The sequence below is a fragment of the Dipteris shenzhenensis genome, chromosome 16, assembly GCF_047967505.1.
Source record: "Dipteris shenzhenensis isolate YYH24624 ecotype China chromosome 16, Dip_SZ_1.0, whole genome shotgun sequence".
NCBI classification, from domain to species: domain Eukaryota; kingdom Viridiplantae; phylum Streptophyta; class Polypodiopsida; order Gleicheniales; family Dipteridaceae; genus Dipteris; species Dipteris shenzhenensis.
This window is the reverse complement of record NC_141611.1, coordinates 1,588,945-1,733,123: the sequence shown is the minus strand read 5'-3', so window position 1 is coordinate 1,733,123 and position 144,179 is coordinate 1,588,945. Positions and strand designations below refer to the sequence as shown.

Below are 144,179 nucleotides of genomic sequence, written 5' to 3'. Positions count from 1 at the left end.
GATATCTGAGCAATGCGTCTTCCTTGAGGATATCTTCGATTTTCTCAAAAGCTCGTTGGCACTTATCTGTCCAGATGAATTTAGAATGTTTTAGCAGCAGTCGACGAAGGGTGCTGAGAGGATAGCAAGCTCTGGTATGAACCGAGAGTTGAATCCCGTCATGCCAATGAACCTTTGCAACATCTTCACATTATAAGGAGCCGGGAAATTCTTTATTGCTTCGACCTTCATGGGATCTGGATGAATACCTTCGTTAGAGATGATAAACCCCAAATATTACAAACTAGATTGTGCTCAGCGACATTTTTTTGGGTTTAGCCTTAGATTGAACTGTGGAAACTGCGTTAGTACTTGCACAATTATTTCTTTATGTTCTTCCCAGGTCTTGGAGTGAATTAAAACATCGTTCAGACAGAAAAGTACTTTACCCTGAACAATCAAATCATGAAGAATGAAGTTCATTAAGCGTTGAACAGTTCTTGGGGCATTATTGAGGCCAAAAGGAACGTATTCATCTCATAAAGTGACCTTATTTAGAGGTCTGAAATCGACACAAAATCTGGAGCTTCCATCTTCTTTTTTCACCAAATGTGGTACGCAGGTCCATGGGCTCTTTGAATATTCGATGATATTATCATGAAGCATTGCATTTACATGGTCTGAAATAGACAAAATCTGTAGCTTCCATCTTCTTTTTTCACCAAATGTGGTACGCAGGTCCATGGGCTCTTTGAATATTCGATGATATTATCATGAAGCATTGCATTTACATGTTCTCTTAGGATTGAATCTCCCGAATTGATCGGCAGCGGCATGCTGTAGTTATAGGACGTAAAGTCCCTATGGGAATTTCATGAAAGATCTGTGCTGTTGTAATGGAAGGGCAAATGCATTTGAAAATTGTGAGAGTATTCGCTGAACTTCGGATGGATGCAGAATGTTTTGTTGAATCATAGTTGAAGACATATATTCGAGGCAGTCATGCTTGAATATAACCATGGAACTTTGATCTGATCCGGCAAAAGAAGACATTCCTGTTTGAAATCAATTACAGCATTGTTTTTAAGAAGCCACACCCTAAGGACATTTGATCAGGAAGGATAGTCGTCTGTACTAGAACGTCTCTATTGGAGAAACAGACTTGGAGAGTTGCCCCAGAGAAAGAATCGACAAAAGTTCTGTTGTCACCAAAAGTGACTCTGTTTCTAGGGAAGGAATAGATCGGAAAGGTTCGATGGGAAGTCGTCAAAGAGCTACCTGAGTCTATTGAGGCTTATCATCTATGAAGCCGTGTCCATTGCCATGACTCCAGATCCTCTTTCTCCGACACTACAGAAGTAGAAGGATTTGTGGATTATGCATTTTCTTTAGGATTCATCATTTGGCAGTTAGGAAATAAGGGAGCTCATTTTGGGGCCTTTTAGGGTTTAGAAAAATAGGCTCTCGACCAACCAGAACAGGGCCAACTTAACGTTGGAAAAATACCAAAAACCATGTAAAAATATAAAATAAGTCATGTTCAAAATCTTTTCTTTAATTATGTTTGACATATGTGATCTTCAAAATATCATTTTTTGTGCAGAATTGGATGATTTTGACATCGCCATTGCGTTCGGAGCGGGACAAAACCTCCAAATCGGCCCCGGAGACACCAAAAACTGACGCCTAGAGGCTCGAAAAAGGAAAAAAATGCACGTGACATCGCCATTGCGTTCGGAGCGGGATGAAACCCCCAAATCGAGCCTAGAGACACCAAAAACCGATGCCTGGAGGTCCGAAAAAGTCAATTTTCAGTGTCTTCGGGGCCGATATGGAGGGTTGGGCCCGCTCCAAATGCACTGGCGATGTCAAAATTATCAAATTCTACACAAAAAATCAAGGATCTTATATATGCATTTAATGTGAAGCCCTCATACTAGACTAACATTTTTGCAGCAAGTATCTGTATTTTATGGCATTTTCAATAATTTGAGTGCAACAAAAATAGGTAAATAGGGAATTTCTTCGAGGGCCCAAATCTTTTGTAATGTTTTTGACCTGGCCATACGGGATTTGCACTAAAACACGATTTGTCTGGGCATTTTTTTCTTTTTTGAGCCTCTCGATGTTGGTTTTCGGTGTCTCCAAGGCCGATATAGGGGTTTCGACCCTCTCTAAACGCACTGGCGATGTCACAATCATCAAATTTTTCACAAAAAATTCAAGGATCTTATATATGCATTTAATGTGAAGCCTGAGTACTGTTACAAAAATTATATTTCTTATATATCTTGCTTTGGACATTATTGTTTTAGTCAAGTGTGACTATGGCAAAGTACTCCATGGGAGCGCATCGGACGAGGCGGGCGTCCTAGTGGATACTTTGTGTGGTTAGTTGGGGATGCCTGACTAGCTTGTGTTTTGCCATGCTAGATGGTCGGTATTGTGCACCGGTGATTCCATGTTAATACTGATGTTGCTAGTGTTATTGATGTTGTGCTTGATTATTGTGATTTGAGCGCAATTATGTTGGGATCAGTTGATTTGGTGATTCGTTCAATTGATTGTTAATAACTAATGTAATTGGTGGCTTGAGTACAAGTGATGGAACTCATAGCAAGGATTGGAGTTAGTGCAAGGACCGATTGAGGTGTTGCACAGTGCATTATATATGGCCATTGGCCTTTTTTGTATTTGCTTTATTATTGCAAGTTTGTCAAGCAAAATATTTTGTAGTGGATTTTGGGCCCTAAGATGGTTATGTAAAGCAAATCCCTCATTTTGGAAGAGACGGATAATTTTGGCTTCGTGGTGCTTTTCTAGATGAGGAAACTTGAGCCACTCATCTAGGGGGGGAAGATTATACCTAGTCTGTTGTCGCTTTCGTGATGTGATTGTGTTCTTCTTCTCCAATTGATTAAGTGGTGAATTTGTGTGGAATATAATTGGAAAGAAAAAGAAGTCTTGTGGAGTGTGGAGGGTTCAAGATTCAAAAGGACTACGTGACACATGCTGAATCAAAGCTCAAGTGTAAGGGAAAGTGTGCATCGAGGGATGCTCAAGGCTCACTTTAGTCTTCAGTGAATCGGCTTCGAAGTTTGCACCCAGCAACGCACAACTGCAGTATATTTAATTTCCCCTCGGTTGCATACCGTCGCCTGCGTGCTCCAGAGTCCATAGAAATCCACAGTGTCCATACAGCCTGTAGCAATTGTCTAACTAGTCGCACCACGTGCATAGTCCACTACCTCTAGTAGCTCATCTATCGTGTGCAGAGCCATAGACTCCTTTATCACCAGGGCTATAGAGTAGACACACAGTTAGCCTTTCGATAAGTTCTGAACAGCATCCCCCTTCATCGAATCATGTGAAGTGGTGTCACCTGAGAGAATTCGTCCCAATCTTAGACTCTGCGCCAGCCTACATCATCATCCATGAAATTGTCTTAGCCCATGTGTCTTCTTCCTCTGTCCACGTGCTCAACACAATCTGGGCCTTGCAGCAGTCGTCGTGTGTGTAGACTCCAGACTCAGAGTCTAGAGGACTCTATTACTCTAGCCTAGAGTCCCTAGAGTCTCTAGGCACTTGTCCCATCGAAGCAGCCCGCTACCTGTGCGAATTTGAAAGCCCGCTACCTGTGCGAATTTGAAGCCACCTCCCACTAGCTCCCAATATTCAGAGCTCACAGTTAAGCCATCACCGCCATCATCTATAAAAGTACTACTCATCACTGTTCACGCCAGTCCATTCTTTTTGATTCATCGACTCACACACGGTTCTGCCATCGCACAACGCCTGAGATCATGAAGACTTGTAGAAGAAATTCGTTTGAGTTGTTTTCTGTATCGTATTAAGTCAAAGGTTGCTTTGACTTCCTACAAAGCAAGGGACCCCAAGGTTCAAAGGCCCCCTTTTTTTTGTTAAAAGAGAAAAAAAGGAAGAAGAGGAAATTCAGTAAGCTACGAGGCTCAAGAAGGCGATCGAAGCTCAATAAGGCGAAGACCACAGCTAAATCTAAACGCTTGAATCAAGAAGGTGATTGGAACCACAAAAATCACCATGCAATTAATTGGAGAACAGTCGAGCGCAAAGACGACTACAAGCAACATCAACGGTCACATATCTCCCACCCTATTCTTTCTACCTCCGATCAAAGAGCGAGATAAGTGATTTCTTTTGCTTTATATTTCATACACTTAGTATCGTCTGCCATCCATTTCTTACCATCATACACTTCAATCACACTTTCTTTCATCCGTTTAATTCTCATACACTTATTGTCCCTAATTTTCCTCCACTCCACTTTATTTGTATTTATCGCATTATCATGGTGCATCAGCCACAACCACCTACACTTTAGGAGCAATTAGATGCACTTCAGGCAAAGTTGGCCGATGAGCATGAACATAGGGAGAGATTGGAAAAGAAAATCCATGGAGAGGGAGGTGCAGGGGGAGGGGGTGTGGGGGGGAGGGAATGGAGCGGGAGGGGGTTCTACATGTAGAAAGAGAATGTCTTACAAGTCCTACATGCAGAGAGAGAAGCTCTCCAACTTGTATAAATACCCCATAATGGAATGAAGCCCAGACTCTTTGGGGCATTGTGTTGAGTTCTAATGTGGTATTCCAAGCAATTGTCTCAAGTGTCCATGCTTCCTTGCACTCCACATCCAAAAGCATGTCCTAACCTTGCAACTCCTCCTCCCCTCTCCCCCAACCTTGCAACCTGTCCTCTCCCTCTCCTCCTCCTCCTCCTCCTCCTCCTCCTCCTCCCTTCTCCTCTTCTCCCCCCTCCTCCTCCTCCTCCTCCTCCCTTCTCCTCTTCTCCTCCTCCTCCTCCTTCCTCCTCCTCCTCCTCCTCCTCCCTCCCCCTCTCTCTTCTTTCCCCCCATGCTCTTACACCTTCTTCCTCTCCCACTCCTATGCTCCCCCTAACCCTTAGTTCCTCAACCCTTGACCTCCATGATCTACAAGGGAGATGAGTTGACCACCATGTACTCTACCCTGAACCTTGATCCTCCTTCTAACCCTTGAACCTCTTCTAAACTCTGGAACCTCTCTCTGAACCTTGGAACCTTCCTCTAACCCTTAAACTCCTCCTAAACCCTTCAACCCCAAATGAAGGCAAAAGCCTTCATTACCCCAACCATGATGATGCATATTCCTTTCACACATGCATGCACTATGTTTGCTTACCACACTTAAGCTTGAAGAGTATGCCTCATGATTTTGACTATGGTGTGACTACTTTGAAGAATCTTCCCTAACCAACACTGGAAAGTGCTCTACAAGAAGAAGAGAGAAAGATGAATTCAAGGAAGGTACAAGACCAACTCAACCACTTACAGTGAAGTTCTCATCAAGGGCAAGTACAAAGCATGTAAGCATTGTGGAAAGACCAATCATCTTGACAAAGATTGCTATAGGATCAATCCTTACACTTATTGTGACAAAAACAATCACTTTGAGTAGTTTTGCAACGAGAAGAAAAAAGTCAAGGCAAATATGGTTGAAGAAAGATCTCCATTAGCAAATGAAGAAAGATCTCCATTAGCAAATGAAGAAACAAATTTTGTGGTAGAGGAATATAAAGATTGGACCTTCCAAAGTCCAACATCTTTGAACTTTTGTCATTACTTGGTCATGTAGTCAATTTTTAGGTTCTCTACCTAGAGTAGTACTCCAAAAAGAATTTTATGGTTTTAGTCCTTATAGTCTTTGTAAATCACCTCTAGTCACCATATGATTTAGGCCATGTGATATGTGTTTTTCCTCCATCATACCTGTTGTGGACATGAGAAACTAGGTCCACACAAAGGCCTAAGATTAATCCTTGTACATGCAAGAGAGAGAACCATTTGGGCAGGGTTTATCCCATTTTGTAAACCTTAACACTTGGGCACCCTTGGTAGTATGAGATCCTAGCCCTAGCTGTATCCTTGACCACCATGAGATGGCTTGTGAAACTGAGATCCTAGCCCTAGCTGTATCCTTGACCACCATGAGATGGCTTGTGAAACTATGTGACTAGATGTATTCTTGACATAGCATGAGGTAAACCCTTGAGGGGAGGTATGTTGGGACATTTGTGATCAAGGGCTTGCTTTAAGGTGCATGTGTGCATCTACTAGTAGTCACAGGTGTGTGTGTGTGTGTGTGTGTGTGTGTGTGTGTGTAGTGAAGCACACTTAGTGCTATCTAGGACCATGAAACAAGTGATGATGCAGTAGAAGGCACCCTCTTCAAGAGGTGCTAGTGATTTAGGACGTCCCTATGATGTAGGGCTTATTGCCTTTGATGTAGGAGAGGTGCCTATGATCTAGGCCACCCTCTCTCCCACTCTATAAATGAGAGGCTTCTCTCTCACAATCAATATAACACATATTTTGGTCTTCTCTTGTGTTCTCAACTCTTGTCATGATGCATCTCTTCTCTCCCACCACTCCCCAATAGTCCTCCAATCAAATCTATCTGTGCAAGGAAAAACAAATTATGAGGGTTGATCTTCAAACTTGGAAGGCTCACCCCATGACCAATAATCTATTTGTGAATTGAGTCCCACACCACACGATGGACAGCCTCTATAACCTTGTTCCAAGCCTACAAAAAAGAAGGACATGGGAGAGAACTAGGATGAACACTAGTATGCTCCATTGCTAGAGCCGGAGTTCTCCCAGAATTGAATGCATGTCCTTGTGACCATAGACGTGGTCAAGAAGATAGGAACACAGATGGTGACATATGATTTGAAGGTGCCTAGCACTATAGTCCCACTAAATATGATTAAAGTGTTGAGGGAACTTGAGGATGGATGGTGCACCATGAATTTTGATTGGGGAGCCAGGTTAGATAGGATTATGGCCCCCTTAGGATCTCTAAAGGCAGAGGAAGCCCACCTCTCAATAGCTAAAGCCCCTCTAGTGTTAAGAATCATGGTGTAAAAACACTCCCTAAGGTTAAGGGTGAGTGTATACACATCATTGACACGAAGAGGCACATGAATCAAACATGGATCTCATAAATGGTCACATGGAACATGGCCAATGTATCATGTGGTTAAGGATGTAAACAAGTATGTGGAGAAAGATGTACACAAGTGTGTGGATGTAGATACCAGCAAGTGTATAGCTCTTGACCAAACTTGGTGGAACTCTTGGTCCTGTGTTAAGGGACCCAAGAGAGTCATTTCTTATGGACTGAAATACAAGGTACCTAGACTTTGTATAGCTATAGTCTCATCACGTGTGGTCTTTCTCTCTCCTCATCTCTTCCATACTCAAGTCTTCATAGTTCCCTCTTGTGCAAGTAGCTTCCATAGTTCTCCATATTCTCTCTTTCTCTCTCTCTAGTGAGCTCATAGATCCTGAAATCTTAACATCTAGAAGTTGAACCCCCACAGGGAGATAAGGCCCCAAGGGCCAAAAATAAGAAGACTTCTACTAAGGAGAAGCAACACAAACAAAAAGTCTTTGAGGATGATGAAGAAGAAGAGGTTGGCTTACACTAGATCCCAAAGCACTTCAAAGCCTACACACTCCAAGACCATAAGATCCTTCTCAAGCAAGCCAAGAGGACAACCAAGGAGGGAAATCAATATGGTTATGATGGGTCTAGCTAACATCAACTAGCTAAGGTCAAGGAAGTGGGCATTGCTTCAAAAAATCAAGACCCTAAACCAGTATACATAGCCACTGACCTTACAATCAAGCAAGAAGAAGCCTTGATTGCCCTCCTATTAGAATATGAAGACTGCTTCACTTGGAAGTATATTGACATGAAGGGCATGCCCCCCAAGATTGTGCAACATACCATCCCAATGATGGATGGTGTCAAACTAGTGATGCAAAGTCCCTACCCCATGAATTCCAAATATGCGACGATTGTGAGGGAAGAAATATAAAAACTCATTTACATGAGATTTGTGAGGACACAATGAAAGCTGAGAGGGAGAGAGGAAGCTTGAGAGACACAAGTTTTTGGTGGGTGCAAAACACCCTAATCTTCTATTTCATCCATATATATCTGTATTTGAGTATTGTACATAACCAGGGTTAAGGTACAGTGGCCTTTAACCCCCACAACCTCCCACTTAAAGGCCAATGTGCCTTTAAGGGAGAACAACCAATGAGCATACTATCCAATGCCCATCAATACATGACAATACTCAAACCGTTGACTAGGTAGACTCTTTGTTAGCATATCTGCAGGGTTATCATCTGTATGAACCTTGACAAGCTCTATACGCTTGTCCTCAAGTACCTCCCTAATAAAATGGTACCTGACCTCAATGTGTTTAGTCTTTGCATGAAAGACCGGATTCCGTGCTAGCTGAATAGCATTCATGGAATCACTATGCAATGTCGGTACACCTGTATGAATCCCTAAATCTCTCACTAGTCGATCAAGCCATATAGCCTCCTTGCAACCCTCTGTGGCTGGCAACATACTCGGCCTCTATGGTAGACAAAGCAATGCAATTCTGTGCACGAGACACCCATGACACTGCACCACCTACAAAGATGAACACATAACCAGAAGTGGATCTCCTGCTATCCACATGCCCTACATAGTCGGAATCTGTGTACCCAAATACACGCATCTCTCCTTTGCCAAAGTAGATACACACCTCCTTGGTATCCTTCATGTACCTCATGATGCACTTAACTGCCTCCCAATATCTCTTTCTTGGATTAGCCATATATCGGCTAACAACTCCCACTGCAAATGCAATGTCCGGTCTAATAGCTATCATAGCATACATAAGACTCCCAACCGTTGATGCATACAAAACCTTGGCCATCATGGCCCTCTCCTCATCTGATTTGGGACTATCTGCCCGACTCAATTTCACATATGGAGGCAATGGAGTACTTACTGCTTCCCCCCCTCCATATTGAAACGCTGAAACTCTTTTGTAACCTGTGAAAGCCAAAGGAGTTTCCTACTTCGGTCACGCGTGATGCGCATACCAAGAATATGACCTGCAGGTCCCAAATCCTTCATGTCAAAGGCCTCATGCAACTTGGCCTTAAATGCATCAAGCTCATAAGTGTTCTTGCTAGCCAATAACATATCATCCACATAAAGTGCCAGGAGTATCAGGCTATTATCCTAAGCCCTTTTAGTGTAGAGGTAGTGATCAATCTCACTTCTTCAGAAACCCTGAGACCGAATGAAAGCATCAAACTTGTGATACAGTTCTCTAGGCACTTGCTTAAGGCCATAGAGACTCTTTTTCAGCTTGCAAACCAAATGCTCTTTGCCCTTTTCTTCAAAGCCTTCCGGTTGTATGATATAAATTTCCTCATGCAAATCCTCATGCAAGAAAGGTGTCTTGACATCCATCTGCATAAGTTCCATATCCTCTATTGCCACAAGTCCAAGTACACATCTAAGTGTGTTCATCTTCACAACCAGAGAGAATATCTCATCAAAATCCACACCCTTCTCTTGCTTGAACCTTTCAGCAACCAAACGGACCTTGTACTTAGGCACATCATCACCTGTGACCTTCATCTTGTAGACCCATTTACATGGCAATGCTTTCTTTCCATGTGGCAAAGAAACCAAGGCCCAAGTCTTATTCTTTATGAGTGCATCTCTGATTACATAGCATACTCTCACTTGCACTGATCCTTGTGCATCATAGCCTCTCTGTAGCAAGAAGGCTCCCCGCAATTAGTAAGCATCACATAGTCTACCCCTGGAACAAATCTCTCAGGCAGTCTAGACACTCTAGATGTTCTTCTCAAGGGCATTTCAGCTTGCTATCCCACCTGCATATCAGCTACATTTGGCTCATAATTATCACCAATAGACGATCCATCATTTGCCCTTGATTGTATACCTGTGGGAGTACATGGTGGCACCATTTCCTGCACATTCGGTGCATGGACAGCTTGCTATCTATCAACATATGCGGGTGGATTCACATCCTAGAAAGTGATTCTCCTCATTTCCACATCCCTCATGGGTGTCTTATGCATCTTCTTCTCATTAAAGACTACATCATGGCTTCGTATGATTTTCTTTGCTTCTAGATTCCAGAGACAATAGCCCATCTCTCCACTTTCACCATAACCCAAAAAGATGCATTTCCTAGACTTAGGATCTAGCTTCTTTCGAAGCTCTTTTGGCACATGTGCATATGCCTCACACCCAAATATACGCAAATGAGAGTAAGAAGGCTTCTTGCCACTCCATGCCTCTTCAAGAATACCACCATCCAAACTCCTATAGGTAATCTATAGATCACATGCACTGCAGTGTTCATTGCCTCAGCCTAAAAACCACCAGAAAAACTTGCATTGGAAAGCATACATTGCAAACTTTCCTGAATGGTGCGGTTCATCTATTCTCTACAACTGGATTGTGCTCTGGAGTACGAGGGGATGTGAGCTCCCTCTTAATCCCATGTGTATCACATAAATGCTGAAAGTCATGAGAGATATACTCTCCACCATTATCAGTCCATAGGCATTTAAGTGTTCTACCTGACTGATTTTCAGCCAAAGCCAACCATTTTTGAAATACTTGGAACACATCGCTCTTCCGAGCAATGCATAAGCCCACACTTTCCTAGTTGCTCATCAATGAATGTCACATAGTATTTAGCCCCGCCTAATGATCGTTTAGGCATGGGACCACATACGTCTGAATGCACCTAATCAAGCCTTTCAAGCTCTTTCTTTCCCCTTCTTCTATGGGTTGATTCAGTCTATTTCCCACAGAGACATTGCTCACAAAATTCAAAATTAGAAAAACTCAAATGTGGTACATAACCCAAATGGCATAAGAGTTTCATTCCATTCTAGCTCATGTGCCCCAACCTGCAATGCCACAAAGAAGTACATGGCTGCTCAATAACACGATCAGACACCCTTGATACATGTAAGGGATACAAAGTCCCACACTTGGCACCCTTAGCCAAAACCATAGAGCCCTTCTAAATTTTCCAACTCTGAAAGCCAAAAGTGGTTTGAAAACCAGCATCATCTAGCTGACCCGCTGAAATAAGACTCTTGGTCAACTTAGGCACATGTCTCACATTTTTCAAAACAAATGCAAACCCATTTGCAAAAGAAAACTTTATGTCCCACTATGTCACATGCATAGTTACTTCCAAGATGCACACAACCTGTCTTTCCATTGTCATAAGTGGAGAACCATCCCCTATGGGGAGTAACATGGAATGAAGCATCTGAATCCAAAATCCAATTCTAGGAATATGCATCATCTAAAGTGGTGAGCAAGTCTACAAGTAGACTAGACATGAAGAGAATGTCATTGTCACTATCATCAGTGACTGCATTAATCTACTCGATCTTCATTTTTTCTTTGTCTTCCCTTGGACTCTCTTCCTTCTTATTTGCTCCCCAATTTGCATTCCTTTTCTTATCCTTTGCTCTCTTTTCAACTTGTAGCAATCCTTTTTCATATGGCCCTTCTTGCCACAGTGGTAGCACTCAATGTTCCGTGCCCTAGATTTGCTATGAGACTTCCCTCTTTCTTGGGACTTCCCCCTCAACTATGATCTGCCCCTTTGCACATTTAAGGCTGCATCCTGCTTGTTGCCATCCATAAACTTCCGTCTAATCTTCTCAGCCAACAAGCTACCCACAACATCATCAAACTTCAATACTCCACCAGGTGCAGAGTTACTGATAGCTGTACGGAAGGTATCCCATGAGGATGGCAATGAACATAAGAGAAATATTGCCTTAGTCTCTGCATCAAAATTCATCTTCTGAGCCTGAAGCTGGCTGAAAATAATATTGAATTCATTCAAGTGAGAAGCAATGGAGAACCCTTCCTTCATTTGTAGCTCAAACAACCTCTTCATAAGGTAAACTTTATTAGAGGCAGTTTCCTTCTCATAAGTGGCACACAATTTTTTCCACAAATCTTCTGTAGTCTACTCATTTACTATTGTGAAATAAACTGACTCTACAAGATGAAGTCTAATAGTAGACTTTGCTAATGCATCCAACTCATTCCAATCATCCTCAAACATATCTAGAGGCTTAGCTTCAATCCTTGCCAAGGGTTTAATCTGCTTCTTTTGAATAAAGCACATCCCTTATCTGTTCTTTCCACAAAGAAAATTTTGTCTCATCAAACTTTTTAATGCTGAAAAACTCCTTTTCAGTCATGGAAGAGGACGCCATGATGCAAATGAAACAAAATCCCAAATGCTGGTACCTGCAAAAGAGAAATCACACCAAATACCAAGTGCACCCACCAATAGGTCTACTTTAATGAAGAATAGTGTCACCAAAACTCAAGGCTCAAAGCATCAAAATGCATTTGAGTCATGTGCATATACTATGCATCCATATGAGCAAATCTGGCCCAAAAGAAAATGCCGACCCACAATGATAAAACAATGGCAAATATAATGCCAATAAGAGCCAAATGCCTCGCATAAACATCGTCCATGGTCATAATTATCAATAATGTCTCATCCAAAAGATCATAGCACAACCTGTGCATCCACGGCAATATGTCAAAGTTGTCCCTTAGCATAAAATAGCATCTGTGTGCTAAGCATCCCTCAAGGCAATTTGGGCCTATCAATGCATCCAACAAGCCTGATCGCAATGCATCCAAAAGGCCTGTAAAGCATCCATTGCAACCCAATGCAAACCACAAATGACAGCGCATGGCTCAGACTGCAACCAGAGTGATCTACATAAGGTATATCCAAGAAATCATGGCCTTATGGCAATGACCGCTAGTGAAAGTAGAACCTGGGATGTCTCAAAACATGGGCGTCACTGCATAATCGAACTCAGCAAGACAATCCACAAATATCTCTCTTCTACCACAACTCCAAAATCTCATCCAAGGATGGAGTAAGAGCTAGTCAACCCTTGCATTTACTTGCAAAAATGAACCTTAGGAAACTTAACCTTAGCCAAAATGCCACATGGCAATCCATGAGAAGGTCTTGGAATCAATAAGATTTGCTCTTTGGCTCGGGACACAATGGCACTTCAAAAAGGTGCAAACATTAAACCACCCACCGTCGGTAGATTAGGCTCAACAAAGAGAAGGGATTAGTAGTTGCACATAGGAGAACCTCCATAAAAGAGTTCAACACTTGCCTTTGTATATCCAGGACTACTCGTTGAAACCAAAGAAAGTGCCAAATTTGAATGCCTCTTCCCTTCCATAGACAACTTATCTCCCTACCCACGGGAGTCTAGAAGCAGTTGGAGGAGAAGGGATGGAGGGCACTTAAGTGATTCTCCTTATATTTGTTCATCCAAAGCACTCAACTCAGTAGCCTAGTTTAGGTGCCTAAAACTCAATGTGTGCATTTGTAGGTCACAAACCACATTTGGATTAGTGCTTAGCATATGAGACTTTTACGCCAGGACAAGACACCTTAGAGGATTGATGGGAGCATTGCTAGTTGCCTCGCTAAAGCATTGCTATAGTCACCTCGCTAGGCCGACCATAATCGTCACTTTCCTCATTGTGGGCTTTTGTGTGCTACTCTCAACATTTTGCTACATGGAGTTCATTGCAAAGGTTTGAGCTCTGTAGGGGGTGCTTTCAGACATCTTTGCATTTCCTTGTGTAAGATGGTGCTCCATTTCCCCTTTAGTGCCTTTGTTGCAGCTTTCTCCTTGGGAAATTTGTTTCATGGCTTTTTGCCACCACTGTAGAACCTCAATGCAGCAAAGCTTATCTTCTATGCTTCGTCGTTGCAAACGGACAACATGATTTGTGTTGATTCTACAACATGTCCTCTTGTGTGCAAGGAACAAAGAGTAGCTGGTATACCAAACTTGGATAATTTCTTGGACTCTTGACGGCAGGTGAACCTTTGCTTGAAAAGGGAAGCCTAGATGACCAACTTATCTGTCAATGGTGGGGTCGGCATAAGATGGATCTCAACCATCCAATCCCCCACTTTTGTAACGATAATGTAGATGCCCCACGAAAATTGCCTAAATTATTCAACCCATTGGTGAATGCACGTGACAACCATAGCCCTTAGATCAAAATTGCGTAGGACAACACATGCGATTCACCTCTTCTTAATTGTTGATCTACGCTCCATCCAATAGTGTACCCATGCCAAGTGGTTTTGCCACTTTTCAAAAGTTGTGCGTCAACATACGTGTCACTTGTGGCAGCTCGCCGAAAGTCTCATGTCTTGCACATGTGTCCCAATGGTAACCAGCCACCACATGTTAAGCACTAGCTATTTATCTCACCATGTGTGATGCACCGCCTCCCTATCGCCATTGATGGTCAAGAACAATCGACTCTCGGAGCTGATTTCCTAGTTCATTGCATTGTCTGGCCTACTCAACTTCATCGAAGGCCTTTGGTTGTGTCACAGCGACAAATGAGTTTTTGTACTGAAATTAAAAAATTAAAAATTTTAAAAATTTTAAAAAATCAAGATCTTGTGAACCACGCATCAGTTCAACGCACGGTTTTTTGCACACAAACTGTAATTTTGTCTCCTAATCGTTACACTACTTAAAGTATGTACTCAGTGACGGAACAAGAAGATATCTGCAAAAATGATACCAAAAATGCCTCCTATGTTGCAAACACAGTAGCAACAACTCGTATCCTTTGTACTCTTCTCTCCGCTCATCCCCCTTAATGTTTTATGCTACATTGTATTTTAATCATTTCAACCAAATCAGTTACGGGTGGCGCAACCGCAAATGCAGGGCGGGCAAAGGCGATCTCTAACAACAGCGAAACCCACGACGAAGTGCCAGTAAAGGGGAGGGCAGAGAATGTAGGTCGAATGAAAGGAGGAGGCGCAGGATTTGGCACCGAGAGCGATACCGAGGGGAGCAGAACCATGAGAGGGAGGCTAGCCCTACACAGAGCCAAGGCGAGGTGCCAGTGACACAGAGGGTGAGGAAAAGGCCACAAAGCGAGAGAGAGAGAGTTGCAGAGAGAGAGAGAGAGAAAGAGTTGCAGAGAGAGAGAGAGAGTTGGACAGAGAGAGCTGTGGGAAGAGCGAGACAGAGACGTCACGACAATAGCGCGAGAGCAGCGTGAGGATATAAATAGGGTAGAACTTTCTAGAGAGAGGGGCCATGTGTCATATCCTCCCCTCACCCCATATACCCTTTCCCTCCTCCCCTTTCCCCCCGAAAAGCTTGATCCTCTTGTCAATGTTGAGCACATATATATCAATGAAAAAGTGGTTGCTTTAGAAGTACCCTGGATCTGAAACAGTACATGCGTATGATCTATGGTGATTTAGCGTTAAAGAAAGGGGAAGGAACATACCTCTAGCGTAGAGAAAGAAATACTTGTTTGAGTTTATTGGAAGGCGGAAGGGGAACGATGTGAAAGTGACATTGTATCATCTGGTCATTCCGGTGCTCACACTAATGTGCTAACTCTTCTATTTGGCAAGTGCAGCCTACTTGATGGGAGCCAACCTGACGTTGGAGTATGTGATCTCCAACGCTATAGTAGCTCATTTACCACTGTGATGTAGGGCTAATTAGCTGCCTGACGTCCTTGAGTGCTACAACATGCTCAATTCTCAGTAGTCTTTACCTTTCCTAACAGCTAGCATCTGCTAGAGATAAGACTTCCACCATCTCTATGTCCCGTTTCTCCATGATTTGCAGACATCTCTTGACCCAATAATTCGATGTCCACAACACCAAGCACAGCTCAAGATTGCACATGCTCCAACTTGCATTGATTCTCTTCATCATCGCCGCAGCTAGGTTCTTAATGGAGACCTAAACAATTTGCTCAAGCTGGCAAATATTCTCCTGGAGGATATGCTCCATTTGGGGTGCGTGGGATATTCGATGGAGTTGTAGTTGTGTCTCAACTATAACAGCAGAGATGCCAATTAGGATTTACAAAAAGTCTTAGCTACGCTTTCCCAAGCTATGGCAAAGCATCATGAGCCTTTTCCCCTATACGCTCTTCTACTTTCACCACCTTCCCTTATCTCCACACTCCCCCTTCTGCTCCCTCCCTCCTCTCACTCCCACTTGCACTGTCCACTCACCGACCACCTCTCTCTTCCCCATCGAGTTGCTACAAGAAGGAGGGGGCATGTTGCTTCCCCACCAAGATGATACAAGAAGGAGGGGGCATGTTGGGTGCTATTGATATCCCATCCTTCAATTTGGTCAACACTACTTCCTCTTGGCCATTCACCACTTTCACGACCTCTTCGTACCTCCTAGAAAAGGCTTCTATTGTCTCCACGCCAACCTCGTCGTCAATAAATATTGATCCAACAACATGCTTCACATTCTAACCCCAAAACACACAATTGGTTTGCTACTGGTGAATAGCCAACCATTTACATATCATCTAGACACAACCGATTTGGGCAAAAATGTTGGAGCAAGCATTGGATTTGCTCAAGAGTGACAAAGAGCACCACTGTGAAAGGGGCTTGCCTCATCTTTGGTCGGCACGAACCCCTTGTACAGAGCCATCGGCCCATCCATCTCCACCATCTTCATGTCATAAGGGGGTGCTTGCCCAATCTCTGTATTCTTGTTCATCGCCCTTGTCTTGATCATGTCTATTGGATTGGCTACCATTGCTACAACCATGCTTGCCATGCAGTTTGTTGTCAAGTGTGTGGGTATCCCAACCTTCATCGCCTTCGTCTCTATCCTTTCCAATTAAAGGGAGGTCGCATGTCCACTTGCATCCACACCATAGCCATGTCTACGAGATTTCCCACAGCTCTCGGCACCAAGGTCGTAAAGTGAAGGGGATAGCCTCCTTCTATCAATGGTTTGCTCATCTAGTTCAAGACCTCATATAGGCCTAGTCGCGTGATGTAGTATAGGGCCTACCTAAGAATGGTTGTGGAGATGCTTTGAAAGAGAGCTTGTAGACCTTTGGTGTGGGTGATTGGGCCGGCGGAGGGTGTGACGAGAACAGGGAAGAGGAGAGAGCGAGAGCCAAAGTGGGCTGAAGGGCAAATGTTCATGATATCAAGGGGAAACCAGCCTTCAGGTAGAAAGCAGGAGATCCCATAACCTTTTGTTTTGCGAAGAAAATGTTGCAAGTTGGGCTAGCATTGAAGCCGTACACTTAGCGTCCCCTACAAGCACGCATAGCAGAGGATTTCTTTGCAAGCCTCTTGTCCAAACTCCTCTCCAGCTCCTACCACAAGCTTCCCTCGTCCAGCACATGGCCACTCCAGCTCCTGACACATGGCAACATGGCAATCTCAAGCTTTCCTCCTCCAACACGTGGCCACTCTAGCTCTTGAACATGACCACCCTCTCTCCTTAATACATAGTGAGATGAGAAGTGAATGAGATTCTCAATAAAATATTATTTCAAGAATGCCATGTCTTTTGCCCATGAGACCACTATTTCACACAAATACAATGTAGCAAAGCAAAATCATTGGAAGATAGAACTTTCGATCCATGAAATAGGACACTTTAATCACGGGTGAACATTGAGCGATAACATATATTTCAATTATTAAGTTTGCCAATCTTGCAATGTCAATATTGAATAATGATTTCCAAAAAAGTAGTTAGCAAGTTAGATATCAAAAGTATGGGTGGAAAGTACTATAAGACAATGTGAGAGCTTTTTGCAAATCATAATAAACTATAATCACATAATGATACTGCAACACGGCTACTACTAGCCCCGTTGCACATGATGTGGATCAAGCAATCAACATCCTACATGACTTTGCCCATAAGGAATGTTGCCAAGACAATGTTTTCTATAGCCACTACACCACCTTGCACAAATCACTGTGGTCAGACTTACGTCGCTAATTTCTTATAGCAAATAATCTTGAGTATGTTTTGGTTGTTTTCATTGACTCTTAAGTCTGTTATACTCTTGCTCCTGGTTTCTTTACATTTGAATGAGCTGCACAACTTAAAAGAACCAAGCAATCACAATAGTAGAATCATTTGACATCTCTTATCTCTTACATTTCTTATAGCAGCTAATCCCGTACGTGAGAGGAGGGAAGCTCATGGGAGGTCTTGCTAGAAAAGGAGGCTCGTGGGAGGTTCAATGTGAAGACAGGAGGTTCGTAGATGAGGAGAGATCTACCTCAAAAGAGCTTAGCGGGAGGTTCGACAAGAGGCGGACGACGTTCAAAAGAAGAATTTGTAGAGAGAGAGAGAGAGGTCGCCATGTGGAGGATTCAAGTGAATGAGCCCACGAAAGGTTGGCATGTGGCTGGGGTGCAGTGACAGCTCCTAACAGGGGTGCAATCACAGCACCATGTGCCGCACTCCAGACTAAATGTGAGATGGGGGCGATGTAGATGAAGGGACTTGCAGGACTGACACATGGCCGGCAAGGGATAGAGTAGCAGCCCGCGCAAACTGAGATAGACCAAGTGGCCATTGAGGAACATGGAGGTGCTGCCACATCACCACCACGTAGATGTATGCCCATGAAGACTCCAAACGGGGGTGGGCAATTGTAAATGCATGCATCTAAAGGGGCAAAAAACAAAGGGGCCAAAAGGGCCATGCCGCACAACGCCAAGCCAGTTGGTGACATGGAAGCAAGACACAATGGCATGTGGCAGTGGTAGACTGACATACTGCAGACAACTGAAGGTAGACTGACACGCAGGTGGCTGAGGATTGACACGTGGGTGGTAGACGACTTACATGCAGGCAGACCACCAGCAACAAAGACTATGTAGAAAGGCGGCTTGATACACACGTGGCATTGTAGCCGGACGCACAAAGGGCCAAACTCCAGAGGCAGCACTCTGTGTGTGTGTGTGTGTGTGTGTGTGTGTGAGAGAGAGAGAGAGAGAGAGAGAGAGAGGGAGGGTGAGATAGGGAGACGAGAGAGAGAGAGAGAGAGAGAGAGAGAGAGAGAGAGAGAGAGAGAGAGAGAGAGAGAGAGAGAGAGAGGGAGGGTGAGATAAGGAGACGAGAGAGAGAGAGAGAGAGAGAGAGAGAGAGAGAGAGAGAGAGAGAGAGCATAGAGGAGAGAGAGCTCGGAGAGGGGGGGAGACGAGGGAGACCAAGAGAGGGAGAGAGAGAGAGAGAGATAAGAGCAAGAGAGGGAGTAGAGAGAGAGAGAGAGAGAGAGAGAGAGAGAGAGAGAGAGAGAGAGAGGGGGGGGGAGCGGGAGGAGGGAGAGAGCGAGAGAGAGAGAGAGAGAGAGAGAGAGAGAGAGAGAGAGAGAGAGAGAGAGAGAGAGAGGTTCGGCAAGAGGCGGACGAGGTTCGGAGGAGGCATTCGTAGAGAGAGAGAGGTCACCACGTGGAGGGTTCAAGTGAATGTGCCCATGAAAGGTTGCCATGTGGCCTGGGTGAAGTGACAGCAGCTCCTGGGAGGGGTGCATTTACAGTGCCATGTGGCACACTCCAGACTAAATGAGAGAGGGGGGCAGTGTGGATGAAGCGACTTGGAGGACTAACACGTGGGCAACAAGGGGTAGAGGAGCAGCCCGCGCAGACTAAGGTAGGCCAAGTTGCCATTGAGGAAGGTGGAGGTGTTGCCACATCACTGCCACGTAGATGTCTACCCGTGCAAACTGGAAAGGGGGGCGGGTAATAGTAAATGGATGCATCTAAAGGGGCAAAAAATAGAGGGGCTAGAAGGGCCACATCACACAATGCCAAGCCAGTTGATGACATGGAAGCTCGACACAATGACATGTGGTGGTGGTAGACTGACAGACAACAAAGGTAGAGTGACACGCGGGTGGCCGAGGACTGACACGTGGGCGACAGACGACTAACACGCAGGTAGACTACGCAGGTAGACTGCTGACAGCAGAGACTGTGTCGACAGAAAGGCAGCTTGATACAAACATGGCGCCGCAGTCGGATGCGTAGAGGGCCAAACTCTAGAGGCAGCATAGTGAGAGGGGGGGGGGAGGGAGGGCGAGCGAGTGAGATAGGAACGAGAATCACAGGGGGTGAGAGAGAGAGAGAGGGAGGGAGGGAGGGAGGAGAGAGAGAGCGAGCGAGCGAGAGAGAGAGAGAGAGAGAGAGAGAGAGAGAGAGAGAGAGAGAGAGAGAGAGAGAGAGAGAGAGAGAGAGAGAGAGAGGAGGGAGGGAGGAGAGCCACAGAGAGATACGAGTGAGGGAGGGGTAGAGAGATACGAGAGAGAGAGAGCAGAGAGAGCAGAGAGACCAAAGAGAGAGAGAGAGAGAGAGAGAGAGAGAGAGAGAGAGAGAGAGAGACCAGAGAGACCAAAGAGAGAGAGAGACTAGAGAGACCAGAGAGACTAGAGAGAGAGCGAGGGGTGAGCGAGTGAGATAGGAGAAAGAGAGAGAGAGAATGAGAGAGAGAGAGCCTGAGTCGGAGATAAAAGAGAGAGAGAGAGCGGGGGGGCGAGTGAGCGAGACAAGAGTGAGAGAGAGAGAGATGAGAGAGAGAGAGAGCCAGAGAGAGAGAGAGAGAGCGGGGGCGAGAGAGAGAGAGAGAGAGAGAGAGAGAGAGAGAGAGGGGGGGAGAGGAGGGAGAGCGAGAGAAGGAGAGAGAGATGAAGAGAGAGAGAGAGAGAGAGAGAGAGAGAGAGAGAGAGAGAGGGGAGGGGAGGGGAGAGGGGAGGAGAGGAGGGAGAGCGAGAGAGGGAGAGAGAGAGAGAGAAGAGAGAGCGAGAGAGAGAGAGAGAATGAGAGGAGAGAAAGAGAGAGAGAGAGAGAGAATGAGAGGAGAGAGAGAGAGGGAGAGGGGGAGAGGAGTGAGCGAGTGAGTGAGACAGAGAGAGATGTAGGCAGCCATGTAGAGGCTGCCACGCGTCAAAAGGAGCACTGAGTACAGGGGGTTCCACTCCCCAGCCTCCTAGCCACGCATGCCTCCCCATTCCCAAAAAGAGCCAGTAGGGATATGGGGAGGGTCTCCTAATGTCCTTTGTATATTCCAAGATCTCCATGATAATTCCATGCTTATGGGATTTCTATAAGCTCTAATTCTCCACGTGTCACATGCACATCCAAGGGCCTTTCTACCCCCTTCATTAATCCATTAGTCCAAGGTACCATGAGGGGGTTAGGACCATACCAAGGCCCATATTGCCAACACCCCCCTGGGCCTAACCCACAAATAGAGCTTGACTAGTCAACAAATACTACACACTCGCTAAGGGCCCAAACAGCCTAATAATGGCGATTACCACACGAAGGGCCGAATCAACCAATCAATCACTAGCCAACTCACGAAACACTGACGCAGGCCATCAATTCGTGCGCCAGCCTTCAAATGACAAGACAGTACACACACAGGTCATCACTTCCCGTATGCATCACGTGTGGCTTTCTGAATAGTCGCTACCATTTTTCCATCGCCACGTATCAATTCGCACAGTTCATAGGGCCATCCCTGCTCTGATACCACTGTAAGCAGCTATGCAGAGGTTGCCATGTGTTGAAAGGAGTACTGAGTACGAGGGGTCCCACTCCCCCGCCTCCTAGTCACACATGCCTCCGCATTCCCAAAAAGAGCCGGCTGGGAGATGGGGAGGGTCTCCTAATGTCCATATATTCTAGGATCTTCATGATAATCCCATGCTTATGGGATTTCTATAAGCTTTGATTCTCCATGTGTCACCTGTGCGTCCAAGGGCCTTTCTACCCCCTTCATTAATCCATTAGTCCAAAGTACCATGAGGGGGTTAGGACCACACCAAGGCCCATATTGCCAACAAGAGAGAGAGAGAGTCGATGAGATAAGAGAAAGAGAGAGAGAGAGAGAGAGAGAGAGAGAGAGCAGAGAGGAGAGAGAGAGAGGGGGGGAGAGCGAGAGAGGGAGAGAGAGATAAGAGCGAGAGAGGGAGTAGAGAGAGAGAGTGAGAGAGAGAGAGTGAGAGAGAGAGAGAGCCGGAGATAAAAGAGAGAGAGAGAGCGTGAGAGAGAGCAGGGGGGTTGAGCGACCGAGACAGGAGCGAGAGAGAGAGAGGGAGGGGGGGAGGGGGGGGAGAGAGGGAGTAGTGAGAGAGAGGAGGGGGAGAGAGTGAGAGATAAGAGAGAGAGTTAGAGAGAGAGAGAGAGAGAGAGAGAGAGAGAGAGAGAGAGACGGGTATATATATATACATATAATAACAATTGGAATACATTCAAGAGGCTTGCCTTGGCAAATTAAAAGTTGAGAGAGAGAGAGAGAGAGAGAGAGAGAGAGAGAGAGAAGAAGTAGAAGCTTTTTAGAGCGAGAGAGAAGAAGAAGGAAGAAGAAGAAGAAGAGAGAGAGAGAGAGAGAGAGAGAGAGAGAGAGAGAGAAAGGGGGAGAAAATGATGGCCAAATTTTTGAGATTACTAAAATTGGATTTTCGCTTCTTAGAGAAAAGAGAAATGACCATCGCTTAAGGCCTAGCTCAAGGGCAGGTCAATAATTTCACCCCTTAACGAGGGGGTCTTGAAACTTTAAATATTTCTTCTTTAAATTAAAGAATTTCTAAGATCCCACCTTGAGACCCAACGGAGTGGGTCTCTAGCCCATCGTAGACAGGTTAGGTTACTTGTACAAACAAGGACTGAGGGCATATGGCCACCAACTTTTCTACCTCTTTTGAGTACCACATATTTACTAATCCAAGAAACTTCCACTAGAACTTCTTCCACTAGTTAACATCATAATGAGTGAAACTATTCGTTAGAATGAAACCGATAGCCTTCTAAATCATATGTTGTATGAATATAAACCAATAGCAAGATATGTAACTTCGCACAAAAACTAAAGACACAATTCATTTGGTGCAGGCAAGAGTAGCAATCATTGAAGAGCAAATCTACTGAATACACGAATAGGTTCTAGTAGAATACATGCTTTATTGCTTCTAGTTGCGTTTCTTGTTGTTCTTGTCGCATTAACATGTTGCTGCAATAAAGGAAATGCAAGTGCCCTAAGGAAACTAACCTATAACTGCATGGGGAAATTGTTAGAGCATTATACTTAACTGCATGGTTAGATTATTAGAGCATGAAGTATAAGTGCAACAATATGCATGAATAGATGAATCCTCAATGTCTGCACATTATATCTCCAAACATCTAAATTACCAAAAGCCTTTCTAAAGAACACACTACCTTCAACGTATGCTGCCGCCTAGAATGCCTTACGAATGACTTTCTTTGCAGTTTTGCTTATTGGAGAATGTCTCATTAAACTCTTGTACTTCGGTGCTTTCGCAGATGTTGTGACTAGAAAGGGCAAGGTTGAACATGCAGGAAGCTTTACAAGAAACACAAAACATTAATCCTACAATGAGGTAGTTAGAAATATGGAAGAAACCAAACTCATCAGACGGAACATATATACCCTTGAGCAATGAATTTGCTTCATCGTTTTATAGCTCAACGGTGGCCACCTCTATACCCTTCAGCAATGAATTTGCTTCATCGTTGTATAGCACAATGTTGGCCATGTCTGTTCATATGAAAAATTTGAGAAAAGAAACGAGAAATCAAGAAATATGAAGAGTGAAGGCATCAATAATCCAACGAAGTCACACCTCTCTTGAAGGTATTGCTCTCGGTATTCATGGAATCCTTACAAACCTCACGCGGCACGCCTGGCCATGAATCTTTACATACCTCACACGACACGTCCGGTCATGAATCTTAGTGATAAGATAAGATAATAGGCCACGAACCACACATGTTGGAAACGGTGAACAACTTGTGCATTCCGAGAATGGGAGAAAAAGAAATTGAAATTGAAGTTTGAACCCTTGAAGCGTTTAATTATCCGGACCCACCGCGGACCTTAAGACATATACACGGACTTAATGCTCCCGCGATTTTGCCAACACTCGCGCGATAAGCATTTTGTTTGTTTGCTGCATCCCTCTTCCCTGCAACATCCACGCCAATCTTCACCTAATTTCTCGCGATCGCATGAGGCCTTTCCCGTAATCCTTGGCGGATATTTGCACTAATGCGATTTTCTGTTTTCAAAGAGAAGCCCCGCCTTGGTTTTTGGCCGTTCACACGTGCATTGTACTCCCGATTCTTTGTTTACAATGCTCATCCCGTCGGCGTATCATGGTAGGGTGGAACAGTCTGATGCTCCGAGCCTGCAGAGCTGCGTCTGATTTGGAGAGAACCGTGGGAATATGGAGCTGAGGCAATAAATCCTGGCGATCGGACGTCCATGAAAAATCATGATAGGTCATATCGAAGCCCATGTCGTGGCTTCATTTTGGTTTAGCTGTCAAATGCGAAATCCCACTTCTTGTGAGCCTAAATGCCTTGGGGAGACGCGCGACGTCAAGAGACTACCTCGGTCTACGGCTTTGCAAATTAATAGGGTCAATTTGACGTTCTTTTGCGGGAGATCCTGGAGATCTGTGAGTCCTGTAAATCTTGGTGTCCTTTCCGACGTGAGGCCGGGTTTAGAAAGGGTGTCCTTGCCTGCAAGACACAAGGCTGAAAATTTTCCAGTAAGCACTACGCATTTGAATCGGATGCTTAACACTGCCCTGACATGTTCGATGTCGAAAGGCCAAATGAGCTTTTTCGGAGACGTGCCAGATGTGCAGCAACGGATCCCAGCAGCTGGAGGGGAAAATGCCGCCATGGAAGCGAGCTACGGTCCTACTGCAGCGCAGGCAGGCACTCAAAACTCCATTGATGAGGATGCAGCCAAAGCAACATCACTTCCAGGTCGGGTGTCCAATGTATCTTTGTCCCTACAATTAGGGTACTTACGTTTGTTGAAAAAGTCCCCTCCTGGTCGGTGTCCAATGTTGTACCATATTTTATTTTGAAGCTGTATAGATCAAGCTTCATTTATTTTTTTCTGGGATAAGAGATTCAGGTAGAGAAAAGGCTCAAACAATATGGGTGATCGAGAGCTAGAGTGGACCCGTCCTTGTATGATTATATATAAATTACATCCAAACGTTTTAGCCAGCGCTAGTCAAGGCTTATACAACTATCATGGAATTTGACGTGGGGATTGGTTCCTTCCTTGTTGAAGTAGCCAGATCTATATATTACATTTTTTGCAAGTCCAAAGCCTTGAAAGGGATTGTTTCAACGTTTGTAGTAGGCGATGCAAAAAAATTATGAACTTTTCTAGGGCCAACTCCATGGATGAAATTTATGATGGGTTATGTGTGTTAGGAGTTATTAAAGCTACTCACTGCAGTCCAAGCACATTAGAAAATTGTACACTATAATGTGGGATCACTCAGGAATTATAAGAAGGAGCTTGCTCTACACATACGTATATGTGAGAGCATACCTTTATACATTGGCCTACACCATGGACACATATAGCCATGGATTTTTTAATGGTTGCCTTCTATAGGAACAGATGGAGATCATTTATGTGGTGGTCGATAGGCTTACCAAACAAGCCCACTTCGTTGCCACTAAGATATAAATTCAGCATCTCAGGTCGTCTAGCAGCTTATTGAACACGTGTGTAAGAATCATGGGTTTCCTCAAGAGTTTGTCAGGACAGAGATGCAAGCCTATGGGCCATTTTTGGCAAGAATTATTTATAGTAGTGGGTACCATACTCACTGTAGGTACATCATACCATCCCATGCTATAGCCAGCATGAGAAGGTGAACAAATGGGTGGAAGAGTATCCGAGGAACTTTTTACCATGACACTCAAAGTTCTTGGCTCCAAGCATTTATCGATTGGGATGAGCCCATTTGAGGCAATGTATGGATGCAAATTTGGGATCCTTTCTGCTATTGCAAACATGGCTGTGAAAAATCAGCAAGCAAGAGATACTCTGAAAAAAGATGGATGCTCTTTTGCAAGCATGTATGATGCTCAAGCAAAGCAAAGGAAGTATGCAAATGCATGCAGGAGGTATTTGGAGTTCAAAGAAGGGACTCACATATGACTCCACAAAAATATACATGCCTCCTTGAAGGGCAACATGAACACATACATTTGCCCACAGGTATTATGGCCCCTACAAGATTATTCGCAGAGTTTGGGAAGTAGCTTCTCAGTTGGAGAAACTGCCCAATTCAAAACTGCATGATGCGTTTCATGTTTTATTATTGAAACCACATCTGGGTCAAAATGTGCAAGTCTTGTTTGAGTTCCACCAATTGATGAGAGTGGCTACAACCTACATCCTGGAGTGCACCTTCGGTTTCAGGGAGTTGGGACTGGGTACATCAAATGGAAGGGTCTACCTGAAGATAAGAAATCTTGGTAGCATGAGAGCGTTGTGTAGGAGCACACCTACCTCTTTGCAGATCAATGAGCAGCATTTGCTGCCTTAGCCGTCCCTTATGAAGAGCCACCAAAGGTAATTTTGAGCGCAAAATCTTTGGGAAGGGATGCTTGTAATGAGGGCGGAACTATGCTAAGTTAGTGAGGCTAGCAGTAGGGGGCATCTACCTAGAGTGGGCCAAATAGGAGGATGTGGGATGGACTGTTTGGGCTCTTGCTTCTCCCTTTTAGTCAGAACATACATGTTCTGCATTTGAGCCTTTATAGCATGCTATGGAGAGACTCTGCTCTTTATTTGTCTCAGGTGATGCGAGATCGGAAGGAATTGGCCTTCTTCAAAGGCAGAAGGGGAAGTATTGGTGCTTCTTCAAATATTGGACACAGATTGCTGGAAGGTGATGGACAAAGTGTACTGAAGCCAGAAGAGTACCGGCTTGAGAACTCAGCAAGAGTTCATGGTCCAGGTTATCTGGAAATATTCATTTGTTGCTGACCTTGCGAAAGGAAGGACGGGTTGAAACAGACCCTCAGAGCATGGTACCTGGAAGACTCCAGGTTGTTCAGTCATTATGAGGGGGACAACTGGAAGATCGTGACGGCTGGATTGCTCAAGTTCAAAGGCGGGAACGTGACTGAATATGGTGGTGCCAGGAGGTGCTACCAAAGATGGACGTGTGTACCAGGTTGATGTGCGGAAGCAGAACCGGACCTGGTGGAGCAGGAGCCACTGGATGAAAAGCTAGGAAAATATTTCGACATCGAAGTGTTCCAGAGGACTACTACCAGGGAGTTACTGGAGCATCGTCATCGACGTGTTGGCATTGGGCCTGGATGTGTCGGTGAGAGGGGGTGTTGGAATGGTCACCTCCCCATCTGTAAGCCCCCAATGAGGAGAGCATGGGGGAGGTAGACCAAGGCATGATTAGGCTGCTATATGGGCAGCACAAAGGAGACCTTGTGTAGGAAAGATGGCGGGGGCATGAAGCCCGGGATCTGGCCTGGCAAGATGGAACTAATGAGCAGGCATATGGCTTGCAACAGGGCCCTGTGAAGGGCGTGCTGACATCAGCAGAGTACGGCCCCACTGTACGGGGCTGTACAGAAGCTTATTGGATGGAGAACAGGGCTGCTGGAGGCCTGGCAGAAGGCGGGGTCTGCACTGGCCAAAGGCGCTTGCATGGCAGGGCCTTTGGGCCTTGTATGGAGCCTGCAACAGGTCGGGAATAGGGCCAGCAGTTGGGCAGAATGCTTGGGCCTATGGCGGGCTGCCACGTGGCCAGGCGAATCTGAAGAACAGCTCCCAACCAGGTCGGTTTACAGACTGGGGAGGGCAGACTGGTCGGCCCAAACAGACCCTAGGGGTCGGCACACCAGGTCAGTTTGTTCAAGGGGCCTTGTGCCCTATAAAAGGAGAGGCCCCTTGGCCTCAATCGATATCTTCTGGAGCAGCAAAACACCAGCAGTCAGGAGCAGCAGGAGACCTACTCTTGGAGCCTATTCCCGGAGGACCAGGAGAGAAGGAAGAGCTGCAGACTGAGCTTGGAAGGCTGCCTACCTAGGCTGACATTCAGGGCAGCAAGGTTGAGAAGAACACTCTAGAGAGAGAGTCTACATTTGCTCGAGGTGGAGCACGCGGGCTTAGAGATCTAGAAGTGCTTGACATCTAGTAAGAGAACCTTTTGGTATTGTATCCTGTCCTACTTTGTGGACAGACGGAAATATAAAGTGTTGCTTCTATATTTGTCTCTGAGCATTGTCTTTATTGGCTTGCACATCTATGCACTTTAAGTTAAGAAGTTTGTGATTCCACACCCCACAACACACTGTGTGAGCTCCTGGGCAATACTATCAGTCTTCCGCTGTGCGTACCCTCTGTTGGGTAATTTGTAATAGTTCCAGGCATCAAGAAAAATTTGATTTCCATTTCAGCCATTTCTACCACTAGCTTTAGGGTTGTCTTTGATGGTTATCATTGTGCCATTTATGACATAAGCATGATAATTGCATTGTGCTTACTGGGATACTTTCTAGAGGGCTGTATCATGTAGATGCATATGAAAAACAGCCAGCTATTGAAGCTAATGCACTTGCCTATGCTGCTGAATCTGTAATTTTCGACACACACTTATGGCTTAACAGGTTGGGGCACCCCAGTTATAAAAGTCTGGTCAAAATGCATTCATAGGACATGGTTTTGGATCTTTCAAAGATGGATGAACTTAAACAACACATTTGTAAGGGCTGCTTGTTGGGAGAAATGCATAGGTTCTCATTGCCAACAAATGGAACCCTTGGTGCATCCAGGAAGTTGCACTTAGTGTGCACTTAGTGCACAGTGATAACTGTGGTCCAATGCAGATTGGAGGTTTCTACTCTTTTTTCACTTTTGTGGATGACTACACCAGACACACATGGGTGTATCGTCTCAAGGCCAGTCTGATGTCTTTGTGTACTTCAAGTTTTTAGCCATGGCTGAAAATGAGGGATGTAAAGTCCTGACCCTTTGTACAGGTAGGTGGGGTGAGTATGTGTCTTGAAAGTTTACGGTCTTTTTGGCAGCTTGGTGCATCATTCATCAATGCACTCCTCCTTACACCCTGCACAGAATGGTATTGTAGAGCAGAAGAACCAGTCCTTAATGGAAATGGCAAGGTGTATGCTTAAGAGCAGGTCTTTTCCTAATAAATTTTGGGTAGATGCTCTCATGTGAAACTATGTGCTAAATCGGGCACCTACTTGGGCATTGAAGACAATTACTTATTTGGATCTTTGGCATTTGCTCATATTACCTCTCAGCTGAGGCATAAATTGCAGGATAAAGCTATCAAATGCATCTTCATAGGCTAAAACTCACAAATCAAATGATAAGGTTGTTTCAGCCCAATACATGAAGGTTATTGTCATTAGGGATGTTATTTTTGATGAATATGCAGCCTTACCTTGGCTGGACTGCAAAAGACAGCCTAATGTGGATGCCTTAGATGTGTTTGATACCTTGCGGCCACTTTTTCAGTCTATTGCAGATTTAGATTAGCTTTTGCACTGTAACATGCACTGCTTAATGATAGTGTAGTCGTAGTGAGACCTTCTTTAAACCATTTTGTGAGGCGTATGCGTATGCACCATAGAGAGGAAGAGAGAGAGAGTGTTTGGGTTAGAGAGAGAATGTAGACGACACAAGATTGGGTCCTTGTACCCACTGAGGGCCCCCTTCCCCAAATAGGGAAGAATTTGCTTTGTACTTGGAGAACTGCAAAATGACAAATAACACTCCTTCAGAGAACACGGGATGCAACTCCGAGGATGACCCTTTGACACTGAGAGCTGATCCATGAATGCCTGAGAAACAACCCAATCTCGACCAAGGCCAACACTGCCCACACCGTAATAGACCACTATGCAAGGCTATTGAAGAGGCTTGTGCTGTCCCCGGGCATGCAGCGGAGCGCGCGAGTGAGAGAGATGAAGGGAAGCCGGAAAGCTGAGATATGGAGCTTGAGAAAACTGTGTGAAGCTGAGGGAGAGCTGATTGATGAAGAGCTGAAAAGAGAGCTGTGCAAACTAAACTGCAAAAAGCTAATGAAACAACCACCAAACCTCCCTTCGTTCGCTGGTCCAAATTCCGGCTGAAGTGCTGCGTATACCTCCCAAGGTCAGGCTGAACTCACAGGGGCTGCTCTTACGGCTGGAGATGAGCTGAGGAAGGCTGGAAGCTGAGTGAGGGGAAAGGGGGGCCAAGGGCCCCTTATGTAGGGTTGGGAACCAGCCAATTGAAGGGCAGCAAAACCGACTGGCGAGCTGGTTTTGGCCGATCAAGCTGCTAGCCCCTGCCTATAAAACCAGCCCCCTTTGGGCCATTTCAGGAAGGCTTTGGGGGCTGCCTATGCAAGGCGCCTCCTTGCCCTCCTTCCACCCTATGTGCTGCTTGTGGGGGTCCCTTCTGGGGCTCTTATCATGGGCTGACACCCAATCTAGCTAATCCTAAGGACCTACACTAACCTAGTGTTCTACAGTGGGTACTAGTGAACAAGGACTTGAGTTTCGACTTGACCCAAGGCTGGACATTGACCTATGTAGCTCGTGCTTGACTGTCCCTGGACAAGGGCTCACAATGGGGTCACGGCATATGACAATCTCCTATCATAGGAATCTATTTGCACTTGTCGATGAAGCTAGTTGTCACCTTGCAACCAAGTTTAGGGGTGCATGTGACATGCAGGGTCAAACTCTAGTAGCTGTCAATTGTAACAGGGAGATAGTGTAACTCACTCTCTCTGCAGCTTCGCTACTATCTGAAACTGAAAGAATGATGCATTGAAAATACAAGTGGAACTGTGGAGTGAGTGTGAGAATCAGAGGGAGAGAATATAGTGGGGCTCCGAAGGGGGAAAATAATAACTGAACAATGTCTGCCTGAGAGGGCTGAATACAACTGTAAGAATAAGTACTGTATGGACTTAGAACCCGCACTACAAAAGACAATAGAGACTACTGTATAAGTACTGTGGAGTGAGTGTGAGAATCAAAGGGAGAGAATATAGTGGGGCTTCGAAGGGGGAAAATAATAACTGAACAATGTCTACTCGAGAGGGCTGAATACAACTGTAAGAATAAGTAATGTATGGACTTAGAACCCTTTTTGCAAAAGCGAATAGAGACTACTGTATAGAGGGAATGTTGCCAAATTGTAAATCCTCTGAGTAAAAATACAAAGTTGACCTTTTATTTTACCATAGTCCAGGAGTTCCTCATTTATTGCTATGGTCAAAGAGTTATTTTATTTGGTCAAAGCATTGACTCTAGTGGATGAGGCTTGACTTCAGTCAAGGAGACTTGGTTTTGGCCAAGGAGGGTTGACTCTAGTCAACCAAGACATTCCAACCCCGATCATAGGGATTTTGATTATAATTAAGGAGTTTTGACTATCGGTCAAAGCCCTTAATCATGATCATAGAGGGTTGACCCTGGTCAACGAAAGAATTAATGTATGTGCATTGGTTTGCATGGTGGGGACGCTCACAGAGACTAGGATCAGTCTAGAGTTTTATATTGCATGCAAGCACGAATAATTAATGGGTTCTATGGTTGAGTGCCTTGAATTAATTGTGCAGGTACCAAGAGGGGTTTATTGCCCATGTGACCAAGGGACTTGGAGGGCTCCAGAACATGCCACCCCATGGCATGTACCTAGGAAAGTAGCTAGGATTGTGATGCTTTTCATGTGAGTTTGTTGAAACCTTTCCATGGGTATGTGCCTAAAGAAATGCCTTATGAGAAATAGCCAGAATTGGAAGAGCAAGATGAGCTCTTGATTCCAGAGTAGATTTTGGCACAAACATGAGAGGTAGAGTTTCCCGTCGTCGTCATCTAGTGAAGTTCAAGAATTATTGTGCACTGGATGCCAAGTGGATGGAAGAAGGTGAACTAGTGGATTCACTTGGGTTATTGCAGCTCTACTTGGAAGCATTTCAGCCCGAGCCGATTGCGGTTGAGGTTCGTTCAAGCTCAGCAGAGCAAAGGTCTGGTGCCTAATGCTCAAGAGGGGGGTAGCACCTTCACTCCCTCAAAAACAGAAAGGCGCACTATCTAGAGGTTGCTTGGTGACACTGCATGTCTCACCCGAGGTACTGATTGCTGACAGTATTTCTCAGAGAAGCACATGAGATGGGCAAATTTGCTGTCTACCTTTCATTTTCAGATTGTTCATACTCTGGGAGCTCAGAATAGAGTGGCATATGCCCTATCTCGAAGACCCCAGTTCAATAATGTTACCCATTGCCTATCATAGGTATCTTGAAGAGATGAGAGAACAATATGGCAACGTGTTGACATGGATGCTTGCGTGGTAGCATCACGTGGTTGCCTGCGTGGCAGCTTGTTGATGTGACTGCCTGTGTGGCAATCCACATGTCCCTGTTGACCTGGTTGCTAACTTGGCTGCCGATGTAGTATGTTGACGTGGTAGCCTACGTGGATTGTTGATGTGGTAGTGCGTTGATTAACGTGGTGCCTGCTCTGTTGACTGTGTTGGCTGCTTTGTTGACTATACAAGCTAACGTGGCCGCCTTGGATGACTTGGCTGTTTGCATGGCAGCCTGTTGATGTGGTTGCTGGCGTGGCAGTCCACATGGACTTGCATCTGATGACCTGGTTGCCTACGTGGTAGCCTGCATGGATTGCTGACATGGCAATCCACGTGGCACCCCAACATGCCATGGGTTGAGGATGCTCGTGACATCTACATTCTTAGGTTCCAAATGCTTGGTCTAATTTGCAGCCACATGATGATCATGCAATTGGTCAGGTAGTGGAAGAGTAGAGGGCTGCCATTAGACAACAGAAACGAGTTCCAAGGTGGCTCTTGGATACTCTATGGGACAGCAAGCAAGCTGAGCCCTTGGGTGCCCGCACCAGAGGTGCAAAGTCAGATGCATGGCATTTTGCTTGATGTTGCATTGATTGCCCCTGCCTGTAATGAGGAACCGCTATGTCACCAAGATGCATTTGCAAGCAATGAGAGCCGAACTCGATTCCATTCATGCTAATGGCACTTTGAAGTTGTGTGACTTTCCTGTTGGCAAGTGTGCCATTGGCGCCAAGCGAGTGTACAAATTGAAACACAAAGTTGATGGCAGTGTTGATCATTACAAAGCTTGCCTTGTTGCAAAGGTTATGCCCAGCAACATGGCATTGATTTTGAGGAGACATTGCTTGCACTTTTGACATTACGACCATTTGGTGCGTCAGTGCTCTTGTACCGAGAGGCATTGGGAGGTACACTAGCTGGACATTAAGACTGCTTTCCTTTATGTTGATTTATTGGAAGAGGTCGATGCCACTCAACCTCTAGGATTTGAGGGTGAAGGTTCTGAAAATCAGGTATGCTGGCTGAAAAGGCCCTCTATGGTTTGAAGTAGGCACGGCGGGCATGTGTCATGTGCATGGATTGGTATCTGACGTGTACTGGGTACACAAGACTAGCTCAGGTAGCCTGGGAAGGCTTAGAGCTAGGCAGGCTTGATTCTCGAGTTGAGTGGCAAGGGTATGAACCAGTTAGAGGTATTCGCTAATTTTGGCGCTTGGGGCCCGAGTCTATATAAGGGGCCCAGGGGTTCAGTTCGCAGGGAGCCGATGGGAGCAAGTCTCGTTCCCAAGTGCTAGGTCTGATCTTGGATTGAGTCATGGACGCGTGCCTGCATTAGAGCGTAGCCCAAGGCCCAGTTGCAGATCTCAGGCTTCACAGTGCCACTTGGTGGTATGGACACCAAGGTGGTTAGGATCTGTTTGGGAGTTCGTGCCAGTAGCTCAGCTCGTGGCTCGGAGGGGACATCTCTTGATTCGGGATCGCATCCTGTAGATGTCGTGGTTGGGTGGAGAGCAGCTTGCTCAGTTTCCTCACGTTTGGTGTGTTCTTGTGTTTGCTTGCAGATTAGAGGTTTTAGGAGTGTTGGGGATGTGTCAGTTGGTATCAGAGCCAACTCCTGAGGTAGGAATCTCTGTTACGAGAAACTTGGACACAATCTTCTCCAGGTATGTCTCAATCATGTTCATGCCCTGCAAGTGCTTGATGGGTTCATCGTTAAGGATTGGGATTCTGGATTAGGGAAAGAAGGTAGGAGAAGGCATAGAGTGAGTGAATTCGATGCTGAAGTGAGGAGCTAGGTGAGAGAGAACACGAGGTGTAGCTTGGAGAGGGCGGAGAGGATTGCAGGAGAGAAGCAATTGTAGGAGAGAAGCGATGGGCTGAGGCGGAGCTTTAGTTGAACCCAGGTTCAGTCGGGCTAAGCAGAGACCAGGAGGGCGGCATAGGCTGGAACAGTTCGCTGGAGCAGTTCGCAGCCAAGGGGTGAGTCTCGTGGGGTGCGATATGGGTTGGAGCTGGTCACAATCAAGGCTGAGCTAATTCAGGGGGGGCTGGAAGCTATAAAAAGCACTACCCCTCCAACTTAGGAGGGTGGGCTTTTTAGAAAGCTGAGCTCTCTAAAAGCTTTGCCCACCTATTCCAGAGCATAGCGCAGCAGCAGCTCCTCCCCTTCTCGTGACTTGTGCGCAAGTCTCTACCCCTCCACGCCCCTCTTGCAGATTTCACTCTCTGGTACCGCCTGTTGCAGATATCCGTACGGCACAGCCAGGAGCTGGGTTCAGTGATCGATAGCTTCAGCCAGCCCCTTTTTCCTTTCGTCCAGCCAGCCCTCTTTCTTTCGTCACCTCTATTTCGTTAGCTTTTCTCTCTGTTCTAGTCTCCCAGTTTAAGCAGGTTAACATGAATCAAACAGGGTTGACACAGCAACTCCAAGGGATTCAGACTACACTCACACTTTTGACTAGCACTGTTCAGGCGCTCACGCATGTGGATGCCTTGGCTTCAGTGTTAGGTCCGAATATCACTTCAGATCCTTTCCTCGGAGATTAGAAGTCTCGTACCACGGAGGTTGTTGACACTTGGTTGCACAAGATGACAAGAAAATACAGCTTGCAGCAGGGTATATGACAGGAAAGGCTTTATTGTGGTGGAAGGAACTCCGACCCAAGCCTACAACATGGATAGAATTCGAAGGGGTCTTTAGGAAAGAGTTTCTGAAGGAGGAGGAAGATTATGATATTGTAGGCAAGCTCAAAGCCCTCGATATGTCCAAGTTGAATCTGACTTTAGAGGTTTATTTTCAGAGGTTTCGGGATTTGCAGACTAGAGCTACAAAGATGGATCCAGTGGGTTTCTTTGTGGATGGTTTGCCTGACTCGTAGAAGTTACAGATCAAGAACAATAAGTGTACCACTTTGCAAGAGGCCATGAAGTACGCACGCATCTATGATGATACCATGGCCAGTGCAAAGGGAACCACAGTTGCCGACACAGGAGGGAAGAACAAGAGGAAGTTCTTCCAGTCTACCATTGGTACCAGGGAGTCGAAGTGTATAGACAACGCCTCCACGAAACATCCGACTCAGGCGAAGAATGGTCGTGTCTGTTTCCTTTGTACATTGAAGTTAAAGAAAGAAGAACGTTGCTTCATATGGGAGAAGCGGGGCCACACTAGGAATGATTGTTCTAAGTGCAAGAACCAGATGCAAGTGTTGGGACTGAAGCTCCATGCGGGTCCAGGTACCAAAGCTAGAGCTAATCAAGTTTCGATGACAGGTAGTTCTGTAAATGTCATTACCTGCCCACTTTCTTGTAATTGCACTTTTAATTATTCGTTATTTGGTTCCCGTGATCTTTTCCGAGTTTATGGAGAAGTTAGGGACCAAAGAGTTCACATTCTCTTTGAGCGGGGCAGCTCTCACAATTTTGTTAATTACAAACTTGTGCAGAAGATGGGGTTGTCCACAATACCTAGCGATCACACCTACGAGGCGCAGCTTTCAGTTGGGAAGCAGTTTTGGGATCGCAAGATTGAGGCACTTTCTATCCGGATTCAAGACTACATAGCTGCTCTTATGTGCTATGTCATGCACTTGGAACATGTGGACTTGTTAATCGAAATTGAGTGGTTTAAAACCCACGATATTCGGATTGGATGGAAAGAGCATACCCTTTCTTTTTTTGATAAGGACACCCAATTTTGTATTCAGTGTGATAATATTCTCTCTTCTCGTGGACCTATTGTATCTGCGATGCAGCTTCGGAATATAATAAACACTTCTCATTATGATGTGTATCAGTGTGTTTTGATTCCACTTTCTTCATTTGTTGTTTGTGTAAATGATTTATGCGTGTTTGAACATCGTGAATTGGATGATCTCATGGACGTATTTCCTGCTCAACTGTCGGAAGATTTACCTCTAGAACGGGCAGTAGACCATCGCATAGATATAGTACCCGGGGCTCAACCTATTAGTGTTCCACCTTATAGGATGAGCCAACTTGAGGAGGATGAGTTAGCTTCACAGCTATAAGATTATCTGAATATGGGCTATATTCGCCCAAGTAAATCACCTTGGGGAGCACTTGTCCTCTTAAGAAGAAAGATAATTCGTGGAGAATGTGTATAGATTAATCATAAAGGATTGAATAAAGTGACAATTAAGAATCGATACTCTCTTTCTTGTTCCGATGATTTGATAGATCGTTTGGTTGGAGCAAAGTATTTCACTAAGATTGATTTGCGTACGGGTTATCACCAAATCCGTATATATGCTAAACACATAGATAGAACCGCTTTCCGAACTAGGTATGGCCACTACGAGTTTCTTGTATTACCTTTTGGTTTGACCAATGCTCCTGTCACCTTCCAGCAAATGGTGTCCGATTTGTTTCGAGATTTTTCAGGCAAATTCGTTATCGTATTCTTAGATGACATCTTGGTATATAGCTGCACGCTAGAGAATCACATTGGACACCTTCGGAGTGTCTTAGTTATTCTAAGATAGCATAAGCTCTATGCCAAGATGAGTAAATATGACTTCTTTATGAAGGAGATCATTTACTTAGGACACAAGATTTCTTTTGAAGGTATTAGCATTGATCTGGATCGTATCCAGAAGGTTTTAGAATGGCCTATTCCCCAGACTGTGAAACAACTTCGTTCTTTCCTAGGATTCACGGGTTTTCTATGTAAGTCTGTGCGTGAATCAGTTACACATCACGGCACCCCTAACGTGTACTGGGTACACAAGACTAGTTCAGGTAGCCTAGGGAGGCTTAAAGCTAGGCAGGCTTGATTCTTGGGTTGAGTGGCAAGGGTACGAACCAGTTAGAGGTCTTTGCTATTTTTGGCGCTTGGGGCCTGAGTCTATATAAGGGGCCTAGAGATTCAGTCTCAGAGAGCTGATGGGAGCAAGTCTCGTTCCCAGGTGCTAGGTTTGATCTTGGATTGAGTCGCGGATGCGCGCCTGCATCATAGCGTAGCCCAAGATCCAGCTGTAGATCCCAAGCTTCACAGCGCCACTTGGTGGTATGGGATACTAGGTTGGTTAGGATTTGGTTGGGAGTTCGTGCCAATAGCTCAGCTCGTGGCTTGGAGGGGACATCTTCTGATTCGGGATCGCATCTTGTAGATGTCGTGGTTGGGTAGAGAGCGACCTGCTCAGTTTCCTCACGTTTGGTGTGTTCTTGTGTTTGCTTGCAGATCAGAGGTTTTAAGAGTGCTCTGATACCAACTGACACGTCCCCAACACTCCTGAAACCTCTGATCTGCAAGCAAACACAAGAACACACCAAACGTGAGGAAACTGAGCAGGTTGCTCTCCACCCAACCACGACATCTACGGGATGCGATCCCGAATTAGGAGATGTTCCCTCCGAGCCACGAGCTGAGCTACTGGCACGGACTCCCAACCAGATCGTAACCAGCGTGGTGTCCCATACCACCAGGTGGCACTGTGAAGCCTGGGATTTGCAGCTGGGCCTTGGGCTACGCTATGATGTAGGCGCGCGTCCGCGACTCAATCCAGGATCAGACCTAGCACCTGGAAATGAGACTTGCTCCCATCGGCTCTCTGAGAATTGAACCTATGGGCCCCTTATATAGACTTGGGCCCCAAGCACCAAAAATAGCGAAGATCTCTAACTGGTTCGTATCCTTGTCACTCAAGCCGAGAATCAAGCCTGCCTAGCTCTAAGCTTCCCTAGGCTACCTAAGCTAGTCTTGTGTACCCAGTACACGTCAGATATCAATTTGTGCACATGACATACTTTCCCTCCTAAGAACTCACTCCCGAGTTCGCTAAAAAACCTGGGAATGTGCTCTGGAGGTTTTGTAATGTCTCCCATGTTGCATCCTCCTCAACATGATTCTTCCACTTGATCTTGTACTTTGTGATAGTTATATTACAAATCTGTCTTTCACGAAATTCAAGAATACTCTCAGGTTCGTGTGGAATAAAAGTCAAATATGTAACTTCTATTATTTCTTGAGGAGAAACAGGTTGACCATCCGTACCCAATAATTCTTTTGATATGAAATACTGGATGTACTTTAACATTGGGAGGCAATTCTAGTTTATATGCAACTGGTTAAATTCTTTTAATAATTTTGAACGGACCACAATATCTGGGGGATAACTTAGGAACCAAACAAGTACTTGGGCTCTTGGATTCCTTGGGAATATGCAAATATACCATCGTTCCTTCAGAGAACTCTCGGTGAACGATGTCTATTAGCATAAAATTTGTCCCAATCTTGGGCACTTCTAATAGACTCCTTGGCAAAGTGCTAGGTCTGATTCTGGATTGAGTCGCGGACGTGCGCTTGCATCATAGCGTAGCCCAAGGCCTAGCTGTAGATCCCAGGCTTCACAGCGCCACCTGGTGGCATGGGACACAACGTTGGTTAGGATCTGGTTGGGAGTTCGTGCCAATAGCTCGGCTTGTGGCTCGCAGGGGACACTTCCTGATTCGGGATCGCATCCCGTAGATGTCGTGGTTGGGTGGAGAGCAGCCTGCTCAGTTTTCTCACGTTTGGGATGTTCTTGTGTTTGCTTGCAGATCAGAGGTTTCAGGAGTGCTTGGGACGTGTCAGCATGGTATCCCTTTTGCTATGCCTTGGATTTCCAAATAGCCTAAAGAGGCCACTCTTTATGGCCAAAAGAGTGAATGAGATTTTCTGATTTTAATTCTCTATGGGGATGACATGCTTATCGTTGGGCCGGATAGACATAACACTGCAGACTTCAAAGAAATAATTTGCAATGTCAGATATGGGCAGGTTGCAATACTATTTGGGCATCCAATTTACTAATGTTGAGGCGGACTTAATGATGAGTCAATACAAATATATTGGATAGTTCTTGTAGCGCTTCCAATTCGAGGATAGTAAGCCAGCTTCTACTCTATTGTAACCTAGCTTCCGTTTCTCCTTCGAGGATGGGCAAGGGAGGTTGACAAAATCCTCAATTGGATTCACCATTTTGAGCTATACTTTGCCCATTAAGACAAGACCGATCAAGAGAATCTTGCTCTTGCCACATTGCATCTGCAAAAGGATGCTCTAATGTGGTGGTCTTTGTCACAAACAAAAAAAGAGCCTATTCATGAATGGGCTAAGTTTGTGGAGCAACTGAAAGCCACTTTAATGCAACCGAGGTATGAAGAGAACCTTACCATTTATTGGGAGAGGTTAAGGCAGTTCGATAATGAGAGTAATGCAGATTTTATAGCTAGGTTTTGGAAACTCTCTCTAGAGTAACCCGAAAAGAGTGAGGAAGATAGGAGAAAGAAGTATTAAAAGTAAGACACGAGGTTGAAATGTTTAACCCGACTACGCTTAAGGACCTCACTAAGCTGGCTGAAATAGCCAAGAGGAAATTGAATCCTCGTAAACCCTTCAATAAGGAGGGTGGGTCAACATCTAAGACCAACAACATACCCACTTTTAGGAAACCAAACTGGTTTAAGAATACTAAAGGAAAGGGTAAAGCTCTTGTAAGGAATGTAAACAGCCAATCACGTCCTGGATGGGTGCCATTTCCTTCTATGACGGATGAAGAGAAGAAGAAGTTGATTAAGGAAGGAAAATGTTTAGAGTGTAAGAAACATAAGCCAGGGCACGTATGGCATATGTGTCTTGTTCTCTTGGCTAAAACTGCTAAGACGAATTCGGTAAAAGGGAAAGCCAAGGCATCCAAGCAAGATGGTGAGGCTTCTATCTCGTCATCCTCGAAATCTACCGTGACTATTGAGCCAATAGTGAATGTTGTCCATTCAGCTAATACCTTTGGGTCTCATGATCTTTTTAAGGTGTATGGATTCGTGAATGGACAGAGAATAGTGGTTCCCCTAGATGATGGATGTAATTATGACTTAGTGAGTGATAGATTGGTAAAATTACTCCACCTTAAACCAGAACCTATAAAAAACATGTCACTCTCAGGAGCTTTTAGGGGACGTAATGAAGTGGACACATCCATAGTACGGAATATCCCTTTTCATATACAAAAATATAGAGATCGAAGGGATTTTCTAGTAGCTCCTTTACAAGACGTTGACATGATTCTAGGTAAACCATGGCGGTATGATTTTAATCTTGCTATTCATCCTCATACTCATCATTGTTGCTTTGTACATAAGGATGAAAACATAAGGATCATAGGGGATCGAGACGTGTATTCGATTCCATTGATTACTACCCAAGCGAAAAGATTGGTAAAAAGAGGGGTAGATTGTAATCTTGTATATACACGGGATTCATGAGATCTTCATATCTCAAAAGAAGATCAGGAGAGAAATGAGTTCCTTAGAGCTTATGAGGATTGATTTTCAAGAGATGACTCATTCGAATTGCCTACGGAGAGAAGATAGACTTAGAGCCAAGAGCTTCTACTCCATGTAGAGCCCCATACAAGATGAACATGATAGAAATAGAAATAGAGGAGGTAGAAAAACAACTTGAAGATCTATTGCAAAAAGGCCTGATTCGACCAAGCAGTTCTCCATTTGGAGCACTGCGTTATTGGTCAAGAAGAAGGATGGATCATATCGTATGTGTATAGATTACTGTGCTTTGATTAAACTTACGATCAAGGACCGGTATCCGATTCCAAGAGTGGACGATTTATTGGATATGCTTAAAGGTGCTAAATTTTTTAGCAAATTGGATTTGAAATCTGGTTATCATCAACTTTGGATGAAAGCTGGAGATGAACATAAGATTGCTTTTCGCACTCTCATTGGACATTTTATGAGTTTTTGGTCATGCCTTTTGGCCTAATTGATGCTCCAACCACTTTTAGTAGGCTGATGAGAAGGGTTTTGCGACCCTACTTAGAAAATTTGTCAGTCTTCTTTGACGACATTTTAGTTTTCAGCCAGATTGAGGAAGGGCATAAGGATCACCTTGCTAAGGTGATGGAGCTCCTTGGGCACAAGAGCAGTTGGCTGCAATCTGCAATCTGAGCAGGCCGCTGCAATATGGGGAGTTGGGTGGAGCTGAGCAAGGAGGCATGCGGACAGGCAGAGAGAGAGAGAGAAGAAGAAGAAGAAGAAGAAGAAGAAGATATATTAACGTCCATTGGAGACCTTGCGGGTCTATGGGACAAAAAAACACACACCAAAAACATCAACATCAGTTAGAGACTGAGAGTCTTTGGGGGAGTATATCAGCTCAGCCCTAGTTTATTTAGATGCATAACTAGCTACTAATTTTATTATAGAAAAAAATGGCTTGAGCAACATCGCTTTAAGATTGAGAGTCTTTGGGTTTAGATTTGAAGCCTCGGATCGGGGCTTGCCCATCCCTATATACTGCCCATTTTCCATCTTTGCGTGCATCCTTCACTTTAGTTAGTTCAACATTCCTTTGTTTGAGCTGATTCGAGGTAAGCTCCAAAGAATACCTGTGTGCCTTTCAATTTGTTTGTCTGTCGGAGAATCTTGATTCTACCTGCCCTCTCTGTGAACTTGTACTTGTGTTCCCTTCTAAGAGATCCAACTGATGTCAGTTTCATCCCATTCTATCTGTGGTATCTCCTTCTTGAGACTTGTGATCTTCTCTTCTACTGTGTATCCCTCCATAAAATCATCTGCAGGACAGCCCGTACAATCTTGTGGCAGCCCCCCTATGCACAATCTCTTGTTTTTTGCTATGGCTTCTTGCTCTTTTACCTCCATATATAGATCTGCTTTGTTGATTTTGTTGTTGGCTAGAATAGCCATCTCTTTCTTGGCTGAGCTTACCTGAGTGGTGATCGTCTCTTCAACCGTGGAGACAAGTGTTGGCGCTACTGGAGATGTGTTGTATTTTTCCATAACCTCTGCAATAATTTCTTGATTGCCTTTGCTCTCCATCTCCTTCACCTTTCTTCCAAGAGCTACAACCATAAGCCTGAGCTCTCTCACTTCTTGCTGTAGAAAGTATATTTGCTCTTGTGGATTAGATCCAATCCTTTGCTTGTAGTGCAATGCATAGGGGCTGGGTGTCGATATGGAGGCTGCAACGTCAGAGTAGGAGGGCTTTCTGAGAGGCTGACGGGATTGTATGGAGAGAGAGAGAGAGAGAGAGAGAGAGAGAGAGAGAGAGAGAGGGAGAGAGAGAAAGAGAGAGAGAGAGAGAGAGAGAGAGACGTATGGCTGTGGAGAATAGGAGATAAGATTAGAGGTGACATAAAGAATTGAGTACATGAGTGGTTGGTTTGGACATCCATAGTCCCCTCCACCATCCCCTCAGACTCTCGTTAGAGTACTCCTACATTAGTCCCTCTTGCCCCCTCATTATTGTGGGGGAGTGCGCATTATTCACACCCCATCTGGTGTTCTATCTTTTCTCTAGACCCTACATTGCTTATTTGAATGATTTGTGATCTCCATTTTTACATCTAAATTTCGTCATTAACATAACATGGGACCTAAGCACTACACTATTAACCTATAATATCATTTGCACATAAAGGCTGTCATAAATTCACACGTGTGAAAATCTTGCAAGTTCTTGCATTATTAATAATTATACCAATTCAAGTACACACACAGCTCATATGTGTGCAAATGCAAATTTTGATTGCCTAAAAATCTATTTTGATGAAAAACGAGCACACATGTGAGCAAAAACGGCATCAAATGCTCCAGTTTTGCAGATTCACTTTGCTTGTTTGCCAGAGAAGGAAACTCAATTGTGGGAATCAAAAACCTGTACTTATAAAACTCAATTGTGGGAATAAAAAACTCAATTGTGGTGATAGTCAAGTGGTAGCCATGGGTTTTCATCCATTCGATGTCTCTTTGCAAGAGATCAGATTCGCAAATGCATGCGCCTAGTTCCACACGTGGGGCTTTTTCCTGCATTAAATTCTTGCTGTCACCTCTTGCTGCTCAAAATTTATTATCTTTGCAAATCTTTGTAATTTGTTTGTGGAGGCTGAAATCACTGAAGAGAACTCACTTTTTGCTGATAGAGGCCTAAAAAGATGTAGATTCACTACTAGTTGATGCATGTATTTTCCCTTTGCTTGCTTTTCCACTCTAGGATGAAAAATGGGCTGATACTTGCTAAATTCTTCACAGCTACGGCTCTCTCGCACTCCCCATAAGCTCTGATATGACTTTTAATTAAATGGGGGAAGACAAAGAAATGAGCAAGTTTTTGTTGATTGAACAAGGCCAGAAGATAGATACTACGAGAGCACTTATGTTTATAGTTCAGTTCAGGTTTCAACCAAATTGATAAATGTTTTCAGTAATTTTTGATGTTAGGAAGTTTTTTTAACTTTATTAAGCGATTTTGTTCTTTTCAGGTATAATTTGCCCTCCTGTGACCACGGTCGGAAAATCAACAAACATTGTGTGGCAGGAGAGCATGGTTAAAAAGGAAGAGAGGCAGAAACTTCTTGGACAAAAGGGTTGTGTGATCTGGATTACAGGCCTCAGTGGATCAGGTTTGTGCTTTTGGGGGTTGACTGCACACTATAATAGCATTGGTAGAGTGTGTGGCAGTTCAGTTGTGCTGTTAGGGATTTAGACCTATCTCTGTGTCTCCGGTCCTTTCCCTGGCTATGAGATACATTCAAAGTTCACGTTTCGTTTTTAAAAACTTGGATTAGGGACTCAATATCTTTGAACCTGCTTGCATGTTTAATTTATAACTTAGCAGGCTTATCATGTACATGCCCAGAAGATCAAATGGTTAGATGATTGAATGCTTTTGATTGGACTAGTGATCAACACACTTGGAATGCTTTTGTTAAGGTTTGATTTATGAGGCAACACATACCTGGATTTGGAAGTTTGTTACGAAGGCTTGCCATATTTAAATTTAAGATCATTGTTACAGCACAGAAATCTTGTCACATGGGCTCTGTTTCATATCCCTCAAAATGCAAAAGGGCTTAAAAAATTACAGAGCCTGCCTTTCCTGGATGCACGAAAATAAGCTTGCAATGTTTCATCTGCCCCCCCAAAAGGGCTTGTAGGATTACAAAGCTTTCCTTTCTTGGATGCAGAGAAATAAGCTTGCAATGTTGTATGCCTCATTCTGTGTTAGTGGAAAGGCCACTAGATATGAGCTTACAAGTACACATTTTTGTTCTTAACAAGGTAAAAGCATGCTTGCCTGCACATTGGACCATACTCTTCTCAACAGGGGTAAGCTGAGCTATGTCATTGATGGTGACAATGTCCGACATGGTCTGAATAATAACCTGGGGTTCTCTGCTGAAGACCGTGCTGAGAATATCAGGCGTGTTGGTAAGACACAGGCCATGCTTTCTTCTAAAATGGTATATTCTTTTGGTATCATAATGAATTTGAACCTGTGATTTTTCCCACAGGGGAAGTTGCAAAGCTTTTTGTTGATGCAGGTGTCATTTGTATTGCAAGTTGCATCTCTCCATATAGAAAAGATAGAGATGCATGCCGCAAGCTTTTAAAGCCAGGGGAATTTATCGAGGTATACACCATCACGCCAGCTTGACCAAAAAGTCTCTGTCATTTACCATGGATAACATTATACTCCGTCTGCTTTGTACTTCCTTTGATGCATTGGGAAATGAATGTAATGCTGCTTATTTCAGATTATGCACAGATAATTGGGGTATCTTAAGGAGGACACAGAATTGGAGAAGATGGTTGTTACTTGCTTTAACTTCATATTTGGCTTGTGTTACATGTGCATAGGTCTTTGTGCCCTTTCCTTGCCAGCAACTAACATGGGTGCATATACTGGCATCACATTACTTGTTATTTGTAAAGTGCAGGCTGCAAAGTGTTATCACGCACCTAAAAGAAAAAAGACTTTTTAGGATCCTATCATAGTAGCTCTTGAGGGACAATGAGAAGATATGGTCAAAATGGGGAAATTTTGAATCAGTCAATGACGGCCCCCCTGCCATAACTAAAACTTGCGAATTCTTTTTCTTTTCAAGCCATCAGTATCAAGGCTCATCTCACCACCTTGTTTCGACCATTTAAAGAATATCATATCTGAAAAGTGAGGTTCTAGAATCTCTAATTCTTCCTAAGGAAAGTGTACCAGTAGTGGCATCGTGCAATTCTTAAGAAGGTGCCACTCACATCATGTCAAAAAAACCGCATTATTAACTCTAGACATTGATCTCCTCCTTCACAAATTGATCTCTAAGTTGGTGGCTCAGCAGTGTGAGAAATGGAAGCGAGGTGTACAATGGTGGAGGAGAAACACTTGTATTGAGAACGATTGGCTTTAAGGGGTTAAGACCTTTACAAACAACTAACTTAATCAACTAGCTGAACCACGAATTGTGTTTAAGGGGGAAAACCTCAATGAGATTACAAACCTAATATTGACCACTTGATATTTTCAACACCCCTCTGCAAAGACAATGTCTTGATGTATACAAGGTGTGATCTCAATCATCAAATGGAAACAAGTTTAAAACTTTGCGGAATGCCTCAAACTTTTCTCAAGTTAGTGCCTACGTGAATAAGTTGGTCATATTTTGATATGTCGGGGTAAAAGATCGGGATGGTCTCCTATGCACGTAATTACTCTTTGACATAATGATAATGAATTTTAATGCGAGCATGAAACATAGGATTCCGTGTTGTTGCAATTGCACTCTTGACTCTTAGTGAGAATGGGAGTGGGAGACTCCAACGATGCATGTAGTTCCGCAAGCAATCATCACAACCAAACACATTTAATTGTTGTTGTGAAAGCTGCCCTATACTGAGCTTCACGAGAGGTAGCAACTATTGACTGTTTCTTACTCAACCATGAAATGCATGAATGTCCCAAAATGAAACAGTTTCCACTGGCTGACTACTGAGTGTCATAATCATCAGTCCTATCTTTTTTTTTTTTTCAAGAAAATTACTTCATTAAGTATGAATGAAAACCGCGAGAGCAAGATCAAATGCGGGAGTACATCATGCAATGCATGAGGAAAAAACAGCTCAAAGTGAGCTAATAAAGAACCAAGGCGGAGGCTGAAAATGCCATCTCAACCCTGAAGGAAACTTAGAGAAAAAAGGAGATCCCCTCCAAACTCTGAAAAAAGTAACTCTCTTGGCAGTGGCTGCTCTGAAGGATCCTTGCATGCTCGCCCAAATGGCCATCAGAGTGTGTACTGTGTCAGTCCAAATACTGGCCATAGTCTGGGAAGGGTGAACTTGGATATCCTCCATCGCCTCTGTACACCTGGCTCTCCAAATATGCCAAGCTGCAATGCTAGCCAAAATCTCCCAAGACGTGTCTACTGAGGCATGAACAGCTCTGAAAGGAGTGAGGGGAACATGCTGGAGGGAACAAGACTCCATTGAATGTTGCCGTACAATGAAAGCTGGATCTGGATCATGTCCCTCGAAAAACACTTGTGGGCCAGTAAGAGATAACCAAGCCACTGAACCCCAGGTCATATAGAAAGGTGCTGTATGAAAGATGCTGAAAATCCTAGCAACACCTTTCTAGATCGTCCTCGCCTGTCTGCACTCCCAAAGGCAATGCTGTATTGACTGAGTCACTATAAGCATGCAATTGCAAGTCGTCTCCCGCTTGACAGTTTGCAATGGCATGTCCTTGGGTTGTGCATAAATTTGCTCAATGGCAACACTGAAATTGAATATCTAGGCTAGTTTTGCATAAGTAGATGAGGCATCCAACAGCTTGATTGTAGGTATTGGCATCAAAACAATTTAGTTCTTCAAAAATCATAAATAAATGTGACAAAGTAAGATGATTCCCCAGGGATCAGTCCAATCTGAGGCACTATAAGCATACAATTCCAAGTTGCCTCCCGCTTGACAGTTTGCAATGTCATGTCCTTGGGCTGTGCATAAATGCCCAAATTTCACAACTGTTTGACCTGGAATCTGCTGCGGATGGAGGCGCCTACTGCCAGGCCTATAAATAGGCCCTGGCAGTACTGCTTACATGCTGTTTTGCTGTGCTGCTGCCACACAGACCTGCCATCTGTCATTGCAGCTGTTCGTGCTCCATTTCCAGATGCAGCAGTTTAAACCACTGCAGACAGGTGCACAATACGTAACTCCAGGTAAACCTTACCCTCCCTAGTCTACTCACCCCTCGTACTCCTGATGTGGGGGCTCACAGGTGGGTCAGTGACTTCTAACACTCCGTCTCAATGTCTCAACTATGGGCCAATCTCCATGCATTGAATGAGATGAAATGCTGTCAGAGATCGATGGTACATTAACTCCATGATCTCATCGATCATGAGCTCCCGGATAAAATGGTCATGGACCTCCATGTGCTTTGTTCTTGCATGAAACACATGGTTCTTTACAATGGCCATGCAACTTTGATTGTTGCACAAGATCGCCGTTGCATCCTCGTGAAGAACGTTCATATCCTTCAAAATCCATCTGAGCCACAATGTCTCGCAAGCTGCAATACAAGCAGCCTTGTACTCCGTCTCCGTGAAAGCAGGGCCGACTCTTGGCTGTTTCTTGCTCAGCCATGAAATGGCCCTTGAAACAATAGCATGAGGTCGAGTGCTTGGTGTCCCAATCACCTGCCCAATCGGAATCATAGAAACCTCCCAGCTCCAAACTTGTGTTGTAGGTGATACCATATATGCTAGTTGCCCTCAAGTACCTCAGCATTCAGAATCACAAAAACCTCCCAACTCCAATCTGTGGAAGTCCATCCATTATTATTCACATCTTCGACAAGGTCGTGTGATTGATGTGACCAAATCTCTCATGCTATAGGCTGGAGCTCCCTTTATTACTGTGAACCACAACTTGTGTTGTAGGTGATACCGTATATGCTAGTTGCCCTTAAGTACCTCAGCATTCGGAATCACAGACACCTCCTATTTCCAATCTGTGGAAGTCCATCCATCATTATTCACATCTTCGACAAGGTCCTGTGATTGATGTGACCAAATCTCTCATGCTATAGGCTGGAGCTCCCTTTATTACCGTGAACCACCAATGCATGGATTTGGTACAACCTGTGTTCTGTAACTTCTCGAGCCATATCTCGCTAGTATCTTTTGATCTAACAAGGACTTCTTGGTCATTGAACTCTACTTGCATCTTGTTTATTGTCATTGACTCACAGAAAGTAACTTCTTACAAAGATAAGGTATATAGAGTACATTGGAGTTTACCTTCTCGTTTCTCGAGTCTGTGATGGATGGACTACTCCCTATACACCCTTCCCAGAGGATGTCCTAATGCCCCCTACCATCACCTTCCAGTTTGGATGTGGTGGCTCCATGGCTTTGAACCATTCTTCTTGTTTGATGTGTTGTGATGCCCCACTATCAGCATACCAACTTGTTTGCTTTCAATCACTGCATGTGTAGAGCAAGGCTCAAATGACCTTGAACAGCTCTCCTGTTGTCACATTGACTAATTCGGAATTGGATTCCTTCTTGAGCGTAGCCTCCCTCTTCTTCCTTTGGTGTGCCTTCTTCTTCTTGTAGTCTTTTGTGAAGTGGCCGGGTTTCTCGTGTTGGTTTGCCAAAAATGTTTTTCCATTGCTTTTGTAGAGTCTCTCCCAAGCTTCTTCCTTTAGCAACAAGGGGCCAGGCTCCGTGAAAGTTAGAATCCTAGTGGTCTCTCCTGCTGTCACGGAAGTAACAAAGCTCTTCAAACTCCTCGGAAGCATCCGAAGACCAACAGTGATAGCTGGCCTTGACTACCGCTATTTGATCTTTCACCACCTTCACCTTCATGATTGGTCATGTACTTGAGTCCCTTCCTCCAATGCATGTTGAACAACTGATTTTAGAGGGATAAGATCCTTGACGTGTTATTTGTCTTTTACAAGTCTCTCATAATTGTCCATGCCTTGCTAGATGTATCATCATTCTAAATGTGTGAATTCGCCGATGTCCCTATGATCATTGCAAGGGCTTGGGCATCTTTGTCCTCTCAAGCTTCCTCTGGATTTGCAGCTGTAGTTATGTGTCCTGAAGTGTCCTTGATGTCCATGGGCCTCAGAACCAATCTTGTTGCTAGCTCTAGAGCTGCCTAGCAATCATGTGGCTCTAGATATCCACCTTCTGAAATCAGCCTGAAAATCCTAAAATGAATCTGTAATCAGCCTGAAACCTAAAACGAATTTGTAATCTGCTTGAAGACCCTGACACAACACTTTCTAGTGAATTCACAACCAGAGATCTCAATTTGTAGTAGATGAGAGGAGATCGTAGCTGTTGAACACAAATGAAAGCAGCCTGGTCCAATTCGTAGTAGATACACACCAATGCAGTCTTAAAGTTGTATGCATCTCATAGTGAGTGAGGGCTTCTAGGTGGGTGTGCTCGAACTATTCAGGATAGGTTTGACGGAGTGTTTATGCCTATTTATGAGCTGTTTGGCAGGGCACTATGGCCCAGTTTGTAGGGTGGGAGGGCTAGCCCATTTTGGGTCTTGACCCTGGTTAAGTCAACTGTCTAGCAGGTCAGGTTGACTGACCAGCAGATTGGGTCACCCGACCAGTAGGTTGGGTCAGCCAACCCAAGACTGGGTCAGTTGATTGACCCTGGGGCCGACCATGTGGCAGTCCATCGGTTGGCCATTGCGAGGCCTATAAGTTGCCATGCCTTCCCTCATTGTAGGGCATCTTTTGGTGCTAGTTCTATTCCTTTGTTTAGGGTTTCTCCTGCTGTATATACAGTTACCATTCCCTCACTCTGTGTCGGTTCTCTCTCTTTGTCTCTCTCTCTGTCTCTCTCTCCCCCCCTCTCCCCCCCCTTGTATGCTTCCGCACTCACGAAACTCACATGGTAGCAGATTTCAGGTAGGTCAGCCAGGGACCAAGAGAGGGCAGCAACCAGACGCATGTGTGCTGAAGGCATTGCGACCGTACTTTTGACGACATTGCACTAGGTGGCAGTCTTCCTAGTAGGCGCCAGTTTTCATGGGCTGTTTTGGCAAGGTTTTTCGGACCTGATCAGAGGTAAGTGGAGTTGCTGCTCTCTGCCTGTAGGGTCCAGTCGAAGGCGACCTGCCTTCAAGGTGATTTGGTGGCTGTTTGGAGCAGCAAAGCCCACACAGGGTCCACAAGAGGATTGGCAGCATAGGTCGGCTGTTTGCTTGGCCTTCCAGTGCAGCTTCTGGCGCAGATCTGTGCCCATCTTGAGCTGCTGGTTAGTGCAAGAGGCGGCTGGGTGATCTGCACATGGTGTGGACAACGAATGTGGTAAGCAACGGGGTATTGTTTCGGGCCATATCCCACCCACCCTTATTGCATTGCGCATGTCTTGACCAAGATCATATAGATCTGGTGGGGGTTGTTTCTTTGTTAGGATCAGAAGCAGAGTGTTGACTTGTAGGCTGTCAGGACATTTTGTTCCTATAGAGAGAAGAAAGGGGAGCTCCCCCATTCCCTTAAATATATAGCTCTCCTAGCAGAGGCAACTAGTTGGCTTTGGTCATACCCTTCTTCTCCTACACGACTCATAGGATGCAGTATTTAGATGGAGCCAGCGGCCTGGATACCCTCGAGAGCATGCCATTGGTTAGAGTAGGACGTCCCACGGGAGGTCATCTCTCAATTCTGGCCATGTATGTGGGCCAACTTTAGACCACAAAAGATCTCGTATTTCTTCTGGATGGTGGCACAGGGGGCTTGCCCATCGGCCCTTGACTGGGGCAGATGAGGGTAGATGGTCACTGTTAGTGCTGTGCAGATGATTCCACACTATCTTTGGGGCTGTATAGCGGCGCATAGGATTTGGGTAGTAGCTATCAGGATTGTTGCTAGCACATAGAGGAGGCAGAGTGGTACTTAACATGGGGGATGGTGGTCTGGCTTAGTGAGGGGGGTCATGCTTTCTCCATTGATCCAGTTTTACCCGTGTACAAGATTAGAGGCTAGGCGGGATCGGATTGAGATTGAGGACGGAGTCCCTCCTTCACGAGCTCGCCTGATTGTTTCCGCGGAGGACAGCTTCTGGGAGACTGTGGCCATCATTACTGCATGGTACATTTGGGTCGCTAGATGTAGTGAGGTTGTTATGTCCATGCCTAGACATAACTATGGCTAGTGTAGAGGTGTCAGGATAATCGTGGACATATGCCTAACCTTGGGACAGATAGCGTGCCTAGCTCATATGCTATAAATAGTGAGTCCTACACTTGAGGCACCTAGGACACCCTATGCCTGTATGAGTTAGGGCCATTACTCACTTGGGATTATTCTCAGGAGTGGGGTCTTCTGAGAGACCTAGTTTAGTAGAGAGCCTGTCTTCCTAACGACAGCCGGATTGGTTGGGGCTGCATAATATGGGATGCGTAGTCTTACTTGGGATGGAGTAGGTCGGTGTTTGCCTTACCTCTAGCTCGGGGGTGGTCCGGATGGACCTATGGTTGGGTGGTGATGCACTGGCCCTTTCATTATGTCCCAGGGTTGTATGTTTTGTTTGTAGGATAGCTCGAGGATAGAGGAGATTTGGAGGTGCCCTAGGTGGGGGTTTGTTATGGGAGGCCAGTAGGTGCTTGCAAAGGGCTACACTCGTTGCTATTTGGCAGGATATTATCTTTACCCTGCGAGTTATGTGGGAGTGCGGTACCCTGGGCTCATGCGCGACCATTGAGAGGCAAGAGCGTTTCTGCAAGGCTTGGCATGTAGGCATTTTCTGCACTCTTTCCATAGGAGGTATTCGCTGGATGTATAGGCCACCACCTTGGTTGTTAGCCCCAGTTCCAAAGGGGCCCTAGACAGTGTGCTAGGCCCTACGGAACCCGGCTTGGTTAACAGCTGGTTTTTGCTTTGGTACCGCTCTCGCAGCCCGCACCGGAACAATGCTTTCACCTTCAACGGCTCTATCAGAAGATAACTTGCAGGGTGTTTTTTCAAAGCATTAATAGAAGTTTCTTTTTCTACCTTCCCAAAGAAAGTTAGGAAATGATGATAATCTCATTGGAAATGAAGTCCTAGTTGAACTCATTGGACTTGCCACTTCACCACATGAACTAGAAAGGATTTTAGACAGACAAGAAAAAGGAATGTGACATACAACATGGCAAGAATGTCTGGCTAAGTGGAAAGATAGACCTAAAGAGAGTTCAACATGGAAAAGGGTAAGCATGAGTTGTGTTTTTAGAGGATGAGTTTAGGAATGTTCTTGGATTCATCTAGGTATATGCTTCTGTCGTATTAGCGGACATGCAAATTTCACCTTGTGAAGTTTTCGTCCAAGTTGCGGCTTGCTGGTATTGCGATAATTCTTTCTATCTTAAATGGTGCGTTGCCCTATTAGCTAGATTTAGATTTAGATGCTTGTTTGGGAGAGACTAAAATGAAATCGTTTAGACTTCACAAGCAATTGTAGCTTGAATGAAGAGATTTGGACTACTTTTTGATTAGCCTTCTCCTTTAGTGCTAGCCTTCGTCATGGTTGAGTTTGCCCTTCACCTCCGGAGTGTTGACAGAAACTCAGTATGAAGACTTTGTATAAATGGATGCTCAAGTATGTGTGGGTGTGTGGATTTGTATGTGTGAGAGCATACTTTTATACCATGGTCTACACCCACTGTTGGGCGCTGATGACGTCAGTGGGGATGTCATAGTTCATAGTCACAGGAGCTACAGTTGGTTATGGCGAGGTGGGAAACCAGAGGGTTGGACAATGTCTGCATAAGTGGGGCCTAAAGGGTTTGGGTCTGGGGCCATTCATAGACTCAGGCATTAGTGAGGAGGTGCAAAGAGAAGTCTATGGGGAGGACTTTATTGGAAGGGTCCCTTGGAGGACACATGGCACGAAAAGGTTGACCCACTTTGGCAAACATTGGGCACGGGGTAGAATTCCAGAGAAGCTCCATGAGGAAGGTTGGTCTGAAGGCAAGAGGCGATAGGGGGGGGGACTACGAAAGGAACTGGGCAGAGGGAGCTCTGGGAATTCGTGGCTGGGTGGAATCAAGGCACACATCCCTCTTCATAGGTTTTGGTTACAATAGAGTGGGGCATCTTTAATGCTTTTAGCTCAAGTGGGCTCTTCTATCATTGGACAGCACTTGTGTTGTGCTTTTCCCCTTAAAATGTGGGGGAATTCAGCACTCTCCAAAGTCTTGCACCTTGCACAAACAATATCCAACACTTTAACCCATTAGAGGTTAGCCAAATGCATGCGTTCTAGTTCTTGGACTAATTCTAGTCCCTTGTGGACGTCCCCCCACTTCTCTTTTACCCATGCAAAGCAAAGTAAATAAAACTTATTCTAGCTAACCAAAGTCAACTTTCTTTGACCGAAGTCGATCTAATAAACATTCCTCTTTATTACTTGGGATAAGCACCATTGGTGACGATAGAAGTAGCATTGTGTGATTGCTTCTGAGAACTATCAAGTTGAAACAGTCCATGCCACATATTACTGTACATAACCAATGCATACTCATTTTCTCTACCTTGGACGGTGCAGTTATCATCTTCAAAAATGACCAATGGCTGTGAGCAAGATCTTCCCAATTCCCCTAATAGGATAAGAAGGATTATTGGCTCAAGAAACTTTCTTGCCAACAGGAGTAGAAGGCAATTTGTCAAGGCAATTTGTCAAACATGTCTCTTTGGATGTTATGTGCTTGGTTGCACCATTGCCAAAATACTATGTGCGAGCAGCCTCATTAATATTGAATGAGTAAGACCCCCAAGGGACATCATACCTGCATGCTCTACAAAGTTGGCAGTAAGCATCATCCTTACTGGCATGTGAATGTGAAGAATCTACTCTGCCATGCCAAACTCTTTCTTTTTCTCCCTTGCAATCCTCTTTCGACACTTAGAGATGTGGTGGCCTAGCTTTTTATAGAAATGGCATTTGTTCTTATGCTTGGGCTGATCTGCATCGCTCTTGTCCTTAACAGTTGACTGTTCCGCATCATGATTTGGCTGAAAACCGACAAACTTTGTCTTCCCTTTGCACTTGGCAGCAAATGCCTGCTCTCCATCTTGCATTAATGTTCTTCCTTCTTGTAGCAGAAGTCCATAAGCTCCTGGAGGTTGAGTAGGTTTGGATGATCGATGTGTGAAAAGATAAATATGGTTCCTGTAGGGAGTGCAAAGAAGTGGAGACAAGGTGAGCATCTGGAATAACTTCAATATCTAGGAGTTGCTCCCTAAGATCCTAAATTTTGGTCACATGGTCTGACATTGAGTCTTCTTATCCATCTTTACTAAATCAAGTTCCCGTTTGAGAAACTAGAACCTTGCCTCATTTAGGCATGATAAAGCATTTGGTGCATTTTAATTTACAGCAAGTGAATTTTGCAGCGGTCGTATTGTTGTGCATTTATCTAAGCTCGCCCGAAATCTCGGTGATGTGTTCTGAGTCCTCGCTCAAGAGGATAAGTTGGATGGCACCAACTATTCTCTTTGGAGCTTCGCGGTTTCAAAAGGGCTCTAGGATTTTGTGACAAGTGATGATGTCCATCCTGGAGCTATAGCCTGTGGCACTCCTCAGCAAGAAGGATCTTGTTGAGGTGCTAGCCGTGTCAGGCAGCAAGCCTTGGGCCAAGCATCTACTCAACCAACGCCAGATCTGAGAAGATAGGATGCCCGAGATGCACAAGCCTTGTTTTTAATTACACTTTCGGCAAAGAGGTTCATGATACCTCATATTAGGCCTTGCGGGACTTCTAAAAATGCTTGGGACACTTCTAAAGCAATTGCACAATTTGGCTAAACTTTGATCTGTACCTTATAACAATCCCTTGGGCACGTGTCACATGCACCCCTGCACTTGGGTGCAATGTGACACACTGGCTACATCGACAAAGTGCAAATAGTTCCAATGATAGGATATTTTGTCGTATGCCCTGACCCCATTGTGAGCCCTTGTCCAGGGACAGTGAGGCACGAGCTACGTAGGTTTGTCTCTCAGCCTTAGGTCAAGTCAGTTACTCCTTGTTGACTAGCACCTATTGGAGAACAATAGGTTAGTGTTTTTGTCTTAGGGTTCTAGGTAGGTCTAGGTCTCAGCCTAGGATAGGAGCCCAGAAGGGCCCCCTCAGGGCTGAGCCAATGAGCTCCATCAAAGGAGAATGGGCTGGGGGAAGGTCTGCCTTGTGCCCCTCCCTAGGCTGCCATTTATGGGGCAAAGGGCCCAAACAGCCAGCCCAAACCAGCCGACTAGAAGTCGACCAGTTTGGGGCTGGTTGGCTCAGCCCACAGCCCCCTATAGAAAGGGGGGGCTGCAGCCCTCATTCCTCATTGCTCCTCTAGTGCAGCTCCCCTCCAGCCCTTTGTGCAGCCCTTGTGCACTCTAGAACAGGCCCTGAACAGCAGCAGACTTCAGCAGTCGAGATCAGCCTACCTGGAAGGTGTACACGCAGCACTACAGTCGGGGGATTCAGAGCAGCAAACGGAGTAAGGTTTAGGTACTGTTTCATCAGCTCTTTGAAGTTCTCTTTTGCAGTTTGAACAGCTCACTTCTTCTCTCAGTCATATCTCAGTTCTCTCTCAGCTTCTATTACTCTCAGCTTTCCGGTGGACAGCACAAGCCTCTTCCTTGCCTTATAGAAGTGCCCTACATCATCATTGTGGACAGCATCAAGGTCTCGGTATTGGTTGGAGTTGCCTCTCAGGTCGTTGGGTCTGCAATACGCGTGCACAGTGTATACCTCAGAACCGTGTTTCTGTGCTATCTCGAAGATTGTTATTTGTATCGTTCAGTTCTCCAAGTATTAAAGCAAACCTTGATTGGGGGAGGGGCCCTCAGTGGGTACAAGGGCCCAATTGGTTGTCGTCTCTATTCTCTCTTTACCCTTATCTCCTTTCTCTCTCTATAATGAAGCATAACTATAATTCCTCGCCAAAGGTTCAGAGAAGGTCTTGTTGTGATTACACGATCAGCTAACCGTTGCATGTTACATTGGGATTAGAGCTTCGGTTTGTATCCAGCTTGACTACCGCGAGTGTATGGTTGTGTTGAGATCTGGAAAAGACACAATCAAGCGCCATGGAAGGTTTGGGGAAAGATGTTAGATTTGAAGACTACAAAGAGGAGAAAGACAACAAAAAAGAAATGCTTTCGCCTAGTGCTCAAGAGATGATGATGAAACTTTTGGAGTAGAATTAGATCCTTCTACAGCAAGTTGAAGAACATGCAGAACATTTGAAAAAGAAAGCATAAGACAGTTGGACCATACAAGACAACGTCTTGAAGAAAGAGAGGCAAAAAAACCTCTTGAAGAAAGATGAATCATAGATTTTGAAAAATTGCTCTTGTTGATGCTTGAGGAATGCAAAAATGAGGAGGCATTGCGATGCGTAGAGCTCGCCTAGGCAGAGAGGCAACAAAAAGTAGACCGAGAGGCGATGCTTCTCTAGCACAAACAGATGTTAGCCACTATGCATGCCAGCTTGAGTGTGGCAGCAGTCACCGCCATAGCTTCGTCATTGACAAAAGTAACCCCACTCACCTGGTCCACACCAAATTTTGTTAAGTATGATGGTAAGTGTGGTCACTCAGCTATCCTTCGGTTTATTCATTAGTTCGTCGTTTATCTTTTGTTAGCGCAAATTTAAGATGAGCAAGACAAAGTCCACCTAGCAACCCCTCATCTTACTAGTGAGGCAGTTATCTGGTGGCAACATTGGGTTAGAGAGCATACTAACCCAACAACTCATAAGATGAATTTTGTTTGGGCAGCATTTGTTACTGATCTCAAAGCTCGTTTTCTACTGCCGCAGCATATGCTTAACCTGGACGATGAGTTTTCTCATCTTTCCCAGAATGAGTTGCCTGTGTTGTCTTACAATAACAAGGTCATCACAGTGGCGCAACAATTGGGCATGTCCCAAAGCGATAAACTGAAGCAATTCATTAGGGGATTGGACACAAACATTAGTTTTCTCGTCTGGACTTCGACTTGCCCGATTACGAGCGGGTGTTGACTCTAAAATCAAGAAATGCCGCTGAACAGGGGAAAGACCAAGCAAGTCCAAAAAGGATTCCAAAGCCCCGCATCAGTCAACCAACCCAGCGGGTAAGGATAAGAAGGACAACCAGTACCAAAAGAAAGACGGCCAGTCTTCTGGTCATTAGAGGGAGTCCAAGGTCAAGATGACTCAAATGCAGTCTTGTTGGCTTCGAACGCCGTTCCCTCAGTGGTCTTTCAAGATAGGACGGAGTCTCAGACCAAAAGAAGGCTCTTATTCGAGCGCATGGTAAAGCTAAAGGGCATCTGTTATTGTTCTATTTGATATGGGGAGTTTAGAAGATCCCATCTCTCCTCAGCTTGCCAAGGTAGTGTAGGTGCACTTTGGTGCCTCACGAGCTTGCACCCGCATTAGTCAACCAACCGAGCGGGTAAGGATCAGAAGGACAACCAGTACCAAAAGAAAGACGGCCAGTCTTCTGGTCATTAGAGGGAGTCCAAGGCCAAGATGACTCAAATGTAGTCTTGCCGGCTTCGAACGCCGTTCCCTCAGTGGTCTTTCAAGATAAGACGGAGCCTCAGACCAAAAGAAGGTTCTTATTCGAGCGCATGGTAAAGCTAAAGGGCATTTGTTCATTGTTTTGTTTGATATGGGGAGTTTAGAAGATCCCATCTCTCCTCAGCTTGCCAAGGTAGTGTAGGTGCACTTTGGCACCTCACGAGCTTGCAGTGGATGGGTTCACACCCGGCTTGTGCACACACATTACGCATAAGTCCATACAATTTAATTTTTCAGTTTAGAAGGCCGTTTTACGCGGGACTTTATACTAACACCTTTGATGGGGTGCGACATGATCCTTGGGATTCAGTGGTTTCGTGAGCATGTACTGACTCCTAATTGGCGGCAGGATACCTTCATGATTGTGGAAGGTTTACCTAATCCAGCTGTGATACGCGATGATCGGAGCATACCAGGGATTCCTTTAATATCTCATATCCAAGCCGGTTGTGTTGTTCGCAAGGGTCCAGTGTGTATACTGGTTTATGTCCATTGCCAGATAAATTTAGTTCAAGCCGCTCCTCTGATGGGGCAAGCAATTGTTGATCTACTTCAGGAGTTTCAAGACATTATGCTCCGAGATGATTGCACCGCAGCTACCTCCACCCAGACCAGAGACCATCGCATCGATTTCATTCCGGACTCCACACCTTTGAGTAAGTTGCCTTACTGACTTTTCAAGTCTATGGAGGGGGAGTTAGAGCAACAATTGTCTTAGTTACTACCCGTAGGGTTTAAAGACCGTCATCTTCGCCATTCGCTGTGTCTATTCTTTTTGTCAAGAAGTGCAGGAATTGGTTCAATAATATGTACTCCCTCATGGGGAGATAATCAACTCTAAGGTTGATGGAGGGGATTAAAATAATCGACACGTGGCAAACCTACATGCAGTCTTCTACATGGTTCTTTAGAGGCGACCTTTTGTCACCTTCAGGTGCTCTTCTCCTCGGTCGGCTCGTGATCCTTCCATGAGAGTCGGAGGTACTGGCTCTTGGGGTTTCTCTAGGCGACGAGATGCCGGGTGTTGATTGGTGGGAGCTGTTGGTCATCACCGATCCTTGGAGACAGCTTGGTAGAGTTGCGTCTTTTATCTATTGTGTGTAGATCATTGTAGTGAGTTTTCTTGTGTAGAAGCTCGACTGTGTGTCGTCTTTTCTTCAGTGAGTTCGCGGTCTGTGTGACCCTTACTTGTGTGCATGTGTTAAGCTGCTTGTGTAGCAGCTCTCCATCGTCATAGAGGGAAGGATACGACTATGTGTCGCCTCCCTTCTCAATAACCTTGTAAGCCTATGTGGCTATTAGATAGTTATTGTAAGCCTCCACAACAAGCCCCGTAGGAATGCGTGGAGGTCTCTAGTTTGTTTTAAATTCAAGCAATACATATATTGAGAAGTTTTTTCATACATGCTTTACATTCATTGTACCTCGATATTTCATGTGAGTTCAATTGCTCTGCATGAGAATCTTTTAAATCCTTCAAGAAGAACGAGATTATGTGTTGACTACAGAGCACTCAACCAAGTTACGGTAAGTAACAAGTTCCCTATGTCCCGCATTGAGTATATCTTGGAAAGACTCAATGGTGCAAAGTACTTCTCAAAAATCGATCTCAAGAGTAGCTAATCTCAAGTCCATATTTTTGAAGTTGATATTCCAAAGACAGCTTTCCGGACAGAGCGAGCTCATTATGAGTTCCATTTGGTCTAAAGAACGCACCACCCACTTTCAACAAGATGATGTCTCGGGTATTTGCATTTTATATCGGAAAGTGCCTATTCATTTTTCTAGATGATATCCTTATTTTTTCAGCTACTACGACAGAGCAGCATATTTAGGATTTGCAAAGTGCCCTACAGTTATTGCGCGATAATCAACTCTATCTCAATGCAAAAAAGAGTGAGTTTGGCCTGATGGAAATCCAATATTTGGGCTACATCAATAGTGCTCAAGGTATTCGATTAGATCCAGAAAAGATTTAAGCTATAACCAGTTGGGCTGTCCATGCACACAAAAGATTCAAGTTACTGGCAAAGCTTTGCAAGCCTTCCACGATTTGCAACAATTGGCTACAACAGCACCAATCATGAAGATAGCATCTTGGGATGATCCATTTTTGGTAATCATAGATGCAAGCAATGTAGCCATTGGGGCGGCAGTTTTACAGCAAGAGAATAGGCCCAAGACATACGATAGTAGAAAGCTCAACATGCCAAAATTTTTTTATGATAGAGAGTTACTCTTTGTCATTTAGGCATTAAAGCATTGGAAACCTTTCCTCTACGGACGGACTTTCACGGTCAAAACAGATCAAGCCCTTAAGTGGCTTCAGACAATGCCTAGCTCACAATGGAGTAATCGGCAGCATCGATGGAGCCAAATATCCCAGCAGTTTGGGGGAATGATTGAGTACGTTCCTGGAAAAAATAACACCTTAGTTGATGCTCTCTGTGGGAAAGGTTCAATCCATACCATTGAGAAGGCCACTGTGCTTGAAATACATGGAAAAGATCTTGAAACTATGAAGGCACAGTACACAGATTCAACATAGTTTGGCACATAGTTCGAGTTAGTCACGACTCTTGCTCTAGGCCATTACTCATTAGAGGACGGTTGGCTATTTTATAAGAAAAGGTTGTGTGTGCTCAAAGACAAACGGCAGTTACTTCTTCATGATGCCCACGACGCCCTTATTGGTGGTCATAGAGGTATCAATGGCACTTTGGAGAAGTTAGAGCGCTATTTCTATTGGCCAAAGATGTGGAAGGACATGCATGGCTATGTTCAAAAGTGTCAGATATGCCAAAAGGTTAAGGCTTCCCACAAGAAGGCGGCTGGCTTACTTATGCCATTGCCAATACTAGACGGTCCTTTCCGTGACATAAGCATGGATTTTGTGGGACCACTTCCAGCATCTGCAGGTACACGTAACACTCAATGTCTTACTATTGTTTGTCGCTTTAGTAACTTTTGTACGTTTATTCATTGCAAGTAGATAGCTAGCGTTGAAGACGTAGCTCGTTTGTTCATAAGGTATTGGTATCCCATTAGAGGGTTGCCAAGGACCGTCACATCGGACAGGGATTCCAAATTCACATCTAATTTTTGGCGAGCCCTGTTTGATAATTTTGGTACTAAGCTGCAGATGTCCAACGCGTTCCATCCGCAATCGAATGGAGGGACGAAAAAGCACAATGGTATGGTGTTTGATTTTTAAATAATATTGTCATGATGCTCAAGGAAAGTGGGAGCAGTTTCTTCCTCTTGTGCAGGCCATTTTGAACGATACCTATTCTTCGAGCATTGGTTGCACACCTTATGAAGCGGCATTTGGACAGTGGTTTACATCACTCCTCATCAGGATGGTGTCTCCATACCTTGAAGCCAACACTACCACAGAATCTATGGAAGAGATTACCGAGTCAGTTAAAACCCACATCGCCAAAGCTCAAGCATCGTACATGCGCCAGGCCAACAAGTCCAGATGAGATGTCCAGTGTAAAAGAGGTCAATGGGTGTATTTAAGAATCATCAAGCAAAGATTGAAATAGGTGGGCAAACGATGCCCTAAGCTATCTTTCAAGAGCTTTGGACCGTTCCCCATTATCAAAAAGATCAATGATGTCTCCATGAAGTTACGACTATTGGATAGTTGGACAATGGATAATGTTTTCCATAGCTTGGTCAGCCATATCTTGGACCTCCTCTTATCGAGATTTCCAAGAAGCAGCAATATGAAATCCTTGATGAAGCTGAAGTTTTGTAGTGAGAGCAGATCCTTCTTCACAAATGGAAGCATGAGTCAGGACACATGATCCGGGGGTTTTATATTAAGTTCCGTGATCGTGATACCCATGAAGCAATGTGGTTGGATGAAGATTGTTTCTAGGAGTTCCCACAAATTTTGGCATACTACTTGGAAGCAATGAACCGACCGCCAAGTTAAGAAGGAGGGAATGTCACATGCACCCCTTCACTTGGGTGCAATGTGACAGACTAGCTACATCGACAAAGTGCAGATAGTTCCTATGATAGGATATTTTGTCGTATGCCATGACCCCATTGTGAGCCCTTGTCCTCCAGGGACAATTAGGCACCATCTACATGGGTCAGTCTCTCAGCCTTAAGTCAAGTCAGATAGTTAAGTCCTTGTTCACTAGTACCCACTGGAGAACAATAGGTTAGTGTTTTTGTCTTAGGGTTCTTAGTAGGTTTAGGTCTCAGCCTAGGATAGGAGCCCAGAAGGGCCCCCTCAAGGTTGAGCCAATGAGCTCCCATCAAGGGAGAATGGGCTGGGGGAAGGGCTGCGTTTGTAGGCTGCCCTGTGCCCCTTCCTAGGCTGCCATTTATGGGGCAAGGGGCCCAACGAGCCTGCCCAAACCAGCCGACTAGAAGTCGGCCAGTTTGGGGATGGTTGGCTCACCCCACAGCCCCCTATATAAAGGGGGGGCTGCAGCCCTCATTCTTGAGACAGCTGCCTGAAACCCTAAGAAAAGAGTTCGAAACCCTACAATTTGGTTTGGAACAGATTCAAAATCAAATCACGTGCAGCAGCTCAAAATCAGTGAAAACTCCAGCAAAAATGAGGCGTGCAGATCTACAACAGCTCAAAGTGCTTGAAAACCACCTAAAGCAGGTGCAGCTTGTAAAAAGCAGGTACATCAGGTCTAAATCTGTGAAAACCCCCTACAAAAAGCCTAAAAAATGGGGAGCAGCTCCGAGAGTGCTCCAGAGGTGCCCGGGCTTGTAGAGGTGACGGCTGACTGAAACAAGGTTTCTCACTAGCCGACACCAGACCTTTCACAGCTACCTTGCCTTACCTCTTGTAAATACACTGGTTGAGCCAAAGATCATGAGGGGCTATGCATTCATTACATTGCACATGGACTTAGTGTTCTAGCCCCACCTATTTGACGGAAGTGGTTTGCACCCGTCTGGCTCACATGTGCATCCTTAATACCATCGTCTCAATCATAAGGCAAGGGATCCTATGATAATGCACACACATGCACACAATCCATGGTATTTTATGATGCTTACATAGGTAGAGAAATCATAGGCTACAGAGAGACTCACTAGATCTATGTAAGAGGACTATCCATGGTACACCAATACACACGGGAGTCAACTTTTCAGAATCAACAAAGAAATATGGAGGTATTAAAGACTCCCTGGATGCGTTGTCTTGTTTCTTTCGACATGTTTTCACATCTGCCATGGTCGTGAAAGAACATTTGGTTTAGCATGTCTTGATTATTGTATGTTGCGGTTGAGTACTTTCTATTGGCAACATACGATATGCAAAACACATGCATGTGGAGAGATCCAATCCGTACTTGGACCTCTTTCTTGATATCATATAGTTATCCGAAAGGGGTGAAGTGCTCCTTCTAGGACTTCAACACCCATACAAGAGAGATGCAGGCCTTATGTTTTACTTTTGTTGAGGACCCTATCATGCTTGTGGACTTACAATAAGGAGAAAAGATATTGATTGGTTCTCGGTTGATAGACGTGTGCGTGCCACTTTTGTTTATGGGCTACTTGGATGGTTTGGTTATCTACAAAAGAATGAAAAGATAGTCACTATCAGAGGGTTTTATCTACTGCCCACATGGAGGATCATACATTGTAGAGGATCATCATATCGTACACCTTTACTTCATCCCTCTTGGACTTTCAATGTTCGATACTGCATGCTTTCCACTTGCAATAGATCATGCCTACATACCTAGCCTTCATTGTATTTACTAATTTCTACCTGAATCTCTTTTACGCATATTCATTCCCATCATGATCTAAAGCATCTACAATGCCAAATTCCAATCTACGCATTGTTGTAGCATGCATACATGACCTCAACTCCCTCTCTTGAAGCCAAAGATGCCTCCATGACAAGGCTCTCTACGCTGACACCATTAGGCCCCACGATCAACCTCTCATTGGGAGTCTCTCCCAAAAATGGTTTATGAATAATGCAAATCCTTACATTGCAAGCACCTTCAAGAGAAAGACGAAGGGATTTCTTATGGCAAACAGGGTAGGGTAACCTAGTCCAGTCCATGGCAAAAGGGGGGATTTCATTGCCAAGAATGGTAATTGATTCACCTTCTCTTGAGCAAAGACTTTAATGAAATTTGGCTGAAATTCATAGAGAGATCCCCATCATCCATCATAGACCTAGACACTTGGATTGAGCATGCTTACACATTATAGAAGTTTTCCATCAGCCTAGTCCAAATCTCTCCATTGTTCCTAGGCCTAGCTTAGTCTCTATCTTTGACGTAGGACCCATGCCAAATTTAATTAGGGAGGTCTAGAGACCATGACAACTCCAAATGGGAGTATCTTGTGCATGTTAGAAATGACCCAACAAAGGGTACACACAGCGGAAGACTTATAGTAATGCCCAGGAGCTCACACAGTGTGCGTGTAGGGTGTGGAATCACAAACTTCTTTACTTAATGTGCGACACATAGATTAGATGTGCAGACTCATCAATATACAATGAACCAGCCAGATAGAGAAACCACCAAAATAATATATTTCCGTCCAAAACTATGGACACAATACAAAAGAGATAGATCCAGAGTCCCACCAATGGTGTGGTCCTCTGATCTAACCACAAGGTCCTTCTCCTATCTGCTGGCTATCTCTAGATTCGAGCCCGCATGCTCCACCTCGAGTGTCTGTAGACTTTCCGTCCAGTGTGTTCTTCTCCACCTTACTGCCAGTGAATCAGCCTAGGTGGGCAGCCCCTGCCAAGCTTTGTCTGCAGCACACAGGTCCCTGTTCCACCGCTCCAACCTGCTTGTGAATGGCTGCTCTAGAAGGTATGATGATCTCAGCACCTTGCTGCCCTAGAAGACAGCCAAGGTCCAGCCTCTCCCTGAGCTAAGTCTGCAGCATGTGTTGCACGCTCTCCCCTCCTGTAGATAGGCCCAGAGAGTAGGCTTCCTGCTGCTCCTTTCTGCCCTGGAACTGCTGGCTGCTGGATGTATTGTGAGGCATCAAGCCTCTCCTTTTATAGGCCTAGGGGCCTGTCAAAAAAACCGACCAGCCTGCCCTAATCTGGCCGACCAGACTGTGGCTGGTCCAGCCCTTTAAGGGCTCAAAAACCGGGGCCCTTTGGCCCACACTTCTAGGGCCTTTGGCCCTCCAATCTAGGCAAGAGACCAGCCCTATATAAGGCATGCCACTGCCCACTGGCAGCCCCATTTGCTGCTCCACCAGGCCCCAGCCATGTCAGCGCCTGTTCACCCTGCTGCTGCTGGTTCTGCCCTCTGCCAGGCTCTTCTCCAGCCACGTGTGCAGCGCTGTACTGAACCGTACTGCTGCTGATGTCATCGCGCCTTGCCAGGTCAGATCTAGGGCTTGCTGTCCCCGTCTTCTACTCCTTCCACAGGTTCCGTCCTTTGCAGCCTTCTTCTCTTGTGAGGTGCTGCCCATGTGGCAGCCTCCTCTCTCTCTCTTCTCTGGGCATCTTCTGCCCTAGGTCTCCATCCCCTCATTTGGGGAGGTGACCTTTCCAACACCCCCTCTCACCGACACATCTTGGCCCAATGCCAACACGTCGATGACGATGCTCCAGCAATTCCCTGGTCGTAGTCGTCTGGAACTCTTGGATGTCGAAATCTTTTCCTGGCTTTTCATCCAATGGCTCCTGCTCCACCAGGTCCGGTTCCGCTTCCACACACCATCTTGGTACGCAGGTCCATCTTTGGTAGCACCTCCTGGCACCACCTCCTTCAGTCACGTTCTTCCCTTCGAACTCGAGCAACCCAGCCGTCACGATCTTCCAGTTGTCCCCTTCATAATGAGTGAACAACCTGGAGTCTTCCGCGCACCATGCTCTGCGGGTCTGTTTCAACCCGTCCTTCCTGTGGCAAGGTCTATAACAAAAGTACATCTCAAGATAACCTGGACCGCGAACTTTAAACGCACCTGACTGAACCTGAGTTACCCTCCTTTTCGCAAGGGCACAATCCTCCAGTCGTGGAAGTCGATTCCCAAGAGCTTCTGAATCAGGGTCGTCCTTCAGCAAGGTCCCTACCTTCAGGCTCCCACACCTGTGAGCCTCCTACTTGGGCTTTGATACCATGTTAGAAATGACCCAACAGAGGGTACACACAGTGGAAGACTTAATAGTAATGCCCAGGAGCTCACACAGTTTGCGTGTGGGGTGTGGAATCACTTTACTTAATGTGCATCACATAGATTCGATGTGCAAACTCATCAATAGACAATGAACCAGATAGATAGAGAAACCACCAAAATAATATATTTCCATACAAAACTATGGACACAATACAAAAGAGATAGATCCAGAGTCCCACCAATGGTGTGGTCCTCTGATCTAACCACAAGGTCCTTCTCCTATCTGCTGGCTATCTCTAGACTCGAGCCCGCGTGCTCCACCTCGAGCGTCTGTAGGCTTTCCGTCGAGTGTGTTCTTCTCCACCTTACTGCCTGTGAATCAGCCTAGGTGGGCAGCCCCTGCCAAGCTTTGTCTGCAGCACACAAGTCCGTGTTCCACAGCTCCAACCTGCTTGTGAATGACTGCTCCAGAAGGTATGATGATCTCAGCACCTTGCTGCCCTAGAAGACAGCCAAGGTCCAGCCTCTCCCTAGAGCTAAGTCTGCAGCATGTGTTGCACGCTCTCCCCTCCTGTAGATAGGGCCAGAGAGTAGGCTTCCTGCTGCTCCTTTCTGCCCTGGAACTGCTGGCTGCTGGATGTATTGTGAGGCATCAAGCCTCTCCTTTTATAGGCCTAGGGGCCTGTCAAAAAAACTGACCAGCCTGCCCTAATCTGGCCGACCAGACTGTGGCTGGTCCAGCCCTTTAAGGGCTCAAAAACCGGGGCCCTTTGGCCCACACTTCTAGGGCCTTTGGCCCTCCAATCTAGGCAAGGGCCCAGCCCTATATAAGGCATGCCACTGCCCACTGGCAGCCCCATTTGCTGCTCCACCAGGCCCCAGCCATGTCAGCGCCTGTTCACCCTGCTGCTGCTGGTTCTGCCCTCTGCCAGGCTCTTTCCAGCCACGTGTGCAGCGCTGTACTGAACCTTACTGCTGCTGACGTCATTGCGCCCTGCCAGGTCAGATCTAGGGCTTGCTGTCCCCGCCTTTTGCTCCTTCCACAGGTTCCGTCCTTTGCAGCCTTCTTCTCTTGTGAGGTGCTGCCCATGTGGCAGCCCCCTCTCTCTCTCTTCTCTAGGCATCTTCTGCCCTAGGTCTCCCTCCCCGACGCTCTCCTCATTTGGGGGCTTACAGATGGGGAGGTGACCTTTCCAACAGTGCATCCTAAGGAAACTTGGCTCCAACTTACCCCGGCTTTTCAATTAAGTGATGTGCTCTAGTTTCTACCTAAGACATAAAATTAATCATGTCTATCTTCATGGATTAGAACTACTATGTGATCATGATTGGCTCTATCATGGCCAACATCTATGGCGTAATACTCAAGAATATATCAGTGACATATTAGAGACAACATAATAAAGAGCATTTGGGAAGGCAAGTGTTGCAGCAATTGGAACATTTTTCATGTTATGAGTGATCGTAGAGAGAGGTAGGCCAAAATAATGCATTATGGATTCTATAAGGCATTTGAAATGATACTCGTGCTTGCCTTATCAAATGCCTATGGGAGATGAAACTAGGATTTGCAAGCACAACCTACGAGGATCATCAGAGCATCACAATTACTGCAAAAACTTATGAGAAAGAATATCTCAAAAATTTTCAGAAGCTCCAACTCTAGAAATAAAGAAAGATCCAATTCGGAAGCATGGAGAGGATCTATGTCTTGAGATGAACGCAACAAGATGGAGTTTAACACGCCTTTCTGCATGTATTCCATCCTTATGATATTAAAGCTAGCTGTCATTTTTTGTCTCCCATAAGGGTCCAAATAGTTTCAAATGATGAATGTATCCAATTTCCTCATGTGCAATGCCTCCAAGGTTCTCCAGACATGCAGCTTGAGAAAAGAATTGAAGGCTTTCAGGAGCTTTCTCAAGAGTTGTAGTTTCCTAAAACTGCATCAAATGGCCATTAGATAGTGAGGAATGCGATATGATTGTGAAGATTCTAAAAAAATCGTTGGTTTTCGCAAACTTGTGAGATGCAGTTTTTGTTCTTCAGTTTAGGCACTCAAGCAATATATGAAGATCTCTTTGTGCTTAGCTGGCCCTGTAGTTTTGAACATCAGGACCTTTGGTTTACTAAGGTAAACCACTAGATCTCTCTAATCTCAGAAACTTGTACAACTGTCTAGGCCGTCTATGCTACATATGTCGATAAACGTGGGCAACTTGTCAAGGGAGAGACAAAACAAGGTTGCGTACCAAGGGCATCCTTGCGTAACCCCTATGATACTATTGGTCTTCTTCGTTCATCCTCCTCTTGGCTTAAGAGCTGGTCTCGACTCTTGTGTAACCAATAAAAGAAAAGCTCTTAGATGAAAATTTTGGTTCAGTTTATGTGCACTCATCATATATCGATGTGCTCTAATCATATATCGATTGAATTTTCACATGTTACTTAGGATTGTTAACAGTGTCACACAAATTTAGCTTTCAAATTATGTCTAAATGCGAATTGACCTCACTTGGTAATTGATTGCTTGTTTCTCAGGTATACATGAATTTTCCTCTGAATCTTTGCGAGGAAAGAGATCCAAAAGGTTTGTACAAGCTTGCACGAGCAGGAAAAATCAAAGGTAGATTAGCCATCTCCACCATTTGTATATTTTGAATCCTGTGTCTTCCTACTTTTTAAATTCTTGGTATGCATTTTTTAAAATCTATGTGAGGAGATGGTGGATTAGAAGGGAGAACAACACATCAGTGTATTTATGACACAGGAGAGAAAACTTTACATGATTTAATCCTCTAGTATAAGCACACGAGGAACATCAACATGATTAGACCTTAAAGACTAAAGTTACTATCGAAATTAGACGCTTAAAGTTTAAGTTCCTACACTTGGACTTTTTTAAGGCTCACCCCTTGTAGTTTTGTGTTTTTGAGCTGAGCCCTCATCCTTTGTAAAATTTGCATAGGGATTGCACCAACCGTGTGTATGGATAATATGTTCCATGCAGGACGAGGTGGACAACTTGGGCAGGCTACAACTCCATCATCCAAGGAGGGAGTATGGCCTTTGTTAGGGCTTACCTTGTTGTTTTGTGTTTTTGAGGACCACCAGAGGATGGCCTACAAACCCCCCTCCATTGGATGGGCTGAAGTACTCTGGAAACGTCTCAGAATACGTGGTATATTCTAGTCATGGTGGCACATGTTCATCCAAAAGGATATAGCCACCTATGAATGTACAAGGGATGTCAGATCATGTAACAAAGGGAACCAAGTGTAAAGCCTGTCGAAAGACTTCGAACTTGGGACGAGGAAGTGCCTTTGTAAACATATCTGCTTTGTTGTCCTCTTTGGGAAGATAGGACAACTCTATGTCTCCTACTGATAGCCGCTCTCGAACATAATGATAGTGAACTTCAATATGCTTGGTACGTGCATGAAACACTGGGTTACGCGCAATGGCCAAAGCACTTTGGCTGTCAGTGTAGACAATAGTGGAGGATGTCTGGCGAATACCAAGATCTGTAAGTAACTGTCGAAGCCAAACACACTCTACTGTAGCGGTGAAAGCTGCCCTGTACTTAGCCTCACAGCTAGATGTGGCAACTGTTGGTTGCTTCTTGCTGAGCTAAGAGATACATGAATTGTCAAGCAAAAAACAATTGCCAGTATGTGACACTCTAGTGTCAGAACATCCTGCCCAGTCACTATCCGTGTAAGCATGCATGGTAAGTGAACCCTGATCACCATAGAAGAAGGCTAAATCCTGAGTGCCTCTGAGATATCTGAAGACTCTCTTCACTGCCTGCTAATGCTGTGAACTGGGCATGTGCATGAATCTGCTGAGCTGAGATACTGCATACTGCAAGTTAGGTCTGGTGTGACATAAATAAATAAGGCATCCAACAGCCTGCTGATAAAGAGTGATATCACATGGTGGGCTCCCATCATGAGCTGAGAATTTGAAGCCAGGGTCCACTGGAGTAGAGATTGGCTTGCAATCCTCAAACTGAAAACGATCAAGGAGCTGTCCAATATACTTGGACTGAGACATCATGATACCCCCCTCAACATGAGCAAACTGAATGCCCAAATAATAATGGAGCTGTCCCATGTCTGACATGTCAAAAATCTGCTGCAAATCAGCCTTGAAAGCTGCAATTTGCTGAGTATTTGGGCCCGTGATGAGCATATCATCCACATATAAAATCAGCACTAAAAAATCAGATCCACTCCCGCGGACATAAAGAGTGGGTTCTGAGGGACTATTCTGAAAACCAAGGGATAGTAAGTGTGCATGAATTTTGGCATACCATGCCCTGGGTGCCTGCTTCAAACCATAAAGGGATTTTCTAAGCCGGCATACCTTATTTTCAGAATTAACAATCTCAAAGCCAGGAGGTTGTGTGACATAGACTTCTTCTTGCAGATCCCCATGAAGAAAAGCAGTTTTGATGTCAAGCTGGTGCACTTGCCAATGATGATGGGCTGCAATGGCAATGACACATATAATGGTAGTAATTTTGGATGTGGGAGCAAATGGCTCCTCAAAGTCAATGCCTTGTTGTTGAGCATACCCTTTTGCAACAAGACGGGCTTTGTATTGATCTATGCTGCCATCAGATTTCCTTTTTAATTTGTAGACCCACCGGGTTCCAATGGCATGCTTGCCGGGAGGGAGATCTACTAATTCCCATGTGTCATTTTTAGCAATGGAATGTAACTCAGCTCTCATTGCATCCATCCATTCTTTTCTGTCAAAAGCATCTTTATGGCACAGAGGCTCTTCATTGCAAGCTGTAGCAAGGAGTGCAAACTCAAGAAAGTGACCATGCTGTCTATTCCCTGATCTTGTCCGGGCAGCAAAAGGCTGATCTTGTTTGTTGTCCCTCAATGTATCAAGAAGCCATCTGGGAACTTGCCTTTGCTGTTACGCTCAAGTCGAGGTAACATGACCTCGGAAGGGTCAATCGACATTTTCCTGTAAAGGATCAATATTTGTATTATATTTGGTGGGGCTTCATGTAAATGATCAAAAAAGGAATAAAGGTCAAGGTCGTTGGTGTGGGTGACATGGCATTAGACTAGGTGGATCTAAGGCTAAGGGACTTTAATGTATTAAATGTGCCTAGGGGCAAATGTTTTAAAGATATCCCAAGAGAGGGGTAAATAATGCATTAAGGAAGGATCCTACAATTATGACATGTGGCATACTAGATTCATCTAGGGAGTTTTGGGGCTCGTTGGGAATATGCAAGCATGAGCTTTTACATAATTAGACTATCCGTGAGCTTGCTACCAACGAGGTTGGCTGGGAGGAGAAACCAAGTGCCGGTGCCCGTGATTCAACGAAAAGAAGGCATAAATTAGATTTGAGTCTGATATTTGCTGTCTATTGACAGCTCTTTCTTCAATGACTGCATCATGAGTAGTGGGATCATTTTGTGCTGGAAGAGAAACCTGCAAATCAGCATGAGGTTGTGGCCGATTATTGCTTGGTGGAGGGCCTGCAGGAGGCTCATGTTGCTGGTCAAAATCCTCTTCTGAGGATGGCAGAGGTAACCAGGATTCAAAGGCATCAAACATGTCAACATCTGGCTTAGCCTTGCAGTCCACAAGAGGAGAAGCTGAATGTTAGCAAAGATTACATCTCTACTGACAATAATCTTCCCAGTATTTGGTTGGTATAACTGATACCCTCTGCTCTCCTGGCTGTAACCAATAAATATGCATTTGATTGCCTTGTCATCAAGCTTATGTCTCAGCTGAGATGGTACATGAACATATGCAAGAGACCCAAAAACTCTCATGTGTGAAAGAAGCCTGCCTTTCCATGCTTCATAGGATGTAATAGTCTTCAATGCCCGTGTAGGTGATCTATTTAGCACATAGTTGGCACACATAACTGCATCAAGCCAAAATTTATTGGGCAAAGACTTGGCCTTAAGCATGCATCTGGCCATCTCCATTGTGGACCTGTTTTTCCTTTTAGAAACAGGATTTTGCTGAGGAGTGCAAGGAGTAGTGCATGAGTGAATAATGCCCCGTGAAGACAGAAATGCATCAAACTCCTTTGACATATACTCTCCCTCCCTATCTGTGTTGAGGGTGACAAGCTTGCTTCCTGATTCATTCTCAACCATATTCAGCCACCTCTGAAAGCATAAGAAAACTTCAGATTTGGCTTTTAAAGGATATATCCAGCAATATCTTGTGAAATCATCAATGAGAGTCATGAAATATTTGTACCCCCCAATGGCATTTGTCCTCATTGGGCCACAGACATCACTGTGCACTAGCTGCAATTTCCTTTGTGAGAGTTTTGGACAATTCTTTTGAAAAGGAAATCCATGCATCTTACCCAAAAGACAACCCTCACACGCATGTTTGGAAACTGTGCGAGTCTGAGGTACATCATTTGCCATCTGTTGTGAATGTAGCTTTGCAAGAGCTCTATAATTGAGATGGCCCATTCTCTCATGCCAAAGATGAGTTTCAGCAAGCTGTGAATCTGAAATAGCCAATGCTTCAATAGAAAGTGCAGCTGAATGATGATCAAGGTGATAAAGCCCTTTTTGCAAAGTGCCAGTGAGAACTATGGCATTGTCATCACGACTTTCATAAACTAGGCATCTATAGCCATCAAAAATCACTCTGAAACCTGAAGTAGCAATTGCTGAAATTGAAATCAAGTTGACTTCAATTCTAGGCACAAAAAGAACATTTGTCAGAGTGATAGGATGACTTGAAATGGATGTGAGCTGCACATCTCCAACTCCTTTTACAGCATATGAAGCATTATTAGCACATGTAACAGTCCCCCCTCAGCTAAAGAATGAAACAACTGTCTGCAAGATGTGACATGCTTGGAAGCACCACTATCAAAGTACCAGGACTGAGCATCATTAGCAGTAAAGAATGCATCAGCTTTGGAGAGATCAAATGAGCAATGGACAGCCCATGCCCAATCATCCTGAAGAGCATGTGCATGTGAAGCATCTTTTGGCTCATGGGATTCAATAGCATGTGAGGCATTAACTGTCAATCTTGCTTTCTTTTTCTCCGAAGCAATGCATTTCCTGCATTCTGAAATGTCATGTCCAGGCTTGCGACAATAGTTGCATCTTTTCTTCTTTGACTTATCTGCTGTATTTTTAGATGCATGGGAGGAATTGCAGCTGCTATGCGCAGATTTTGGCTTGCCCATAGGCTTGGAAGCCTTGCCTCTTTCTGTCTGCTGTGAAGCAAATGCATGATCAGGAATAATGGCTTGTCTATTAGCTCTACTTTGCTCTTCCTGCAAAAGCAAAGTAATTGGATTACCCATGGCCACTAATCGAAGGGTTGTCGCAAACCCTTGATATGTATCTGGCAGTCCATTCAATGTGGTATTGACAAGTTGTGAATTTGGCACCACCTCATCAATGTTGGCAAGCTGTTTCATGAGGTCCTTGACCTTTGTCAGGTATGCATCCATATAGTCACCTTCATTCATACTGACTTCCTGTAATTGCCTTCTCAAATATGCAACAGAGCTTCATTGCGAATCTGATAGAGAGAAGCCAATTTATCCCAAGCATCCTTTGCTGTCCTGCAAGACCGGATGTGTGGAATAATGATTCTCTTGCATGATAAAGCAATGCATGAATGTGCATTTGCATCTCTTGCATCCCATCTTGACTGTTCTTGAGTTGGAAGAGCAGCAGCAGGAGTGCTAGAGGAAGAGGCATCAGGAGTAGTACCCCCTGTAGAGGGACCAGCAGTAGAGGCAACCACTGTAGCATTGGTTGGCCTCAGATCAGCCCCAGACAATATTCCACAAATGCTTTGCAACAAGAATATGTTTCATGAGATAAGACCACATCGGATAGTTGGTGCCATCCAACTTATCATCTTCACGAAGAACTCCAAATAAATCTTGATTGCTCCCAACCATAGCAAATGTGATACCCTGAAAAAGACCTGAAAACCCAAAAGCCTCAAGGCTATCATTGCAAAAAGCTGGCTGCTCAAAAATGACAGCAAATATTTGCAAATTTCTGACCCAAATCAAAGGGCAAATGCAGATGTGACCCAAATGTGACTGTGGCAGGCAATGTTCACTGCAAAAACAGCAAATCTGGCAAAAGCCCCAAATTTATTGAGGGTAATTAGGCCTAAAAGAGGGAAAATACAGAAAAGCCCCAAATTTTGCTGAAATTTTTGCAAATGTGACCCAATGTATGCGAATCTGACTCAATGTCCTGCAAATGTGACTCAATGTTCTCCAATCTGTCCCAATGTATTGGAACTAAAAGAGAAATTGCAGACCAAATCCCAAAAAATAGCCTCAAGGCTTGCAACTGCAGAAATAGGACTTGCTGTCCACAAATTGATTGCAAAAGTGCACTTGTCCTCCTAGAGTATAGACCTCAAGATGTAGGCTTTCCAAACTGTTGAAATGGCTTGGGAAGATTTCAAACAATAGAAGGAGGATGAGGAAAGCAAAAGTCTTCAAAAAGCCCAAATTTATGAGAATATACTGCAAATAATTCACACGTGTCAAACCTGTACTAAAATCTTGGGAATAGTACGATTTGTACTGATAGAATGTATGATTGTACGGTAGTTGTACGGATCAGGTACAACTGTATGAAGGCTGTACGGATTAGGTGTGTTGAATCCAACCTATGGCTGTACGGTACGAATAGTACGCTCTGTATTGATGCAAGTACGAGGTTGGTACGTTGGTACGGAGAGTGTACGGACGTAGGTACGAGGTTGGTTTGCAAGTACGGATGCATGTACAGTGTCTGTACGGAGATGTACGTAGTGTAGTACATGGCAAGTACAAATGTATGGCGACATAGGTATGGAGTTGTACGTTGACTGTACGCAACGCAGGTATGTACGGCAGCTGTACGCAACGCAGGTACGTACGGCGGCTGTACGCAGCACAGATACGTACGGTGAATGTACGCAATGCAGGTATGACCGTATTGGATCTGACGCAGGATCCGTACGTGTCTGTACGAACGTTCGTACAGTTGTACGGACTGTACGGAAAGAGTGGGCAGGAAGACAAAACTCTACTCTGATACCACTGAAGGAACGCTTAGGAGAGAGAGAGTGCAGGTAGCAAAAGAGTCGATGATAAACGCCTTAGCTGTCACGTCAAAGTTGGATGATAAAAAACAAAGGAGTACAAGGTACAAGTACCTAGACCTAGGACTAAGTGTCCTAGGTGTCACATAGGACTAAGTGTAAAAGACACTAACACTATAAGTGTCTTTATTTATGCCTACAAGGCACATACCATGGCCTATAGGGCATCACTAGAACCACCAGAGGATGGCCTACAAAACATGTACAGAAGGAGGAATTTGTACGACAGGCAGAACTGGTACGGACAGGTTCTAATGTGACGGGTAGGGCGATGGATTCTGTATGGGATGCTGGAAAGGTACGGATGCTGGTTGAACAGGTACAGACGAAGCAGGGAATTGCACGAAAAAGTACAGCACATGTACGGTGGGAGGCGGAAGAGAAACGGATGAGGGCGGGAAGAAAATAGGGGTTGACGGGGGTTGTACGGACAGAGGTACAGACAGCAACGGGGGAGCAGCAGCAAGAGAGGTCTCCATGGCTCTCTCTCTCTCACACACACACACACGCACGCACGTACACACACACTTTTCATACACACACACACACACACACACTGTTGGGGTAAAGGCACTATGGCCACCCAAGTACAGTTAGTACACTTAAGTACAGTTAGTACTTTATTTGTTAAGTACACTAAGTACACCGTACTTAGTGTTGTAACCTTATCCTTTCATATAAAAGGTTGACTGTGTGCTAGGGGAGGAACACACATATGTTTTATCCCCACACTTCTTGTGTTTATCCTGCTTGTGTGTGTCGGTGTGCTCCCTCTCCCCCCTTCCACAACTGGTATCAGAGCCACTCTCCCTTCTGCCTATTCTGCAGCTGCCTGGCTTTTTTCGCCTTTCTTGTGTGTGCCCAAACGTGGGTCTTAGCAGCTGCCAGCAGCAGAGCCATCGCTAGGCAGCCAGCAGCACTGCCATCGCTAGGCAGCGGCGCCAGCAGCCAGCGCCGTCAGCAGCACCAGCAGCTGCTAGTGCTGCCAGCGCTATCAGCCTTCGAGGCTGTTCGTCGCTAGCAGCCAAGGCCACCGGCGACGCCAGCAGCCAAGGCCACTGGCGACGCCAGCAGCCACCAGCGCCAGCAGAAGCGGCGCCACCAGCGCCATAGGCGCCAGCAGCGGCGCTACCAGTGCCACAGGCGCCAGCAGCTCCGCCATCATCGTCTCCACCGCAATCTCGTTATGGGCGCCAATATCGCTTCTTTGCCCGCCTCCCACCAAGCGTCCTCGCCCTGATTTCGGGACAAACTGTAGATTGATGCCTTTGGTATGCCTTAAAATCTTTGGAGAGCTTTGGCTTACAAAATGATGCAGATTACACTCCCGTGAGTACCTAGTCGGTGTTGAGAATTTCAAGTCACAAGGTACAGAATCAAGGGGCTTTTGTAGCCACAGCCAAGCATTGGCTTATACACGCACTTGTTTGCGTATATCCTCCTGATTGGAGTTGATTTGTGCAAGGATTTGATGCATTCTATGACTTATGGGACAATGGCAGATGCATATGAATTGGGGCTTTTGACATTGTTATGCATATCAGTGTTGGGGGAAACACCTAGATGCTTTATGTGATCAGTGGAGCTTTGGGAAAGCGGTGTATGCACTAAAATTTTTTAAAAATTGGCTTCCAGTCAAGGGGCTTTTGCCTCATTCAAGTTCTAAACTGTGTATCACAGTTATAGAGGCAAGAGAAAGTCTAATTCTGACAGTTTTGGACAGTTATACAGTCAATCTCTGTTGCTGTACTAGAAAGTACAGTCAGGTATTGTCCGGAGTCAACTCTTGGACTGTAAACAGTCACTTTACTGAAGTTTAAAGTGCATAAAATAGTGCTGTTTTCACTGTTACAGCAGGGACATACATTGTGTCAAATAAAGGTACTGCTGTACTGTACTACAGAACATCAATTAATGCATTAAGTATTGCTGTTCTGGATCTGCAGCAGGCAGGAAACAGACAGTATTTACTGTTAAGTGGGAGAAAGTTGCAGGTCCTGTGTTCCACTGCAGGAATTAACTTTTGAGCACAACTACAAGTGCATCTGTGCACTTAGTTTGCAGGGAGTCAGGCACCCAAGTGTGGGTTATATTTCTTGCTTATAGTAATGGCTTCATCCTCGGAATCTTCTCTTCTCAATATTAAAAAGTTGCAGGGTGCTGCTAACTACCCAATGTGGAAAAAGATGGTCCTGAATGTGCTAATTCTCAGGCAGTTTCATGCTCCTATTATACACAAAGGTGTGAAGCCCACTGGCACAACTGATGATGCTTGGGCACTAGCTGATCTGTCAGCAAAGTCCATAATTGAATTGTCACTCCAAGAAATAGAACCTCTCCCTCACTGTCATAACCGTGTGTAGAATGAAGCTCTTCAATCTTCACACTGCTCTTGCCATTGCTTACTGGTACAATTGCTTTTGCATCTGACACATCAGTGTTTTTGGCTTTGTCTCTCTTATCATTTTTCAGTTTAAAGCACTGCTTTTTGGTATGTCCCTTTTTGCCACAGTAGTAGCACTCAACATCTTTGTTGGAGCGGGACTTGCTCCTCCCTTTTCCCCTTTCCTGAGATTTGCCTCTTTGCTGACTTCTCCCCCTTGCATTTAAGGCATTGTTAGGCTTTACTGCATCTTGAGCTTTCAGCTTCTGCTCTTCTTGCAAAATCAGCCCTGTGATATCTGAAAAACTTATGAAAGTGTTTGCATTTGTTACAGCTATGGTGAATGTATCCCAACTTTCAGGAAGTGAGATCAAGAGTGCCATACCCTTGGTTTCCTCATCCACCACATATTTTTGATTTGCAAGTTGAGTGACAATTGAATTAAACTCATTGAGATGTGCATCCATGGAGGTCCCTTCCTTCATCTTCAGATTGAAGAACTTGCGCAACCAATCTTCATTCTCTCCATGCAGGAGATTTTGCAGACATGCACTCTTGGATCATTGACTCAGGTGCCTCATTCCATGTTACACCTTACAAAGAATTGTTTGTAAGATATGCAGCAGGCAGTAATGGAGTCGTTTTTCTAGGGGATAATCATGCATGCAATATTGTTGGTGTTGGAGATGTCAGGCTTGTATTTGCTGATGGTACTCAGCTTATGCTTCACAATGCTAGGCATGTACCCGAAGTCAAGAAAAATCTGATTTCTACTGGCATGTTGGATGACGAAGGTTTTGTGACCAGCTTTGGTCATGGTTTCTGGAAGGTCACCAAAGGTGCCCTGGTTGTTGCCAGAGGCTCTAAGGTTGACACAATGTATACTCTTCATGCTAAAGTAGGTAATCATGCTGATATTCATGCCACCGAGCTGCCGAATATTTCTATGTGGCATAGCCGGATGGGACATATGAGCATAAGTGGAATGGAGCAATTGGCTCGCCTTGGCTACTTACAGTCTCTTAAATTTTCTGATTTAAAGTTTTGTGAGCACTGCATATATGGTAGACAGTTACAGTGTCCTCATAAAAGGAGATTAGGACATAAAGATGCTCAACTTGAGCTTGTGCATACAGACGTGTGTGAGATGCCTAGTCCTTCACTTGGAGGTGCACGGTACTTTGTCACATTTATAGATGATTCCACAAGGAAGGTGTGGGTGTATCCTCTTCGATTGAAGAGTGATGTCTTTCCAGTGTTCCAGAAATGGCTTGCTATGGTTGAGAACCAAACAGGCAGAACACTGAAGGCTTTGCGGTCAGATAACGGTGGGGAGTATATGTCTAATGCATTCAATGCATTTTGTGATGCTAGAGGTATTAAAAGAGAACTCACTGCTCCTTATAGTCCAGCGCAAAATGGCACTGCAGAGCGTATGAATAGAACCATACAGGAAAAGTCTCGCTCTATGATGTCACATGCTGCTTTACCTCATGGATTTTGGGCTGAAGCTGTAAAAACAGCAGTACACCTCATCAATAGGTCACCAAATAAAAGACTAGATGGCAGAGTGCGAGAGGAGCTTTGGACAGGAAAACCTCCTTCCTATAAGCACTTGAAGGTCTTTGGCTGTACTGCGTACGTGCATATACGCAGAGAAGCTCGCAGCAAGCTTGATCCTAAGTCTCTTAAATGCATTTTTCTTGGATATGGTGACAGTGGTGAGATGGGTTACCGCCTATGGGATCCTGTGAATAAGAAAATAATACGCAGCAATGATGTCTTATTTGATGAGTCATGTATGTTTAAGGCAGCAGATAAGCCTTCTGATGCTTCAGAGGTTGACATTGATGACTTGGGACATCCTGTACAATTCAGGCAGGCTGCGAATCAGCCACAACAGCAGCGTAATCAGCCAATGCATGATGCTGCAGCAGGTCCGAATGGACAGCCCGCAGTGGCGGAAGATATACTACGGGACATGCCACCTTTGGAAGACCTCCCAGGCATAATTCTGCAGCCTGATCTACTAGAACAGCAACCTGTTTTAGGTGAGCAGCAAGTTGGACAGCAAGACCAATGGGTCCGAAGGTCCACTCGACAAATGAAACCGCCAGACAGATTTGTTCCAGGAGCAGATTTTATTATGCTTACAGATTGTGGAGAACCTTCCTGTTACAAGGAAGCCGTGCAAATGCATGATAAAAGGCTATGGGAACTAGCCATGAAGTCTGAAATGGACAGTCTCCATAAAAATGGTACTTGGGAATTGGTGCAGTTGCCTAAGGGCATGAAAGTACTGCCATGCAAGTGGGTGTATAGATTGAAAGTCACACTTGGAGCTAAGCCAAGGTATAAAGCCAGGTTGGTTGCCAAGGGCTTTAAGCAAGAGTATGGTGTTGATTTTGATGAGATCTTTTCTCCAGTGGTTAAGATGACCACACTCAGGATTGTACTTGCTTTGGTTGCATGTGAGAATATGGAATTATGCCAAATGGATGTGAAGACAGCCTTTCTTCACGGTGATCTTCATGAGGAGATCTACATGCAGCAGCCAGAAGGATTTGCAGTCAAGGGCAAGGAGTCACTTGTATGCAAGCTTAAAAAGAGCCTTTACGGGCTGAAACAGGCACCAAGGGAATGGTATAAGAAATTTGATACCTTCATGAAGTCCCAAGGTTTCAGGAGAAGTGATGACGATCACTGCTTATATACCAAAAAGGCTGCAAATGGCAGCTTAATCATTCTCATTTTATATGTGGATGACATGCTTATTGTTGGTAAAGCTCGTAAAGAGCTTGATGACCTTAAGAAAAGATTGCATGAGGCCTTTGATATGAAGGACCTTGGTGATGCAAATCACATACTGGGAATGCGGATACGGAGAGACAGGGGACAGCGTTTGTTGTATTTGTCTCAGACCGAATATATTGGCAAAGTATTGCACTGGTTTCATATGGAAGGGGGGAAGACCCTTAGTTCTCCATTGCCTCCATATGTGAAACTCAGTGCAATGGACAGCCCACACTCAGATGCTGATAGGGCTGAAATGGCCAAGATTCCGTATGCTTCAGCTTGTGGCAGTCTCATGTATGCCATGGTTGCTACCAGACCTGATATTGCGTTTGCAGTGGGAGTGGTTAGCAGGTATATGGCAAATCCAGGCAAAAAGCATTGGAATGCAGTGAAAGGTATCATGAGATACCTGAAGGGCACACAGGAGTTGTGCATATGCTTTGGCAAGCGAGATGCAAAGGTGCATGGTTATGTGGATTAAGATTTTGCTGGTCATCCAGATAACCGGAAGTCTACTACCGGTTATGTTTATATATTCACTGGAGGTGCAGTGTCATGGATGTAAGGATGCAGCAGTGCATAGCCTTGTCTACCACGGAAGCTGAATATATTGCAGCCACAGAGGCATGCAAGGAGGCCTTATGGTTATCTCGGCTAGTGGGAGACTTGGGCATTACAGGTGATATTCCATTATTGCATTGTGACAGTCAGAGTGCTATTCAGTTGGCACACAATCCTGTCTTTCATGCAAAGACAAAGCACATTGATGTGAAGTATCACTTCATCAGGGAGGTAATAGATGATAAGCTGATTCAGCTTGTCAAGATTCACACAGATGATAATCCAGCAGATCTGTTGACAAAAGGCTTGCCTGCAGAGCGGTTTGCACATTGCCGACAGTTGATGGGTATAGGTTGAGCCTCATTTATTTTTACTTGAGGGCATATTGCCTTTAAGTGGGAGGTTGTTGGGGTAAAGGCACTATGGCCACCCAAGTACAGTTAGTACACTTAAGTACAGTTAGTACTTTATTTGTTAAGTACACTAAGTACACCGTACTTAGTGTTGTAACCTTATCCTTTCATATAAAAGGTTGACTGTGTGCTAGGGGAGGAATACACATATGTTTTATCCCCACACTTCTTGTGTTTATCCTGCTTGTGTGTGTCGGTGTGTTCCCTCTCTCCCCTTCCACACACACACACACACACATTTTTTGGGTGAAATCTTTGATTGATTATATTATATGAGTAGCAACCTCAGCTACAATTACATCAATTGAAAATTTTAGTATATGCCAAAAAGACCTCATGATCTATACAGCGGGTCTGCAAGCAATCAAAGAAAGATTGCTGCAGAGAACGCCTAAAAAAGCCAAACAGAGAGAAAGTAGGATCACCAAATACTATACAATTCCTATATGTCCATAAAGTCCATAGTGCGCAGTAGCGAACCCAAACGAAGAAAATATTGGGAGGGATGCAACCCATCATGCAAATAACCTTTAATCCGATCAACCACCATTTTGGCAATGATCTTGTAAATGACTGGCATGAGCGTGATTGGCCTCCAATCACCAAGTGAATCACATAGCTGCTTCTTTGGAATCAGCTTGAGAAGACCCTTTTTCCATAACACAGGCATCTGCTGATTTTGCCATGCGTATTTACCATTTGTAGCAAGGTGAATTTAAGAAGATCCCAGAATGCAAGAAAGAATTCAACAGTGAGACCATCCCATCCTGGAGATTTCCATCTGCCACAGGATCTCAGTGCATCAGACAATTCCCTTCCAATGAAGGGATGTTCAAGTTCCAAAGCTTGAGCATCAGACAGAATTGGATGAACATGTTGCAAAAGAACCTGACGTGCAGACATGACCCGAGGAGAAAGAGTATCCACATGTCCAAAATGAGTGGAGAAGTGTACACTGAAAGGGATGTTCAAGTTCCAAAGCTTGAGCATCAGACAAAATTGGATGAACATGCTGCAAAAGAAGCTGACGTGCAGACACGACCCGAGGAGAAAGAGTATCCACATGCCCAAAATGAGTGGAGAAGTGTTGCACACATAAATCAGCAAGCTCTGAATGAGATGTTGATCAAGAACCATCAGGCATCCGGATCCGATAGATATTGGTAGCTTGTCTTTTGTAGTGTAAACTCTTAAAAAATTGCTTGGAAGAGTAGCCTTTATCCAAAAGAGCCCGTTGTCTGGAATGGGTTTCCCATTTAGGAAGCTTTTGGCGATCATTGGATTGAAGAGAGAATTGAGCCTGACATAAGAGCATGCTTTCCTCTGAAGACCAAGGGCGAAGATGAGCAAGCTCAGTCAAACTCTAACAAGTAAATTTGGCATGTGCTACAGTCTCCCTTGTGGCTTGCATATAGGATTTGCCATAATCCCGAATAACTGCTTGCATCTGAGCAACAAAAACGTGTCAGGCATAATCCAAACTAATGTGTATTTGACGAGAGAGAGGCTGAATAGCATCAGAGACCAAGGCTTTAAAGTCAGCATTCTCCAGATAACTATTATTAATCAGCAAAAGCCTTCGGCAAGGCAATCTGTCAATGGGAAATTCATGTAAGGAAAGCCTCAACTAAAGAGGAGCATGATCCAAATGTGTGAAAGCATGATCAACCCAAATTTGACAAGTAAAGGCATCACAATGTTGTGGATCAACCTGATACCATCTGTCCAAGCGTGCTCGATAAGAAGATTGAGCATTATGCTGAAAGGTATAGCTTGGAAGCATGGGCTGTAATTCCTTCCAAAGATCAACTAGGCGCAACAGAAGCAAAAAATCAGACCATGCCTGTGTTTCAGAAGCCAATGTATGAGTGTGGCCTGAGGTAGTGTCACCCGATTGAGGGCCATTATTAAAGTCACAATAAATGAAGACACGTTGTCGCCATGGATAGCTATGCATGGCAGCCCAGATCAAAGCTCTATCACGAGAAGATTGGGGGGCATAAACCGATGCAAATTTAAAATTTTTTTCCTTGAACAAGGCATTGCACAATAATCCATCTACCATGGCAGAAAAGGAGTGCTCTCCAGCAAAGAAGATATCATAACGAGCAAAATGGCCTATCTGACCAGAATACATATCTATCAATACCTGCCCTATCATTTTACATAAGCTTAGCCAAGTTGCGTGTTTTCTAGATGATTTATTTGTACCAGATGTTCCCGACTTTCGAGACTTTATGTACAAAGACGCTTGTGCTTTTGGAGAAGGAATCTATCCTCGTGACTCTTGTAAACTGAACTGCACTTCAAGAGGGGATTCTTGTGTTTTCTTAGGCTCCAGGTGTCTCTGCAGCTCCTTCACTAAAGATGATATAAGGACTATGTGATCAGCGTATAGTAATATCTGTATCATGAGGTCGGCCAGTAATGATCCCTCGTCTCCTAGGCGGTCTATGAAGGATGTGATCTCATCGATGTAAAGTCTAAAGAGAGTCGGTGAGAGGGGGCAACCCTGCTTCATCCCGATCGTGCTCTCGACCCAATCCGATATCCCACTTGGGGCATGAACTCTGCCTCTGACTGACTCATCTAGGCTCATCACATTGCATCTCTTGTATCTCCTAATCATGCGGGATTGTGGGTGAAACCGGCCTTCGATAAACAAAAGGGCAGTGATCTTCTTCTACTCAGTCATAAACTTCATAAATGGCCATTAGTCACTTCAATCACTTAGCACAACTTAGAAACAAGCTTCAACAACAACAAAGGTGAGGCTAGAATGCCCCTGCTCAATGAAAATAGTACACAGTGCACCCACTGGTCCCAAATGCCTTGGTGCCCCTTACGGTATTTATTTAATGCTCTGAATGGAAATATTTGCTTTACAACAAGGGTTCAACCTTGCACTGTTCCTCTTTGCAAATCCTCTACTTGTCTTCAAGGCATCTAATCCAAGTGCACCACCAGAATTTCCACTGGCAAGGCATACTCAGGCATTCACTTTTGACCTGACACAACTTAGAGGCCTTCAGGCATCCAAACCACTAGCAAACTGAGCTCAAGGCAGCCTCAAGGCTATCACATGCATCCACACTGTCCTTAGGCCTTTCACAAGATCACCCTTGCCTATGGGTGCTTGCTAAAGCACCTAGGAGTCCTGAAAGGACTGAAAACAACACGCATGCACTGCAAAAAGCTGCAAAGCAAGAAAGAACAAGGAAAAACAGAACCTAGAACCAACTCGCGTTGTTTGAGGCAGAGGGGCGAGCTCCTTCCTCGCACCTATCCTCTGTCCAGGCTTCCCGCAGGGTGTAGGTGTCTTCCAGTAATCAGGAGAAGAGAGAAATGAAGGTAGAGAGCGGAGGGTGAACAAGAAAAAGTTGTAGAGGAAAGATGTGCGTACTAGCCTTGGAACAGTCAAAACAGACTTAAAACGGCTGAAAACAGGCTTGAAACAGCTCAAACAGCTCAAAAACTGCACAAGAACAAGTGAAAACGTCACCTCTGGGAGAGTGAGGAGAGAGAGATGGAAGATGGGGGAAGGGCATGCATACAAATGCATGACAAATGGCACCTCCTCCTTGCCATTTGCCCCTTCATTAAAGTCCTAACTCCCATACCAAGGACAACGTTGGTTGTCCTTGGGCCCAACTTTTAGACCCCTCTTTTAAAGCCTTTGCCTTGCCCCTAGGACCTAGTGGTACACCTAGACTTTGCTCTTAGGAACTTCTAGGAAGTGTGCACTTTCTCTAGCTAGTCCCTCGTGGCCAAACCATTACAACACTTAACCATGGTTATCCCGAGTTAAGCGTAGGTTGAGTTACGAAGATACATTACATCACTTTTCACGTCCTCGTGACATACCCTCCTCTTAAAACAACAAACTATCTAGGTTGCTATTGAAAAAGTACAACTAGGCAAAAATAGCCCATACCAGAATATACATCATCTGTAATATACAACCTGCAATGATAATATGGGCTAGAAGAGCTCGAGAGTCCATCCATACATCAATGCATCCTCTATGTCGAGTGTCGTGAACACCCATCATGGAGAGCTCACGGCAGAAATACTGTCAGCAAGCAGCATCTCGGGTGAGACAATCGGTGCCACCAAGCGATCTCCATATACATGAGCAGTCTGAATCAAGGAAGGGGAGGTGCTACCCTCCTCTTGAGCACCAGGCAATGCTCCAGATGTCTGCTTTGTTGAACTTGTAGGAGCCTGTACCGTAGTTGGCGCAAGCTGAAACGCGTTAAGGTAGAGCTGCAAAATCTGAGGTGAGTCTACCAGGTCACCTTCCTCCATCCACCTTGCATCCACTGCAGGATAATTCTTGAACTTCACCAGGTAGCGATGCGAAACTCTACCTTTCACTTGTCTTTCCATATGTGCCAAAATCTGTTCCGGAACCAAGATTTCATCCAACTCTTCCACCTCGGGCTGATCCTCATGCTGCAGGTCAGCAGGCACATCACCCTGGAAAGCCTTCAATAAACTCACATGAAAGGCATTGTGTATGGTCCAAGTGGCAGGTAGCTTCAGCCTGTAAGCTACATCATTAATGCATTCAAAAACTTGAAAAGGACCATAATACCGCATCTTCAGCTTTGTGTACACTTTCGTCTTGCCTTTCATCTTCCTGAGTCGTGCTTTTTGAAAACGCAGCAGCACCCAATCGCCCTCTTTCAAGAGTAACTCGCGGCGATCCTTATCGGCTGCCCGTTTGTGCTTCTCTTGGCTTTTCTGGAGGGCTGTTTTGACCTTTTGGTACGTAACATCCAAACTTTCCACAAATCTGTCCGCTTCAAAAATCTTCTCTTTCGCGTGCAGAATGGGAGGTACCTTCCGTTCTCCTGCCACAATTTCAAAGGGGGCTTCCCCCGTGGATGAGTGTACAGTGTTGTTATAATCAAGGGCAGTGGAATTGGCTTCTTCGGACTGCCCATCAGATTCAGGATGGAAAGATGATGAGAAATTCAGCGTGGTATCCATATTCTCAAAGATACCTCTCCAGAAGAAATTTGTCATGCGCGGGTCTCTATCACTTACAATTGATTGAGGCATCCCATGATGTGTAAACACATGAGACATAAAGAGTCTCGCCATCTGGTCTGCTGTAATTTTCTTCGTGACAGGAATGAAGTGGGCCTGCTTGCTGAATCTGCAAACAATGGTCCATATCCCATCATGTCCAGATGGTGTACGAGGAAGATCAAAGATAAAATCCATGGCAATGCTCTGCCAGGGTCGATCGGGATTAGGTAGAGGCTGCAGCAGTCCAGCCGGCTTCTGCCTGTCATATTTTACCTTTTGGCAAGTGATGCATGTCCTGACATATGCCTCGACATCTTTCCTCAATGATGGCCAAAAGAAATAGTGCTCCATAGCTTTGATGGTGGCATCAATGCCTCTGTGTCCTGCATAGGGTGGAGCATGACTCTCTGTCAACACTTTGGGCCTCAACTGTTTGTGACACACAATCTGCCATGCATCATTAGAAATTCGTCTTTGAGAGTAAAGTGCTCATGCCTCTGTCCATCAACCAATTGATCATAAATCCGTGAAAAATCAGCATCATTGGCATATTGATCCTTCATGGCATCAAGCTCATCATGATATGCAATGGTCACTGTTGAAACTTGTGGCTGAACAGACACTGCATTTGGAGTGGGCTTGCATGAGAGTGCATCTACAACAACATTCTTCTTCCTAGGCACATGCACAATCTGAAAATGAAACATAGAAAGAAAATTTGCCCACCTCAAATGCTTCTCAGACAACTTTGTCTGAGTGACAAAGTACCGCAATGATTGATGATCGGTTTGAACATGAAAATCAGCACCCAAAAGATAATGCTTCTAGGTCGAAAGAGCATGTATGACAGCCAACATCTCTTTCTCATAGATGCCAAAATTCATTTCAGCATCGTGGAGCACTCTACTCTCGTATGCCACAACTCTTCCATGTTGCATAAGTACCCCTCCTACGCTATTCCCACATGCATCTGCCTGGACAGCGAAGGGTTTGCGAAGATCTGGCAAAATAATCATAGGATCTGAGTAGAGTCACTCCTTCAGTAGGTCAAAAGCTGCAATTTCTTTGGGACTCCATCTGAGAGTGACCCCTTTCTTCTGTAAGGCATGTAAAGGAGATGCAATCTCTGCAAAATACCGAATGAACCCCCTGTAGTACGAGCACAAGCCCAGAAAGCTGCGTACTTCATGGATGTTCTTCAGGTGTGGCCAATTCCTAATGGCCTCTACCTTGGCAGGGTCCATCCTAACTCCATCCTTGGAAACAATGTGCCCGTGAAAATGGATCTTATGCATGAAGAATTCACTTTTCTTGGCATTGACAAGCAGCTTATGCTTCCATAGCTCCTCGAGAACAATTGCCAGGTGCTTTTTTATGTTCAGCCTCATCCTGAGAGAACACAATGATGTCATCGAGAAGAAAGTGCCAACAAAGGCTCGGTGCTCTCTAAAAATCCTGTCCATCATTAGGTGCATTGGTTAACCCAAATGGCATGGCAAGAAACTCGAACAGACCAAACGTGGTACGAAATGCTGTTTTGTGAACATCCTCTGGCTGAATTCTGATCTGGTGATAACCACTCTTCAGATCAATGCGTCTAAACATTCCAGACCCCTGTAACCTATCCAAAATATCATCTATTCGAGGTATAGGGAATCTGTTCTTAATGGTAATCTTATTGAGGGCTCTATAGTCAATGCATATCCGCCAGGATCCATCCTTCTTCTGGACCAAGAGCACGGGTGAGCAGTAGGGTGAAGAGCTGGGCTGAATCAGCCCCTTCTCCAACAGGTCCTTGACTTGGTTCATAATTTCTTCATAATTTCCTCTTGCTGGGTTGCACTGACCTTGTAAGGAGGTTGGTTAGGAGGACTGCTACCAGGGATTATATCTGTCGTGTGGTCTTTTAGGCTTTCAGGGGGCAACTCTGTGAGAGAATGGAGAGTGAGAGAAAGCAAGTGAGTGAGAGCTGAAAAGCTTGGAAGCTGAAAGCTGAGTTGTAATAGAAGAGTGTGAAGAGTACAACACAATGAGTGAGAGATAAGGTTTTGTCCTAGTGACAAAACCTTAGTAGTCACTAACCATAGTTAGTGAACTAACTGCGGTTAGGGGGAAAAACCTCTTGAAGAGGGAAAAGTGCCCCTAACTAGCTTATTAAATTACATTGGTCACTGCTGAATTATATCTATAATTCTAACACCCCCCTGCAGTGCCAATGTCATGTACAAGGCTGATCAATCACCAAACGGATATAAGTTCAGGGCACTACGAAATGCCTCAAACTTTTCACGTGGTAGTGCTTTGGTGAAAATATCTGCAACGTTGTCATGTGTGGACACAAAGATCATACTGATCTCTCCTGCATGCAACTTCTCTTTGACGTAGTGATAGTGAACCTCAATGTGCTTTGTGCGAGCATGAAACACTGGATTCTTTGCCACTGCAATGGCACTCTGACTATCAGTGAGAATTGAAGAAGGACCCTCCAAAGACAGATGAAGATCAGCAAATAGACGTCGCAGCCAGACACATTCAACTGTTGCTGTGAAAGCTGCCCTGTACTCAGCTTCACATGATGAGGTAGCCACTGTAGATTGTTTCTTGCTCAGCCAGGAAATGCAAGATTTACCCAAAAAGAAACAATTGCCACTAGTGGACTGCCTAGTATCATAATCACCAGCCCAATCTGAATCATTGTAGGCATGCATCTGCAAGTCACCCCCCCTGGGAAATAGCAAGCCAAAAGACTTCGTGCCTTGCAAATAACGGAAGATGCGCTTAACTGCCTGCCAATGCATAGTTTTTGGGCTGTGCATGTACCTGCTCACCTGAGATACTGCAAACTGAATATCAGGTCTAGTGTTGCAGAGATATATGAGGCATCCAACAGCCTGACTGTAAAGTGTGGCATCAACTAATTCTCCTGCATCATGCATTGTGAGTTTCAGCCCCGGCTCCATGGGAGTGGCTATGGGCTTACAATCATGCATGTTAAATCTGTCCAAGAGTTTCTAAACATACTTGGACTGAGACATAACAGTGCCACGTCTCTCATGAGAGAACTGGATCCCCAAATAAAAGTGAAGCAGCCCCAAATCTGACATGTCAAAGTTGGTCTGCAAATCAGCTTTGAAATCTGCAATTTTGTCTTCATTGGACCCTGTGAGCAGTAAGTCATCGACATAAAGAAGGATGACTAAAATTTCCCCCCCATCCATCTTGATGTAGAGGGTGCTCTCAGTAGGACTATTGTGCAGCCCCTTGCTGGTCAAAAAGGCATGGATCTTGGCATACCGTGCACGAGGGGCCTGTTTCAGCCCATATAAAGCTTTGTTGAGCTTGCATACTTGAAGTGCATTTGCTGTAATTTCAAATCTCGGAGGTTGTTTGACATACACCTCTTCCAGCAAGTCCCCATTTAAGAATGTCCAACTGATGAACATTCCACTCAAAATGTGCAGCCATTGCAATAACTGATCGGATGGTGGTGATCCAGGATGTAGGAGCGAATGTCTCCTCATAATCTATGCCCTTTTTCTGAGCATAGCCTTTTGCAACCAGCCTTGCCTTATATCTATCAATGGAGCCATTTGGCTTCCGTTTGACCTTGGAAACCCATCGTGTGCCAATGGCATGTTTACCCGGGGGCAAGTCTACAACATCCCAAGTCTGATTCTTTGCAATGGACTGCAACTCATCGTGCATGGCATTCATCCAATGGACATTGTCCTTAGCCTCTTCGAATGTGGCAGGTTCCTCCTCATCAAGAAGAGTACTTGCATATGCTGATTCCACTGAATTAGCACCTTCCATGTGCCTTGCTGCACTGTGAGTCCTGCTAGGTAACGGAGCATCAATTTTACTCTCCCTGAGAGTCTGTAACAGCTAGTTTGGGACTGTTTTTGCTGCATGTATGTCTGCAATTTCTTGCTGCACCACCTGTTCCACTGCCTGTGGAGGGGGCAAGACATCCTGTGGCGGGACTAAAGCATCTGGAGGTGGCTGTAAATTCTGATTTGCATCAGAAAAATCAGCAGGGGAACCCAAGGCAATGGGTAGCAACCCCTCAAAGACATCCTTTGAAGAAAAAGGCATTTAAAATTCAGCCTGAGTGTGAGCTGAATTTTCAGCAAATATCACATCTCTACTTACTATGATCTTGCGTGTAGCAGGATTGTAGAGACGGTACCCCTTGCTTTCTGCAGTGTACCCAACAAATATGCACTTGATGGCTTTATCTGACAACTTGTGCCTAAATTCAACTGGCACATGAGCATAAGCAAGGCATCCAAAGACTCGGAAGTGATCCACTGAAGGCTTTCTATCATTCCAGACCTCATAAGGAGTTTTTGTTTGCCTTAGTGGGAGCCCGATTCAAAATGTAATTGGCATACATCAAACCCTCAAGCCAGAATTTGTGAGGCATGTGTTTTGCTTTTCAGCATACATCTGTCCATCTCCATGAGAGTTCTATTTTTCCTCTCAACTTTGCCATTTTGCTGAGGGGTCAGCCTGACTGTGAGCTGATGCTGAAAAGTGAGGATTTGCACCCCCTCTCAATGATAAGTTCAGCGAGGTATGAAAGCTGAGATAAGACTCAGGAAGAGAATTCAGAGTGGTTGTAATCATTTCTGAATCAGGAATAATTTCATCTATATTTAACAATTGCTCTCTGAGATCTTGTAGCTTTGTGAGGTGGATTGACATGGAGTCACCCTCTTCCATATGTGTATTACTTAACTCTCTTTTCAAGAAAGATACCCTTGCATCATTCCGGGCTGCATACATGCTTTCTAAAATATCCCATGCTGCCTTGGAGGTCTTACACGACCGGATATGCGGAATGATAAATCTTTTCACTGAAAGAGAGATGCATGACAAAGCTAAGGCATCCCGTGAATCCCATCTCTTCTGATCTGGAGTAGTGGCTATAGCTGCACCAACAACTTGTTTTGCAGCTGTCCCTTGTGCACGACCTCTTCCACCTCCTTGTTGAGGAGGGGTATTAGGTGCCATACCTGCTGGTCGGATCTCACCCCCATTCACATAATCCTATAAATTGCGAGAAATCAGAATATTGCATACCATAAAACTCCAGAGGGAGTAGTTGGTACCATCCAACTTGTCTTCCTGTGAAAGACCACCGAATTGGAAGTCATTCTGATTTTGTTGGGCCATATTTGAGAAAGAGATTTAAGCAGATACAAAACTGAATTCCCTTACTGGGAATGAAATGCACAACTCCCAAAAAAAACACAGCCAAGCACTGGCTGTAAATGCAACTCAGATTTCTGTACTTGCATTGTCAGAAATCTGTCGAAGCATCAAAAACTCTCTAGAATCTGCCAAAAGTGTTGCAAAACACTCCAAGAAAGGCAATATGAACTGAAAACTCCAGAAATTGCTCTCCCAACACAAAAGCCCCAAAATAGGCCTGAAATTGCAACTGGAAAGGGGCAAATTGATCAAAAGCCCCAAATGTTGCAAGAATTGCGCTCTGTCTGCAAAAGCCCCAAATTTCACTGCGAGATTGCAGTGTAATTACAAAATCCCCAAATTTCTTCAAGAAATTGTACTGCAGAACTGAAAGCCCCAAATTTCGAGCTTGAAATTGCAACTAGAAAGGGACAGAAGTACAGAAAGCCCCAAATTTTGCAATTTCAGCAGAAAGCCCTAAATTTCAGACCAAATTTGCAATGTTTGCTCCAAGTGTAGCTCCGAAACTACAAAATGATTGCAATGTCTGCAACAAACAAAATGCCCCAAATGTACTCCCAAAAAATTGAGCCAAACAATGGCTGTCTGCAAAATGCGCGTGCCAAAGATCACCTGCGAGTTTCTCCTGTACGAAATCAAAGGACTACCTGTTGTACGGAAGCAGGTCCAGTACAGAAGTATTGTACGGTTGACAGTACGGAAGGACTGTACGGCTGATAGTACGAAGTACTGTACGGCTGACAGTACGGATGACGTACGTGTTGTACGAAAGTACGGAAGACAACGAGCTGTACGGTTGGTACGGCATTGTACGGCGAACCGTACAGTCTGATGACAAAACTGTACGGACGAGATGTACGGCGACCGGGGCAGTCTGACGATGAATTGTACAATGACTTGTGCGAGCTGTATGGACGCGATGTACGGACAACCTCTGCAACGCATGTACGGTATGGTACGGCAGGTAAGGTACGACAGGTACGGTACGGATTTCGTACAGTCGTACGGACTGTACGGACGAGGTGCAGCAACGAAGCGTGGGTTGTAGCTGGAGCTCAACGGGGAAGAAGTAAGGAGCTGGATCTAATGCTCTGATACCAAATGTGAGAGAATGGATAGTGAGAGAGAGCAAGAGAGTGAGAGCTGAAAAGCTTGGAAGCTGAAAGCTGAGTTGTAATAGAAGAGTGTGAAGAGTACAACACAATGAGTGAGAGATAAGGTTTTGTCCTAGTGGCAAAACCTTAGTAGTCACTAACCATAGTTAGTGAACTAACTGCGGTTAGGGGGAAAAACCTCTTAAAGAGGGAAAAGTGCCCTAACTAGCTTATTAAATTACATTGGTCACTGTTGAATTATATCTATAATTCTAACAAACTCTTGTAGATGTGAGTCAGAAAAACAGCCCCTAAACTGAAAAAGAAAATCTGTCCGCTGTTTTTCCAGCTTAGAAAAATGAGACTCTTCTTCTACTGACTTCTTTTCAGATGCAAACACTAAGTACGCTGAAAGATGCTTTTTCATTATGTTGCCAATGGCAGAAGCAGATACAACAGGGATGGATTCTCCCTTCAATTTAGCGTCCAGAACGTGGGTCTTGCCACGGTGAGTGATTGTGATTGTTTTATTCTTTGTATCCAAAACAGCCTCGACACGAAAGTGCCAAGGTATCCCCAGTAACACATCACAACCATTCAACGGCATAATATAGAACTCTTCTGTGTCCATGTAGCTCTAAATATGCATCCATAGCTTGCCTATCACTGGAGTAATTGACTGGTCTCTTATCTTGCCCCATGCCAGGCATAACTCTGTAGCATCTGTATTTTCAACAGCCCCAATCAAGTTTGGCAAAAGACCAGCAGTGGGCTTGGGCTTTTTATTCTTCTGATCAGTCCTCTTTTCCTCCTTGTGCTCACCCTGCTCAGAAGAAGGGAACTTCCGCTTCTTATGTGGGCATTCAAAAGCCTTGTGGCCTTCCTCCTTGCAAATATAACACTTGTTGGCATCATAAAGAATTTTCTTTTCCTCATCAGACATGCGGGTCGGTACATGCCTCTGTCCTCCAACAAACTTTGCCTTCATGGGCTGCGAAAACTTTTTGAACTTCTTAGGGGATTCCGTCTTGCTGCCCTTTGACCTTGATGTCTCCTGTGAGCTTCCTTCGAACCCAGAAACTTTCCCTTGCATTAGTGCATAAGCTGTAGTGGCATTCTCAACCAACTAAGACATATTGGAAACCCTTGTCTTCGTTCAGTAGTCCCGAATCTCCTTTGGCAACCCGCAGCAATATCTTTCAATTTGCCCGGACAGCGGTACATGTCTGTAAGAATTCACTGGCAGTAGGGCTTCCCAAAACTTCTTATTGTAGTCCTCCAAATTTTTGCAATTTGCAGCATCCAACCTGTACTAGGCGGTCATGATATCCACCTCAAAAGTGGTAGTGAGCCATGTTGCTGAGAAGACCTGCTTGAATTCGACCCAAGTGGTAGGTGCTCTGCCTTGCAAGAGGAGGTTGGTCCTCCATTGGAGCGCATTGCCCTTCAAAAAGGTGGCTGCCTTTCGGACTTTGGAAGATTCTGTGAATGTCCACCTGAGTAGGCAGCATCAAACTGTTGCACGAATGTCAAAGCCTTCAATCTGTCCTGCATCCCATTGAAAGTCTCAAACTTGACAGTTGCCCCTCCCTCCTTGTAATCTTTCAATTTGCCTTTAGGGGTGAGATTGTCATAAACGGGGGGCTGTAAAAACGGTGGGGGCATCACTGCTCCCACATTTTGAGCCATTCCAACTGTACCCATGGTGGGGTTTGGCATTCCAGGTCCCACTTCCTGCATCTGTGGCATATTCCAAGTATTGCCCATTGTCCCAGGCATTCCTATGTGCATTCGAGGCTGCATCCCAATGTTTGAGTACATCATTTTGGCATTTGCAGGGGGCATTCCACCCATCATAGGTTGCTGGAAATTCTGCATTCCCGGCTGCGTGCTGCCCATAAAGCTACCTGGCATTCTGGGTGCCTCTGTGGATGGTGCCACCATTGCCTGAAAAACTGATCCCCCTCCGAAATATCCTGGATGCATCGTGGGCTGAGGAAGGGCTTGCTGTCCCTGATTGACTGAATGAAAGTTATTGGCATTACCAGCTACAGGGGTGATCGACGGCATCTCTTACGGCTTTCCACCGAAAGAAACATGCCTAGGAGTCTTCTTATGCTTCTTATGTTTCTTCTGAGATGACTTTTTGCTTCCAGAGGAAGCAACCATAGGGGGAGGAGCTTGCATAATCTCCGTGACAGCATGTTGCAATTGCGACAGGGCTTCCGCCACACTTTGCTTTCGTAGCTGAAAAAGTGCATTGGGATCAAGCTCCTCTGTCTCACCTACCTCATCCTGTGAGTCCTCTGTGGCATGCTTAGGAGAGACTGGATGTGCCCCACTGTCCTGCTGGTCATCACCCCCGCTAGTACTGTGCTCCTCTTCAAAGCTCTCTGATGCTTTGTCTTCGTTCTGCCCCTCCTGCTTTGAAATGGTCAATGACCTCTCACGGTGTGAGATGCTTGCTAGGATTGATGGTTATAGCAACAATTGCACTGAAGGTGTCCTTCACCCAACACTACCAGGGCTCACCTCTGTAGGAAGATGGTGGTGATCCCGGCAATGGAACCACTGAAACCGGCCGTCGATAAACAAAAGGGCAGTGATCTTCTTCTACTCAGTCATAAACTTCATAAATGGCCATCAGTCACTTCAATCACTTAGCACAACTTAGAAACAAGCTTCAACAACAACAAAGGTGAGGCTAGAATGCCCCTGCTCAATGAAAATAGTACACAGTGCACCCACTGGCCCCAAATGCCTTGGCGCCCCTTACGGTATTTATTTAATGCTTGTGAATGGAAATGCTTTACAACAAGGGTTCAACCCTGCACTGTTCCTCTTTGCAAGTCCTCTACATGTCTTCAAGGCATCTAATCCAAGTGCACCAATAGAATTCCCACTGGTAAGGCATACTCATGCATTCACTTCTGATCTGACATAACTTAGAGGCCTTCAGGCATCCAAACCACTGGCAAATTGAGCTCAAGGCAGCCTCAAGGCTATCACATGCATCCACATTGTCCTTAGGCCTTTCACAAGATCACCCTTGCCTCTGGGTGCTTGCTAGAACCTGTAGGAGTTCTGAAAGGACTGCAAACAACACGCATGCACTGCAAAAAGCTGCAAAGTAAGAAAGAACAAGGAAAAACAGAACCTGGAACCAACTTCTCCCGCTGTCTGTGGCAGAGGAGCGAGCTCCTTCCTCGCACCTATCCTCTGTCCAGGCTCCTCGCAGGGTGCAGGTGTCTTCCAGCAATCAGGAGAAGAGAGAAATGAAGGTAGAGAGTGAGGGTGAACAAGAAAGAGCTGTAGAGGAAAGATGGTTTGCAGATCTGTCTTGAAATGATTGCCTCGGGATCTGTGCCCGAGTCCTCCTAAGAGAGGGTGCAAAAGCTGCAGGGAAAGTTCCTCCTACAGCCTGCACTGTGCTCCAGAACAGCTCCAAAAGCCACCACACAGCCAAAAACATGTGCACAAAGGTCCAACACAGGAAAAGACAGCCCCAGGCATCTAGTGGAGGCAGCTGAACACGTCTGTATGGATTCCGTACAGCCGTACGAAAATTTTCAGAAAGTTTAGAAATGACTTCTGGCACTTCCTAGAAGTGCGTACTAGCCTTGGAGCAGTCAAAACAAACTTAAAACGGCTGAAAACAGGCTTGAAACAAGTCAAACAGCTCAAAAAGTGCACAAGAATAACTGAAAACGTCCAACACCTCTGGGAGAGTGAGGGGAGAGAGATGGAAGGTGGGGGAAGGGCATGCATACACATGCATGACAAATGGCACCTCCTCCTTGCCATTTGCCCTTTCATTAAAGTCCTAACCCCCATACCAAGGACAACGTTGGTTGTCCTTGGGCCCAACTTTTAGACCCCTCTTTTAAAGCCTTTGCCTTGCCCCTAGGACCTAGTGGTACACCTAGACTTTGCCCTTAGGACCTTCTAGGAAGTGTGCACTTCCTCTAGCCAGTCCCTCACGGCCAAACCATTACAACACTTAACCATGGTTAACCTCGGGTTAAGCATAGGTTGAGCTACGAAGATACTTTACATCACTTTTCACGTCCTCGTGACAGTGGGACAGTGTCGAAGGCCTTCCGAAAGTGTACGAAGCATGTGTAGACTTTCGGTGTCTGGACCTCGCCTCCTCAATGATAGCCTTTAGAGTGAAAATGTGATCTAGAGTAGATTGATGCTTGCTGAATCCTACCTGCCCTAGAGCTCGTGCTGCCCTCATGCCTTTGTATGACTGCTGATCTCCCTCTCCAGTACAATCCATAAATCTTGGCCAGTGTGGCCAATCATGAGGGTGTAGTAGCTCCCAGTATCCATTGGGTCTCTTGCTTTGTGTATCGGTACAATAGCGGTGGTGCTCCAAGCCGGCCAGTGTGTGGCCAATCATGAGGGTGCGGTAGCTCCTAGAATCCATTGGGTCTCCTGCTTTGTGTATTGGTATAATAGTTGTGGTGCTCCAAGCCGGTGGGAAACCATGGCATACAGCATGGTTGAACAACTGTGCTAGAACTGGGGCTAAGACCTCCTGTCCATGTGCGAAATGCTCTGGCCCTCATGATCCTTTGCTTTCCGATTGTGTAGCCGACGCAGCGCAGCCCGTACATTCCATGTATTCAATCAGTGATAGGTAGTGGGCGTGGGCATAGTGGACATGTCTGGTGGTGCTTGCATCGGAACATCATACAAGGAGAATGCATAAGTGTGCCTCACTCTCGGATCAATGATCGGAATGGGTGGCTTTCCCTCTGAAAGAAGCCCCCATCCGATGGTCGGATCTCCTCTTTGAAATGATCTGATGATCTCATCTATCTTGTGTGTGAGGAAGGCCGGTCTCTTGTGGTCTGTCAACTGTCAGAAGATCTGCTGTACCTCAGATGAAGTCAACTAACCCAGGGCTCGCTCCCGTGTGAGGTGGGTTCGCGCCTCTCTACACTCGTCGTCAAACCAAGGGTTTTAAGGCACGTTTCCATCTCGGGCCCATGTGGATCAGGTCGAAGGGAAGGATATGGTGGCAGGGTTCTGTATTACCGAGGCAAGGGTGTCCGAGGCGTGGGTGAGGTCTATATCATCTCCAGTAGGGTTGGAAGCTCTCTGGCTAAGTGGCTCACATATACTTGGTCGAGGGCACAATCGAAGTGGATTTGGGTACGAGTAGGCGTGGTAGGAGCTCTCCTTGTGATTCGTGTGATTGCAGAGATACAAAGGGCCATATATGAATGGTCAGCTTTGAGTGGGGGAGGGGGTACCGTGAGGTTATGTATCCGCGGAGCAAAAGCTATTGGATCCAGTTGGTAGTCTATTGCGCTTGTCCCCCCCCCCGTGTGGGAAATAGGTTAAACCTTTAGATGATGGCCACCTCTGAAGGCCATTGTAGATGATGAGGTCGTGGATTGCTCCCAACTCAAGCAAATGTCGCTTGTATGTTGTCACATGTGAGGCCTTTGCAGAATGTCTCAGGATCTCGAGCTCTGCTGCATCTAGCTCCGGAATCATGTGGGGATCTCTCTTATATGTGAAGTCTAGTAGGCCCACTTGTCTCTCTCCTATCCTTGCATTGAAGTCCCCTAGTAGGAGGGTGTCTCCCTGCATGGAGGATTCTGTGATGTCATCATGTATCGTCTCAAATGGACTGTGTCCCTTTGTAGTGATCTCATGAGCATACGATGACGTATCCGAGGGGAAGTAGCATACCGCAATGAAGAGCGGTCGTGCATGTGGTAGTTGGGCTCGTATCCACATATGGCGTGCATGATCCTCTTTTTGTAACACAGATATAAGTGGTCTCAAGTGTGTTTTGAAAAGGAGAGCTAGGCCTCTAGAATCTCGTACCCCACTCTCTCTCTCCTCAATTCTCTCCTATGAGTTGACTCCCAGTTATATCCCGTCACTGTGGGCAGCCCTCTCTCTGGGCTCTCATGTGTCTCGGTTAGAAAATAATGTCCCTATCTATATATGTCTCTGAAAAGCCACCTGGATTGGACTAGAGGGTGCCATTACAGCTCCAAACAGCCATACTCAATTTGCCTTGTGTCTTTGTCTCAAAGGCCCGACACCATCATGCACTATTTGTATCTCCTCCACCTCTTTCTGCCCTTTCTCAAATGATTACCTTACCATCTCGATAAACAGCCCATTTTCCTTCTTGCCTCATCCATTACTCGAGTCATCCCCTCCCTTTTGTGCTCTTGTTGTAAGAGCGTGAGATCATCATCCAAGTAGGTTCCAGAGCTGCCCTCATACTCATGAAGGTAGATCACTCGAGTCATCCCCTCCCTTTTGTGCTCTTGTTGTAAGAGCGTGAGATCATCATCCAAGTAGGTTTTGGTCCCCTTTAGAGCTGCCCTCATACTCACGAAGGTAGATTGGTTTGCTAGTGTCCGAAATCTCACAATCATAGGTCTTGTTGTGCATCATCGTTTCCTACCCTCCAAGCTGCCTCCAAGGTAAGATTGACCCCCATCTTAGTGATCAAAGCTTCAGCATCCGCCATTGCAGTGTTCCCAATTGTGAGGCCTCTAACAAGAACATTTAGTGCTTTACTATTTCTTCTCTTCTCTTCATCTAAGGGATCGGAAATAAACTCTTTCTTTGTTGGGGCTGCTTTGCCCTTACTGACCACTTCTTTCCATTCTTTCATCTCAGCCTGCCCTTTGTCTATTTGTTTAGAAAACTCATGTTGTTTCCCTTGGATTGTCATATGTAGGGCAGCCATCTCTTTCTTTAGCTTTTCCTTTTCTGTTTTCAGCATATTCAGCTCCTCATTAAGAGGTGGTTGGATTTCCCCCGCTTCAAGTCGAGTGTGAGCTTTCAGTAGTTCAATCTCGTCCTTGAGCTTGGCAATCTGCATTTCTAGTTCCTTGATCCTCAATGTACGGTGGCTGGTTTTGGCATCAACCATGTGGGTCATTTCCTCTCGCATCTTACCAATTTGGATCCCCATTTGTAAGTGCATTTCTGATTTCCATTATTCATATCTTCTTCCAAAGTACACATTTCCCTTGGATTGTCATATTTAGGGCAGCCATCTCTTTGTTTAGCTTTTCATTTTCTGTTTTCAGCATATTCAGCTCCTCATTAAGAGGTGGTTGGATTTCCCCCTCTTCAAGTGGAGTGTGAGCTTTCAGTAGTTCATTTTCGTTTTTGAGCTTGGCAATCTGCATTTCTAGTTCCTTGATCCTCAATGTACGGTGGCTGGTTTTGGCATCAACCATGTGGGTCATTTCCTCTCGCATCTTACCAATTTGGATCCCCATTTGTAAGTGCATTTCTGATTTCCATTATTCATTTCTTCTTCCAAAGAAGTACACATTTCCTGATTGATGGCATCAATGTCTACCTCTTTGCTGCTCCCAAGCATGTTCTGTAAAGTTTTCAATATCAGGATCATGCACAGAGAGAGAGAGAGAGAGAGAGAGAGAGAGAGAGAGAGAGAGAGAGAGAGAGAGAGATGTATTAACGTCGGCGGGAGCCTCGCGGGCATATGGGACAAAGTGCACAAAAAAGTAAACTCATACAAGTGACATAAGGAGATGCTTTGTCATCTGTCGCAGTATACCTTAGAAAGAGAGGATAAGGACAGCACAAGGGAGGACGATTAACATGGATGCACAGACTCTATGGCTTAGCAGCCTAGAAGGACCAGTGCACATAGCACCTCTGCATATCATATGAGTATCTAGGCCTCCATTCTCATTGGATCGTGTCATTCAAAGGGGTACTCATCAGTGCATCCAGGAGGTTAGTAACAGCCAAATGCCCATTACGGCTGTCATTGGAGAGAGACATGGCACACCTCTTTGACTCAGTCCAGAGCTCAAAATTGTTTAGTGAGATGCATCTAGAGGCAAAATAATTGAAAATATATTTTTTGTGTGAGCTGATGAATCATGATGAGACTCCGTGGGCAACTTCCGATCAGGTTCGGTCACGGAGTGGCTCACAGAACACGAGGCGATCTTTTGCGACTTGTAGGCACTCCCACAGCTGTCACCGCACCACCTAGATTTGAAACCCACGCTTACTGTTCGGAAGAAGCACTCAAAGTATCTTTTTTGACATTTCAGGCTTTGTACTCGTAGACCTAGGTGTATGGCCTTCCAAAGATATCAAACTGTGTCTCTCTTTCTCACATATCTCACATACGAGGCGCTGAGTGACTACCCTTTCTGCTTTTCCTTTTTGGAGGAGACTGGTAGCTCATTCATTGGTTTCTAAGTGAGTTGAGTATGTGTGTTTTTTTGGGGCGGGGTGTTTCCAATGCTTTGTGGCATAGGGGAAAAATGTTCTCTAGACAGCATTAAAAGCTCTCCTGTCCCATGTCCTCTCAAAGTTTCTCGAATTTGTGCACAAATAGGCATGTATGCCTGCACACATTCACATTCACATGCACGTGGATGTGCACATGTGCGCATACCACAATTTGTATGTACACCTAATTGCATGCATGACACATGAAAATGTGCACGCAAATACACTGCACACAAAAAAGACAAAACAACATGACACGTGCATTTCAATACCTGATTTGATCCATGGCCCATTTTTCTACTAGCTTTAGAAGGAATTTCCATTTCAAGATGTGGAACAGAACACGGTCCGTGGTTGTTGACTCTCTTGGATAGATAAGATCTTAGGATTCTCCTTTAGGCTAAGCATTCATGTCTTAGGATGGATAAGATCTTAGGATTCTCCTTTAGGCTAAGCATTCATGTCTTCTATGGTTAATATCATTAAGTTGGACTGATTGGAAGTGACATAAGATACCTTAATGTGGTCCTTCTCTGATGTGTTGAAGATTTTCATTGTTGCAGTTTTGATAAAGATTTTCCTAAGAACTTTCTGCTCTAACTTAGCATATCATGCTGTGTTTGGTCCTGTGTCGTGCTGTTCACTATGGGTGTGCTAAGTTTCAGGTTTCACTGGAGTAGATGATCCTTATGAGCCTCCCTTGAATTGTGAGGTAAGAGACATTTGCAACCATTATTCCTTAAAAGCCTTGAAAACAGGTTTCAGGCATAGCCCTCAGAAGCCTTCCATTATATCTGTCTTCAACAACCCTTGGATGAAACAACAAAGTTGTTTTACTCACCATGATAATTTTTGGCCGTCACTCAGGTTGTAATGGAACTGGTCGATGGGAAATGCCCTACACCTGCAGAAATGGCAGCTCAGTTGATTTCCTATTTGGAGGACAGATGCTTTTTGGGACCTCACCTGTAAGTCTGTCTGCACTTGCTATCCAGATGGACTTTTGGTCATGATATCATGCTAAACAAATATCCTGCCAAGTGGCAACCACCATGGAACTGCATCAACGTTTTTGTGTTGCAAGGACTGGTATGAAGTTGGTAAATCTGGAGCAGCTCGATTCAGTCTTCCAAATGACCGGAGCGGCTTCATTAAGTCTCCATTTTTTATACCGTCATTTTGATCATCATCACATAAATCCAAAGGTGTTGTAGACCTGGTGCAAGGGATCACTGGTGGAAGAGATGCTCTGAGTAACCTGGTGGGTTGAAGATTGTTCTGGCATCAGGTTTGTGGAATGGAGTTTTCTCGTATAGTATGAAAGATCAATTATCTTGTACACGATCAATTTAACTCTAGGATGTAAGTTTCCATATTTTAGTGATTTTGTCTGTAAAATGGATGCAAATAAGGCCACCCTTTGGCATAGTCTTATTATTGCTGTTTCCTTTTTTAGTACACCATTGAACTCAAGATTCAATTGCAGCTGGACTATCCCAGAGAAGATCACTAGTGAAGTAAAATTCTCAAGAGCGGCCCCTGTGTCTGTTTTTCCGGCGTGGGTTGTTGGGGAAGACAGTGTTTGGTCTCTTAGACAGAGTTATCATTACTTACATAATAGTGTGTACTAGTGATTTATTGTTGTCATGGTGAGACTCTGTAGAAGCTTGTCTTTTTACTATGTATTCAACACAGTTTTTTATTTCACAAAACTTGGGGGATAATCATCGGGTGACACAAATTGTTTATAGCTGATAACCCAATCTGAAATGACCAAATTTTCTTAGAAGATATTTGTTCTTGACCGAGGATGTGTATGAATGTGCAAGGATATGCTAGTCTGATCTTTACTAACTACAAAGAGACATTCCATCCATCACTGAAATAATATGCTAAGTCTTTTATATTACTGTGGCGGGCTCAAGGCATTTGCAATATGCACAGCCAGATGACTACCCAACACAATTGATCCATAAAAGCCTTTGGTGCACTGGTGTATGATTTGTGCTGGTCTAGTTACCTCTTGAACGTGGTCTCAGTCGCTCAATGCTCATCGAGCTTCTCATCACTGATATAGCCAGACTCATGGTTAATTCCACCCATAACTTATCATTTGTAGTCTGCTGAGTTTGAGGATCAAGTTCTAGAGGTAGCTGTGTCCTTTGATGGAGCAAGGATCAGTAAAGGGGTTTTTGAGTTACCTTGAAAAGCCACATGTTGATTGGGGGAGTTGAATCCATTGGTTTACCCACTCTTGCACTTGAAACAAGCTTCAGTGGGGAGGATCTACATGTTTCAACTGGTTTTTGGAAACATTAGGAGGTGATAAAAGAGGATCCAACAAACTGTCTAGTGTGGGTGCCTCGTACTTCAAACATTTTCAAAAGGCCATTGCATTATTTTGCTTTACAATATGAACAAGATAGTGGCATAAGATGTTGGACAATCCATAGATCATCTATGTACTATAGGTCGAAGGGCCAAGCGGAAGTATATTTAAGAAGTGGCACTTTGCATTCCTTCAAGAGGTGCCCTTAACTATGGAAATTCAATCAATCAATAACAATTGATGTGTGGAAGGGAACATAAGAGATGATATTGATATACACATTGGGGCCTAGGAGATATGATTTGGTAAGCATAAAACCATCTTGGGGTCCCATGGGAGTCTATATCTATGGCTCCTCTGATGTTTTGCTATATTAGATACAAACCAAGACAAACCTGCTAATGTTTGGAAATTTGTCCTAGATGAGGAATGCAAGCTGATTCAAATTGTAGATAAGAACATGTGAGAATAAAGAATCCATGTTTGTCAATATATTTGGGTCTCCTTCACTCACACTCCAATCCCACAAGATCTAGAGTTGGTGCAACACATAGATTCTCAATTATGAGGAGAAAATTACCTAAAGGTCCAAGAGATTTATGCTCCTAGGTAAATGCTTCAAATATTGGATAGTTGAGATATAGAGCTACTTAAATACCAAGTGATTGTGCACTAAGGTCTCTTATTTATGAACATGTAAGCTATGTTGAGTTGTGGCAAAGTGTACAGCAATACCGAATGGTTGTTATAAGGCCTATATGCACTACATATGTGTTAAATGTCTTGATGAACATAAGCCATTTGTGATTTTTAAATTAAATAGTGGCATTTATGGTTCTAATATTTGCTTAGTGGAAGAGTTGTAGGGTAGGCTAGAATAGACACTACATCATAGGTTTGTGAGCAAACAAGGAGTGGAAGGCCATTGGAGGAGAACACACGAGAGATTTGCAAAATTTATATCTATGTTATGTACGATTGTGGGCTTAAGGATGATCCTCATGCCCTTATGTGTTAACCACTATTGATGCCCTTATGCATGCATGCTAAATCTTTACATCATGGGTGATATATTGGCTATTCTAACACTAACTCAACCTCAAGTCTATGATGCATATGTTTCTATAAGTTCAAAATTTTTTTGACCTTGGCAGTGTCTTCGTGAATAGGTTTGCCAAACAATCTTCAGAGAAACAACATTTAAAATTTGGCTACAAGTTCAAACGACCAATAAATCAATATTTAATTGATTTTTAGACAACTTATACGTTTTAGTTCTAGTCGAGAAAAACTTGCACCAATTTGTCCCTTCTCTATGAACAATCAAGTCTTCAAGAAAGAGACTGTTTGATTTTGACAACTGCTAGGGTGATCAATAAGAATGATAACATTTTTGAATTGGATATACGTGCCCAAATAATTGGATTATTTGCCTACTTGGCAATTTAAAGGCACGACGGTAGTGTATATTATGATGATTAAGCTTGGATAGTTTGTTCGATCGAGTTAAAAGTGATTCTAAGTCAACAACATTATGATTGCATACTTGCCAACAATAGCATTAGCTCCAAGGTCCCCCCTTTATGGGGCTTGACATGGGGGATGCTTTCAAAGTCATGCTCAAAACAATAATGGGAATGTGAATTGGGTGTGCATGGGGGATGCTTTCAAAGTCATGCTGAAAACAATAATGGGAATGTGAATTGGGTGTGCCTGTGAGGGTTTGTGATAGAAAAGACGCACCTCCTTAGTTCAGGCACCTCCATCAATTGTATTAATTTTCATGTCTTAACGTTGATTGCCACTTAGGAGTTGCCATGATAACTTGAACCTTCCCAAGTCCATTCTATATCCTTCCAAATCAAAGCTTCAATTCCTTTCACTACTACATTGCCCATGGCATGATTCCTCTAGGGGGTAAGCAAGCACTACCCTTGATAGCATGCTATGTGTCATATTTGCAAGGGGGATAGGGACGCATGGACCTTGTGTTGTGTCTCCTATGGATGCTTCTATTCATTTATATTATCCTTTCTATTTCTCCATTTTCAAATGCACTAAGAAAGGTCAGGTTAGGCTTGGTTTTGACTTTATTTTTTGTGCTCCTTAAAATATTTTATACGATGTCAAACTTAATCAACAGTTGAATGTAAGTGACATCCAAATCTAATGATCTATGGAATTATAGTAAACCTCAATTAGGAGTAGGAAAAAATTGAGCTAGATTGCCAAAGCATACTATTTGATTTATTTGTTTCATTTGTAGTAGGCTACACTTTGTACTGTGCCATTATATCCCCTCACATTTGGGATTGGGTACAATGTTAGAAGTATTAGCTATGACAACATATTTTATTTGAGGAAAACTCTTGTAAGTTGTAGATCTAGCTGCTGTTGCTTATGTAGTCCAAAATTAGGTTTTAGTCTCTTTCACTCAACTAGGTGTGCTAAGGCCACATATCAACATGACAGTGCTATCTGCAAAGAGTAGTAGGTCAATTAGGATTGCAGTTTTCCAAACACAACATATGCTCCTACAAATGAAACAAATAAATCAAATACTATGATTTGGCAATCTAGCTCAATTTTTTCCTACTGCTAATTGAGGTTTATTGTAATTCCATAGATAATTAGATTTTGATGTGTGTGTGTGTGTGAGAGAGAGAGAGAGAACATCTATAGACTCATGGTCACGATCAAACATTTTATAGATCCTCTCTAGTGTCTAAGAGAGTTGTCTAAGAGAGTTGCATAACCCAAATTTTCAAAGTCGAGGTTGCATTATAGAGTATTCAGTGCCATATGGGCTTTCATAAAGAAGCAAGGAAGGAGCAAAAGCTTTAGATGGGTGCAGTTCCTGCAATTCCGGGAGAAGAAAAAGGCAAGGGATATTGGCAACACATGAGGCACCAAAGTATTCTTCCATTTACATGAAACTTCAAAGTCAATAAAAAGTTTCCTACACATATCAAAAGCAACTTCTTTACCTTAAGCGACGTCCATTGGGAAGGGACAATATGGTAATGGATTATTCTCACTTATGTGATGTTAAGGGCAATGGCATATGGTTGTATTTGGTTTACTAGTTCATTGAGAATTGGTGCAATAGACTCAGTACTGTTGATAGGAAAAACACACACTAGTATATCCATTGTAAGATAATAAAAATCTTATGACTAATGGGTATACTTGATTGGGTTTCAGTCCCAGTTTTAGCACTGGGATGAGAGAATAGCTCTCTCCCTTGGTTGCTAGACTTTGATGTTGGAAAGTCCAAGTATACTGTTGGCAAATAGGCTTTAGACAGGCTATTCTCAAATCACCCCATGTAGTGCAACATCTTGATGCAAATTATACCATTGACTCACATATCCATCTTGAAAAGACTCCAAGCTTACCAGCATTTGTCGTGACACTTTTTAGATGGCCTTGCTCTTAGCTTGTGTGTGCTCTATATAAGAGCTATACTTGTCTAGTGTCAAATCAATCCATCAAATTAATGGCTGAAAACATTGCCCTTGGTATGTATGAGTCACAAGAGGATTTAATTCACCCTTCTATTGTGATGTTATCATGCTCACGACACCAACTGATGGTATAAAAGTTTACCTCTCTCCTTGATGGTAAAGGAAAAACCTTCATTTATGAGGAATAATTTATGTGTATCCTCAAAGGTTTAATACGACGCTCACTTGTTGCACTTTAATATATTCTCTGACCGATTGGATGACAGATTCTTCCATGGATATGGAATCTATGCTAGCCTCCACCGACTGGTAGATCAGGGTTAATAGTTCTACTTACTTGTCAACTAATGATTCAGATCCACTATCAAGAATAATGGGTATGATAATGACCCATTTGAGACTACTATGATTCTTGATTGGATTTTTTCTAGGGTAGTAGTCTGACACTCCACTGTGATGAGGAGTGTTGCCCTCACTTGGATTGTGTGTCAAACCTTTGGGAATGTAGTCGGTGGGAAACACACACACACACACACACCCACCTAGCCACCCACCCACCTATAACATTGGGGATCCTTGTGTCCAATGGTTGTACATACAATTTTACACACTTTAATGGGTGTAACTAGCATAAGTTTTAAATCGATGCTTGGAGTTTATTATCATGGAGTTGACTGACTTTACCATAGAATTGATTGAATTTACCCATTACAATTATCTATTAGAGGAAGAGGACACGTGTGGGACCTTGGACCACCAGGTCCATCCAGTTAGTCATGATCAGGAGTAAATGGAGCAAATCCAAGTACTCCATAGGACTTGATTTTGAACTAATGGCTAAGTTAGAACACATGGGGAAGTACATCTTCCCCCCTTTTACCAAGTTTGGGTTGAAACATTATCACAACTCTAGGAGATTGTGCAACCTGGTGGAGATAAGTGCCTCATGCATTACTACTGCAATGCAAGGAATTGCGAGGAGAATGCAAGAAAAAGAGATGCAAGGCTCGATGATTTGAGGCACTAATGGATTGGTGATTTGAATGAGACAGAAGGTATTGGACTTCTTCTAAAGACCCACTTAGTATGTATATATATAGTGTCCCTCATTTTAAAATCGTGAAAAGATCATGATATTTTGGAGGGGATCCTATGTATAAGGAGCAGGCGATTATATATTTAAGGTGATTATACTATTTAAGCACTGTACAAGGACATATGGTACTTGGACACGTGATATAGTTGGACATTTTAGATGCACCACAGCCCAATAACCACATGTAATGGGTTTAATGGGGATGGCTAATGGTACCACCCAACTGGACAAATGGCACCACTTCCTAGATTCCTAACATTGGACCACAAGACAACCGCCACTTGATTGATAGTGGATAGGAAGCCTCATGCTTGGCACTATGAAGCTCAATTTTAGAACCACACAACTAATAGTGTGACTCTTGAGACCCAAAGGAGCTTTGCCATTGTTGACTGCTTGTTGAGTAGCTTGCAACTAATCATGTCCATTACTAGTTGGAGATGGAACGCTCCATATATCATATATCTACATATGATGGAGAAAAGACCATATATCATATATCTACAAATCGACGACCTTGTAGACCCCACCACTGGTCACAAACGACAAGCTTGGGTGATCTCCATTCAGCCTCAGCACCATTATTGAGCCCAGCCTAGGCTTTGGCCAATTAATACCTGCGGTTGAGGCTGAATGGAGATCACCCAAGCTTGTCATTTGTGACTAGTGGCGGGGTCTACAAGGTTGTCAAAAAATCACGAGCGGGTGAGGGAGCGGCACCACGTCCCCATGTCACTCCATTGTCACAAAATGTCTTTATATATATGTCAAAATGTGTCCTTGCAACAACAATAGAGTATAGGCTGGTGGTAAGGTCTACACTTCGTGGGCGTGGAGGGCTGGGGTTTGAAACCTGGCTCCCCAGTCCAGCACATGGAGACATCTCAGCACATGGATACATCCTAGCACATGGAGACATTTTTGGATGAGGACACATGAGGACATCCTTGGCACTTAGTTTTTTCAAAGGGTTTATAGCCTCACGAAGTGTAGCTCATCCGGTGTTTTCTGGGCCAAAAAAATGGGATCCATCAAGACAAGGTCATATAGGACAAGCTTGGGTGATCTATATTTATCCTCGCCCCTCAATGGCCATTACGACAAGTAGAATTCCACGCTGCCCATGTGTATTAGCATCGAATATGTCTTGAACTTTGAGGTTTAGGATGAGATTGAGAGCCCTAGGGCTTGTTTGAAATAAGTGACTGAGACAGAGTCGTTGTGCACCCAGCCCAAGGCATTTGCTCGATTAGAAGATGCCCATAGCATAGCCTTAGCAAAATATTGTACAGTAAGAAATATTGTATAGCCTTAGCGAGCCTTCGATAGCTTGCAAGGTAGAGAACCCTCTTATATACCTTTCATAACTTAGTATGTAACTTTTGCATGTCTAAGTCACGATTGCATGTGTAACATTTTGAGACCATTGTGTCAACCGACCATTCAAGTTGGGCATGCTCATCTTCTAAAATTATACTTGGATCATTCCCATGATATTTTTCTTCCATATTCAAAGTGATATTTCTTGTCTTTGGTAACATTCTTTTTGAATGACTTTAGAGATAAGTTTTAGTTGTGTGTGTGTGAGAGAGAGAGAGAGAGAGAGAGAGAGAGAGAGAGAGATTGTGATGAAAGTGCATATAATTATATTTCAATGGCAAATAGAAAATGCTTTTTCATTTAGGTTTTAGCACTTTAATGCGGGATAGAAAGTACAAATTCATAGATTGTGTACAATATATGAGGGAGTCTCAAAGTCTAGCTAAGGGTTTTTTACAATAGTGCTAGCATGTGTATAGGGGAATTAATAAAGGGTTATGCTTTTAAAGTTTACTTTATATAGTTTTCTCTTGCATTCACGTACACCCTATGTTCCACACTAGGTCACCATTGAGAATTAGCAACTATTTGTCCATTCTGTCAACACCTTCCTTCTACACTTAGACCTTTTAGCTAAATCCTACACTTATAAGAATCAACAATATGCTAGTTTTCTCTTTTCTTTTATATTTTAGAATGGAACATACGTATAATTAATTTCATTTTTCATTTGGGTGAAATCAAGAATTTTTCTATTATGGATAACCAAATGGAAGGATTTATTTAAAATATTGAAACCTACATATTGTTTTTTGATTGCTAGTTTGCCAATTTGGATGGAATGCACATGTAAGCTCAATAAACTTTAATTGCAACCTAGTTTATTCTATAAACTTATTCCTTTATTCATTCATAATTGCAACCATATAAACTTGAAAGAGCATATAACTTAAAACAAAGTCATCTATTTCCATCATAGAGAATGTATAAATTGTAAAGAGGTGAAAGTCATGGTCTTAGATACAACTGTCCTAAGCCTAACACCATGTACAATGCCATTGATAGTTGGAATTTACAAAGTGGACAAATAGATCTAGTCGGCAAGTAATCTACTAGACAATAAACATTAAATTTGTGGCTGCAAGGTAGAGCATAATAGCCAGTTGAGTTATCGAACAAACACTGGCATGTTGGGCACAAAAAATTGTCTAGGCTATCAGAGGGAAGGGGCTGCAAGACATATGGTTGAGAAGATGGATGCCGAAAAACATCTAATCGTGCCTCCACGCTCGCATCTCTGATCAGTGCTACATATGCATCGTGGGCCTCTTGCTGCAACCGTGTGTTGAGGTCCTCTAGGCTCTTCAATTTGGCACGTAGAGCTATAATCTCATTCTGCAGCTCCGGCTTAGTTTGCATCTTTTGGTTTCTAGATGTTGGACTTGCTCGAACCGAGTTATGTTCTCTTCACGGAGCTATGCCACTTGTTGCTCTAGTGGTCCACGTGCACCTTCCAATGCCCTAGATAATTGTGACTGGGTGATTGTCGCTTCAGTACAACCACGTGTATGCTTGTCCTTATAAGATGAGAAATCCACCTGGATACCCTTAATGAACTGCACGTATAAAATTTTTGCAAAGTACTTCATTATGGTGTGGTGCCTTTCCATATACCTCAATATATATTTGCCTAGCATTTTTGTGAATTCGTTTTTCTTAGCAATTTGCTAAATAGTTCTAAGTAGTTCTAAATAGTATATGTCAATGGTACTGAGCATCTAAGAGGACGTGACAACAACAACTAAATAGTGGTATGTAGCATATGACTAGTACTTAACATTTGAGAGAATATGATGATAGTACCTTAATTGTTTTAAGAAGTCTAGTATTTAGTACTAAACAACAAATGACAATGGTACTGAGCATTTCAGAGAATATTTAGCAATTTCTAAATAGTATTGAATATATTAGTAGTTTCTCAATAGTACTAAATAGCATGATAGTGGTACTGAGCATATGAACATATGTGATAAAAAATAGTACAAAAAAATTTCCAATGGTACTAAATATTTGACAATGCATTTTCATGCAAGCATTAGCAGCTCAGGGCTACAATGGAAATGAAATCAATAATCAACTATATCAAGTAGAAGCACATATAATAGTTCTCCTTGAAAAAGCTAAATATTGTGTGCTCTTATGTTACAAGCACTTGATGCCACATAACATACACCATTTGTTTGGAACAAGGCAATGTACAATATGTTATCTTATGCTTTTCAATCTTGTTCAGATTCATCAAATTATGGTATTTGTCCCAAAGACTACTACTCATTCTTCTTGTATAATACCACATATATACCCTCTATTAGGATGAATACCTATTTTAGAAAAAGTCAATTAGAAATTGTGAGAAAAGCCCGTCTCTTGTAATAAGTAACCTTACAAATACTTAATTTCTATATCAAATCAAGAAAAGAAAACATCCCCAAACCCTAACTCCTAAACTCTAGACCTTAAACATTAGATCATAAACCCTAAATACTAGATCCGAATCCTAGACCTCAAACACTAGATCTTATATCCTAGACCATATCTTAGGACCTAGACAATAAGCCTTAAACCAAACCCTATACCAAAGTCCTAAACCTTGCATCTTAAACCATAAAACTTAACTAAATTCTAGATCTTAAACCATAAAACTTAACTAAATTCTAGATCTTAAACCCTAAAAGCCTAAATCTAGGATTTAGGATCTAGGATTTACGGTATAGACTTTTGGGTCTAGGGGCTAAGATCTAGGTTCTAGGGTCTAGGATCTATGTTCTAGGATTCTAGGGTCTAGGGTCTAGGGATCTATGTTCTAGGATCTACAATGTAGGAGCAATGATCTAGGGTCAAGCATCTAGGATTTAGGGCTTAGGGTGTAGGGTTTATGGTTTATAGCTTCATGTCTAAGGTTAAGAGTTTAGAATCTAAAATCTAGGGTCTAGGGTCTAGAGTATAGTGTTTAGCATCAAGATTTAGGGTTTGGGCTTTGGGGTAATTCCATATAGTAAAAAATATATAAATATGCATTTCAAACCATGCAGGTGATATCCGATGGGTATGCTACTTTGCACAAGTCTTATACTAAGTAATTTTAAGCTTATGCAAAGTATTAAACATCAGGGACAAGCACATAGGCTAAAAGCACGCCGATGCATGTTTTCAGCAGTGATGCATGATGCTCCATGCAAATGGTATCTGATGGGTTAAATACTTTACAAAGGCCTTCAACTAAGTGAGTCTAAAGCTTCTACAAAGTATCATACCCATCTGAGCCAAGCGTATATGCTAGAAGATGACGAAGCAACACCCAATTGGCAAGTATGATGCATAATAAGAAATAATATTTATCCAATGGGTATGATATTTTGCAAAAGCCTTAAAAATATGTATCTTAAGGCTTCAACCAAGTATAGTACATATTGGAGAAAAGCACATAGGCTAGAAGCACATCGATGCAAATTTTTTGACACTAATTCATGATGCATGGTACGAAACAAAGTAAATATGCATTCCAAATTATGTGAATAATATCCAATGGGATGATACTTTGCAAAGGCCCTAAACTAAGAAAGTTTAAGGCCTCTACAAAGTATCATACCATTGAAGATAAGCACATAGGATAAAAGAAAAACTATGCAGATTTTTTAACACCAAGCTTACAAATTCATCACTAATCTTTGAATTAGTTTTTGATTTTGTACATACTCCTTAGTTTATGATTCACTACTATTCTTTATTTTTTTAAAGAATACTTTTTTATTACCAAATTATGAATTAGTTTTTGATTTTGTACATACTCCTTAATTTATGATTCACTACTATTCTTTATGTTTTAAAAGAATATTTTTTTATTACCAAATTATTTTTTAATAAAAATTAATATTATACTAATATTTTTAAAAACTAATCTTTAAATTTTATATTTTCAAAAACTAATCTTTGAATTAGTTTTTGATTTTGTACATACTCCTTAGTTTATGATTCACTACTATTCTTTATTTTTTAAAAGATTATTTTTTAATTACCAAATTATTTTTTTATATTTTATTTTTAAATAAAAATTAATATTATATTAATATTTTTAAATAATTTAAGTTACTATTTATTGTAATTTATGTTTTTTTAGACATTGATATCTTGAAAAGTTTCAACACATGCAAACCAAACCAAGCTCCTTGACGTTGTTCCAACTTTACTAAAAAATTAAATTAAATTATAATATTTTAAAAACAAAAAGTCAATTTAAATTAATTTGCATTTCCTTTTAAAAAATTAATAAAGTAAAATAAATGTTATTTTGATTAATTTAAAAAAAAATAAAAGTAAATTTAAATAAATTTATCTTCAAATTTTAATTTAATTCCTTTTAAAATATATTTATTTGTCTGTTTTCTGGGTCGGGCGGGAGGAGGCTAAGGTAGGCTGAGGATAGGGTGGGCAAGGCTAGGGTGAGCAAAGGAAGCTGGGGTGGGCAAGGTCGAGAACCAGGCTAAGGCTAGGATGGGTGGAGGAGGCCTGAGCAGGTGAGGCTCGAGGCAGACCCCCCCCCAAACCTATTGCTCTGCTCCTAAAATCAATGTTTCCCCCTATAGATACAAATAATGTTTGATAGTCTAGTGGTAAATAAGAATTTTGTAGCAAAGAGATCATGGGTTCCATTCCTCAATTTGCCATATTCCAACTTTGCATTGGTGCACCCCCTCGTGCAACCCCCCCTCCACTAACCTTTGTTATGCAATAGGTGGGGGCAGGGGTGGGGGGGCTAGGAGGGGTGGCAATACCCCCTCCTTCCCTCCTTGTCACCTCCACCTCCTTACCTCTAGCTCCTAGGAATCATCAATGAGTCAGCAACACCAGAGAGAGAGAGAGAGAGAGAATGTGGAGGGAGAGAGAGAGAGAGAGAGAGAGAGAGAGAGAGAGAGAGAGAGAGAGAAGGTGGAGGGGAGAGGGGGACAGGTAGGGGGATGAGGGATTACCTAGGCGGAGGAGGAGGAGGAGGTCGAGAGCAATGGAGGAAGAGGGAAATTTAAAAATTCGGAGTGAGAATGAGAGAATGAGGAGGGAGAATGGGAGGCAAGATATAATTAGGGTGTAGCTTTTATGGGCGGAGTCTAAGAGAAAAAGAGGAGAGAATGAGGAGGGAGTAGGGATTTTATGAGAGGCAAGAATTAATTAGGTTTAGGGAAGCTTTTTATGTTAAGTATAAGTAGCATAACCTTCAGTCCTTCATTCCACACTTCATTCTTTAATAGTCTTGGTTCTCTCTTCATCTCAACCTATTTCACAAATTTTCAAAATGGTACAACAAGTGAATTGCTTTCCAACTGATTGCATATACAACAACTTCAAACTATTAAATTTTTACCTTTTTTGAAAAAAATTAAAGAAGTCAATTCTCTCTCTCTCTCTCTCTCTCTGTCTCTCTCTCTCTCTCTCTCTCTCTCTCTCTCTCTCTCTCTCTCTCTCTCTCTCTCACTCCCTCTCGCTCATTCTCGCTCCCTCTCTCTCCCTCTCTCTCCCTCCCTCTCTCTCTCTCTCTCTCTCTCTCTCTCTCTCTCTCTCTCTCTCTCTCTCTCTCTCTCTCTCTCTCTCTCTCTCTCTCTCTCTCTCTCTCTCTCTCTCTCTCTCTCTCAAGCACACAAGTATAGATCTACTACAGAGGGAAGGTAGCAAGAGTCAAGATTCTCAAACAAACACATAAGTTGAAGGGTACAAAGATTTGGATATCTAGGGAGCTCACTCAGATCTAGCTCAAACAAAGAAATAGGGAACTCATCAGAGATCTTCTCATTTACTAATAGAACTAATCAAAGAGGGTATTCCACATACTTGATTAAATTCAAAAGCAACTCATATATGGTTGTAACATGATATAAAAAAGTTAGATGACCACAAGCATAGATCTACTATAGAGGGAAGGTAGCAAGAGTCAAGATTCTCAAACAAACACATAAGTCTAAGGGTACAAAGATTTGGATATCTAGGAAGCTCACTCACATCTAGCTCAAACAAGGAAATAGATCAGAGATCTTCTCATTTACTAACAGAACTAATCAAAGAGGGTATTCCACATCCTTGATTAAATTCAAAAGCAACTCATATATGGTTGTAACATGATATAAAAAAGTTAGATAACCATAAACCAATTAAAACAAATCATTAGTGAAAAATTTTCTTGTCTAAGTATATGGTAAAAAACTCCCAAGAAAAGAATGACTAAGAAAATAAACTCCTAATCTAAGAAAGCAAAGATGGTTGACTAGGCCAATAGAGGGTACAAAAGTTAGAATAAACCATAACGTAGTGAAGTAACTCAAAGGAAGACATGATGAGATCAACAATGAAGGAGAAAGTGTATATTATTCATGAGAGGAAGTACCAATATATAGGCCAGTGATACATTGTATGTGAGCTCAAGAGAGAGCATCCCAAGTGCACAAATCACTCCACTGATCTCTCCATGAATCTCTCAATCATCCACTAGAACCTTCCACACTCACACCTACTGACTGACACATCATTAATCACACCTACTATAGGCACACTCACCACATAGGTGGTCACACATGGACACACAAGCACACAAACACAACCATAGGTATACCTTCATCAATTTGTGCTAACACCCCCCCACAAATTGATGACCTTGACCCCTAGCAGTAGTCTATGGGAAACTTCATGGCTTGCCCACCTTTGTTGGCAACACACATGATCCCGACCTAGACTCACTCTAAGTTGCATTGGCAATAGACTCATTTAGACACCCTAGCTCCAACATGATCTCACTCCAATTTTGGTCCCTAGTTTACAATCTCTCTTGGAGGTTTCTTGACAAAATGACTAGCAACCCTTGCAAAACCCAATACTATCTTTTCAGGGGGATATCCCAAGGTAGAGAACCCTTATCAACCACACACACAAAAATTCTAAATTGAAGATGTGGGAACATACCCCCCTTTGATGGCATGTCTTGTCCTTTTCCTTCTTCTTTTCCAAGCTACCATAATGTGGGGTACATTGTCATTAGAGAGGTTCTTGGTGTAGCCCTTCTAATCCTTGTCCTTTACTGCATCTTCAACAATCATCTTGGTCTTCACATATTTCCCTTGATATGTGAGTAATGAAACCAATAATGGATTACCTCTAGCAGTCATAGGGAAGGTCTTACCTTTGTAGGTAGTGTCTACTCCCTTTACAAGTGGCACAAATGCCATGATTATGTCATCCATATATATGACATTCATTTCAAGCAACAATGGAAGATGATCAAAGAAACATTCATAAAAGATAGTCATGAGGACAAACTTGATTCTAGTTTGCCAATATACAAGTGTCCCTCTCTCAAACTTATCAAGTTTGAGTAGAAGTATCTTGAACATAATGATGATTCTAGACTTGTCATGCATCAACAACTACTTCAAGTAACACAAATACTCAGTATACTTCTAGAAAACAGAAAAAGCCCCAATTTTTGTTGACTAGTCAACACCTTTTGCAACAGATGTTGACCGAAATTAGAGAAGAAATTGTAGCAGTCCTTTGACCATGAAATTTATCCTGGTGGAGTAAGATCTCAGAGGGCTTTTGTAGCAGAAAGAAGTTCTAGTGGTCGCCTATCAACAACTACAAGCAGAGGCAATATTCTTACGTAACGGTCGTCAGATAGTAGCCAGATTTTTTCGAATACTCTAGTATTACTCAGCAAAACTAACAGGGAGGCTCCTTGTGATGTCGCCCAACTGATCCTAGAAGGGTTTTGCAAGATATACTTCCATCAGAGAGAACTAAGACAAAGTGGCAAAATTTCAATGACTTTTTCAGAGACAATGTCGGGCGGAATAAGTTGAATTAGGCCGAGCCCTTTATGGTGTGGATTTGCCCTAATATGAAGTATCTCCAGCTGAAAGGATGGAGCAAACGAAGCTATGGATGAGGAGAACTAAGCTTAAAGAAAAATGGGCATAAGAGAGAAGAAGAAGATGAGGAAGAAGGTGAGTTTGAAGAAGATGAAGGAGATTATGACACATGGCATCTAACTAGGATTTGGGCTACTAGGCTCATGGTGGATCATATTGCTCTGATACCAAATGAAGTAACTCAAAGGAAGACATGATGAGATCAACAATGAAGGAGAAAGTGTATATTATTCATGAGAGGAAGTACCAATATATAGGCCAGTGATACATTGTATGTGAGCTCAAGAGAGAGCATCCCAAATCCACAAATCACTCCATTGATCTCTCCATGAATCTCTCAATCATCCACTAGAACCTTCCACACTCACACCTACTGACTGACACATCATCAATCACACCTACTACATGTACACTCACCACACAGGTGGTCACACACATGGACATACAAGCACACACACACAACCATATGTATACCTTCATCAATTTGTTCTAACACATAGGAGGCTTAAATCTAATAAGAGATAATAAAAAGAGACTATCTGATAAGTATCATTAAAAAAAGTGAAAAGAACAAGAGACAATCTAAAAAGAGACCAACTAGGAAGAGCAAGACTTAAAAAACCCCTAATAGAACAAGAGATAATCTAATTAAAGAGTGTAGAGGTAATAAACTAAAAAATTACATTAAGAAGCTTACAAGAATTAAAAGAGAAGACGGTAACCTTTATATATATATAAAAGGCAACAGAGAAAAGAAGTAGAGAAATAAATAGAGAAAAGGCAGTACTTAAATGGTGAGAGAAGTATAAAAGCTAAGTGACTAACTATAAATAATGAAATCAAGCTTAAAAAGAAATAAAGTGGAACATTAGTAAAATAGAAGTAACAATGCTAAAAAAGAACTACAAAGAACAATCAAGCCAACTAAATATAAATAAACCAATGAATTAAACCACACAAATTAAGAGGGGAAATTTGGTTGAGAAAGAGTGAAAGAGTGAATGAGGGGGGTCAATCTCCCCTCTTTTAAACAAATTACAAGGGTTACATAGTAAATAAAGATAAATAAATAAAGAAACTTATACTCACCGAAGAGCCTAAACAAACAAGGAAAGGGGAGAACCAAAGATCAAATAAACGTCTATATATTTAAAAGACTATTTAACCAATTAAAAAAACAAATTAAAGGGGAATAACGGAAGAATAGTTAAAGTAACCTATGAGAAAGACCGGTTAAAAAAGCTACAGTCAACCATAAGGTTGACTGTGCAAGAACACGTAGGCATACGTAAGTACGCTACACACAGCTGCCATGCAATGGATTAAATGAAAGAAGCGAGGGAACAAAGCTAGAGAGCGGGACGACGAAAGAAAGAGGCAACAGTGCATATACTCAAACAGAAGCGAGAGGATACGGATTTTAAGGTGATAGCGCAGCCGCTGCAGCTAAAGGGTCTCCCCCCTTCTCCCAGACAGGCGCATAGTATGCTTCCCCTTGACGCTCATCGCATCTTGGTCTACGTAAGTCGCTGAGCAAGTTAAGAGGCCGAGCGGAAGCTAGGCAGCCCGTCTCAGCAACTATAAGGGCCGACTCTGTAGAGTTGAAACGGGTGGAACGGAAAGAGGATGTGTGAAGTTAAGAAGCAACTAACACGTAAGGCGCATTGCGGAGCCTATGTCATGGTTCTGAGAGTAAGCAAAGAGCCATCAAAAGACTAAGCACACAAACACACGGAAGTAGAGAGACAGGGGGTGAGTAGACCAGCTTCAGGGAGTGAGTAGAAGAGCTCAGGTACCATCAAAGGCAACCCTCTAAGGGAGCTGCAGTAGTGTAGAGGCTAATGAGTCGAGCTGGGAGGTAAGGGTCACGGTAGATGAAGAGAGTCGAGGAGCAGATCACGGAGGAGCCAATGCAACTGCGAGTCACAAAGAGCAAGAGCATTTAAAAAGCCTGTTGGAAGAGAGGTATGACGGATAACCTGAGATATAAGATCGGTCATTGCCAAGAGAGGCGACAGAGCAACAGGTTGGAGGAGAGGTCAGCAGCCACAAAGCGCAAGGCAGAGGTAGGAATTTTGTAGAGGCATGAGGAACTAACCAACCATCCCTGGCCAGCCGGGGAACGCGATAAGACGAGCCATGAATGAAGGGATGAGGGGTGGACGTAAGTAGAAGAAAAAAAAGGGGGCCAAATGGCCAAGACGACGTGCATGGCGGTGGGAATAATAAGAGATGACAGATAGGGGGCGGTGGCAAGAATAGCGGTGAGTAGTACCTGAACCCATACTTAGGATAGGGGGATAAATATTACGATAGGGATAAATGTGGCTAGGGATCACTTACGGCAAAGATAAAAAGCTCCAAAGTTCTCAACGTGTAATTAAAGTGGGGAAAAAAGGAGGGAGAGAGTACAAAAAGAGAGAGAGAGAGAACAGATAGAGAGAGAATGTAGAAAGAGAGAAAGAGGGAATATACAAAGAGATAGAGAATAGAGAGAGGGAAAGTTGTGCAAAAAAGAGGGGAGGAGGGGAGGAGGGGTTGGTTAGTAATAAGTAAGCAATTTTATGTGAAAAAAGAGGGGAGGAGGGATGTGAAAAAAGACGGGAGGAGGGGTTGGTTTTATTTTTTAATGGGGGGATAATAATTTTAGGGGGGTTTTTGTGTATGTGTGTGTGTGTGTGTGTGTGTGTGTGTGTGTGTGTGTGTGTGTGTTACCTACTAAGACAGTGTAATCTACTTCTTCCCTACTACACACTATTGATTCCTATGTAAAAAAGCCTTTTTCATCCAATGCATCCTCATTCCCATGTTGTTATTGCTTTCCGTCTTGCAATAGGTGCATGAGGGTGGTGTATCCTGCATCCAAGGTTGATGCTCATATACATTTCTATTGTAGAGACATCATTCTTATTAGTTCATCAGTTTAAAACCTTCATATCATTTTATATATAAAGTGCAGAATTCAAACATTGTCATCCTTATATTTCTCTCAATCTTATGTTCCAATCTGTCTAAAGCATGGATTGACCAAGAACATCCATTGATTTTGTCCAGCTTGTATAATAACCAAGTTACAATGAGTAGTTTAATATCCGAATAGGTACTATCTTCATGGAACCTCTAAGGAAACATCAAAAAGTGTCAAAAACCTAGGGGGGTATCAAAAAGTGTTCTTCATTGACAACTATACTTGAGCTAAGGACCATTATATATTGGTCTGAGTTGTCTACATGTATCTCTTCAGTTTTCTTCCCTTTTATCAGAAAGTCAAGGTAAGTAGCCAGACTAACCTGCAACCATCCACAAGCATAGCATGTTAGGACATGCATTCTATACCTTGTGGGACTGCAGGCTTCACAGCCTAGCTACAGTTGTTATCCTTGTCAACCCCAACATTTCTCCGATCAAGATGGAGGCTCTGATGATAAATCCTGATGAGCTAAGCGGTATGTCTTATGGAATCCTAGACAGCATAATGGTCTCTTTCCTTTTCAAAGGTTTCGAGGGTCAAAAGTTATTTGTTAAATCCTTGAAAAAATGCAATAGTCATAATCACTGCAACTTCAGTTAGAAACAAATATCATACTATTTTCTTGTTTTTTGGACTTGCGGGGGATCTCCAACTATATTAATCCTTGGTGTTTAGGTAGGCCAGGGGAATCATAGTGTCTAGTGTTTATACACAATGTAAAAATAGTCTTCCTCCAAGACTAGGATTCCTGGTTCACAATATTGTTCATCATAAAGAAATCTGCCCATCCTGTAAATGAGATACCTAGGTCCTGAATACTATCTCTATAAGGCCCTCCTCTGCATAAAAGGAATTTGAAATCCTAACATTGGTAGAGCGGCACCTCACATGGGGATCTGAGACCATCAAAACCACTAGAACCAAAGTGGACACCCCAATTGTAATGCAAATAGTACCACCTCTATCCAGAGCCCAATCATCCACATAAAATTTGTCAATCCGTGCATGTATAGGCATCTGCAATCTCATGTTTGACCAAGAAGACTGGAGAGAAAGTGGCTGTAAGAAAAGCATCATCGTGCCAAGCATCCCTACCGCTATACTGAAAAAGGAAGGCATCCCACGATGCTCTCTCTAGGAAGTGAATGCCACCTTCTTTACCACCCCTTTTGTCTGAGGGCATTTCAACCATATTGAAATTGCCTCCTATAATCCAAGCATCTACAATATGTGATCAAGAGAGCAGTGCCTTTTACAAAAGAACACGATCCCCTCTAGAATTAGGTGCATACAGATTTAAAAGACCAGCCTTATGCCCACCAATCCAAAGTAAAATCCACTGAGCTCTAGAAGGGACTATGATCCCACATCTAATCACCAAGGGGAATATAGAAGAAGAAACAAAATGCAAGTACCTCCCCTGGTGCCCAAGGCGGGTGACTAAAAAGTATGTTCTGAAAGAAGCTTACCCAACTTGGCACAATCCCTGACATCAAATTTGTGTTACTAAATCATCAGAATGTCCATGGGACCCCCAATAACACCTGGATGAAGTTGGTTACGAATCAGCTGCCTGTGGCGATAGTGAGGTACACCTTCGAGGCCCTAAATGTTCCAACTGACAGTCCTCATCTACGAAAGGAGGAGGCCGGATGGAATATCCTACCCGACCTGGTTGTGGAGAAAGCCCTCTCCTACGAAAAGTTCCTCCTATCAAGAGGAGGGACATCAACTAGGGAAAGCTCACCCACACCTACTGAGGGGGAAACTCTATCCACAGATGTTTGAAATATGTGCTCCCTGAGCATAGAGGGTACAAAATCCTCCTCTACCTCAAACTCAACCAAGTCTGCCATAATTGAAAATAAATTCCTACAAAGTACCCCTGGCGCAGGAGTGCGAAGGAGTCCTATGGAAGGAGGAGTGGAACCAATAACCCCGTTACCTCTGTCAGGTGTAGACAGATGTGAAAGAAAAGAAGGGGGCTTTCCCTGCATGTCTTCTACATGAATATTCATGACCTCAGCCATGACTTTGGCATTGTTCTTAAGTAAGGCACTGGTCTCTCCAAAAAGGTTCTCCCTAGGTGAGCACTCTTGAACATGAACAGGGGCAAGAGTAGTCTCATCTACACATGGAACCAGGATAGGAATGTCTCCTACCTGAAGAGATGGGTCCGCAGCCCCATCAATGGTAGCATGAGGTATTGGCTCCCCAACTCTAACAGGCACTCAATGGGGGATGACCGAAGTAGGATGTGCTGTGACTATCCTGTCCGCACTACAAAAGTACCAAGACGAGAGGATGATGGTCCTAGCTATGAAGTCGAAGGTCTAGCAGTGTGTGAGGTGGTAGGAACTAGTCATGAAGAAGGTCCAGATCGGGTGAAGCTATGAGACGCACCCATGGATCTTTTTGGTCTTTCCTTTTTCCTTGGGCAAAATCTCTAGCAAAGTGCCCAAGGGTCTTCCAAATCCTACACTGATCCTGTCTCCCTACAATCTCGACTCTCTATTTGAAGAAGGAGCCATCTGGATGCTGAAGCATAATGTCATCATCCGAGATGTTAGGGTCATAGATAATGACCCTAGCACGTGGTACCCCATCAGACTGGACTGCCTCTTTGCTGAAGTAGGCATCTCAGGGAGAGGGGGGATCTCAGTAACCACTCCAAAAGCGGCTCCAATGGAATGTAGTAGTTGATGGTACACCTAAGGAAGGCCCAAAAATCTAATGGAGTGGCATCGTCCAACTGTCTTCCTCGATAGGATCAAACCCCAAAGAAAAAGGGGTCAAAAAAATGCTCCGGAGCCGAATGCTAACGGGTTAACGTACAGCACTGTACGTGCTACCTTCGAGGAGTCAAAAACAATCTGGAAGAAACCTCGCCCAAGCATATGAACATATGTGAAGTGCCCTGCGAGGTCTCCACCAGTTAGAGTGGTGAGCATCTAGTCCCTCACCTGTAACCTGGAAGGGTGGGACCCATGGATGCGAGCAAAGAGTGATATCAAGCTCTCCTACTCATCATCTTTTTTGAGCTACTTTAACTCATCTTTTGAGAAAATGATGGTTTTTGCACTGGCTGGTGGAAGCAGGCGAGGATTGGTTGAAGGTTGGGCCATCATCAATCAAGGTGTGAAGGCCAACTCAAACACAAAAAGCTTTGTCTAACCAACAATGCTACTAGGAAGGGCTAGGAAAGAAGAGGATAGCAGGGAGGGAGAGGGAGAGGGTGAGGGCTAAGGGGAAAAGGGGCAACAAGTGGAGAGGGAGAGGGTGAAGGGGGTAGCAGGAGGGTGAGAGTGAGGGCAAGGGAAGAAGGGGGGCAGCAGGGAGGGAGAGGAGAGGGTGTAAGGAGGGAAGGGGGAGGAGAGAATAGGTGAGACTAGGGAGGAGAGGGTAGGGCAGAGAGGCTAGGGAAGGGGGAGGAGAGGGTAGGCGGAGAGGAAGAGAGGGGTAGGGAGGAGAGGGTAGGGCAGAGAGGCTAGGAGAGGGGGGCGGAGAAGAGAGAGCACGTTTGGAGGAGGCATACATCCGTACAGCAAGGGAGCAAGGTAGAGAGCATAGGAGATTTGCGAGATAGAGAGGGGAGGCTAGGGAGCAGAGAGGAGAGGCGAGGGTGGTGAGGCTGAGAGGAGAGCGCAGAGGGGAGAGGGAGAGCAGGCCGTACGGTAGAGGGGAGAGGGAGAGCAAGCCATCCGACAGAGGGGAGAGGGAGAGTAGCAAGGTCGAGGATGAACAGCAGCTGTCGGAATGGTGGTTTGAACATGAAAGTTCAATTTCTTTTCTTCTTCTTCTTTACTTTGGATGGCAACAAAGTAAGAAGATGACTTGAAGCTACGTCATTATACAATAATTGGAAACCTCCATGTGAAATTGTTGTCCACATTTTGATAAAATAATTATATGGATAGTTTGATCTTTGTTTCTCATAAAAAATGTCAATCTTTTGATCTTGTTTAATTCTAATTCTACCATGTGTCCGCTTATATGTTTTAATAGTACGTTTTTTTTAAAATACTTTATACTTTATAAAAGGTCGGCCTCACTCTTTGTTTGTCTTCCCTTACATCCTCACACTGCTTTTGACATGGCCACCCCACACCTTACCTTTTACGACTCTCAGTTAGCTGCTACTCCTTACGTGAGTAGGAAGGATGAGCTCTATGAGATCTTTGATCACCAGCTTAAATACATTTTTTTGCAAGACATACAATTCCTTATAGGATTCTGTGAAGAGGAGGTTGAATTTGTGTTGTATTGTTGGGAATCAAGCAATGCCATAGGCAATGTAGATGAAGGAATATCTAGCAGCACAGATCTGGCAAAGGTGAAATCTTTGGAGAATCATTAGGAAAAAGGGAGCTCATTTTGGGCCCTTTGGCCAAAATGAAAATTAGCTCTCAACCAATGGCAAGAGGGCCAATGTAACATGGTGGAAATTAGAAAAAAGAAAAAATATTCCAAAATATCAGACCAAGAACTAATATTTTATGTATAAACAATTGTCAAGTACAAATTAAAAAGTATTTTTTGAGATATAGAACAAATTCTAAGTCTGACAGCATCTTATTCAAAAAATATCACATATTGAAATGTGCTCTCTCTCTCTCTCTCTCTCTCTCTCTCTCTCTCTCTCTCTCTCTCTCTCTCTCTCTCTCTCTCTCTCTCTCATGGCATGTATTATCGTGCTTTCTTACCTATAGCGTCGTTCATAGACTTCTTCTCTCCGATTTCACCCATTGTTGTCTTTCAAATATTAAAATGTTTAAGCTTCTCATTGATTGTTTTTGGCACTTGATCGCGATTGATTATAGACAATCAGGGTTGTGCGAGAGAAGTTTTTGGCACTTGGTCGCAAGACTGATACGAAATTTTGCATTGCCTTATCTATCGAGGAATAAGGTTTCTCTCTCTTTCCTTTATATTTTGATTCTTCGAGTCTACAAATGCTTCAAAAGGTTTCCTTCTCTGAGTTTACAAGTGCTTCAATTTGGGTTGGATTGTATTTGATAGGCTAGGAAGAAGCTGGTGGTTATGACACCAGAGACTACATAAAAACCTTGGTATCTCTTAACTTTACTCTTGGTTTTTTATCTTGGTCTCTTAACTTTACTCTTAGTCAGTATCTTTCATTTTGGTTATATACATGTTAAATTGAGTGTTGATCATAGGTTTGTAGTTTGAGTGCTAGATTGCATTGTTGATATTCTTTTCTTATGTTTTAGGAGTTCAACTTCCAAGAGTTTTAAAACCTCTTTAAGTTTAGAATGGCCTATTGTCGAACTTGTAAAAAATGTTGTGTTGGTCAAAATGGCCATGGAGAAAAAATAATTGAGATCTTGTTACCTCGTCGATCTAAGTCTTCTATTTCTTCTATAGAAATCGCCAACAAAATCACAGTTGAAGGTGACTGGCAAACATTCAGTATAGCAAAAGGATGCTGGGTGCTAATGCAACCTGACAGGAGAAGGAAAAAATTTCCTGGCAACAATGAATGCTTGACATCTTGGAAAGGAAGAGTGAAAAATTCAGAACTACAGAGACAGGGAAAATTCCAAACAAGAAATATTGATTCAGCATGTGTACATGCATAAAGAGCTTATCTTGTTGGATCATTCAAAGTACCTTTCATAGCATAGACCAAATTGTAAGTGACCTCTTTGAACGTTTGTATAACATAACTCAAGATGTTCTTAAATTGGTCTTACACTTCATCTTTTTTGTTCATATGTTTACCCTTCATCTTATGAGCAATGGCAACCAACAGAATGCATTTTAGGGTTCATGGATGTGATGCATGGATGTATAGGAGAATTGCAATTCGCAGGTAGATTTGCAATGCATCTTGCCCAATCAGGTATCTTCTTCTATGATCATTATTATCAATTATTGGATAAGGCCAACACACATGGTATGTTGGAAAAATTAGACCTGGGCATGGACAACATTGATTGGCCAATTCCTGAAGGCAATGTGACAGAGAGCTATACAACCAAACTATTTTCAAAAATACTATGCTCTTTCCGACCAAGAATTGCAATTCAAATATGCAGAATAAATATATGCATGTCAATTACAGTCTTGTTGAGCTTTTTAGTCATCTACAAGAAGTAGCCTTAAGAGGTAGATATACATGCCATGCAGATACCTAGACTGCTTCTTCAAATGCTTGAATGCCCTTTGACTCTTCCATGGCCATCCCCTAGTCTACGATGCCTACTCGGCATCTAGACTTTCCAACAAAATCCAAAAAGATGTTGCCAGGGTGCAGGTCTGTGTGAATCCACCTTCCTATGTGTAGCCTTGCCAAACCATCCACAAGTGCATGGATGATATGGAGGAGATTCTCACAAAAGACATTGATTTGAGCAAGTTCTTCCTTCTCCAATGTAGATTGGACTTCCCCGCTTACTATGGCCATCAAATCCACTCCTCCCCTTAGAACATGGTGGAAGTAGCATGTGAACTTGCCCTGGTCCATTGGTTGAATCTGAAGGAGTTGCAACAAGCTACTGCCATTAAAGTATATGCATTGGGAGGGATCATTGTTGAGATCATTCAATTTTTTGAGAATGATTGAAAAATGCCTCTCTCATGTCATTAATGCCATTAAGCGTCATGCACAGGACAAATGATGCATCGCATTGCTGATCAAAGAAAGCCACCTATAGAGACCAGTGATATCTTAAAGAGAGTAGAATGTGAGGGAGAATTGGCTATGAGGCCTATGGAAGAGATGACTCTTGCCCTTAGGCTTGCAAGATAAGCCAAATTTTTTGCCTTGTAATATTTTTGGGACACCATGTGTCTGTTAAACTTATTGTAATAAAATTCTTGTTCAAAAACAAAATTATTGAGCTTGAAAGCATTTATAATTTGAAAAGATTCCATTTATGTTATGGATGTATGGCCATTTATATTATGGAAAGATTGCAACATTTGAAAGCATTTATCCAAGATTGCAACATGTACAGTTTGTTAAATTATAAGTAATTTTGTTATAACTTCTTTTGCATAGCATATGTAACAATTTCCATCTTACATGGGATATGTAACGTCTTCATCTTTCATCGAGCATATTGCATGTGACATTTTCATCTTGTGTCCTACCTCACACATTAGCGCCTCACAAATGTTGAATTTGATGCATGCAGACTTTGCATACTATTGCACACCGAGCATTCATCTGCACTTCGCTATCCAAACTACACTTACAACTTTCCTATGAGAATGTCACAAGGAGAGGATACTCCTCCTCTACACAGGGAGGAGGGAGGCTCCAGAAGAGCAAGCGCTTAAGCATCCATTGATGCAAGAGGAGGCTCGATGTGCCGAGCATCAATGCTTGTAGTTTGGGTGGCTATGTAAGGTTGCCAGTGCAGCACCCGAGCATGTGCTAAACACTATTGCACGTACATCTGTGTACGCTTAGCCAAGAGGTCTGTATGTTTAATAATTCAATTTTTGCATGCTTCTAATATTAGATGTATCATTTCTTATGTCTTTTGTCTTCAATAAGTATCACATACAAACTAGCAATCAACACCATGGGCATTGGTTTTGTAGGCATGCAATGGAAAGAACTAAACAAGCTTGTCTCCAAATAAGAGCTTTTGGCAATCTGGCCCTTTGCTTACTATGGCCCTTAGTAATAGTTTATCCTTGTCTATTACTTCTTACTATGGCCCTTAGTACTACTTTGTCCCTGTCTACTATTGCTTACTATGGCCCCTTAGTACTACTTTGTCCCTGCCTACTATTGCTTACTATGGCCCCTAGTACTAGTTTGCCCTTGTCTACTATTCAAGAATATTGTCTACTTGGTCATTGTTTGCTTGGGTGTAGCCATTTTTGGTGAGGTTCAGGGATTTTCTGCATATAGTATCTTGCATGACCCATAACTTATGCATTGCTCAAGTGAATTTGGTAAACTTTGTCTTCATGTTGTAGTACACATTCTGACTTGAACATGAGAGCAAAAAATTATGGAATAAGGATTTGGAACGAGACTCTTAAAGCATTACAAGTGCTATGTTGCATGTGAAGCATGCATCCAGAAGACTATAGGATATAGCAATTTATTCTAAAATACCAAAATTTTGTTCTATACATATATGCAGCCAAGTAATCATTCAAAATTACACTACATGAGCTTCTCCTCAACCTAAGGACACACATAAATGAGATCATTTTGCATGGGTTAATGGGCCTCCAATGTTGTGCTAAAGTGATGCATACCCATTTGAGGGCATGCTCCATAACTTTTTTTTGATTTGTTGAAAACCAAAACGGATTGAAAATTTGGAATCCAAACTATTGAGACTAGTGCATGATGGTCTTAAAACATTGATAGTTGCTGGTATTTGTATCTAGATTCACCCTAAAATAGGAGGAGTTGGAAAAGTGCAATTTGTGCATGTGAAAAGATATTTTAATAAATCCAACTCTATTTACAATTTTGAATTGTTTCTTTTTCCATGCACTTGCTGTCCATATGGCTCATAAGCATGCCAAAGGTCATTGCATTTAATAATACACAGCACCAAACCCGATAGCGTGCCTTTGGCCTATTTGTGTTCCAAGCATTTTAGGCCACATTGCACTTGTTTGGGATATCCAATTCTACTGACGTGTATCGGCGGAGGGGGAAAAAACAATGGCTAAAATTTTGCTACTCCCACGAATTTCAAATTTTCACACCTCTCGCCCATCAAATCTTGGAAGATTAAGTACCTACAACCTACCCCCACCTTGTAAATGCCCTGCAACCCACACGCACCTCGACGTGACCTTGCATAGACTTTGATTTGCCATTGTCTTCTTTTAGGTAAGTTGTCTTCTATTCTTTGCTTGCCTCACCAGCTAGCTTCTCTCTATTTTGGTTTGGCATTGTCGTATTTCATTGATTGTCACCATGGCAACATGCAGCTCACCATGGCTTACAAGAGAAGCAAACAGAGGCTGCGAGATAGAAAATCTAAAAAGCTTAGTTAGGGCAGAAGGATTATAAGACTCCTTGTAGAGCAGTAGTAAGAAGCAGTTGTTGTAGATGTACGCATTTGATCATTGCCATCAGAGCGAAGAAAATCAGCTATGATGTCACGATTGGTGATAGCATTCGAGGAAGAAACATCAGGCCATTTAGGTGAATACCATTCTCAAGTATTCAGAAGCTTTAGCATGCACTCTAAAGTTCATAGAGTGACAACCCTACCAACACCTTGTATTTTTGTGCCAAAACGTCACCACTGTTGCAATGACTTCTACACTTAGGCTGTCTCTCCTTTTCTTGCATTCTATTGAAGCCCATAGACTACTCGGATCGGGATGATCGGACATTGGTTCCACTCTTTGTGCATCTCTCGAGAGTTTCTCCAAATAACAAGGACATCTGTAGAAAGCAGACGGGATGCAAGATGTTTGACGAGCACATCATACACATGCTTAATACAATGTAGGTCAGTGGTTGCCTAAACCAGCCTGGTGGTTGTTTATGATTGAGCTTTGGGATAGTTTAGTAGGATGGCTGGGACTTAATGTGATTATCCTAAACCATCCCGGTGGTTGGAATATCATGCAACCATGTGGCTGGTTCAGCTCAAACACTAGAACCAAGCTGGCTTGGACCTAATGTGATTGTCCTAAACTAGCTTGGTGGTTGGAACATCATGCAATCATGGTTGGGTCAGCTCAAACACTAGTTATGTGATTGTCTTAAACTAGCCCGGTGGTCAGAATATTATGCAATCGTGTGGCTGGTTTAGCTCATACACCAGAGGTAGGATGGCTTGGACTTAATGTAACTATCCTAAACTAGCTCTGTGGTTGGAGCATCATGCAATCATGATTGGGTCAGCTCAAACACCAGTTAAGGCTAGAGGAGGTAGGCACTAGCAATGAAATGCATTTGTGTTGGTTTAGGATTACCTGCAACCCCCATAAAATATAACCTTTAGTAAATCCCAAACAGCCACCACGTTTGTTTCAGTAAATCCCAAACAATGGACAACGTAAATCCCAAACAATATACTAATCCTAAATAACCACCAAGCTTGTTTTAGTGACAATGACTGTGCATGAGGGCCATCTAATTCATAGGTTCAGATTAGCATTCAGTCAGAATAAGACTATAATAGCATTGAGCAGGAATCAGACTGTAATAATAATGACTTTGCATCTAGTTCACATGCTTAGATTAGCATTGAGTCAGTTTATCAGGCTGTAATAACAATAGTTTAGAATGAGAACTAGCATTAAGCTGAGATATACTGTAAGAACATATCACACACGATAAGAATTACCATCTAATCGCACGTCGAAGCAGTCGTAAGAAAATAGAATCTTTGAAACCAGCTAAATGCAAAAATTTCAAATTATAAGGTCCAGCTGAGTGAAGCAGTCGTATCCAAGGATGGATAAATGACGAATTATTGCTTTAAAACTGAAGTTATATAGAAAAGCCAAATGTATAGTCAGTCCCTAAAATTATATACCCAAGTAGTATACAACCAAGTTTTACTCTTCTAAATTTTGAAAAGAGACCACCATCGTCTCTAAGTATGGATAAATACAAAGACAATTTACTTTTTTTTTTTCAAAGAAGACATTTTACTACTTAACTCATGTTCTATTGAAAAGCTGACCGTATTAGAGGGGTGGTTAGCCCCTAAAAAAGTCTCGGGTAATATATATCCAAGATTCCAAGAGATAAAGTCTGAGATCTTTGAAGGGCTTTATAAATACGCAAGGATTCCAGGACACAGGCTCGACACTTCGCACAGTGGAGCCTTCAGCAACATAATTTGCAAACAGTGGGTTCTTATAATATTGAAGGCCTTCCCACAGTTCCTCATGCAATATGACACTCTTGGGAACTCTATGTTCCTCCTCCAAGTGATCAATCTCATCTACGACAATCTTGGGTTGTCGAGGGACCCCTTGCGAAATGGCTTCATCAAGCTCAAGACAAGCAGTAGGAAAAATGTCATTGCCTTTGTGGCTTTCCATCTCTATTTCTCCGTTGTTCCTTCACTCGAGACTTGTTGGCTTTTTAACTAGTTTGCTCTCCTGCTATCCAAGATGTAATTGTTCACATATTCTAATATGTCAAATCAAGCCGTCTTGACATGCTCAATGATGTAATCTAGTGAGATCTTTGCCATCTTTGAAGACCCATGTACCGATAGATTCCCCACACATTACATTGATGAATATGAAAGGTTAGTTGTATGATAGTTAAGGCTAGAGGAGGTAGGCACTGGCAACAAAATACATTTTTGTTGGTTTAGGATTAATTGCAACCCTCACAAAATATAACCTTTAGTAAATCCCAAACAACCACCGCACTTGTTTCAGTAAATCCAAATCAATAAATCCCAAACAAGGGAAAATATAAATCCCAAACAGAATACTAATCCCAAACAATATACTTATCCCAAACAGCCACCGAGTTGTTTTAGTGACAATGACCATGCATGAGGGACCAACTAATTCATTGGTTCAGATTAGCATTCAGTCGGAATCAGACTGTAATAACAATGATTGTGTATGAGGGACCATCTAATTCACATGCTCAGATTAGCATTGAACTGGAATTAGACCTTGGGGGGGTCACTCATCACATGTAACCCTATCACTTGACTTCAACAGAAGGATATTTTTTATTCCTAAAATTTACAGAAATAAATATACATAAGGGACTATTTAAAATAGTTTTGAAAAAAATTTACAGATTTGTATAGAAAAGGGGTACATTTTATTAATGAAAAAATTTACAGATAAGGGATTTTAAATATAGGCCTTGAACGCACGTGATATAGAGGGTTTATGCATAGTGACCCCCCCAAGAATTAGACTGTAATAAGAATGACTTTGCACGGGGGACCATCGAGTTTACAAGCTTAGATTAGCATTCAGTCGGTTTATCAGGCTTTAATAACAATAGTTTAGAATGAGAACTATTGTTATTACAGCCTGATGAACCAACTCAATGCTAATCTGATGTCCTGTTTTGATCTTTTCTTTCTTCAGCTAACTATAATAACAATGACTTTGCATGAGGGGCCATCTAGTTCATAGGCCACCCATATTAGCATTGAGTCGAAATCAAACTATAATAACAATGAATTTTCATGAGGGACCATCTAGTTAGTGCACACTCAGATTGGCATTAAGCTAGAGATAGAGTGTAAGAACATATTAGATTGTTAGAATTTTTTGTTGATCGAGAAATTCTCCCATGGCACCATCTAATCGCACATCATGGCTAGACGATGATGTATATGACTGCCTATGCTAGGCTGGGTGTATATGCCATTGCTCCTCCCCCCTCATCCCATTGAATTATTATGATCTTGGCTCCGATGACTGAGAAATTCTCCCATGGCAACCATCTAATCGCACACCATGGCTAGACGATGATGTATATAACCACCTACGATAGGCTGGGCTACTAGCAAAGCTGGGTGTATGTGCCACCACTCCTCCCCCATCATCCCATTGAATTATTATGATCTTGGCTCTGATGACCGAGAAATTCTCCCATGGCAACCCTCTAATCGCACGTCATGGCTAGACGATGATGTATATGACTGCCTACGCTAGGCTAGGCTACTAGCAAAGCTAGGTTATGTGTCATCGCTCCTCCCCTCTCATCCTATTGAATTATCATGATCTTGGCTCCGATGACCAAGAAATTCTAGCATGGCAACCATCTAATCGCATGTCATGGCTAGACGATGATGTAGATGACTGCCTATGCTACGTTGGGCTACCAGGAAAATCTAGCTGGTGGATTGTGTGCTCTTAGTATAGCGAAAGGCACCTAGAGTTGCACAACTGACACAAGAAACAAAGGGGGAAAGAGTGGGAGGGTAGCAAGTCTAGCTATATAAAGGCCTTAAGGGCAGAGAAACAATTCCCCGCACCTAGGAAAATTTCTCTCCTACCCCCTTCCACACTCTCTCCAAGCCCCCTTCTACCCCTATGATGAATCTTCTGCTACAATCTTGATGCCCTTTCATAATGTTGCCCAAGTCATGGGATCCATTTTTTGCCTTGGCTCTCCATCCTGCAACACTCCACCAGCCATAGCCATGACCAAGGGAGTTGCAGGATGGGGAGCCAAGGGAAACGGGTAATTGTTGTTCCATAGGCACTGGCAGAGAACTCACCTTGGTGATGAGACTCTCGTAATTGAGCACAACCTTCGGCCCTGGGGAAGGAGAACTCAACTTGGTGATACGTTGTAACACACTGAGAGCATGCATTAGTGTGGTGGAGCTCACCACCAGATTGAGTTCCTTGACCACTGTCAAATGTTCTACTCAATTGAGCTCATTGCCATCTACCAGTGCCCTGAAAGAAGCAATTCTTTGATAACCCTGCCAGTGCCTTGAAAGAACTTGCTATGACAAAGGCAATTCCTTAAAAGACTTAAAGAAAAACCTCATGACCAACCATGTTGTAGGATGGGGAGCCAAGGGAAATGGGTTGTCGTTGTTCTGTGAGGCACTAGGAGAGAACTCAACTTGGTGTTGAGCCTCTCGTAATTGCACACAACCTTTTGCACTGGGGAAGGAACTCAACTTGGTGATCAGCTTTAACACACTGAGAGCATACATCACTATGCTGGAGCTCACCACCATATTGAGTTCCCTGTCTGTTATCGAATGTTGTGCTCGATTGAGCTCACCTCCAAGTTGAGTTCCCTCTTCCAGTGCCTTGACTTTTGAAGTTGCTATGAAAAAGGTTATTTCAATTACAAGGTACTCGTATTGTCCCCTGCATACGAGGAGTTCCACGTCAAAATTGTAAGAAATTCCTACCTATGATAGCACTATGAGGTGCTCGTATTGTCCCCTGCCTACAAGGCACCAGGTCAAAAGTGTAAGAAAGTGCTAACAAGGGCAAAAAGTGAACCCACTCTTGCCATAGTGGTGGTGTTGACAAGTGCTTAAAGAAGTGTCACAAAAACAAAGTGCTAGCATCTTTGTATGTAATATGTTTTGTTGAATGTTTGCTAAGGATGTAATTTATTTTGTTTCAATTTCAGTGTAATACTATTATCGCAAAAACTATTGGATGTAATTTCTTAATGTAATTTCTTTTGTTTCAATTTCAATGTAGTACCATTATTGCCAAAACTATTGTTGGCTATTACTTCAGTAGTGGAAGTGGCTCTAATACATTTTACTGCAACCATAGGGATCGTTGCCCAAGAAATTGTCAAAAAAACTATTCTTATTGTAGTAAAAATGGTTCCAATAACTAGCACAGTGCTTTAGAACTATGATAACTCCAATAACCAACACGGTGGTTGCAAGGAAACTTACAAATGTCTACATTTTCCTTAGCTTGGAACTAAAATAGCTTAAAGAACATGTGCAGTGGTTGAGAAATTCTTGCACAAGCAGTAATACGACTAAAATATCTCTAAAATTACACTAGTCTCCTTGGTTTAGAACTAAAATAGCTCCAACATCCAATGCGGTGGTTGCGGATATGGACCTTGAGGGGTCCTGTTAGAGATTGACATGCCACAGTGGTCTGCCATGGTGGTCTTCATGCCAACGTGGTGGTCTCTCCATGCCAACATCACTGCTTGAACCAGCACAATGGTTAGCGTAGCAAAAGATTGTGTTGCACAGTGATAGATGGTGAAGCTGCGTAATGACAGGTGGCAAGGCAAAAGTTTTGTGTTGTAGTCAGGCCAATGTGGTTGTGCTCGAACCAGCATGGTGGTCAGCATAACAAAAGATTGTGTTGCATTGTGACAGATGGCGAAGCTGCATTTTCCCTTGTCTACTATTCAAGCAAGGCCATGCTATTTAGTACTATTTAGAAACTGCTATCATATTCTCTGAAATGCTAAGTACGATTGTCATTTGCTATTTAGTACTAAATAGTACTATGGCCCTTATTACTATTTAGTACTACTTAGGTAAAGTTGTCGTGTTTCCTTAGATACTAATGGCCTTATGTCAGAGAAATATTATAGTCTTACAAAGGTATACTATTTAAGAGTCCTCAATAAATTGCCTATGATGCATTGTTTGGCTATTCTTCCTTTGGCTCTTTGAAAAATTGGTTTGATGCATGCTATGATACATTGTTTGGCTCTACGATGTATGTAAATATTATTTAATAGTCCTTAATAGTTATCTACATTACATTAATCGTGTATTGATTATTGTGAATGTACAAGCAGAGTTCTTCACAAATTTCAGAGAGTTCAATCTGGAGGTTAACATTGGCTTCCATGCATTTCTAAATCTTAAGCCATACTATGTTAGAAAACCAAAGGAAAGGAATACTTGCTGCTGTGTTTATCATCCAAGGATGGATTTGTTGTGACTAGTAGTGAATTCCATGAGGCAAGAAACAATGTCTTTGCATGGGCCCATGTGCGATTGTGTATGCAAGGTTTGTACGCCAAAGGAGGAAGAAACGTGGGTTGCCAATATAAACACCTACTCTTCTATGTCTGTCATGTGCAGATGAGCATCATGCCTAAATAATGAGCATAGTGAATGGCATAATCTTGACATCTTGCATAACAAATGCTCAAAATGTCCTAAGCCTTTAGTTTTCCCACGAGAGCTGAAAGATGCAATTGATGCATTGATAAAGTGGAAGACTTATGAGTATGTCACTGAGAATGAAAAGAACATAATAAAACTTGTCTATAAGGAAACAACTCCGTCCACCATCATCCAACAGTTCTTGCAGCACTTTCAGGTTTATATCACCCACAACTTTTGTAGTTATTGGTAGAACACTCAATTTAAAGAATGCATAAAAATTTTTCCAAAGGATGTGGTGGTTTCTGTTGTTGACTTTGCAAAGAACTAAACATTTAAAGTGTAGAATGAAATCCAGTCGATGCACTGGCATAATGACCAATGTACCATCTTGGTTCACATTTGCTATTATTGGGAGATGGGAGAGATAAAGAAGCAAACCATCTTCTACATTTCAGATGACAAAAACTTGACACACTATTTGTGCAACATTGCTTTATGCTTCACTACCAATGGGTACTGTCTAAAGGGTTGAAGATAAAAAGACATTGGGTTTGGTCAGATGGGGCAGCATCTCAGTTCAAGGCAGCACACCCATTCTATTTCATTGCAAGGTATTGCTCTTTGACTAGCCTTTAGATGATGTGGAGCTCTTTTGGTAGTGGTCATGGAAAGGGAGGACATGATGGTGCTAGCACAGTGATAAAGTGTGTACTAACCATTGAGCAATTGGATGTAAATGGAACAAAATTACAGAATGCTCACGAAGTTGTGGAATGGTTGACTTGGAAAATGGGAGATGATTTGAAGCAAAGATGGGAGACTTTGTGGAAGTAAAGGTGGGTGATGTTGACATGACTAATGCATGGGATTGCCAAACCATGAAAGGAACTCAATCAACACATTGCATTTGTGGTTTCAGTCGCGGATAGACCTTGTTCAAAATGTTATCATGCTTTTGTTCATTTTGATGGATGAAAAATGGGACAGCTACACCAATTTATCTCATGCGGGGGTGTGGACCTTGTCACGGCGGCTAGAGGCTATCAATAGTGATAAAGCAGGAAGCATAGAGGATGATATAGTGTACTCGATGGATATAGAGAAGCTGGAAGATTTTCTTGAGATGGGTGACCATTTTGTAGTGCTTACCTTCTCTGAAAACGTTGGTGATGATGACTACTACGTATTGCTATGTAGGCAACCCAAAACAATCCTATCAGAGAAAGTCAAGAATGGTTGGGTTAATGTGTTCAACGTTGGAGGCAAAGTCGTGTATGGAATCTACTATGAAAGACTCCCAACAGGAAGAAGTAGTTATTATCTATGTCATGATGCTCCACCTGCTATAGTGCATGTCGATGACATGATGGCCATCAAGTTCCAGACGGTGAAAGTAAAGCACAAGGTTAAAGGCCATAATGTAGTGTATTGTGTGTCAATGGATGTGCATGAATCAATCTTAGCAAACATCTCATTTTAACGTCTGCATTTTGACTTTGAATTAGTAGTGCTATGTACAAAAATGAACTGTTATGCAAAAATTAGTAGTCCTACCTGGTATTACTGCGCTATGAAATAGCACCTTTTTGTAGCAGTTTGTATTGTTCACCTATACAATGAAAAAAGCTCTTCATGATCTAATTTACACTGCTAAATCAGAGAACTATAAGGACTCCAACCAGTCCTTGTCAATATGGCCCTTGCTTCTAAAGGGGACCCCTCAAGGGCCATATTGATAAGGGCATGTTGGAGTCCTTTTAGTATACCGATTTAGGGATATTTGTATGACCCTAGTCAATATGGCCCTTGCCCTAAATAAGAACATAGTCCTTGTCAATATGGCCCATGGCCCTTGAGGGGTACCCTTTAGGGGCAAGGGCCATATTGACAAGGGCTCTGTTCTTATTTAGTACTAAATGCAATACTAAATATAGTACTACTAAAGTTCTTTTGTAGCACTACAAACATAATACTATTTCAATACTATGTTTGGACTATGGTTATAGTACCAAGTAGTGATATTAGGGTACTAACTAGTAATACTATTACAATATTATAGTACTATCACAATACTATTATAGTTTTAAGCAGTACTATTACAATACTTAGTACTACTACTACAATATTAAGATACAAGACCCCCTGCTAACCAATCAATGGCAGTGCATACAAAGGGAGGTAGCCAGATAACTAATGTACAACCATATGGAGAAAAGCATCCTGGAAAGAAAGTTGCAATACTTAAGCACAAAATTAAAAGATCTTGAGACATGCATGAATAGGAAGTTGCAGTACTTAAGCAAAAATATAAAAGGTCTTGTAGGAAAGAGAGATGCTTTATTATAAATATGATTGACAAACATGGAGTTTTCACTATCATTGTTCTTACAAAACACACCTCCTAGAGGTGGGGATCTTACAAAAAGACACCTTCTAGAATCTAAGAAATTATGAACCTCATAATTTCTTGCATGCACGAGGTTTGGGGGATTTTGTCATAGGGGATTTGGGTTTTGGGGACTTTGATGCACTTAATGTGCCCTTAGATTTCTTGCAGAGGCTCTTGTCTCATCATATGGTCATGTACCTTCTTCTTTGTCAATTTTTTTAGTAGGTGAGCTAGGGGAGAGTCGTCTTGACATTCAACATCTGCAATCTTAGAAGCAGTATACCCAGCAACTGCAAGACCCATGATGAGGTTGTCAAGCATCTCTGACATTTGTTTGCCACTTGAATTCATTTGGCTCTCAGTTGGATTTTTCAAGTTCCCTTTCAATAGATGCATCCTGCAACTTAATGGCTGCCAAATCATCTATAGACATAACACCTAGAATTTATAGGCATCACACAAAAAAGAAGTAAATATTTGTTTCTTTTCTCATATGAGCTCATGTTTTTACAGCAAATAAGATAGCTTCCATTTAAACACCCCACCAACATGTATCAGACAACTATATTTCATGTAAATCAACCAACTGTACCAGCACTATATAACTCCAAAAATTTACAAATATAACACAAAGGAAGAAAGATACAACAAATATGTAAGGCAACTTCCATTTAAACACCCCACCAACCACATGTATCAGACAACTATATTTCATGTAAATCAACCAACTGTACCAACACTATATAACTCTAGAAATTTACAAATATAACACATAAATGAAGAAAGATACAACAAATATGTTATTGGCTACTAAATCATTTACAGAGATGGCACGTGGCATTCATAGACATCACACATGGCATCATAATTATGCAGGGCCTTGTAGATAAGGACTGTGTTAAAGATCCCTATCAATGAATAGAAGGACATATGAATTATTAAAATGTTTATTTCTTTTCTAATATGAGCTCATGTATTCACAGCTAATAAGGAAGCTTCCATTTAAACACCCCAACAACCACCTATATAGCAAACAATTATATTCCATGCAAATTAACTAACTGTACCTGCACTAGATATAACTCCAAAAATTTACAAAGATAACACAAATGAAAAAAGATACAACAAATATGTAAATGGCTGCTAAATCATTTACAAACATGATAGATGGCATTCACAGACATCACACATGGCATCATGATTGTCCAGACAAATATTTATATTAGTGTAAAGGGCTTTTCAGCCAACTTTATCAACACTATAATCACAAGTTGTTTACATATATTCCAATAGCACCCATGTCTATTTTTGCCTTCAAGGCCAAGTAACTGGTGGATATTGTGCTACATATGGATTACGTTCCAAAATTTGCTACAGCATGTCATTTGGAAGCTCTCCTATTCATTGCTCAATAGCCCCCATTGTTGTGGGTTTTGGATATGTACTTATGAGTGCCTTGATAGCTTCAACACATTCCATATTAGCATGTTCCGATGAGAATACCTCAAGAAACAGCTCGGATGGATCCTTACCACAAGCAGTTGCTTAGAGCTCAAATATGTGCCCTTTAAGGGAACCTCCTTGCAAATACAGGAACACTTTCTCCGAAACGTGCTAGCTTCAGCAAGTATGGGAGCAAGACATCAAATAACTCTTTGTCATTGGGATCACCTTCGTAGGTCAAGGAGTGAGCAACTACAAGGTGGATTTAAAATTCCTTTAAGAATTGTATCATCGACCAATATAGTTTGATTGGGATCATAGTGAGTGCCATGCTCAGCCAATGCAGTAAAAGGCTTAAGCAGGCACAACTCATTTGGTTGCGATGGGTGCCAATGCTCTTCAAAAGTGCAACATTCTTCCTGGGAAAAAGTAAACTTGAAGCTGAAGTCCATTGCACCTTGTCTTTCCAATTCACAATGAAACTAGGGGATCTACGTTCCTCTTTGTCATACTACTCCAGGTAGCTTCTCATTGCTTTGTCATGCTAAGAATACCTCAATAAACAACTCGCATGGATCCTAACCACAAGTAGCTACTTAGAGATCAAATATGTGCCCTTCATAAGGGAACCTCCTTGCAAATACAAGAACACTTTCTTTGAAACGTGCTAGCTTCAACAAGTATGGGAGCAAGACATCAGATAACTCTTTGTCATTGGGATCACCTTCATAGGTCAAGGAGTGATGCAACTACAGGTGGATTTAAAATCCCTTTAAGAATTTATCATCGACCAATATAGTTTGATTGGGATCGTAGTGAATGCCATGCTCAACCAATGCAGTAAAAGGCTTAAGCAGGCACAATTGATTTGGTCGTGATGGGTGGGTGCCGATGCTCTTCAAAAGTGCAACATTCTCCCTAGGAAAAATTAAACTTGAAGCTGAAGTCCATTGCACCTTGTCTTTCCAACTCACAATCTATCAATGAAACTAGGGGATCTATGTTCCTCTTTGTCATACTGCTCCAGGTAGCTACGTTAGAGTAGTTCGCCACCACTTTTGAGAAATCAAAAAATGTAGGCCATAAAGACATTATATGGTTGCCTATTTTATGGAATGTCTCCGGCTGATTTTTGAATGAGATTCAACCTACCTTCTTTTTTCTCTATTTTGGGCGCTTCTCCTTCAAATCTCACCACTTCCTCTCTCATTTGAGATTCTTCCATGATTTGAAATCATTTCATTCAGGAAGACAAGGCAATCAATGTTCTGAGCGAGCCATGAATGATGCAAGGTGTTTGGATCTTAGAAGGAGCTACTCGGGATGAGATTCTTAGAGAAAGGATCAAAGAAGATTGACTTTCAGGCATTGTAATTGCTGATGCATGAGAATCAATCTTTCTTTTTCCCATCTCTCAATACTAGTTACTTTCCCTACTGCAATCTCTAAGGATGCATGATTTTGAACCATTTGTGAAGGTTTGGGGTCCACCATCGAGACACCTTGTATGGAGGTTCAGGTGAGATAATCTTTGGAACAATGCAACACATTGATTATGACAAGATTTGTTTGATAATGATGTAACTTTGAAGAGACAATTAGTTCGTAGTTCATTTTGTGTAGTGTTGTTTTGTTTTATTTCATGGTTTGAAAACGTTGAAAAATTTGTTTGTTTTGTAAGAAATTCCATGAGAAATGAGTCTTTTTCACTGTTACTATCAATGGTTTTCTACAAAATATTACGAAATAGATTTTGAGATGTTTGGGAGTATATAATTTGTTTTGAAGAAAGAACCATCAACTTCATCAATCCTGGAACACATTTGGGACCATTAGGAGGGACAAGTTTGATCACATTTTTCTTTCAAAGAATCTTGCTCCAAGAATCAAGTACTCTTCATTCATGTAGTTTCAGAATGTTTTTAGTTTTCAACTCAAATCAGGGTCAAATCAGGGTCTATTAGAGCAACTTGCATGGAGATTCAGGTGAGAAAACCTTTAGAACAATGCAAGACAATGAAAATAATAAGATTTTATGATGCAAGTTTGAAGAAGCAATTAGTTTGTAGTTTGTTTTGGTAATTCTGTTGTTTTCTTTTAATACATGATTTAAAGAGGAAGAAATATTTTTTTGTTTTAAAAGATACACTCTTACTATTGAGTTTTTTTACAGAAGATGGTTAGAAATAGATTTGGAGTTGTTTGGAAGCATATAATTAGTATTGGAGAAAAATCCATCAAGTTCAGCATCCTGGATTACAAGAGGGACCATTGAGGAGGACAAGTTTGATCACGTGTTTTCTTCAAGGATTCCTATGAGGTATTGTTCATTCACATAGTTTAACAGTGTTTGATGATAAGTAAATGTTTCTTGGAATTTATAGACTTCAATTAGATTTTGCATGCAATTGGCATTTTCATTTTTTCTTGGTTTGATACTTTTCTGAAACATGTCATGTTTGTATATTATTTATTGATGTCAATGTTATATAATATTAGGTGGAAAGTGCATGAAATCATGCAAGCCGCTCGAAATTAAAAAAAGGTGGACATCTATTTTCAAATAGATGCAAAGAATGCACCATTTTTAAAGAGAAATGAATCCTCCTTAGCAAGTGAAAGTGATTTAGTAGCTCTTCGAAATCAAGGAAAAGCACATATGGATTTGTGGTTAGAAGGGAAAATATATCCAATAGATCCACAAACTTGTCAGACGACTCAATTCCATGGATTGACCAACTTAATAAAGTTTCTATGTAAGGGTGAGAATGGTTTGTTAGGATATTGTCGAAGGTTGATTGGTCATGGAGCAAGTAGCCTTCATAGCCAATATCAATCTTTGCTTAATGAAAGAGACAAAAGGATCGCAATGTTGGAGACTTGGAATCAACATTTGGTATCATTTATGCAAGCTACAAGTGTTCAAATATTTGCATATGATGGCATAGAGAAGAAAAAACAAGAATTATAGGTAAAGGTTCAAACATTAGATGCTCAATTAGGAGAGAGCACTATAAATGCAATTCACTTAATGATGCAAAACACAGCTCTGAAGGATGAGATCAAGTAGTTAGAGAAAACATTATCATTCATAAAGGATACTCTAATGGGTCCAAGACTACATAAGAGGAAATTGCACCCAATGGATGAAATATCCAAGAAAAGTGGTCACTAGAAGCATCGAGTGAGAGCTTGTAGGAGTGTTTCAAAACTCATGTCTATCCATGATGAACACTATGGTGTTATGGGTGAAGTGTTTACAAAAAAAATGTTGGAGTTTGTTATACAACATCCAAAATTCAAAAGTCTAAAATCAGAGATAACATCTGAGACAATAAACAAAGTTGTGGAGCATTTTAATGCAACTAGTGCACAGGGAGTTTGTGATACAGCAGGAATAAGTACAAGGGCATATTGGCTCATATTTAAGAGCTTAAAAATAGCATGTCTTTTTGTGGGAGCAATACTTAAAGCCCCGCTTCCTAAAGCGACTGATGTTGATAAGGTGCACTCAATTTGGGCATACTTGATTTCGTCGGTGAGCCCTAGCGTGTATGTAGTACACTAAATTTGAAAACAAAGTTTGGAGAGACTGAAGAATTGGAATTGATAGTCAATAATAATTTTGTGATGGATGTTCAAAGAGTTCTGCAAACCATGGTGAAGTTTTATGATATGCCTATGGAAGAATGCAATGGTACTCTAAAGATTCTACTAAAGCTTGATGAAAGTGAGGTGGTCAAAGATCAAAAATTGGAAAGAGTTAGTTTGACAATGATGAATAGAATACTGGACCTTGAAGTTGAGCTTGATGATGCAAGACAATTCAGTGTGCAATCAGAACATGAGATTTGGTGGTTGGCTGCCTTTGAGGTATGATGGAAATTTGTATTTTAATGCAATAATGCAAAAAGACTTAGAATATTTTGAAATAACATGTGAGTTTTTTTTGCAGGTGCCGAAAGAGTCACATTAAATTTTGAAGTGATTTTTTGACCAAACCGATATCCCAAGTGTGATCAAAGGTCATAACGATGGTGAGCTACTTGAAGTTGAGGGCTATGGATCCTACCGTGTAGAATGGCATCTAGCTGTGCTGACCTCAAGACTATCAAATGTATGTTTAACATGGCACATGGGGCAGAAACAAGCCATCCTTATCCACTGTGCATGCAAATGAGAGTACGTGCAAAGGGTGGTAAAAACAATCAAAAGCAATGGGCCTCTAAACTTGTAGATATAGATCAAACTAAGGCACCAAATAGGGATGCTCCAGGGAAAGGTCCATCATGGAGCCCAATTCTTGAAATTCCTCTTGAGCAAGTACACATTTGTGTGCTTCATGCTATTGTGAGAATAATTGAAAAGTTGGTGCATCTATACATCATTGATGCATATAACTTGAAGCCCCAACAAGAGAGTGAGAGAATGATTGCAAGAATTGAAAAGGTTCTTTCAGATATGGGACTACACTCTGGGCAAGTAAAGATTACAAAAGATGAGAAAAGATCTGGAAAAACAGGCAATGTTCCTTGAAAGCCAATGGTGGTGTCAAGGCTTTAAAATTCCTTTCTACAAAGAAGAAGAATGACAAGCTCATACATGCTAATGAGTTTGATGTATGGAGAAAGTTACACAATGCCTATTGTGAACGGGGGGGAAGGGACAAAAAAGAGTGGAAAAGGCATGAGTGTGGTTAGCTCTTGAGATCTTGGTACCTTTACTACAAAAGAAAAGATTCTAAGAAGATGATGCACAATGTTTCATCAATGCTGTGAATGACTTTAGCTGGAATATGGAAATAGCTTGGGGAAAGAATCATTTCACACACTACATGGTAATCTCTAACTTGGACATTGAGATGTGCATATTGAATGGTCCTATATTTACTGATTTGTTTTTCTATTTGTGGCAGCACATATTATATGCTCATGCACCATACATGGCATGGAATTATGGAAGCATCGGAGTGTGGTCTACTCAGGGCATGGAAAGATCACATTGGCAAGCACATTATGCATATATTAGGGTGACCCAGCACGGGGGTGGTAGAACTAAGTCAAGCCTAATGGTTCAATTGGTTCAAGGGTGGTACAGGCGTATCGAAATAAGAGTAGCTGCAACACTAGCATTCAAAGAGTCCTTAGTGTCCCATGCAGTGCAAGATGTTAATGCAGAACATCGAAGAAGAATATACAACTCATCGAATGCAAGATAGAATCATGCAAGTTGGCATGCAACCCATCATAGACAAGGGTGCATATGGGTGGAGACAAATGAAAATGATGGTGTA

General features: G+C 43.2%; 2 protein-coding genes across 3 annotated transcripts; one reads left to right on the top strand and one right to left on the bottom strand.

Moving 5' to 3' along the window:
- Window positions 1–23,665: 23,665 nt before the first annotated feature.
- On the top strand, window positions 23,666–102,101 carry LOC147892381 (adenylyl-sulfate kinase 3-like). Of its 2 annotated transcripts, none has more exons than XM_087387438.1 (7): window positions 23,666–24,567; window positions 43,276–43,416; window positions 44,075–44,224; window positions 44,338–44,426; window positions 68,004–68,088; window positions 101,040–101,086; window positions 101,242–102,101. In XM_087387438.1, the coding sequence occupies exons 1-7, from the start codon at window positions 24,066–24,068 to the stop codon at window positions 101,344–101,346; spliced, it is 1,119 nt and encodes a 372-aa protein (XP_087243564.1). In that variant the 5' UTR covers window positions 23,666–24,065; the 3' UTR covers window positions 101,347–102,101. The 2 variants fall into 2 exon arrangements, with proteins under 2 accessions (XP_087243564.1, XP_087243563.1); XM_087387437.1 differs by having other exon boundaries at window positions 44,308–44,426.
- On the bottom strand, window positions 75,511–85,792 carry LOC147892382 (uncharacterized). Its single transcript, XM_087386912.1, has 2 exons — window positions 84,835–85,792; window positions 75,511–75,776 (listed from the first exon to the last, which is right to left on the bottom strand). Exons 1-2 carry the CDS (start codon window positions 85,790–85,792, stop codon window positions 75,511–75,513), a joined length of 1,224 nt encoding a protein of 407 aa, XP_087243038.1.
- Window positions 102,102–144,179: the final 42,078 nt, after the last annotated feature.

What these genes read in the sequence shown, in the direction of transcription:
- LOC147892381 (XM_087387437.1), top strand. Translation starts at nt 24,066, where the DNA reads ATGATAGGTCATATCGAAGCCCATGTCGTGGCTTCATTTTGGTTTAGC. An exon ending in TGAGAATATCAGGCGTGTTG is followed by an intron (nt 44,225 to 44,307) that starts GTAAGACACAGG and finishes TTTTTCCCACAG; the next exon opens with GGGAAGTTGCAAAGCTTTTT. An exon ending in AGCCAGGGGAATTTATCGAG is followed by an intron (nt 44,427 to 68,003) that starts GTATACACCATC and finishes CTTGTTTCTCAG; the next exon opens with GTATACATGAATTTTCCTCT.
- LOC147892382 (XM_087386912.1), bottom strand. Translation starts at nt 85,792, where the DNA reads ATGACAAATTTCTTCTGGAGAGGTATCTTTGAGAATATGGATACCACG. An exon ending in CGAGATGCTGCTTGCTGACA is followed by an intron (nt 75,777 to 84,834) that starts GTATTTCTGCCG and finishes ATTGCGGTGGAG; the next exon opens with ACGATGATGGCGGAGCTGCT.